General features: G+C 27.8%; 3 protein-coding genes and 1 non-coding gene across 5 annotated transcripts in view; 2 read left to right on the top strand and 2 right to left on the bottom strand.

The window, feature by feature from the left end:
- Positions 1–36,503, bottom strand: part of LOC101238318 (zinc finger protein 431) — a 39,156-nt gene extending 2,653 nt beyond the window's left edge. The window contains exons 1-3 of the mRNA XM_065820500.1: positions 36,344–36,503; positions 29,012–29,188; positions 10,697–10,814 (exon numbers count right to left, since the gene is read on the bottom strand). Of these exons, the coding sequence (XP_065676572.1) occupies positions 10,697–10,814; positions 29,012–29,188; positions 36,344–36,409 (361 nt within the window). The 5' untranslated portion in view covers positions 36,410–36,503. The remainder of the gene's footprint in view (positions 1–10,696; positions 10,815–29,011; positions 29,189–36,343) is intronic.
- Positions 36,504–57,464: 20,961 nt separating this feature from the next.
- Positions 57,465–57,536, top strand: trnae-uuc (transfer RNA glutamic acid (anticodon UUC)). The gene has a single exon. It is a non-coding gene; the product is annotated as a tRNA-Glu (tRNA).
- Positions 57,537–64,990: 7,454 nt separating this feature from the next.
- On the bottom strand, positions 64,991–68,894 carry LOC136091634 (uncharacterized). 2 transcript variants are annotated; one of them, XM_065819344.1, is made up of 7 exons: positions 68,799–68,879; positions 68,372–68,625; positions 67,959–68,172; positions 67,266–67,676; positions 67,130–67,196; positions 66,600–66,762; positions 64,991–66,440 (listed from the first exon to the last, which is right to left on the bottom strand). In XM_065819344.1, the coding sequence occupies exons 3-7, from the start codon at positions 68,154–68,156 to the stop codon at positions 66,356–66,358; spliced, it is 924 nt and encodes a 307-aa protein (XP_065675416.1). In that variant the 5' UTR covers positions 68,157–68,172; positions 68,372–68,625; positions 68,799–68,879; the 3' UTR covers positions 64,991–66,355. The 2 variants fall into 2 exon arrangements, with proteins under 2 accessions (XP_065675416.1, XP_065675415.1); XM_065819343.1 differs by having other exon boundaries at positions 68,372–68,894.
- A 21,426-nt stretch (positions 68,895–90,320) lies between these two features.
- Positions 90,321–139,593, top strand: LOC100201584 (uncharacterized). The gene is made up of 13 exons (XM_065818789.1): positions 90,321–90,483; positions 102,000–102,094; positions 102,254–102,287; positions 110,358–110,395; positions 112,050–112,096; positions 119,367–119,398; positions 119,729–119,760; positions 131,413–131,474; positions 131,578–131,649; positions 132,980–133,021; positions 133,133–133,223; positions 139,286–139,369; positions 139,441–139,593. Exons 1-13 carry the CDS (start codon positions 90,360–90,362, stop codon positions 139,519–139,521), a joined length of 834 nt encoding a protein of 277 aa, XP_065674861.1. The 5' UTR covers positions 90,321–90,359; the 3' UTR covers positions 139,522–139,593.
- The last annotated feature ends 4,586 nt before the right edge of the window (positions 139,594–144,179 follow it).

Raw genomic sequence — 144,179 nt, 5'->3', positions numbered from 1 at the left:
ACATCTTTGCATAACCAAACAGTAATTAATTATTTTCTCACAAAGTTACTATGGCAAAAATCAAACCACCCACAATCAAAAAATGCAAATTCCTCAGTGAAAGTGCTGTGTCACAGTACAAAAATTACAAATGTCTATTAAGCTTAATGTACCACCATTAATATCACAAAATGCTGAGCATTACTTCTTTGCTACATCCCATGTGATGGAACAGAAGGAACAATAAAAATATAAGCAGCTAAAGCAAGTCTAAAAGCAGCAATTACAAATTAGATTCGCACACTACACAAACTGTTTACATGGGCTGAAAAAACATTAAATTGTTAACATATTTTATATTTTAATTAATGGTACCAATAATCATGAAACTTATTTTATTCTACAGAAACAATATGAAGAAAAGCACAGTCCCTGGCACAAAAATCACAGTTTTGTACCAGGTAGAGAGACATTGTTTTTATGGAGAATATTTAATGATACTGCTTATAATACCCATTTGCTGAATAATTTTAGCTTGGTCTTTAAAATTTTTTACCTGTAAATACATTACATGCCTTTACGTCAATGAATACATAGGTCTTGTGCTTGAGATTTGTAATGAAAACCAAGATGTTAATGTGAAGTTCACACATAGAAAAAAACTAAATTTGAAATGGAGGCATCATCAAGTCAGTGTTGGGCTCCATTTGACAAAATAATATGTCAAATAAGTGCTCTATCTATTAGGTATTAAAGTGCTTATGACTGCAATCTTGCTAACAATAATTATGAAAGTATTATGACTTATGTAAATCAAAGATAAAGAGATTAGTGTACTTGTGCTTTATGTGTATTAACGCTTTTTTTCTCTGCATTTTTTTACTTCTTTTTTTTTTTAAACTTATTTATAAAATTATTTTTTAGATCAGCTTTTAAACTAAACAAGCATCGCATTTACAAGGCTAAAATTATGTTATTGACACGGTTGGCCAATAAGAACGCCAGGCTATATGTCTTGTCAATCATACAAAACCTTTTTTATTCAAGAGTATTAGTAGTTTAGTTATAAAAAAAAAGATTTTTTAAAATCCAAATATAGGGCCAAAAAAGGCGATACAAAAGTTTCTACCTTCCTATTTTTATGAATGATAATGATCGTAAATTTTATTCTGATTAAAAATTATATAAAAATATAGGTCTGAAAAATTATGGAAAGTTCTCTATTATGCGTTTGAATAATAGAGAACTATTATTCTCTATTATTCAAATATATATATTAAAAATGATGAAATTTAACATCTTTTTGAACATTTTTTGCAATTAACATAACTGAACTTAAGTAACTTCTTACAACATTTAAAAACGCTGGTTTTTATTAACATCAATTTCAAATTAATAACTTACAAATTTATTAAAAGAATTTAAAAGCTAAAATACTTTTTAAATAACAAAAATATTTTTTATTTAATATAAACATAAATTAATAACATCAAATTAAGCATTTTAAAGGTAAACTTTTTAATGGGAAAATAAAATCCAGTTATTTTATTTATTTTTTCAATTTGTATATTATTAATATTAATATTAATTTATTATTAATTTATCATTAACAATAATTTTTGCCATTCTAATAACGTTATATTAAAGAACTTTTGTATTAGCTTTTTTTAATGATTGCATTTTAAATTAAAGTTTTCTTTAGATAAAGTATTCAAACTTAAAGGTGTAAAAATTTGCATTTTTTTAGATTTATTCACATTGATTTCAACAAATTTAAATGGCTGATGTTAGCCTGTCAACTGCTTTCTTTCAATGGAATGCAATTTGTTGCTGTTGATGGGAATTCTTAGGAGCAGTCTCTGTCTTTATCTCCTGTAAATTCAACAATAAAATGTTTGATGAAGCCGTATATATATCCTGGGTATTCCCTGGAAATTTGCAATTACCCAATTGAAGTTTGCTCCAGAAATAAAATAATAAAAAAATTTAAATAGAAAAAAAAAGGAAAAAAAAAATTTAAATAATTTGTGTACTGTTTTTATTTTCGTTTATTTAGAGGGTTGTTATTTTCAGCAATGAAATTGAATAAAGCAAGGCAAAAAAAATGTCTCAAGTCAACATTAAAGACTGATTTTCCATATATTTTATTTAAAATAGATTTTTTTTTAAGGAGGGAAGCAAAAATATAAATTGCTATCTGTTTGTAACATATACTTGTATAATTTTTATGTAACAAGTATCTATTGTCCCTATATAAATACGTTTATGTAATGCATGCATATATGTTTTTACACACTCATATGTTGGTCTGTTTATGCATGCATATATACATCTCTTTCTACATCACTTTTTCAATTATATAATTATATTTATTTGTTTAACAGTATACGCAAGCTTAGCTTATTTAAATAAGGCATTTACTTTATACACAAAATGACAGTGGTTCGAATCCCACAACTAACTGATTTTTCAATGTCTTTTTTAAAATCATATAATGTGTTTCATATCTTTACTTTGTAACCATTTCTTTTTTGAATATAAAAAATTGTTCAGTAGTATGTTTTTAAATGATACACATCTCTTCACATTCAGATTTCTTACACCATTTAAGCTTCTCAGTGTATTTTTTAAGTAAGACGCACACATATAAATACATAGTTTTTAAAGGAATTCCCAAGTCCTGAGACAAGTTATGTTTCTTTTGTAAATAAACATTAGCTTTGTAAAAATTATTAGTTTTGTAAAAAATGAGTTTATTAAAATTACAAAAACTATTTATTGAGATATTAACAAAAAAACATTTGTTGTTTTGCCCTTATACTTGCGGTTGAGAGGTTAATATTAACTCCATGAATCTGTATGAATTTTTTCTGTTGTAAAAATATCTGGTTTCAATGATAAATGTACTTGGGTCATTCCAGCTCAATTTAATTTATGCTCAGCACCATGTCATCTTAGATTTTGATGATTTTTGATAGAAAAATTTTTGGTACTAACTTAAATTAATGAAAAAAAACTTCACTTTCATTTTAGTGTCTGACTTCTTACGGTTTCAGAGATATAGATACTCAGTCCCAATCTCTTTTTTGATTATTTTTTTCAGCGCCTTTTTTTTTAAGCTAATTACATAACACAATTATCTTTAACTTGTGAAATACTTGATCAATAGTGTTGAAAATTTGTACCTAACTATTTTTTAGGAAGAGGAACTTAAAATTGATGGCTAAAACACTAAAAAATTAAAGGTTCTCTATGAAAATTTCAAAATGGTGTAACACTTTTTATAAGTTTTTTGATGGCCTATATAAAAAGAAGTATACCTTGAGATGTCTAAAAGATGATTCTTAAAAATTTTCTTATGGTTCTATATATAACAAACTCCTTTTTACAAAAAAACTTTTCTTTTTTGAATCTGATTTATTTGCGTTAAAAGTTTTACAAAAAAAATTAAGAAAAATTGTTATATAATAATGAAAAAAAAAATTATATACATTTTTTTTTCATTTTTTTTTAAATTTTAGAATCTCAGGTATGGTTCAAATATATAAACTTGTTTGCATTTCACATTAAAGATCTTTACAACTTTTTTTTTTTATAATTCACCTCCCCAATGCCGAGAAGGCCACTACAGATGAGGAGGCTACTTGTGGTTATAACCCTCTCTCAACTCTATAACTCCGAAACACGAACCTTGACGAACAAGGCCGCTGCACAGAGAAACAAGTTGACCATCATGTTTAATGAAGGACTTTCTATTTATGAATCTTCAAATAGCTATTTTAAAATTATTTCTTACAGAACTAAAACATAATATAAAAGTATTTATAATGAAGATGTAAATTTTCTTGATACCAATGGTATCAAAGAAATTTCAATTCTCAATGATGAAGAAATAAACTTGATAACTAGTCATTCTGGCATTAAAAGTGATGAAAAAGAAATGGTTTGCTTCCATGAATTAAAATATTAAAATATTACTCCACAATCCACATAACTTGCTGTAATTCATTTAATTCACACAATGGAAAAAGAAAAAGTATTATTACTTAACCATGAAACTTTTTCAAAACTTTATTATTTAAAACTCTATTGTAATTATATATACTAGTTTTTTTTACAAAATACTCACTGAAGTAGTAATTAACACAAGTGTTAATTACTACTTCAGTGGGAACTTAATGGGAAAAACATTGGTACTAATGTTATTCCTGGAGAAAAGATATGTCCATAATGTTTAATTAAATTGATGTCATTTAAGGATGATGGACTAGGAGAACCAACTTGCAGCCAGATTTATGAAGATGAAGATGATGAACTTCTTAAATCTCAATTCTTTTTTGACGGCTATGAACATAAGTCCTCTTAAAACGCATGCTGTGAATAGTCACTCAAGAGTTGCTTTTGGTAAAAAGAAACCATTACATGTTTAAAAAACAGTAAAGTTAGGTATTGCAAGGACTTTAAATAAAGATCCTGATCAGTTAAGCCAAAAAGATTCCTTCAATAAATTATCTAAGGAAGTTAAATGTAAAACAAATGATATGGATATACTTATAAGAAAAGTTAAAAAAAAAATGTTAACTTTTAAATGGAATCAGAAAATTCAATTACTACTGGTTCCAATACCTTAGTCTAAAAAAAGAATTTAATGCTACTAATTATATGGTGCAGACAAACAAACTGCTGCTGAAAAATGGTATTTTATCTTTGCCTGAAAAAAAAAAAAAAAAAAAGGAAATATCTTATTTGTATGTATGTGTATTCACTGTATGTTAAGTTTAAAACCAGTTATCTTGATATAAAGACTTGTTTTTCTCACTTTTGTTCAAATTGTCCAAAATGGTGCATTACAGTGAGAGCATCCGGTATGAATACATTATGTGTACACGCATACAGTATATCACACACATACTGCATGTGTATCAACCACCAAAATGTTAATGATTCGTGAAGTTGAATTATCATGAACTTACTGATATGCTTGTTTGAAGTAGGGCTAACAAGAATTCCATGATACATTGTTGCCCTTTGTGCCCAAAAGATTCTATATTAAGACATTAACTTGAAAATGAGTTCTATTTTCAAGAGCTTTATTAATACTCTAATAAAGAGTATATTCTGAAATTAAATTTTCATTTTGAAGCTTTAATTTTTGTTTTAGCCATCATTTTTGAGTTCCTCTCCCTGAAATGTCATAAATAGAAAATCCTTCATTAAACATGAAGGTTGTATAAAGTGAAGATTTTTAATGTGAAATGCAAACAAGTTTATATATTCGAACTGTACCTGAGACTCTAAAATTTTTAAAAAAATGAAAAGAAAAAAAAAATGTATATAATTTTTTTTTTTCATTATTATATAACAATTTTTCTTAATTTTTTTGATAAAACTTTCAATGGAAATAAATCAGATTCAAAAAAGAAAACGTCTGCAGTTTTTTTGTAAAAAAGAGTTGGTTATATATAGTACCAAAGGAAAAATTTTAGGAATTATCTTCTAGGCATCTCAAAGTATACTTCTTTTTGTATGGAGCATCAAAAAACTTATAAAAAGTGTTACACCATTTTGAAATAAAATTTTCATAGAGAACCTTTAATTTTTTAGTGTTTTAGCCATCATTTTTAAGTTACTCTTCCTAAAAAATAGTTAGGTACAAATTTTCAACACTATTGATCAAGTCAAATAATAAAATTAACCAAAAAAGAGATTGGGACCGAGTATCGATATCTCTAAAACCATAAGGAGTCAGACATAAGAATTTGGTGTGAAGTTTTCTTTCATTAATATAAGCTTGTATTCCAAAAATCATAAAAATCTGAGATGGCATGGTGCCAAAAAGTTTTATTCTAGATTGATTTGACAACGAATGACCCACTTATCACAAAAGTACTTGATTGGGTTAACCAAATCTTATCTTATTCTGTAAATTGTTTTTAAAACAATTTACAGAATAAGATAAGATTTGGTTAACCCAATCAAGTACTTTTATTTTTATTTTTTTTTTAAATCTTTAAACATTTTTAAACATTTTTGGTTATAAGATTTTATTAGCAGAATTTTTTTTTCTGTATGATTTTTAAATTTACACATCTTATATTTATTGCACTAATATTAGTTTTGTTTTTAAAATAAATATAAGTTAAACTTTTACAGCGTTTATTTATTGATCGTGTATATGTTTTATATAAAGGCATTTTTCTACATAAAAATTAATTGCAAAAGGGAAAACCCAAACATAACATTTATAACTGGAGTTTTTTTTAAAATCTTTTTTGTATTAACATCCTTTATTAACTTCAAAAGCGCATTAATCAGATCAGTATTAAAAAAAAAAGAAGCCAAAATTAGCTTTGAGAAGAAAAAAAGGCGTTTAAAATTATAATTTAAGTTTTTACTAATATCTCGATAAATAATTTGTTCTGGAAAGTTTAATTAACATGAAACTTATTTTTTAAGGATTATTTAAGATATGAACACAACTTGTCTTGGCACTTAGGGATCATTTTAAGCTTCAATAATGCTATGCTGCCTACACATTTTTCACATAGCCTTAATTGCTTCATATTACCTTTCTATTTCTGTATGTTTTTTATCTCTAATTTTTTAGCACTTCGTAATTTTGGATACCTGTTGCTTTTTAACATTCGGGTCAATGCCCTTAGTTCTACCCAACCCCTCCCTTTTGGTCTGTCCAACACTTTTTAATAGTTTTTAGCTAACTCTTACACTAATGTAATCTTTTCTCCCACTTCTCTGAGACTCCTATGGCTGTATGTGTTCCACTAAAGTAACTGGTTTTCGAGTCTGGTTGCAAATGATTGATGTTAATGTAAAAAGTACATGCATCTTTTTTGAAATACTAAATTTAATAACAATCACTATAAAAAATAAGTAAACAAATTATTAAAATCATTAATTTTTCTTTTTTTAAAATATCTTATTTAAATTTATTATAATTTCTTATTTTGTCACTTTTGCTTTTTTTGTTTTTGAAACTTAGTTTTTTCCACTAAGTATTGAAATGCTTAATATAATAAAACTTGCAAGCGGCCGTGACCAAGCTTTTTCTCGGAAGGTTTGTAATGTGTCAAAAACCATCATCTTTCACACTGGATTTGATAAATCAACATGATTTAGACCTTCATTCTGTGTTTACCAACTTCTATGAATAGCGGAGGATCCTTCTTGAAAATTATAATCAATGATTTTAATGGGAATGAAAAAAAAAGTCTTCTGTAATTTATATGAATAGTGGTGTTCAACGTTGTCAAATTCTTGTAATTATTGAAAATATTCCTGAATTAAATTAGAATTTAATAATAAAATATTTTCAATAATTATAATAATAAAAACTTAAATTACAAGATTCAACTTTTTTGTAGCATTTGATTTAAAGTGCGCCAATGCTGTCTTTGGTCTGTCAGCCCATGCAGGAAAAAGAGCATGCCTGTGGTGTGAAGGTTTGAAAAATGGAGAATGGGGAAAGCAAAGAGCTCTTGGAAGTCTTGATTATTGGTATAAAAAATACAGTGTGGAAAATAACTCTTAAAGATTTAACATGCAATACTTAATGAATGTGATACTCTAACTCAGCATTTAGTTCCACCTCCTAAATATTTTTTTATTGGAGTTGTAACTATTTTAGGATGTCTACTTACGGATATTTGGCCTGAATTTGATGACTAGCGATAACTAAAAGTGTTTTCAGAGAGGGTTCTAAGGTAGAGGTTAGGATGGAAATAATTCTAACAAGATATTTTCTGAGGAAGAAGTTTCATATTTTGCTGTGCCATATTCAACCCTTTGTTGAACACCATAACTGTGGCCTAGCTAAGTTCGAAGAACAGTGCAGAGAAGCTATTCATTCTAAATTTAATATTATCTGGATTCAGCATGGAAAATAAGAAATCAAAGACAAGCAGTCAATTTGACCAGCTAACACATGGATTTGACAGTTAATTGTTTTTTTGGACAGTCAAACTTTTTATTTTTTTATTTGTTTAAATTTTAATCTTAGCATTAGTTTTTCAGGAATAACATTTATAAATACAAAATAAAACTTAATGCTTTAAAATTAACAAATATGTATTTCTTTTAAAATAATATTTTTAAACAAAATCAATGTATTTTTAAAATGGAAACTTGCAGTTAAGAAATGTTTTTACTACCAGCTAATGTTAATGATTTTAAAATTTTTTGCACGCATTGATTTTTTTATCAATTAAAAAAGGAAGTTGGATAACATTCAAAAAGTTAATTGTTAAATTTTTTTTTTTAATTTTGAAACAATTCATAAAAAATATTAAAAAGTATTATAATATTAAAACTACACACTTAATACTAAGAGAAAATATTTAATGAAATGCTACTTTAACCATAAGTTATGTTACATAAAACAAAGTTTTTTTAAAAAATGTATTTTTAAATATAAGCTCATAGAATTTTTATTTTAGAGTTATTTTCTTTTCAAAAGGTGGTAACTCTAATCCTGCTTGTGCTAAAAATTAAAGTATGGATTGTCTCATTTTAGTTGCCACCATTCTGATGAGTTGATGTTTAATGATTCTATTAATATTCAATAATAGAAAAACGGGCCAACATGCAAATGATAATTTTAAATTTATTTAAAAATAATTCATTCATTGCAACAACTTTGCGAATAGCGGGAAAAAATACAAGAATAATAAATAAAGGCATTGAATGATAAAAAAAACAAACAGTAAAGTTAGAAGAGAGAATGTTCTTGGTTACAATTTTTGTTGAACAAAAGAATTTAGAATAAACAATAATTTCAAATAATAATAATAACATCAATCTTTAAAGTTAACAACGTTAAAGAAGAAAAATGATTGCGCATTTTATATCTCTTTTTTGATTGTGCATTTGATACCTCTTTTTTGATTGTGCATTTTATATCTCTATTTATCAAAATCATTTCAACTGCTAATGTTTATTAGTTAACTTTAATGTTTTTAACTCTTTTGCAAATAATATTAAAACTGATTAATAATACTAAGAAATTAATCATTTTATGAAACAATACTACAAAAATTATTGTTACATAAAACAAGATTTTTACTAAATATATATATTTATCAAGATTTTTATTACAGAAAGAAAAAGCGCAAATGCAGAACTAGTAATTCTAAATTTCTCAATAAATCATTTATTCACTCATAGTAATTTGCGGCAAAAACTTACAAGTAAATAAATTTAAAAAAATTAAAGATAAAAAAAAGATGACAAAGTACAGTTTTTAATTTAACACAGCAATTATTACATTATTAATAAAACAATTTACTATATACTTTTATTTTAAAAAATTATAATCTACTGTCATTTATGAAAACTTTCATCATTTATGAAAACTTTTTTTTTTTTGCTTAACTTTTTAATTGCCGTGAGTCTTTTTGTAACAGACGTCTAAAATGCTTAAATGGGCTTAGAGCTCCTCAATTTTACCTTTTTGCCCTACTTATGACTTTTAGTTCTTTGTTTCAATTTTAAAACACTAGTTTCTATTTTTATAAGACAAATACCACAAAATAATAACTTTTTTTATGATGGGCGTCTCAAATTTCTCAAATGGGTCTAGGGCCCCTTAATTTTACTTTTTTGCCTCAATTGTGACCCTTAGCACTTTACTTTGATTTTGAAAACTTTTATTTTATTTCTATAAGACAAATATTCTTAAATAATTTATAAATTTTTTGTAAGCGTTTAAAAAGCTCTAATGGGCATTGGAGCTCTATATTTTAACTTTTTGCCCCATTTGCGACCCTAGACATTTTTTTTTGGAATTTAAAAATGCTATTCTCTATTTTTATAAGACAAATACTCTTAAACAAAAAAAAGTTTTGTTTAAGTGACCTACATAAAACCTAATGGTCTCTTTGGCCAACCGTGAAGATAGAGTATAGGCTTCTAAATTTTTTCTGGTATATAGAACCTCCACAGTGAAAAGTTTTGTAATTTATTTTAACTGTTTACACTATTTTCTATGGATTCAAAATAAATGCAACTTATCATATCCTTTTTCAAAAAGCAATATTTTAACAAGCTGCTGCAAATGTTCAACTAATTTTTAATGCATAATTTTGATTTCTACCACAAATGGTTACTTTAATTACAGAAGTGTAAGAAAAAATTGGTACTGCCTGTCTGTAGAGATTGAACTGCATTTCCGTGAAAAACTATTACTATAGAAATTTTCGAGTAAACCACCTTTTTATTTACCAAGTTATAGTCTGTTGAAAGTTGAAAAAATCTACTGTAAGCCCAGACAAAATTTTTCAAATTTTGGTCAGCTTTGAATTAACCATAACTTTCAAATTTGGACAAACAAGCTGAAAATTTCAGAATTGTGCTTTTTTCATAAATTCCGTGGGTGGTCAAAGTTTGAAGCATATCTGAGGCGGTACTCTGGGGCATTTTTAGAAAACTATGCGATTTCATATGGAATAATGTACAGGTCAAAAAAATAGAAGAAGTGCAAAAAACTAAAAACTTGGGTGGAAATCAGTGATGGTAAAGAAGTTCTGGAATAAATAAGACAATAAGAGTTACTGTCTATTAGATGTATAATCTATTAGATTTATTATTGTCTATTTAGGACCAAAATCTTTACACTGAACTATTTAGCACCTTGCTGATTTCAAATTTTTAAATTAATAATAGTTTTAAATTAAAAATATAATAACTTTTTAAATATAAAAACCTTCATTAGCTTCACTTTTTAAAAGTACACTGACAGCAAGTCCAGACTCATTGATTGTAGAGTGCTCATCAACTTCAGTGGATTCATTTTTTTGAGTTTGTAAAATAGTTTGATCATTCTAAAATGATAACATCAAATAAAAAACCTTTTATAATATTTTATTAAATAACATTATTGTGATTTATTGTTACAATTAAAAAAATGTTTAAAAAAAAAAAAGAATATCATCAAATTTAAATTTTTTGGATTTGTGTTTAAATTTATTTGTTTTACGGGTAAAAATATATGAAATCATCCAGACCATGACACCCTTACATCACAGAATTTGTTTATTTTTACACCACTTGCAGTCCATATCAAAAAAATAATAACTGCGAAAATTTTAGTTAAAAATACCAATGGGTTCCAGAGATATCGTCACTTGAAATAATGCTGACTCAGCATTTTAGTGATTTTCTGAAGTGACTACAAAGCAACTTTGACATACAGTATCTTCATAATGGCTTGGGGAAATTTCCTAAAATTTGGTACTCTAATAGATTTTAACATGAGAAATCCAAAAATAGCTTTCTTAAGACTCGATTATCTCAAGAAATGCCTCATTTATCCAATTTTGTTCAAAATTATTGACTTGTAAATTAGTGATTTTTGGAGGTAAAATGAAGACTGTGGCCCAAAATCCCGAGTAAAAAGTTTAATTGTATATCATTATTTCATCTTAGGTCTACTGAAAAAAATTAGATTCATCAATTGTCTCTCTAATACGTGATCAAAATTTGCATTTAAAAATGGTGTCTTTTTAGAAAAATTTAAATTTTGTAACAAAAGCAATTAAAATATTTTGTAAAACATTTATTTGAATAAAACATCAAATAGTGTCATTTATTGACTAGTTTAGGACATTTATAGTCATGGGCCAAGGGAGATACCCTCCCCTCCCACGGGAGGCCCCTACGACCCTCCCCCAATCTCCCTAGATTTTTTTTTTTTTTTTTTTTTTTTGCATAAAATGAATAAATAATGCAAAAACATACAATTTAATTTTAATTTTGAAAAAAAAAATTTTTCATTATTTCAAATTGGTGACTTAAAACCTCCTTTTATATAAAAAACAAACATAAGTTTTGTTTTGTTCTTTTTAAAGGTATTTACTTGTTTGTATTTTCTTAAAGAATTACTTTTAATTTTATAGTTTTTATATTATTTTGTTAGGTAATAAATAATAAAAATAATTAATATGGAGAAATGTGACATTGGAAAAAGTCTTAACATTCATTGCCACAAAACTGGATTTTCAAGAAAACAAGGTTTAGTTCAATTTAAAGATCTTCCTTGTGAAAAACAAGAAGAAATAATATGGCGAGCAAATTTAAAGGAAAAATATAGTTCAATAAGAATTATATGTTGTTATCATGAGCTATGGAAAATATTTTGAGAGAAAAACTACAAAGTGTTGCAATCCTTGGAACACACAAGGAAAGTAAAAAAATTGCTATAAAAGGTAATCTTACCTTATTTACAACAGAATTGATATGGAAATTAAAAGAAAACAATTTATTATTTATAAAATGTTTGATAATTTCAGTTATTTTAACCACGTAAAACTAAATTTGTTTTTTAGGTAATATAAAGATTTCCATAGACATGGCAAACTATTTGCAAAAAAATAAAGTTTATGTAACCCCAGGTTGGAAATTCTGCAGTAAATGTTACAAAAAAGCAATAGAAACTGATGAAGATTTAAATTCACAGGAGGAATGGGAATCCAAAAGTGAGAAAAAAATTAAGTTAGATACCACTATAGAATTGCTTGGAATTTCACTAGTCAAACTAAAAAGTCTTTCAAAACACAGCAAATTGCCTGTAGCAAAACAAAAGTTTGAGAACACTATTGACAGAGTTGCAAAAATGGTCTCATTAGCATATAATATTAAAGAAACTTTTTTAACAACAGAAATAAAAAGCCCCATTTTAAACAACAACATTAACAATGACCATGATCTAGACATTTTAATGTATGAAATAAAAAATAAAATTTCAGAGACTGACTCTTATTGCCATAAGGTGCAAATGTTAACACTTGCACCAAAATCATGGACACGTAAAAAGATATCAAGCTACTTTGAAGTGTCTGAGTATCTTGTTTGAACAGCAAGAAAAGTTAAAAATGAGAATGGAATTCTATCATTACCCGGAAAAAAAACTGGAAACCCACTTTCACCAGAAACAGTTAATTTAGTGATTAACTTTTATCAAAGTGATGAATTTTCAAGAATGATGTCAGGAAAAAAAGATTATGTAAGTATTAAGAAAAACCAACATGTTCAAAAAAGATTATTGCTACTCAATCTTAATGAATTACATGTTGCATTTAAAAAAGACTACCCTAACGTCAAAGTCAGTTTGTCAAAATTTTGTACTCTTAAACCTAAATGGTGTATTACAACTAATGCATCAGGTACCCACAACGCATGTGTTTGCATACATCACCAAAATACAAAATTTCTCATTGATGCCATTAGGTGGAATAAAAGTTTTAAAGATTTCATGGCATTGATTGTTTGCTCTCTTAAAAATGCAGAATGTATGTTGCATCGATGTAACCAATGCCCTGGTATTGAAGTGTTAAAAAGTTTTTTAGCGCAGGAGTTTATGGACCATGAGCATGAAGAAGATGTAGTATTTAAGCAATGGCAGAGTACCGATCGTACAACACTACTTTCACAGTCATTGCCACTAGATGAATTTAATGATTTATTATGTGACAGCATTGACAACCTTACCACTCATTCATATATTGCAAAAACACAAAGTAGATACTTAAAAAACTGTAAAGAAAATCTTAACCAAAACGAATGCTTAATTTTAGGAGATTTTGCTGAAAACTATCAATATGTTGTTCAGGATGAGGTTCAAAGTTATCACTGGAGCAAAAGTCAATGCTCACTTTATACAATTGTACTTTATTTTATAGAGAACAAACTTCTCAAACATAAATCTTTTTGTTACCTTTCAGAAGATGTTGATCATGACACAGGATTTATTTACAAGACTCAGGAAGATATAACTAGATATATCAAAGAAAATCTACCTGATGTATCAAGTGTGAAATACTTTTCCGATGGTTGTGCAGCACAATTTGAAAATTTTAAAAATTTTATCAATCTTTGTCATCACAGTAAAGACTTTGATTTAAATGCTGAATGGGTATTTTTTGCTACCAGTCATGGTAAATCCCCCTGTGCTGGTATTGGTGGGACTGTTAAAAGAGTAGTATGTCAAGAAAGTCTAAAACAAATAACTACTGGGCAGATTTTAGATGTTAATTTAATGTACTCCTTTTGTAAAGCCAAGATAAATGGAATTTATTTTAAGTTATTTTCAAAAGAAGAAATTGATCTAACACGAGCACCATTAGAAAAAAGATATTTAGGTGGAAGAACAGTTCCTGGCACAAGGATGTATCATCATTTTATTCCAATTGCTCCAAACACTATAAGTTATAAAAAAATAAGTACTGATGCATGCACTGAAATATTTGATATCATTCCAAAAAGCAAACATTATGTAGATATTTCATTAAATATTAAAAAAATGTTGCAAAAAATATTGCATGTTTTTATGATGGATTTTGGTGGGTAGGGATTGCTGAAGATGTAAGTGAGCTTGATATAAAAGTCAGATTCATGCATCCACATGGACCAGGTAAAAACTTCTTTTGGCCAATGAGAACTGATGAGTGTTGGGTGCTCAATTCTGAAGTTATATGCCTAATTTCTACACCGGGAACAATATCAGGTTGTACATACAACATATCTGATTTAGATTTGAAGAATATAAACTGTTGGTTACAAAAAAAAATTAATTATGTTTAAAATAATTTTGTTTTTATTTTATTTACCTATTTTGCATTTAAAATGTCTTTTATTTTTTTCAAATTCTTGAATTGTAGGCTGAGAAGGAGGGGTGGGGGTTTAAATAAATCACAAATCACTCCCATCTTATTATGTCAATGACTATATTAGTCTAAAACTACATAAAGATATTGATTGTCAAAATATTTTAAAAACGTTTTAATATCTTTGGTTTTAAAATTTATGACTTAAAATCGTAAAAAGATCTTTGAAATAAGAGGTAAGTATTTATCGATTTGAAGTAACGCAAATAAACTGTTTCTCAAACTTAAACTAAAAAAATATGTTTTTAAAATGTATTTTAACAATCAACTATTATTTATTCATTTTATGTAAAAAAAAAAATCTAGTGAGATGGGCGGCGACGTGGGGGCCTCCCGTGGGAGGGGAGGGCGTCTTCCTTGGCCCATGACTATAAATATCCTAAACTAGTCAATAAATAACACTATTTGATGTTTTATTCAAATAAATGTTTTACAAAATATTTTAATTGCTTTTGTTACAAAATTTAAATTTTTCTAAAAAGACACCATTTTTAAATGCAAATTTTGATCATGTATTAGAGAGACAATTGATGAATCTAATTTTTTTCAGTAGACCTAAGATGAAATAATGATATACAATTAAACTTTTTACTCGGGATTTTGGGCCACAGTCTTCATTTTACCTCCAAAAATCACTAATTTACAAGTCAATAATTTTGAACAAAATTGGACAAATGAGGCATTTCTTAAGATAATCGAGTCTTGAGGGTGCTTTTTTTGGATTCCTCAAGTTAAAATCTATTAGAGTACCAAATTTTAGGAAATTTCCCCAAGCCATTATGAAGATACTGTATGTCAAAGTTGCTTTGTAGTCACTTTAGAAAATCACTAAAATGCTGAGTCAGCATTATTTCAAGTGACGATATCTCTGGAACCCATTGGTATTTTTAACTAAAATTTTCGCAGTTATTATTTTTTTGATATGGACTGCAAGTGGTGTAAAAATAAACAAATTCTGAGATGTAAGGGTGTCATGGTCTGGATGATTTCATATATTTTTACCCTTACCCAATAAACTTGTTCATAGTTTAAAGGGATCCCAGAGTGCTGAGACAAGTTGTGTTCATATTAAAGAGAATGATTAAAAAAAATGTTTGGGCAGATTTTTTTTAAGTAAAACAAAATAATAAAGGTATACCAAGAAAAACAAACTTTGTTGTTTTACTTGAAGCTTGCTGTCTCCATGTTAGCCAGTTCCTTGAAGTCTTTAAAATATACGTCGCAATCTGCAGACTTTATAATTTATTCAAGTGTGTTTAATTCCAAAGAGTTTTAGTAAATGATGCCATTGTAGATTTTCTTTTTGAATCAATCTTTTTTATTTTTCGTTTTATTTGTTTTTTAAAATAAGCGTTTATTATCAATTGTAAGACTTTCCAATAAATTTTATAGGAAGCTGAACAAAAGAATGTTTTTTTATAGAGCGCGAGAACCAAATAAAATAAAGATTTTTATGTTAAAATATAATAAATATAATATTCTCTTAAATATATTAAATATTCAAAAAAAGATGTTGATCACATTATATATTCTAAATCTTTTTTCTTTTTTTGTAAACAACGTGAATTTTTTTTCTAGTTTATCTAAGCCGCTTATCACTATGACGTTTTTGTTCTCCTATCGAAATGACATTTTACAATTTTTTTAAATTTTTAATTAATAAAGAATTTTGGTAAACTGCATCATTTATTAGAGATATTTGCCAAATTCTTAAATTTTTATTTAGAAAATATTTATAGATTTTACGCTTAACAAATTTACAGGTAGCTTTTTATTAATTAAAGCAATAATTAATGTTTTATGGCAATAACTCATGACAGATGGCTATTAAAATTGTCAATGTGTTGCAGCGCATGTTAAAAAAAAATAATTATATTTAACATTTCCCAATTTATATTGTATTTGGAAAGTATTTTACATTAAAACCTGTCTCTTAAAATTACAAATCAAAAAGCTACCAAAATTGAAAATAAAAAGTTTTTTATTAAACAATTTCAATTTTAAAATTGACTCAATATTGCACTTTTTTGCAATCTTGACTAATAATTTTTCAACTTTAAAAATAGAATAAACAATACATGTTTTACAGAATATATTTCATTAAAAATATTCTTGCATGATTAAATGAGAATTTCGAGAATATTTGTACCAGATAAAAAGTTTAGTAAATAAATGTTGTTAATTAAACTTTCATATAGTTAACTCTTTCGCTACCAGCTGTTTTAACAAAAATCTTTATGCTGCAAAAGCACATTTTTTTGAATAAAATTTGGATAGCATAACATTGACAACTAATTAAAATTCCAATAGTAAACCTCTTTAAAAACACAACAAAATATCAATAAAAACTAAAGAAATGACCTTTTTAATTAAATAAGTTTTTAACACGCATCATTGAACAATAAAAAATTCAAAGTGCTTACAACCATTGTATCCAAAACAAAACTAATGTTTTTCTTCAAAAGACATTTGTAATTACTTAGCTAAATACTTATACACTTCTACAAGTTAAACTTTACAGTGTTAATCATGCTTTATTTTTGAACTAAATTTAAAGAAGTTTTTTGTTATCAAGGATTACTCAAAGTTTTTTTAACTTTGTCAAGTGATAACATTTTAAAATAACACAACATGGTTATTATTTGTTCTTGATTATGTAGAGAATTAATTAAACCTTAAGAGCAAACAAATCATATGTGTCTAGAGTGAAAATTTATGTATATAACAAGATAAATTGTCAAGCATACTCGAAAGCTGCTACTAGCAGCTTGTGGTCAAAATTTGAAAAAATAAAAAGCCATTGTCAGTGGGTTGCGGTAGTGTTGAATAATACAAAATAGTATTGTTAACAGAATCTTATTAAGGATAATCATTTAATAACAATAAAGATAACAAAAAAAAAATTATAGCAATAGATGAGCCTAAAATATCTGAAATATTTTATTCATATTTTTTATGCGAACTTTGCAAAATTAAGAAAATAAAATAACTAAATAAACTCTTCAGTAACATATTAAAAAAAAAAAATTTATATAATAAGTAACTAAACAAATTCTTCAGTAATCTATAATGAAAAAAAACTCTTTATTATTAAAACAATTTAATAGAAAAAAATTTTTTTAGATTTCTTATCAAAATTCTACAATGACATCATTTACTAAAACTCTTTGGAACTAAATGCGCTTGAAGAAATTATAAAGTCTGTAGATTGCGGCATATATTTTAAAGTCTTTAAGGAACTGGATAACATATAGACTGTGAGCTTCGAGTAAAACAACAATATTTGTTTTTCTTGGTATACCTTTATTATTTTGTTTTACTTAAAAAAATTCTGGCCAAACTTTTATTTTTATCATTCTCTTTAATATGAACACAACTTGTCTTGGCATTTTGGGGTCCCTTTAGGAGTTTCAGTACTATTTTTTTCTATATTTTTATTATTAATATAGACATTTTGAAGAGAGAAGCTAGTAACACTTTTTTGTGTCGATTAAGCGCAAGCAACGCTTGTGTATGCAAACTATCTAAGCAACAAATATTGTGTTATTATGAAACACTTGATTGCTTATTAATATTATTATATTAATGTTAATTTAAATGTGTTTGTAATATCATAATTTGCATTTATAGTTGGTAAACATGGTAATAAAACAAGATTGAGATAATAGAAGTGTGTTTGTATAAGCAAATTTTATGAATTGAGGATCTTAATAAATAACATATAAATGATGTGATGGAGCAAATGAAAACAATGAACCAAATGTAAAAGGCATAAAGAAAGATGGCTCAAGTTGCAACAAGGTCACTACCAGATAATGCAACTCTTGCATAACATTAAACAAATAATATTTATTATTCGTTTAATGTTATGTTTAATTTATATCAAAAGAATATTCATAAAAAGAATAATTGTAATTACATCTGATTATACCACAGAAAAACTGGGTTTAGTAGAGCTTAAATTATGGCTGAAAGAATGCAACTAACCGGACAATGTTGTTGAAAAAGCATTTCATAATGCAAAACTGCAAGGACCAGCTCAACAAAAGAAAGCTAAAGAAATCTTTCCTTTAGTCACTATATTTTACAGTAATGTAAAGTGCAAGCCTATACTAAAACTAATCTTCTATTCAGCCTATCCTGTAGTGAAAAATACAACAAGTTTTTTCTAGAATAAATCCTGTAATAGCTTAAAGACAACCACTAAATTTATTGAGACAACTTACTTCTGCTAAATTAAATTCCGTACCATCTAACAATAAAAATATAGGAACTTTTAAATGTAATGATAGTCATTGCAAAATTTGTCTACTTTACCAGCAAGAGGAAAAAAATTTTGTAACATTTAATGGTACTATCTGGAACATTAAAAGTCATATTACTTGTAACAGCAAGAATGTCATTTATTATTTAAAATGTTTATCATGTAATGGTCAATCAACATATACTTGAAAAACAAATAATCTGAGATGGTCATATATCAAGTTGCAGAAATGGCCATTCAACTGACAAATTTAACAACTGTACGGTGTATGGTTGCCAACGTATAAATAATAAAATAATGGAGCCATTTTTGCAGCTTTTTGTTTTTCTAGAACTTAAAAGTGAGAAAAATTTATTGTCATATGAAAGTCATTTGCATATAAAAAAGCATGATACTTTTAACTAACACTTCCTGTTTTAAAAAACATTAGACAATGATAACTAATAGCAACAATACCTTAATTGATTAAAAATTATACATTTGTATCACAAATAAAACTTTTTTTTCATACCAGCACTTAAACTAGTACTACTGATGAAACATTTAAAGGCCTCTAGTAATAAATATATTTTGTAATATTTTGTTACAAATCTTTTTAGAAATAAAAACTTTTTTTGAAGTTGTTATTTTGCTTGACATACATTTTTCATTGTTTGTATATATATATATATATATATATATATATATATATATATATATATATATATATATATATATATATATATATATATATATATATATATATATATATATATATATATATATATATATATATATATATATATGTATATATATATATATATATATATATATATGTATATATATATATATATATATATATATATATATATATATATATATATATATATATATATATATATATATATATATATATATATATATATATATAACACCTCATAAATAAAACTTTGGACAAAATTTAAAAATTAATATTTTAAGAACTAATAAGTTTTATTACTTAATATTTCAACTGTTAATATGTTAGTATACGTAGTTTATAAATATATTAAAATAATTATTTCAAATATCATATTTAGCAATATTATAAAGTTTTTTTGAAATATGTTTTATTTGAGTAAGGAAAATTTCTTTATTCATCTTTGAATAACAATATCTAATTCTTGCTTCAAGCTCTTCCAAATTCTCAGCTCTCCAATTATTCTCGTACACTAGCAATTTTAAATCACCCCAAAAGTTTTCAATTGGTCTTGCTTCTGGAACGTTAGCTGAGTTTATATCTTTGGGTACAACTTTGATTTTTTTCAATTTTAAAAAGTCGATGACCGACTTTGCGTAATGTGATCGAGCTAGATCAGGCCAGAAGATAAACTCATTGTCTTTTCTATAATATTCTGATACTAGAGGAAGTAAAGTTTTTTTTAGTATCTCTTTATAAATGTAACTGGTTGATTGCCTGCTTACTGTGATGAATATAAAGAGGGCTTATTCCACAGGGGCTGATGCAACAAGAAACTAAGAGCTTGTCCTCGTACTTTTTCCGCAAATTGTATCTTACTTGGTCAGAACATTGAAAAGGATCAGCGGCATAAAACCTATCTTTACCAGCTAATGTGCTATTGTTTAAGATAAAATAGCTTTAATCAGCCATAACAAAATCCAACATTTCTTCTGCTGATGGCTAGGATCTGGACGATTTGTTTTTTTGAAAGTTCGAATTTTAGTCATTATTTTTAATACTTGGGAAATTCGAGTTTGACTACAGTTAAAAACTTGAGCTACTTTCTTTTGGGAGCACCCTGACTTATTTTCAAAAAATGCAGCAATCTTTGGAATATTTTTTTTAGTAGCTACCTTAGCGATTTGACCACTTCCAACTTTTCTTTTTAGAGATCCATTCTCTAATTTTACAATTTTATTGCAAGCAGTTGATCTGGGTAAACCCTATTCCATAAACTGCTTAGCAACAAACGCTTTACCATTTTCTCAATTTTTTTGGAAAAAAATCTCCATAATTTTTTCGAGGTCCTTTACTTTGACCATTCTATTTTCAATATTTAAATAATATTTTTAACTTAATTAAATTAAATTTAAATAGATTATAAAATCCTCTTTCAAATAAGTATAAAGGTTTTTTGCATGCATGAAATAAATGACATAATAAATGCAATTAAAATTTGTCCGAAATTTTATTTACAGGGTGTTATATATATATATATATATATATATATATATATATATATATATATATATATATATATATATATATATATTAATATTTATGATTGAAGCATTTATTAAACTTAATTATTACTCAAAACTAAAATAAAAACTAAATTTATTAACAATCTCTGTTATGTAATTCAACTACTTTAGCCCGTTTTACCACCTGTTTATCAACTTCACCTTTGGACATTTGTAAACAAAAATCTCAGGAAACATCAAAAAAAGACAAAGAGCATGAATGTAATTTAAAGCCTAAGATAGTTGAAATAGATGATAGTATCTTAATAACAATAGATGTTTCCCACAGAAATGACACTTGCAGATTCTTATCTAATGACCCTTCCACTTGGCCGGAATGGTTTGCAGTAAGAGAGAGAAAGAGAGAGAAAGAGAGAGAGACTGTATCATCAAAATGTATCCAATAACTTTCCTGAAAAGTAATAAGGAATATCCTAAAATTAAAAAACACTATTTCTCAAATGAACTTGAATACAGGGTAGCAAGAAATGGTAAACAAATGAAGAGGCTTTTATACTCTTCAAAAACTGATTCAACAATTTAACTTCCTTGTTGTCTGTTTGACCCAACTCTAAAATCATATTTTGGTCAGAAAAGATTTTAACAACTGGAAAATTTCACAGAGCGAGCCTACATGCATAAGATATCTCTATCTCATTTCAGTTGTTCTGAGAAATGGATCAAGGCAACAACTAGGATAAAAAAATAAACAAGTCAAGGTCTTAATCTGTCAATCAAGGTCTTATCAAACAAACTAACAATAAAGTAGAAAGATGGAAAAAAATTCTTAAGTGAATAATGTCAGTGATTATGTATTTGGCAGAACATAGCAATCTGTGGGAGCTCATCAAAACTTTACACCAAAAATAATGGAAACTTCCTTGGTCTTATCCAAATACTTGGTCAATTTGATCCAATTTTAAAGGAGCACTTACGGCAAATTGAAGATGGAGAGAGACCTCCACAAAAGTGTCAACATTCAAAACGAGGTTATTAAACTCTTAGCTTAGCATGTTAAAAAAGCTATTGTGAACAAGGTAAAGTTTGCAAAGAATTTTTCAGGATTTATTATTTATGGATTGCATTCTAGACCTTAGTCACAAAGACCAAACTTCTCTAACCATCCGCTACGATTATGAAGAAGATAAAGCAAAAGTCATCATCCAAGAAAGCTCTTTTGGATATACTGTGTCTGATGGTGAAGTTCTTTCTAATCTTCTAATGACTGGTGAAGCTCTTTCTAATCTTCTAATTGAAGAAATAAAGTCTTGTGGGCTAAACAACTGCAGAGGTCAAGGCTATGACAAAAGATCTAACATGGCTGCAATTTGAGGTGTTTAAGCTCGAATTTTAGCAGAATACCCACTAGCCTCATTTACACACCCTATAATTGCTTGAACAGTTTATCAGATGGAGTTAAATTATTGATTAAGCCTATATTGCTGTTTGCATTTATTCAAAAATAATCTATACAACTTTTTCTGCATCAACCAAGCGATGACGCATTATTAGTGACCATGTTAAAACACTAACTCTGCAGAAAGTCCGTGAAACCATGTGGGAAGCTAGAATAAATTCCGTATCAGCAATTTGATACTAATACCATGGCGTTATTAAAGCTCTGGAACAGCTTTGTGAACAATCTAGTGATACATCAATTTCATCAGATTGTTTATTAAGCTCATTTCATGATAAAATAAACTTAGTGAGCAAAACCATTCAAGGGACATTTCTATGGCTTCTGAGCAGTTGTATTAAGTTCGTTGAGACTTTTTGAGAAAAATGATTAAATGACTCAATTTATAAAGCAAAGGAAATAGCTAAGGAAGTTGGCATCAAACCACTGTTTAAGGAAAAGCAACAGATAAAAAAGAAAATACTGCTTCTTTATGAAAAAGAAAACAAATACAGCCCTAGCCAAGAAGAATCTTTCAAAAATGGTGTTTTCTTGCTTCTAATTGACACAATTGAATCATCTTTAAAGACAGAATGGACGTGAAAGTTCTCCAAATAAAAGTCAAAATGGGGATTCCTATTTGACCTGATAAAACTACCACTAAAGGACAAACTTTTAAAGAATTGTAAAATGTTACAAGAACACTTGACTGTGAAAAATATTTCAGATATAAATGGGGAAGAACTGTACAATGAATTTCTACACATTGGTTTAATAACTGCTGTTTTTGACAAGTGGTGTGAGCAGAAGCAATAGGGGGCTAACAAAACACTGTCACCATTTTAAGCACTTAATATAATCAAAAGCAACGACAGAGAAAACCTTCATACTAATCTGTGGATAGTACTACACATATTGCTAACAATTCCAGTGACAGTTGCCAGCAGTGAACGTAGTGAATTAAAACCTATCTATTTACATCCATGATGCAAGAAAGATTGACGCCGCTTGCGATACTCTTTATTGAAAACGAGGAGGCTAAAAAACTCAACCTTGGATAAATTATTTAACAATTTTCCTTAAAAAAACCTTAAAGAATACCATTATAAATTTACCTTTTTTTCAGTAATTCAAGTTATATTTAGAATTACATTATTAGAATTATTTGCATTCCTTAACTTATTAGAATCCTTAAATCGAATGTATATATACCTTTATGGGGATTCGTAGGTGGTTTAACTATAAAAGTATTGGGTATAAGTTTTATGACCCACCCTATATATATTAGGGTGGGGCATAAAACACCAAAGTCATTAAAAAAAATACCATAATAATTTTTCTGGTTCCTTTTGATATGTGTATTAAAAAAATTTAATTTTTTTTTTTTATGAGTACCCCTCTGTTTGGTCCCAGCAGTCCGAAAATTAGAAAATTTATAATTTTTGTAAATAATAAGGGTTATTTTTGTAGCCTGATATATCTTTTTTTAGATTATGTTTTGTTTTATTGCAAAAAATGATGGAAATGGTCAGCCCTACCCATTAAAATACATGATGTTTATATTTGAGAGGTGGGGGGGGGGCGTATATATTTTTTCCTCTATATTTTAAATAAAAAATATTTTTACATTTGCATTTATTTTTTAAAGAAAGATTATTTTAAAGTTTTCAACCAAGATTTTTTTTCTGTTGTCTGAAATTTTAGCCGATGATCTGCAACAACTAATAAATTAGCTTGGCTATCTTTTTTGTTTCTGAAAGTTTCAATGAAGTCTTGGCCAAGTTTAATAGCACGTTCTGCACAATCATTTACAACAAGAAGACCAGTGACAAAATTTTTAAATCTAATACAACCTGAAAATTTTTCCCAGTTTGATGAACTAGTTTTAAGCCATTCTGTCTCATGTAATGTCATTTTTAATAAATCAAATAAAAACCAGCTTTCAGGACCAATAAAGTCTTCAATATTTTTAGTTATTTTTTTTTTTTTTTCGCTGTTTGAGCTAATTTAAGAGCTATTTTTTGTAGCTGATCTACAGGTAAACATTTATCAGCAAGACACATAACCACAAATCTTTCATTTAAATACCAATTGTGCTGTTTAAGTGATTTCAGTACGGCTTCTGCTGGTTTGAAACTGAATTCAGAATATTGTATCATTACATTAATAGCTTTTAGATCTAAAGAAGGTGCTATGGCAGGGATAGGAGCTTTAATAAACCATGGAACATAAAATAGTGCTGTAAATGAAGCAATTTCATAAATCAGCTTTCCCTCTTGCAATGATATTATGTTAGGACATAAGTTACTGAATTGTGGCTGAAGAAGATCATATGTTAAATAATAAACTCCCTGTGCTATAAACCTGGCATGATGCGAAGCCATTGGAAATCTAAATTGAAATTTTGTTACTTTGCCACCTAACCAAAGAACTGCTAATTGTATAAAATACTGGTAGTCATTTCTTGGAAATATATCATTATCTAGGCAATTTTGAAGGAATGTTAATGATTCAGAAGCCTAAATTTCAAAAAACTTTATTATCAAAACTTATTACTAAACACATTAATCTAAATAGGACAATTAAACCAACTTGCTTTTCCAAAAAAGATATAATTTTTTTTTCTGAGTCAAATCTTTTTAGGTTATCATAATTTATCTTCTTTTCAAGAATCGATTTCCAATTACCCTTCAGCCTATCAAATAACTCAGTCTTTGGTCCACTTGTTTTACCACCAGTAAGAACATTTGAGAAGTGCTAAAATATGTTTATTTCAAATCATTTAAATAAATTTTATTAATAAAGCATTTAATTCATCAAGAAATATTAATAATTAAATATATAAATAAATATAAAAATATTATATGATTTTTTCAATATTTACCTTTATATGTAATTCATAAACGTGATGACGACAAGCCATCCAAATTAAAGCTTTTCCTCTCCACTGCTCAATAAGAGTACAGACTCCTTTTAGCCAACCAGTATTTGTAACAGTGGTGTCAAAGGACAGACAATCAACATAGTCAAATAGCTCCCAGTCTTGTAAAGTTTTTTTGATTGCTTTCCCAAGAGACTCATCGGTGCCATCTTCCACAATTAAAATACCCAAAAGTTAGGATTCTGAGAGATCTGGTGAACTGATTAGTACAGCTACTCTTTCAACTTTTTCTTTACCAAGTTCTTTCATTTCTAACATAATTTTTGAGTCAAAATGCACAGTAAGACTTTAACCCTTAGCCAATGTAATAAAGTTGTCTTTAATATTACAGGCAGTTTTTCTTATACTTAATTTTTTCTGCCTCAAAATACTTCGTTTAGAAATAGAAAAATATAAGAGAAGCAAGAGTTGCACTCAGTGCAGTCGAACTTATTCCATATCGTGATGCTGTTGGAGCTAAATCTTTTCCTATATTTTTTGGAACAATAAGAGGAACAACATTAGATTTTCTAATTTTTCTAGAAGGCTGTAGATACTCTTCATCTTGGTTATCATCTAAAGTATTAAAATTTTTTGTTGTGTTTTCATATTTCTCAGTAACCAACTCTTTCTGTTTTCTTACGGACTCTTTTATTCTTTGATTTTTTATTTTCATTTCTCTTTTTGTTTTGTTTTTTACAAATTTTTGTGAAATTTTATCTTTACCCAACATTTTCTGAACACGCACTCCTTTCTGGTCGTTAAGAAAATCTGCATCTTCTCTTCTAGTTTTTATATCTTTAGTTTTATCTTTCATAATAATACCTTCACAATTCTTTTGACTTACATCAAATACCTCCTCTAGCATTCTTGAAAACTGTTCTCTTTTTAAAACTAAATTTGTACTTAAACGGTTCCTGTGTTTGTTTAAATCTTTTTTAAGTCAACAATCTTGTCTCTAAAACAAATGTAGAAGAATGCATTAAAATTAATGTAATTTATTATAAATATATAAAATTGTATGACTTTATAATTGCTACTTATATAACATAAATTTGAAATTGGATTGAACTAAAAATTAAAATTATTTTAAATTTATAAAAACCTGATATGCTTGTCAGTATTAATAAAAGGAATTCCTGCTTTTTGCCATATTTTCTTCACCTCATAAACAACGCATGGTAAACATTTTTGGAGACAACCGCCTATTTCAGCACATTGTGCAGTAAAGAAATCACCAAGAGGACATGAAGCTATACTAACTGAGGAAATGTTTGGAAAATCAGCTCTTAGCATAAGATCTCTGTAATGGTAATATTGCAATACAGTTTTTTTAGTTGGCAATTGTGTATTAGGTATTGTTTCAATTCTTTTTCCAACAAGAAAAACTTCACGATGAGATATTTTTCCAAAACTATTTTTTGTTTGCATTATTTTTATTTACACTAAGATAAAAATTTTAAAAATTACCGATTTTTTTAACTTAAACATTCCCCCCCTACCTCCCAAATATGCAAACATGTATTTAAATAGGTAGGGCTGACCATTTCCATCATCTTTTGCAATAAAACAAAACATAATCTAAAAATAGATATATCAGGCTACAAAAATAACCCTTAAGATATCTTTAAAATATTTGTAAGTGACCCTGCCCCCTTATTATTAACAAAAATTATAAATTTTCTAATTTTCGGACTGCTGGGACCAACCATAGGAGTACTCATAAAAAAAAAAAATTACATTTTTTTAATACACATCAAAAGGAACCAGAAAAATTATTATGGTATTTTTTTTAATGACTTTGGTGTTTTATGCCCCACCCTAATATATATATATATATATATATATATATATATATATATATATATATATATATATATATATATATATATATATATATATATATATATAGTTTTTGTGCTGAAAATATTTATAGTATATATATATATATATATATATATATATATATATAATAATAAAAATAATAATAATAATAATAATAATAATAATAATAATAATAATAATAATAATGTATATCAGGCCTTGTTTTAAATAAAAATTGCTTAGCCCATTTGCTTAATGGAGTTTTTGACAAAATAAAGTTATTTTATTTATGTAATAATGTTATCGATCATTTGACGCAATAATTATGATTGCATCAAATGTTGAGAAAATAAACAAATATTTTTATACTCTAATTACAGCTATAAACAAATTGTATATAACTAAATAAATAAAATGATTTTTTTTAATTTCTTGAGTATATATAAATTGTTGTGCAAATAACCAAATATTTATTATTTTCAAAAAGTCAGAGATTAATAAACTAAAAACTTTAAATATTGTAAGAAAAAAAACGAGCAATAGTTATCTTTTTATCAGCACAAAATAATTGATATGCACTTGTGTTATTAAAATGTGTTAACTTGTACAAAATGATTGATATGCACTTGCGTTATTGAAATGTGTTGATAACACTTGTGTTATCTTGTACATATTTTTAATGTTTACAATGAATTTCATTTTTAGTAAAACAAACTAAAAAAGGTCTTGAAGATTTAAAGGATAGATAATTCTGACGAAAAAGTAAAATTGCTTATTGAACAATAAATAATAATAGTCACACTAAAATTTAAAATCAATCATGTGAAATCATTACATGGATAAATATGAGAAAAATATTTTGTATATACCTATATAAAAATATATACAAATATAAAAATATATACAAATATAAAAATATATACAAATATAAAAATTAGCTAACCTATGCCAGCTGATTTTAAGGGTACATACTTTTAATGAATGCTTCATCTGTCAAGTGATAATTTCTCTGTAAGGGTTGTTGTTAATCAACCGTTACAGAGAAACTAATAGAATAAATTTTTAGGAATCAAGCAAAGTTAAAAGTAAGGTTTTTTAAAGTAATGTTTTCCTGGTTGTCGTTGTATTTCTAATACCTGAACAAATGTCAATATCCCTTATAATATATTCCTTATCAAACTAACATAGTCTAAATAAACACTCTCATGCTTTTTTAGATTATTTTGCTTAGACTATTTTAATTTTTATAATTTATTTTTTTTACATTTCATTCATTTATGTCGTATTTAAACAGTAGACAAGTTTTTCTTCTGTAGCTTAATATTTTGATACTTTATGTATTTGTAATTTAAAATTTTGTCACAACAGTGTGAAGTTTTTAAAATGTTAGCAACTTCAATAAAATAATGTTAAAATAAAAAGTAACTACTTCATTAAAATATTCTTATAAATACTTTTTTAGTTAATAAGTTTTTAGCATAACTTAAACAGTGTTGCATAATGTAAAACCTCTCATTGATTGCATAACTGAATTAAATAATAAATGCTCTTCTCCCGACGCTTTATAACAAGGCTTACATATACAGATATGTAAGTATCACTATAAAAATATTGTTAAGGTAATTTGAATTATATTTTTTGATAATTTTAATGAAATAACAATACCTTAAAAATTACTTTATTGCAGTTTTTACACAGATAAATTGTACAGAATATTCTTAAAAAATTACCTTTTCAGGAGAACTATTTCCATGAATAGTTGTTTCAGTGGTGGATTTCAATTTATTTTGATTTTCATTATGTTCTTCCCAAAATCTATCTAGCATATCTTTAAGATGAGTAAGTGCATCTTCAGCTTCCCAAGTATAGCGAACCCATTTAACTTTATAATATCTTTTACCATCTTGCTACAAAAATAATAATCCGTACAACACAGTACAACACAAATGACAATTTTCAGATGATTTTGCCACACAATTGAAAAAAAATAGCTTTAAAAATAATTTTAAAAAAAATGCATTTTTAGACTTTCTACATTTAAATGACTCATAAAATTTAATGCATATATAATATTAATTATTGCTATGGTAAAAAGTTTTTTGAATTAAATGTATCAGTTCAAATCCACATCCCTGCTATTTATATATACTTAGGTTTTGCATTGTACATTTTAGACAGTTTTATAAGATTCAAAAACATTGTAAAAATTAAACTTCAAGAGTTCTGCAAATTATATTAATTAGTTGAATTCAATTAATGCAAACTTATTTAATTAATACCTTATTTTTGAACCTTATTATAATTATTAATTAATTTTGAATTTAATTTATTTTATTATACAAGATGCTTTTGACATATTTTTGTTGTTACATACATTTTATATGGAGCTGAAATCTAATAATAAGATTTATTGAATAATACATTTGTTAATGAATGAGGTATTCCATGAGAAAGTGGGACAGGCATGTAACCCACGATCTCAGATTTTCTTCATACTTTGTAAAAATGGTCACCTAAATAACATAGACTACCTTGCAAAATTTTAGCACTGGTATCGAATAGGTTTTGGAGATAATGTTATTTTAAAATTAGCAGTTTTTAGCAATTTTTTATGTTTGGCGGCCATTTTGATTTTACTATAGTTTTTGTTTTACAAGTTTCTGTTCAACTAAACATGTAATTAAGCTGAAAATTAGCACTAGTATAGTTTTTAGAACAAGGAATCAGAATATGACATTTGTTTTTAATGAAAATATTAAGAACTATATAAAAATTGGGATTGTACTTCACCTACAGATATTTTTGAAATTTTAACAAAGACAGAAAGGAGGTCTGGTAAACATGGTAGCGTTAATTTTTTGTAAATTTTTTTTTGTTTTTATTAAAATAGATATTTTAATGAGTGTTTTAATGCAAAATTTAGAGGTGGATTTTTTGAAATTTTTTTGTAAAAATATATGAGTAATATGTGAAAAAATGAGTTTTATAGGTCAGTATTCACAATTTTTTTTTTTAATTAATTGACATTGACAATTTTCATTAGTCATCAAATATTATACAAAAGAAAACTTTTTAACTTATTATTTAAAGAAACTTTAATTCAAATAAATATTTCTTTTTAAAATAAATTTTTGCTTTCTAATTAATGTCATGTAATGTTATCTTTCACTAAAACAGAAGAAACACTTGATATTAAAACGCTAAGACTTAGCATTAGTCTGATATTTTACCAGCTGTTGTTTGTTCTCTGTAGCTAATCATTAAATTAAAAAAAAATTATAAAATAAAATTAAAAAATAAATAAATACATATTATCATATTTAAAAATACTAATGATAAAAGTTTTTTCCATTTTCAATAAATGTATATATCTGTGTATTTTGTGTTTATTTATAGCTAAATAAAAAATTGAAAAAAATAAAATGAACAAGATTTTGTGTACAGTTGGTATTTTATCAAATGATCTATGTCATAAAATGGTGCACACGAAATCAATTGGATTAAAAGATTTATCAAGCTATTCAGAGAGAAATAGAAATTTATTATTATGGAGATCTGGGCTATCAATATTAAACATTAATGTTAAAATCTGTTTACATCATGAGCAAATTTTACTTAACCAGTTTGCTAATTCCCAAAAAAATTGCAAATATAAAAGGTAAATTTAAATATTTTTAACTTATTGTGCTGTCTTTTTACAAAAAATGCATCTAGTACACTTTGAATTAGTTTGAAAAATTTTAATTTTTTTATTTTATTTCTAACATTATTATATTATCTAACTATTATTTCCTAATTTTGGCGAATTTTATTCATTTATAATGTATTTATAGCTGGTTTGCAAGAAATTGATATTCAACTGGCAAAAGGTATGTGTTCAAATGGTATTGAAACAACACCTGGTTTTAAAATGTGTCCTTCATGTCGAAAAGAAATGGTAAAAAAAATAGATGATTGGTCTACTTTACAGGACCACAATGGTGATGATAATTTTCTGGAACAAACATTTTTTGATAAAGACATAGAAATTGCACAAGAAAAAGAACTTATAAACACCGGTTTTGATAAATTAGATGTATCACCAGTAAAATTTCATGGGGTTCCACAACATGCTAAAATTTCTCTCGGGAAAAGAAAATTAATGCAAGCTACTGATGTTATGTCAAAAAAGCTATCAGTTATCCTCAATGTTAACGCAACAGACCTGAAAAATGATGTTACTGAGGAGCCCAATGTTGAACATCAAAAGAAAGCTGAAAACAGCAAATAGAAGAGAAAAGAAACTGGAAAGGAAAGCAACTGAAGTATTTAATATATCAAAGTCAACCATAACCAAAGCAAGAAAACTTAAATTTGAAAAAGGAATATTAACACTTCCAGAAAAAACTAACATTGTTAGAATTGAATTAGATATTATTGATAAGGTGGAAAGCTTCTACTGTAATGATCAGTTTAGTCGGCAGTTGCCAGGTGTAAAAGATTTTGTAAGTGTATCCAAAAATAAACATGTATCAAAGCGATTACTTCTTTGCAATTTAAAGGAATTGTTTATCGAATTCAAACTAGAGCACCCTCAATCCAAAATAGGAATTTATAAATTTGCTCAGTTAAAGCCAAAATGGTGTATTTATGCTGGTCAAAAAGGAACCTATGCTGTTTGTATATGTGTAATACACCAAAACCTAAAGCTTATGCTAAGCGCAGTTAAACTGGAGAAGAATTACCATGAACTTATTGAGAAGACTGTTTGTAGCAGAGAGTCAAGGGAATGCATGGTCCATAGATGTAATTGTTGCCCTGGAATTCAAAATATTATAAATTATATAACTGCAAATCCATTGCAAAATGAAGGATCTATTGCAAATTGAAGGATCATTTGAAGAGAACGATAAAGTTGATGAAGATGAAATAATTGAATACAAACAGTGGAGTACAACAGATAGAGCAGAGCTTCTAAGTTACACATCTACAATAAGCGAATTCATTAAAAGTCTTAGTGAAAAACTTGATAGCATAACATCTCACTCTTATATTGCTAAAGCACAAAGTAAATATTTAAATAATTAAAGTCATCTATACCCATAAATGAAATTATTATTTTGGTTGATTTCGCAGAAAACTTTAAATTTGTCATACAAGATAAAATCCAGAATTACCACTGGAACTAACAGCAATTCATACTACATCCTGTAGTTATTTATAACAAAAACGATGAGGGTGCTACTAAAAGTCAACCAACTTCTTTATGTTTTATATCTGATGACTTAACACATGTTGGATTTATTTATTGTATAGTAAAAAGAACTGTCCAATTTGTACAAGAAATATTTCCCAATACCACAAAAATCCACTATTTCTCTGATGGTTGTGCTGGCCAATACAAAAATTCCAAACATTTTTTAAATTTATGCCATCATGTTGAAGATTTTGGGATGCAATGTGAATGGAATTTCTTTGCAACATCACATGGAAAGTTCCCATGTGATGGCATTGGTGGAACAGTTAAAAGACTTGTTTCAAGTGTTAGTCTTCAATGTCCAATTAACTTACAAATTCAGAACGCTGAAGAAATGTTCAATTTTTCAAAAGATAACATATTTGGCATCCGCTTCTTTTTTTTAAAAGGTGAAGATATTTTATCAGTCCGTAAATCATTGACTCTCCGATTGAATAATGCAAAGACTTTACCTGGTACAAGAAGTTTTCACCAATTTATTCTGCAGGATGCAACAAGCATTGTCAAAAGTCTCTGAGCAGGAGGAATTTAATCTAACATTCAACCTTACTGGCTCAAATCAATATCTTCAAGAAATCATTGCAGGAAAATATTATATCTGCAAATATGATATGTTTAACTATACTAGTGCTAATTTTAAGCCTAATCACATGAATAGTTGAACTGTAACTTGTAAAACAAAAACTATAGTAAAATCAAAATGGCCGCTGAACAAAAAAACTGCTAAAAATAGCTGATTTTAATGTAACAATATCTCCAAAACTTATTCGATATCAGTGCTAAAATTTTGCAAGGTAGATTATGTTATATAGGTGACCATTTTCACAAAGTATGAACGAAATCTGAGATGGTGGGTTACAAACCTTAAAAATTTGTCCCACTATCTCATGGAATACCTCGAATGATTAAATATATATATATATATATATATATATATATATATATATATATATATATATATATATATATATATATATATATATATATAAATGTGGATTCTATAACTTAATAAATCATAGTATTTACTAATATGGGTTGTTCTCACTAGAAAGATACAGAGGAAAAAAGGAAGATACAGACTAATCCCAGGAGGCTATAATCCCAGGAGGCTACTAATCCCAGGAGGTTTCTTCTTAAATATCTTATTAAGCAGCTGCCCGCAAACCATATCCCCAGCATTGAAAATGTGCTTGGATAGAGACAGCTTATAAAATCACAGAACAATCAATATCAGGTTGGATCATCCTTGTGCAACTACTACAGCTTGGATTATTTTTGTACAACATTGCAAAAGAGGCACTTTAGTTTGGTAAGAAGGTGTTAACCACAAAGAATTTTAACAGAGTGAATAATAAAAATTACTTTGAACTAGTTTATTTACGAGTATGTGTATCAGGATTAGGGCTTCTCATTTTTTGTAAAAATTATATTCCATTTCTTTTGTAATGTTTTTAACTTCATAAAATACATCAGTTGGATGGTGCTATTTTGAATTTTAGTCAATTTGACCAACATTCGTAATGGCAGCATCCAATATTTGATGAAGTGTTAATTCAGATGTAGTCAATAAATTTGGTTAGGCCATAAACAACGTTTTAGTCTCATCATTACTGCATTCTAATTCTTCAATTTCAGCAGAAGTACCACCACAGTCATTGTCTTCAACAAATAGCTTAGAAAATAATTTTTTTGCTGTAGTTTAAAAGACTGATTTATTTTTATAATTTGATGGATTATTTATATATTTTAGTAAGCCAACTAAATTTTTATTCTGTCTTTCAACAATTATGTTGCACATACTGCAGCATTTTAACCAAAAAGCAATCCTTATTTTTGCGCAAAACATCTAATTTAAACACTACTACACCCTCTGCATCACGAAGGGTTGCGTTGCATCGGCTAAGTCTTTGAACTCTGAGTTTTATTGGTTGTAATGTCGTTACTACAGTTTGTACTAAATATTCCTCATCGGAAATATTGTTAACATTGTTGTGTTTAAAATCCATGAATGCTTTTTAATATATTGTTTTTAATGCAATAAATTGCTTCAACATTGCAAGAAGACTACTCCACCATGTCTTTACATCCAGTATTAACTTGAGTTCTTTATTGTATTTAGTTTTGAATAATTTTGTAAAACTTCATTTTTGAGTGGTGATTTATAAAACATTCGTACAATTTTTTTCTGAAATTCGTTATAAGAGGGAAAAGGAAGTAAACAGTACTCAAATTTTAAGTGATAATATATTTAATATCTTTAAAAATGGTAATAAAAAAAAAATTTAATTACTGAGATTCCAGGGTAATTTCATTGAAATTGCGGGAAAATGGGATGATTTTTATTACCAAGATCCCAGGAAAACGGGATTCTGTCTGAGTAGCCCTAATCATGATTTCATTTTCGTCAACCCTGAGCCAGCCATGAAGCCAGATACAGTTGAAGTATATAATCAATAATTATTATTTTTAAGAGAAAAATATATTTTTAAGTTTTCCTTAATTACTTAATAATAATAATTTATTCTTATGGTTTATGGCAGATGCTCAATACCTGCTGACAAGAAATATAACTGAGAGCCTAAGTAAAGAATAAGGAAAAGAAGATGGTAAAGACAGATTTCTTTATTTCTATATGCAACAGGGCCTGGTTCTTAAAATCCTATGTTAGACAAATCAATTTCAAAGGAGTTGGCTGCCTTTAAATCATAGCTTGAGATAAAAAAACAAAAAACATAGCAGTCAACATTATATGATAACTTAGCTAAACCAGAAATGCTGAGCTAAAATTGATACTTGTCTGGTATTTTGATCGCCAATCTTTTCGAGTCAGCTAGCCATTGGCAAACCATGTATTCATTTTTTAATTTATTTTGTAACTAATGTCTATGATTTTATAACTGTTTTTACATTTTTGTAACTATTTTTTAAACATGCTTTTTGCTAGTTTTCCTTATTTAAATTTTTACAAGAATAGATCTAAATTATTAGAAGTTGTTATATATAGTTTTATTTATAAATATATATGTGTATATATACATATTTTATAAATAAAAATTTGAATAAAATCTAGTACAATAAATTATACATAAATTTTAATGAAAATAAATGCAATCTGTTTAAATGCTTATTGATTAAAATAAAATTTTATAAATAAAAATATGTTCTAATATTCTTGGAGATCTGTCTATTATTTAATTTCATTATTTGACTAGTGATTGGGAAAAACATATTTTCATGAGTGTACTTTGCTGCAAAAATTTTGAATAAGATTGTTTCTGTTATTTAATTGAGTTATCAATAGTAAATGTAAATACACAATATATGAGTGCCAGCAATAAAAAATAATAGAACTTCGATTTTAAAAATAACGCTAGCTTTAAACAAGGTTCACTTTAGATAAACAAGATATAACTTTTCTTTGAAATAAAGCTTTTTACTATACTGTTAGATATTTGTTTTACTGCATAGAAAATCCAATTTAAAATGGCTAAAAAGAAAAGTTATATCATTTACTAAATGATATAAATAGCTAATAGCGAAGTTATTAGATAAAATATTTCATATTTCTTATTCAGTAATACTATTCAGTAAAAAAATAATTTTAATCCTAAGAGAATTTTAGGGTAGAAATGAGAAATTTAATAGAAAACAGAAACGGTTGCGTTTATCCAGCTCAATAATTTTGGTCGTTGCTGCCCGAAGAATTGGGTGGTCAGGGTGGCCTTTGTTTAATGATCCCCAAACTTTCTTTAGTCAGTAAGTTCTCTATCTGGCCTAATGTATCGCGTGAAAGATTTAGAGCAATAGTAGTAATAAACTGTAATACCTGTCCAAAACCTGAATCTACGACTTTTTCTGCTAAAAACACGTCTTCAGTTGAAGTTTCAGCCATCTTTTCCGATCCGTGTGTAATTTACAAATTTTATCCTTATAATTAACAAAACCACTGAAGTTGAACAACAAACAAACTTAACGAAATCTACGACTTTTTATGTTAAATTAATATATCTGAAATATTATTTAAAAGTTGTGACGCTAATTAAAATGTTTTCATATTAATTAAAAGCTTCCTTAAAGATTTAAAAATCCTACCTATACAATACCGATTTTTATTCAAGGAGAAAAATGTGATCCTTATTTTAAAACTTAATCTTAATCTGAAAATGCAGAAACCAAAATTTTTTTATGCAAATATAAATGAAACGATTACAAGTACGACATTCCTCAAACAGCACAATTTATTTGGTCCAACGTAGGCTATATCTTGGCGTTGTGTTGAAATATGGTTGGCTGCTCTTTAGGATAGTTTATTCTTTTAATAATATTGATAAATTTCAAAAAGCTATAATAAGAATTATTGAATGATTTTAACATATAGTAGTTATTTATAAAGTTTAAAGAGTAATCAACGAGCAAATCTTTAGGAAGGTGGGGGGGGGGGGGATTTGCCCCTGCATTCTCCTTAAAATAAGTCACAATACTTTTAGTAAATAACGTGAAAATTAGAATATTCAGGTTTTAAAAAATTCTTCGAAACAACTTTCCAGATAAGATAAATATGTAAACCATAGTTTTATAAAATGAAAAGAAAATTCTTTACTGGGTATCTGGGTTCCATATTATGGAGATAAAAATTGTTTTTGAAGTATTCAAAAGCACAGTTATATTGTCATATTAAAAGAATAAGTTTTTTAATTAGATGTTTTCAAAGTTTCCATATTTCCACATTAACATTTATGGCTAAAAAAAACATAATGAGTATATAACAAACAATAAATACATAAATATTCTGAACCTGTGTTTAAGAAATTTTTTTTTTAAGAAATATGTTTTGGGCAAAATTTATTAGAGATTCTCAATCTCTGATATACTTAAAAAAATTTATTATAAATTTTAATAAATTTTATAATCAAAAAATTCTATAATAAATTTTTTTCCTAAAGAAAAAAAAACAAAAAAAAAACTAGTTGTGATTATAATAACTTTAGAATAAAAACTTTAGAATAAAAACAACCGCTGGAATCTTTGGTATTAACCTTCTAAAATAGCTTAGGCTTGCAGTTTTATATAAAAAATTATAACAATTAAAAAAGAGAGTTAACATTAGTTCTTAACATAAATTATTAAGAATTAACAATTTATGTTAAGAAAAACATAATTAAAAATTACTATTAATATGAAAACTCCTTCAAAATCAACGCTTTAAGCGAACATCCCGTTTGACAATCTATACTAAGAAAGCGACAGAAATTCCAGAACATCAAAAAAGTCTCCTTAACATTGGGCCAAAATTTGTACCAACAATAAAATCTCTTCCGTATCATTACATCATCTCAATAACTGAGTCATCTGCTCTAAAACTTGAATACAACAAAAAAGATGAAGCTGCGCAAATGCTGAGGAGATAAGTTTTGAGAGAATTAAAACTAAACAAAAATAATAAAAATGACAACCTGTCATTTATATTTATTGTTATAAACTTATACCCGTTTAAAGAAGCAATTGAAGTACTCATAAGTTTATTGTAGATGAGCGATAATTTAAAAAAACGACAAAATTAAATATGAAAGAAATAAAAATTCTGATAGAACTATGTTTATATTAACCATACTTTTTAGGTAAAATTCAGGCCCGATTGGTCTTTCGTTTATGGCAGTTTTACCTGAATCGTTGAAAAAAAGCCCTTTACACAGCCCTGAAAACTAACCCGGTTATTGATTTAAAGTCATTTTAAAGATACGTAGATGACAGTCGTGGTAGAGTCCCTAACATTGCCCAGACTGGTCAATTTAAGACAATACTTAATCAACAGCACCCAAAAATGCAATATTCTATCGAAATTGAAAATGACAAAAAAACTCTAAATTTTCTAGATATACGCATAATAAATAACAAAAATGGTAAATATGAATTTAAAATACACAGAAAAAATGCAATTACTGACATTCAGGTTAAGACAACATCAAACTATGACCTACAAATTTTAAAAGGAATATTCGCGGGTTTCGTACATAGAGCATTTAATGTATGCAGTCAGAAACATATAGAAAATGAACTGAAATTTTTTATTAAAGTATTTGTTGAAAATGGCTACAAACAGTCCATTCTCATAAAAATCATAAAAGAAATAAAACAAAAGAGCAAAAAGTCATTAGTGACTAATAAAAACATTGAAAACATCACTAGTACGTATTCAACGATTTTATTACCTTGGGTACCAATATTGTCTTCCAAACCTCATTTAAATTAAGATATGGCAACCATTTTTAATATTTCAATACAACCAAATATATTATTGACACCGAACTGTTTAAAAAAAATCAAAAAAACAAACAAAAGCCAAAGTCACAAAAAACAAAAAACAAAAAACTTCTGATTACATTTATTTCCTTTAACTTTAACACATGTTATGTGAAAAAAGTTAAAACAGTAACAAATATCTTTTAATTAACGCAATTCTGATATTCATCTAAATGTTCATTTAAATATAAAATGCAAGCATTTACCGAACAAAAGAATACAAGTATTTATTTTTAAATATACCTCAAGTTAATTTTATGGCTATTATAGTACCTCGTGCCTAATTCAGAATGTTATGGAACTGAAAAAAGCACTGAAAAAAAAAACAACTAAAATGACCACAATAAAGTTATTTAAATGCAACAAAACTAACTCCAAAATTATTTTAAATTAAATCCTTTTTAAAAAAATTTTCTTAAACTTTACGTTATACTAAAGTATAATTAGCATGTTACATGTGCCCACCAGCGTTGTGCGGTTAGCACAATTCTAACATAATGAGAAGAAAATTCTAATATAATATTTTTTTAATGTTTTCTGATTTATTTGCATTTAAAAATAAGAAATACGAAAAGGTGATACTGGTAATATCAAAACTACTCTTATGTAAAGCCGGAAAAAAAAAAAACTAGTTAAAATAGTGTGCAATGGTGATGAACATTGTATTTTTTTAAATTTGATTTGAACAAAGACAAAGTGAACGAGTAAACAATTTATTGAGGTAGAGAATTCCTTATCTTGATAATTTTTTCACAGTAGAAAAATCTTTGTGTATTATTTAATACGTGAATAAAATTTTTGGACATGGCATCTTGTAGGATAGTAAGAAGGAGCAAATGTAAAAAACTCAGAAAAAGGTAGATCAACAAAGTTGTGTATAATTTTATAGGTCATTACAAGATTAAAGTTTATTCTACGGCATTCAAGAGATTTTAGATTGAAGATATCAAGTTTTGAAGAATAATCTATATAAGGAATACGACATCTTTTACAGACATTTCTAGAAAAGGATTTCTGGACCTTTTCTAACCGACGTATATCTCTTAAAAGATGGGGATTCCACACAGAGGTGCAAGATTCTATAATAGGTCGAACATAAACTTTATAGGCTTTGATCAGTAGCTTGAAATTCTTACTGATGAAAAATTTTAAAAGTAAATAGGAACGAGAATGTACATTGTTTGCAATTAAAGGAGAATGATTTGAAAACTTCATGTCCAAAGATGCAACTATACCGATATCTTGAATTAATAGATTCAATAGGTATACCTATGTTCATTGAGTATGATTTTTTGAGCTGTATTAAGTTGCCAAACTTTTGAACATTCTGAAAATTTTTTTAAGGTAATGACGAGATGTATGATGTTTCCATCAATGCTTGCTTGATACAAATAGCTGTTATCAGCAAACAACTCAATGCTGCAATCATCATTAATATATGAAGTTGCATTGGTTATAAAAACTAAAAATAAGATGGGTCCATAACAGTCCCTTAAGGTATTACGCCTTTTTTTTTTTTTTTTTAATTTGAATACGAGTTTATTTGAGTTTATTTAAATTTTATTTGAATACGAGTTACCAACGCAGGCATATTGAGAACAAATTTTTGAAAAATTGGTAATACAGTTTAACAATTCATACTAGATACCATAACATTGCAGTTTAAACAGTAACTTAGATTGAGTAACAGAATTAAAGTCTTTCTCAAACTATATATACAACATTAACTATCTTTTTAATATTAGCAGCAGTTGTCTACTTATATAAGGTTGTCAACGTACAGGTGGACCTACACTTTAAAAAGCCAAATTGATGAGTGGTAATAAGGTTATTATTTAGCAAGTAATTTGCAATGCTTTCTGCAATGATTGATTCCATAACTTTATTAATAATGCACGTCATAGAAATAGGTCAATAGTTTGTGGTTAATGATGGGTTTGCTTTCTATAGATGAGCCACACTATAGCGGCTTTCCAGATTAAAGGTGTGGCATTTTTTGGCATTGACAACTTAAACAGTATGGAAAGAGGGACAGCAACGGCATTTGCAATTGATTTTAGAGTTATTGCTGGGTATCCATCAGGTGATTTGGATTACTTTGATGAAAGCTTTTGTAGGGATGTAACTACAAAGATGTATGGAAACATTACATTATTTGAAGAGTTTTAGTGTGTTGGTTAATCAAAGACAGATGCAATGCCATTATCTGTAACAAAAATAGAACTGAAAAAATTGTTTAAAAAATGTGATTTTTTACAATCATTTGTGCTAAGAAAACTATCTGGTCATATTTGAGGTGCAACAGAACTAAAGCATTTGGTTTTTGCCTTTACAAAAGAAGAAAAGTGGGAAATATTAGCTTTATTAACTAAATCTTTCTTTCTGAAAATACAATATTTATTTATTTCTGCATCGTATAAACGAGAACAAACCTAATATTAGATATAAATATATTTATATTATATTTGTTATTTTGATGGATAATTTCTAAATGGCTAGATGTTGGAAGTATTTTTTCTATTGCAATGAACTGGAACATGTGAGGAAAAAGATGAGTTTAAATATTTACAAATTATTTGTCAGAATACTTCAACATCTTGATTTTGCTTATCAAGCATAAACCAGTTTATATTTTGTAAATCTGATCGTATAGAGTTAATCACCTTTTTAAGAATTGTACTTAATTGATTTTTAAATTGATTTAGATTTCTCCAAATTACAATTGAAAACGACCATACAGTAGTTGCACGTGCCTATAAATGAAGCAATAGCTTCTAAATCAAAAACATTTTTTAAGCTGTTGGTTAGTATTAGACCTAAGAGGTTGTTATGTCGAGGATTATCGGATACAACCTAGTCTAAAGCATTTTCCGCAAGCGTTTTTACAAATTGGTCATGGGAAGAATTTCCGAAACTAATTAGAATTGACGAGTTTATGAGTGGTAGGTCAAAGTCACCTGCAATGATACATGTAGATTTTCACTTACAAGTAGTTAATACTTGTAAGTGAAAATACTAAATAATAGCGCAACGTAGGCCATACAATTAGGCATCAACGATTTGTAATAATTATTTCCACAAGAAAGATTAAATATTGTCATACAATAGAGTAAATTTGCCTGATAAAAGAAATAAAACAATATTAAAATGTCGGTGTTCAAAGAAAGTCTTTCATTCCTTATTTGATACTGGGGATTAAAAACTTTGACATTTTTTTTTTTTCTTTTTGTTTTGTTTTGTTTTTGTAACGTTGGAACTCGTTCACCGTAATTTTAACTCTAATTTTTAAAAAGGTTTTTACGTTATGAATTAAACGCAATCAATCAATATATTTCTAAAATCGTTGCTAGTTACATTTCAAGATTGTTTATAAATAGTAATATTACTAACATTACGTAAACACCTAATAAAAGTGATATATGGTCTAAAAAGGTCAACAAAATGCAGAAGTCAGCTAAATGATTACTGTTGCCAGCTCTGTAAAAATGTCTAACTCAATTCACTGATTTATTTATGAGACTCTTAACCTGATTTTTACATATATTTTCTTCAAATGTTTAGTGATTTGTTGAGATGTTTTGAGAAACTAATCACTATTTTTTTTAAGTAATAAAAGAACATGTCCAATTCTACAAACTGCATTGTCTACATTTATTTTCTATAAACATGTACACTCTGTATTAGAGCCAATAATTATTTGAGACAACGCAAAACTAACAGTTAAATACATTAACTATAAAATAAAAACTTCTTTTTTAGCGCTATGATAGCTAGAAAAAAAAGTTAGATTAATTTTTGATAAACAAAAAATAATATAATAAAATAATGGTAAATATAATAATATTACAATTGTTAATTACATTACAATTATATACATTTATATAAATATGTTTAAAAATAACAAAAATTATTTCTGTATTTAAAGAAGTAGAAAAAACTAAAAAATAAATCGCCCAATTTCCATCCTATTTGTTTTTTCTAAAATTTTATTTTGTACAACAGATTATACAATTACCTTTTAGCAAAAAATTGTTATATAACATGCATTATGGTTTCTAAAAAAATAACTCAACAGAGCATGCTATTATTCAGCTTACAAGAATTATATCAGACTCATTTAAAAATTCTAAATTCAAAGTGGGAATATTTATTGATTAGCAAAAGCGTTTAATAGATTTGTTATGATAGTTTGAATTGATCATAAAATTCTTGCTAAAAAATTAAAATGCTGTGGTATAACAGACAATGTTATAAAATGGCTGAAAAGTTATTTAACTAATTTAAAACAATTTGTTTACGTCAATCAAACATTTTCATTAAGTTTGTTAAATATTACATGTGGAGTTCCTCAAAGATCCATATTAGGACCTTTTCTTTTCATTATTTATATTAATGAGCAATACAAAGCCTTGGATTTAATAACAATTATGTTTGCTGATGACACTAACTTATTTATGTCATACAAAAGCACTCTTTTAACATTGATATAAAACTAAATAGATTCTAGTCCATATTTGTTAATTAAATTTATTAATCTAAATAAAAAGATATTATAATATAGATATTACTATATAATCAAACTAGTTAATATTCGATAACTATAACTAAATAGTTTTTTAGCATAAAAATTGTCGACTTTCAAACTATGTTGTTTTAACTATTTTAAAAATACTTTATATTCACGCATGCGTAATAGTAACACACGGAGAAAAGAATACACCTTCTTTAGATGCGGACGTACAATTTTGGACTTGGACGGACGGACCTAAACGATACGTCCTATGGACACCCAAGGACGCCCTGTGCTCCCTGGGAATTGTCTGAAGTGAAAACTAATGTGAAAATTCTAATTTTAACGTTTATACTGTTTACGGAAAAATAAAATATGACATTTAGAGCCATCTTTGTAATATTTTAATGCTGGAAACAAAGAGAGTTTTTACTTTTGAATAAAAGAGGCATTCTGCCTCTTTTATTCAAAAGTAAAAAGTCTCTGGAAATGACTTCTTTATTACCCCAGTTATCACAAAACACACTTGATTAATAACATGATAACGAATAACATTTACAATGCTTTCATATGCACAAAAAAATCATTAAAGTTGTTTGACTTACCTCCTTTAAGCATAATTAAATAAAAAGACAGAAAAATGTGTTTTAAAATAATGTTATTTACTAAAAACACTATGTTTACATTATTACTATTACTACATTTTCAACTTCAACAACTTTGGTTGTTGGCCATATAAAGTTTCCATATAACTCCACAGGAAGGTTGGGTCATAGTATCTTTATGTTTGCCATTTTTTTATTTGGTACTTTTTCTGCCAGGTAAGTTTCTTTACTTGGAAAATATAAGTTTAGGCAAACCGTTAGTCTAAAGGAAAAGCTATGATTACTTTGGTTTCATCGAAAGCACATTTTTTTTTGTAAAATTGCGACCACCACGTTTTGAAGTGTAAAATTTCTGAGAACTCAACTTTTTGTACCACAAATTTATCATTTTTGAAGGATGTCTAAATAAGGTCACATACTTGGTCTACTGTGTAAAACCTATCGTGTCGGTTTTGTTTTTTATCATCCTAAAATCCCTATCACACGGTAGGAAGGAACGCCCTATTATTCTGTAGAATTGCTTATTTTTTAAATCAGTCATGGCAAAGAGTAGCCTAGATAATAAATGGTTTTTATTTTGGCCCCAACAAACATCTGAGAATATTTAAGTTTGGTAAGCTGCACCACTACTTTCATTAAATTAACTATTTTTATTAAATAGTTAAATAAAAGGGAACACTCTGAACACTTGTCTGTTGTGCCTTCGTGGTAAACAAAAAATTGCGCTTTGCTACTTTTATTTTTATGAATACAAAAACGTTAATTGAAAGTTGCCTCAGATAGAAAGTTTTTTGCATTGGTACTTTTGGGATCTGTATGTTCGGCATAAAGTCAAGACACAATAATTTTGCGACCTTCCAAAGGAAAGATTACAGTTTTCTTTAAAGTAGTTGAAAAACTTCGTTTTGCAAATTATATTGAAAAGTACTTTTTCTTTAAACAGCATGCACATAGTTTTAACATTTAAATTGGAATTTAAAAAGCATATAGGCTTCCCAAGGTAGTGGCTTTCCTTTATTGGAAAGCTTTAAATGTGCTTTCTGATAAAGTTTTTTCAAACACCATTTATTTTATAAGACGTCCTCTATTATCCACTGAACTTTCCCCAATCATTTTCAAAGCTCGCAACCTTTCAATTAGTTTTTATATAACAGCATGTAAACTTAAAATATCGCTTTTGCTTTATTGCTAAGGAATCAATCAAGATTGCAGGAAAAAATCTTGCTCATCTTTAATGTTGAAGGTATGGAAACATTTTATTATATACCTTTAATTCTAATTAAAACGCATGAAAAATATTATACTTTTAGTGTTATTTAAACATTAATATGGAAGTCGAAGTAAGAAATTGTTGAATAAAGAAAAATAAAATAAACATCGATTCAATGCGAAATTCATTTTTAATGTAAACAATAGAATAAAAGAAACTAAAACAAACAATATAAATATATTTAAGTAGCAGGCATTTGAATTTCTATTAAGTTTAAAAAAAGTTCTAAAACCTATTAGAAGGTTTTAAGATATCATTCATTTAGCACTTATGCTAAAGAAATAAAGATAATAAAATAAATTTAGTTATATATAAATTGGCTTAGGTTTCTTTTAAAGAAAATGTACTTCTAATAGGTTTTATTTAAGTTTCACAGAAGTTTTCTTCTGTGAAACTTTTTTAAAGTCTATAACATAATAAATAAAAAATAATCGTAATCGAAATTAAACGTAATTTATGGATAACCCTTATACAAAAAAAAAACGTGCAGAAACAATTTTTTTTTTTTATGTATATATTTACAGCATGTCGTCTAGTCGATCGTCTAGGACTAGTAACAACTGCCGTTCTGACTCGGTCTACATTTTCCGGAGTACAAACTGAACGGGGAAGACCAGGTGGTTTCTTTTTCATCACAGAACCAATACTTATAAACGCTGCAACCCATCGGAGTACGGTATTTCGATCAGGCACTGCACCTCGACGTCCAACTCTAAAATATAGACGGAAAAGACGTTGCAATGTGACTACAGAATCATTGTTTCTAAAAAACTGCTCGACAACGAACACACGATGTTATATGCTCCAATGCTCCATAGCGACTGAAACGGCTTTATTTGGGCTGCCTGCCAACATTCGCTCAAGGTCAAAACCCCCTTACCGTCGCCGCGTACTACCGGTTCAAAAAACATGCGTTTACTCTGCACCACTCTGTATATAAGAGCTGATTTAAAATTAAAGTTATAAAAAGAACTATTGATTGAAAAAATTTATTGATTGTTAATCAATAATTATTAATAGGATTAAGAGTTATTTTTTACACTGTTTAAGTTAATAATATCAAGAACAGAAAAAAGCAAACCAGGTGGCTTGTTCGCATAAGGAAATTAAAAAAAAAAAGAAAGAAAATATAAACCAGAAAATAATAAAAAAGAAGATAAAAGTAAAGTTAAAAAAAAAAAAACTTTAGAAATAACCTAATTCATTGTCAATAGTAAGAAGTTTTTGTTTAAGTTTTATTTTAAATTTGTGAAAAGAAGCAGTAGTTTTGATGTCGTTATTAAATTTAGAATTCCATAACTTGGGTCCTCTATTTGCAATAGAGAATTTGGTGGCCGTATAATAGGTTTTGGGTTAAATGTAGTTTTGATTTGAAAATCTAGTAGAGTAAACATGATTTATTTTGTTAAAAAAGGTATTAAATATTAGAGGTGTCATTTTATTATCAATTTTATACATAAAATTAAGTATCTGATAAATGTTTAGTTGATAAACATTGAGTATATTTAGTAAATTAAATAAACCTTTTGAGGGCGTTAAACTGTTTACATTTAAAATAATTTGTATTGCATGTTTTTGTCTATTGAGTAGTTTTTTTATCTTGGTTCCGTTGGAGCTGCACCAAGCAATGTTCCCATAAAAAGAAAAGAAAAGAATATGTTTTTTAAACAGTTTTGGTCTAAAAATCTTTTAGCTTTTTATAATAAACGAATATTTTTTGATATTTTGTTTTCTATTATACTTATGTGTTCACGCCATGAAAGATTTTTGTCTAGAAATACTTCTAAAAACGCGCACGAGTGCTCTCTTTTTATAATAGAATTATTAATACAAAGATAGGGAAGTTTTAATGGAATAATTTTTTTTTTCGCGGAGTCTATGAAAAAGAGTATATTTGGTTTTAATTATATTTAAGGATAGTTTATTCGACTTGAACCATTCAGTTAAATTTGTGAGTTCCTTATGACTGTTTCAAATAAGAAGTCGATGTTACTATTAGAGTAAAACAAGTTTGTGTCATCGGCGAATAAAATTGAAGTTAAAATATTAGAAAACATATGTAAGTCATTTATATAAACAAGAAAGAGTAGTGTTCCAAGTATTGATCCTTGAGGAACACCGCATGTGACTGTCGTATATTTTGATTTTCCTTCGTTATACGATATATATTGTTTTCTCTTTGTTAAGTAACTTATAAACCAATCAATGTTTGAGTTTTTTATGCCATAATATTTTAGTTTAGCTAGAAGAATGTTATGATCAACTGTGCCAAACGCTTTGCTGAGATCGATAGAAACTCCTACTGTATATTTTTTTTCATCAAACTAATAATATTTTTTAGAACGTCTTAAAATTGATTCAAAAAGACGTTTATAGTTTTTATACTTAATTTCATTTTAAAGTGTTCTTTTTTTTATAAATTTATTATATAAAGTTTTTTTTTTTTTGACAACTTTAGAATACCCTTAGTTATCCAAGGATTTAATAGCGTTTTTGTTTTGACAAATTTCATAGTCTCTGGAAAAACTTTGTTATAAACTTTTTGAAACTTGTTAAGGAACATATCATATGCTTTATTAACGTTTGTAATTTATAAAAGATGATTCCAATTTATAAAAGATAATTGGTTTTGAAAATATTTTATATTATTTCATTATATTGTTTATATTATTTCATTGTTTCATTGATTACTCTAGTTGTTCTTCTCATTTTTTGAGCACGAATATTATCGCACTTTTGTGACACTATAAATACTGGAAAGTGGTCAGAAATATCAGATTTAAATATTCCTGTTTTAATTTCGGTATTAATGAATTCATTAGTGATTATTTGATCAATTGCAGTAGCTTTCTTTGGTAATTCGAGTGGGTTTATTAATTAGTGGAATGTAACCATTCTGGAAAATACAGTTGAAAAAGTTTTTTATTTTTTTTATTTGCGTCATACTCAAGAAAGTTGAGGTTAAAATCGCCTGCGAGGTACACGCTTTTATTTGACCTTGATTCGGTTTTAAATATCATTTCTACGTAATCTTCAAATAGTTTTATTGTTCCAAAAGGTGTCCTGTATATAACGTAGACAATAATATTTTTTAAGGCTTTGTTTGCGATTTCAAAGCGCAGCGACTCTTAATTGCTTGTGTTTGAGCCCAATTCTTTTTTACATTCATATGACAATAATTTATTTATAAAAATATATAATCCCCTACCTATCTTCTCAGAGTTCCTGAGTTGATGAATTGCTTTATAATTTTGTATCTGTTAATTTGAATCATTCTCAATATTAACATCGTGACACCAAGTCTCGCTAAGACAAATACCTTTAAAATCAATTTTGCTTCAATACAGAAACTGCTTGAATAATTCAAAAAATTTTGGTAAGCTCCTTATGTTTAATTGCGAACGAAATAATATCCAAACATTTAATAAGGCTTTCCCATTCAATATCATTGTATATTGAAATTAAATTTCTAATTTGTTCTTTATAATAGTTAATATCAGGATCAGAATCTTTATTCAATAAATGTGTTTTTTTATTTATAATTGATTTAAATTCAGCGTTTTGGAAAATAGTATTTTGACTCATTGTAAGGATAAATGTATCAAATAAAAATAATTAAAATAATAATGAATAATAATGTAGTTATTTTACTAAGTATAATAAAATGTGTTTATTTAAAAGTTAAAAGTAGAAAATGTGATTAAGCGCTGGTTTACTTTCTCCTAAAATCTTTCACAATGAGTTTATCGTAAATAATAACAGAATATTTACCATTCTTTCTGTGTTCTTTCATCTTGTTTATTAAATTTTTTCTTACTTCACGTGTTTCGCTGGAAAAATCTTCATTTATATAGATTCCCGATCCTTTAAGTTTATTTTTAAGTTTATCATCCCAATTTTCAAGTTCATTTTCGATAACTCCATCAATCCGAATATTGTTTCTTCTTAGTCTGTCCTCCAACTGTCTTAATTTTTTTTTTACCACCATCATCGATAACGTTATTATTTTTACTTTTTATCATCTTTTCTTGAATTTCCTGCGTTACATTTAAATTTTCTTCAATATCTTTATTAATAAGTTCTAAATTTTTTATTCTCTCGTTGATTTTTCTTAACTCAGCTTTTAATTTTCTGTTCTCCTTTTCTAGCATTTCACATCTTTCTTTAGATTTACTTGCTTCTTTAAGTACCTCGTCAATTCTATCATTCGTCAATTTTAGATTTCCGCTTATGAGGTTGAAGATGTCTTTCTGTTGTTTAGCAAACATTTGTTGAAATAGATCGTGAACTATGTTAATTGATATAATCGATTCACTTGTATTGTTATTTGCATCGTTTTTGTTTTTAAAATCATGGCTATTTTTCTTTTCCATCGTAACGATAAAATATAATAACTAATTAATTAGGAAGTCTTTTGTTATAACTAGTTAATTAATAATATAACTATAATAATATAACTATATTATTATAGTTATATTATTATATATATATATATATATATATATATATATATATATATATATATATATATATATATATATATATATACATATATAACTATAATAAAATAAATAATTAATTAGAAAGTCTTTTATTGTTAACAAGCGTGCTTCTACATTTTCCGTTCATTGCACAGTGGGCCAAGTGGCGTAAAAAAGTATTAAAAAAATATTCTCAAAATTGACATTGTTATATATCATTTTATAGCTTAAACATCCGGCTGCATATTTTGAAACCCTATACAGACTCAGAATAGGCAGAAATATGCGCAATCTGATTCGCTGATTTTGAAAGAGAGGCTTTTACGCGTATTTTTAAATCAAAACAAATGTCAAAAAACGTCTTTAATAATAAAAGTGAATTTGAGTAATTTCATAAAAAACCAAATAATAATAGCAAAAAAAGTTATGATTTTTCTATCCAATTTTGTGCAATATAGTACAAATACTTATACAAACCCTCACAACTCAAAACATCCGTGATTTTCAGAATTTTTTCTTAAAAATAAAGATTTAAAAAAATTAGTTTGTTTTTCTAATTGTAAGATATAAAAAAGACAACCATTGTAACAAACTATAAACCAGATGGTAAAACTTGACTATGCTGTGATTCTCATACGATAGATTTTTTAAAACAGTTTTAAAATTTACCTACTAATATTAATAAACTATTATTAACTTGGTATAATTTTTTTCAAATTAAGTTACCATTTATCCAATCATTTAGCAAGAAAAGTATTTTAAAAAAATAGCCTAATTACTTTTTAGAACTTTACACTTATTACTCCTATATATAAATTATATACAACACTAAAAAAGTTTGAGAATATTGCTTATTGGTTGTTACAGCTAGCCCAGATGATTTGCAACACTCTTAAATTAAAAGCAATTGTAAGCAAGAGCGAATTTAGATAACCTATGGTAATGTATAGTAATAAAAGATCACAAAGCATTGTAGCATAATAAGCTGTTAGAAAAAATCTATAACTTGTTGTCCACAAGTGTGTTTTGATATAGTAAACTGATTACCAAAAGCAATAACTCTCAACTTACCACACCTTTAGGAAAAACTAAGTGTAAAAAGGTAAAAAAAAGAAAAATTGCAAACATGCAAGTTAATGTTGTTGTTTATTTCAATTTCAAAACTCAATACATGTTTGTTGATATATAGCTTTAAAGCTGAACAAAATACTCGTTATTGTATTCTATAATTAGTACAAAATGTGTATACTTTAATAGCAACTGATAGTGTAAATAATATTAAATAAAGCAGCAAACTTTGATAAATTTTATATATTTATAATGCTAATAATTTATTTTACATTATATACTCCAGAAGAAAAAAAAAATGTCTGCTTTAAAAAAATTAGAAAAAAAACCTTTAATAAAATGTACTCCATATTTACAAATTTTATGAATAGTTTCATTATGTAATTTTTGATATAACCAATAAAAACAAGTGTTCTTTTTTTAAATTTCTGTGAATATCTCTTGTTTATTAATATAAAAACAGAGATGTGTCATGTTTTATTTTGATGTAATATTAATAATTTTTTTGAAAACTTGCTCCCTCAAATGTAAAAGCTAATTTTGATCAAGTTATTTTTATTACAAAAATTGCCATAATTCACCTTTATTTGGTTAAATTTTTTGACTTTAATACTCAGTAAAGTTTTAATGTTCAGTGAAAAAACAAATATCACTTTTTTTGTTAAATTTTCCAATAGATTATTATCCAATTTATTATTCAAATTATTTCCATTAGATTATTATCCAATTTTCATCCTATATAATATATATAAAGAAAAATATTTATGTACGCTTTATCAGCCTTCTCAAACGTTAGGTTGAACAGTAACTACTTCAGGGTTTGTAGGTTTATATGGAACATGTAAGCTAGTTTGGCAAAACATCTGTAAAAATTTTCTTTTTCCAAAATTTTAAATTGTTTATAATTAACAAGTTGGTATAAAGATGCAGTAATGAGCTTAGAACAACCTCTGCCTCAGCTTAAAATTTATACTTTGCATATTGTAAGTACTTTACCAGTAGTCTGGTGCAATTGCGTATAAAATTTGTATCGAGCATGCTTTATAGAACACAGACATTATATTTGATGAGAAACGCATTTAGAAATTGCACACATGCAAATTCAAGTGAAATATTTCAAGAGTTTATACATACAAAACACATTATAGTAGCAAAAATATTCATAGCATGACAACTTATTTTGTTCTTTTTTGATAATTTTATTTTCTTTTTTTTATTACTCTTTTTTCATTAAAACGTTTGATATTAACCACTTAGTTTTTTACATCCTTTTTTTTCAATTAATACAATACAAAAAATGCCACAATCATTTGCCATAATCCACTTTTATTTATGCCATAATCCACTTTTATTTGGATAACTTATTTGACTTCAATACTTTTTCTTGCTTTTAATGTCAGTGTTTATATGTAACTGTACAAAAATTACTGTTCTGTAGACAAACATAATTATCACTTTTTTTGTTAAATTTGAAATTTTTACGAGTGAAAATTCTCTTGCACAAATAGATTTTGATATATTTTAAATTCTCTGAAGATTACTGAAATAAAATGAATTTCCTGTGTTGATAGTAACACATGACTTGTATCGATAAACTTAGTATATCATTACGTTTGTTTGGATTTTAATTATATTTTTCAACAAAATCGCACTTGCCTCTCTTTCAAAATCAGCGAATCAGATTGCTCATTTTCCTGCCTATTCTGAGCCTGTATAGGGTTTCAAAATATGCCATCCGGCTATTATAAAATGTATATATTTCTGTATAACTATCATGCCGTTTGCATTTTAAGCTGTTAATAAAAAAGGTTGTTTTTTTTTAAATTTAATAATATTTTTCGTGTTACTAATAAGCATGAAATTGTTATTAATTTTTAAAACTTCATTTTTTTTTTTATTGCATAATTGCACAAAACTAAGTATTATCTATCAAATGAGCTATTTCATAATTATTTTGCACGTAAGCTATATCAAATAAATTGATTTCTAATGATGGCGTATTTAAAGTACTTTATTTAGTGAAAATTTAACTTAAATAATGAAGTACTTTTGCGGTCCAAGGTGCTCCAGAAATTTGAGACTTGAAATATTTTGCCCAATATGTACATTATCAATATATATTTTACCTATTGTCGGCAGATGTCAGCTGCGTCTCTATACATGATTTATACAAGTTTCATCTTTTGGGCAGGGGGCATGTCTAGTTGTCCAAATGTCTCATGAATAATATATTTTTTGTATTTGTAGGCTGAAATGAAATATTTTGATATCTATGCATTCATTATGCATATACCTAATAATCTACAAATATCTGACTCTGGTATTGTGGACAAACTTATTGATGCTATGATTTTGGATTGCAGCAAGCAGCAATTAGAAACTATAATAACTCATCTACGAGATAAGTGGCGCAAGTCATATAGCAGCATGGCTCGATTTGAAGAAAAAAATAAAAAATGGCTGCAAAGTCATATTCCTGAAGATTTAAATGTAACCCCAATACCTATTGGAAGACCAATTAAGACAAACTTTGACGATTACTCTACTAAAACCAAAAAGCATAAAGTTAGTCACTTAACTGAAATGTATTCTGCTTCTGCGTTACAATTTGCTTCATAAATTAAACGGAGAAAAGCCAATCCAATTGAAAAAACCTCAAAAAAAGATTGTAGAATGTCTAAAGATGAAGCTCTTTGTCTTCTTTAGATGCTAGATTGACAAAAGCTTCTTACCAAGTTATTCGAAATCAAGCAGTTGAAAAAGGAGTTGATATATATCCTCCATATGATGATGTTCGGGATGCAAAGCTGTTATGCTATCCTGCAGATATATCTGCCTCAGACTTTTCAACTGAAATAAAACTGCAAGCTTTGGTGGATTATGAAGCAAATAGAATATTCAAGGCACAGTATGATGTCCTTAGCACTGAAGGCACTCCAGATAGACTTTCTCTGAGATACAAAGTAGGGTTTGATGGTGCCACAGGACAGTCCACATATAAACAAATATTGCAAGGAACAGTAACAAGAAATTTAAACAAAGAGTAGGAAATTTTTATTACTTGTCTAGTGCCATTGGAGTTGTGTGGCTTTTCAGATGGAAAACGATACCCAGATTGGCAAAATCCATGACCATCATCAACAATATACTGTAGACCTCTACGTTTTAAACTTGAAAAAGAAACTGCAGCAGTTTCTAAATCAGAAGAGGATCTTATTAGGCTTGAGATTTGAAACTTCCAAGATACAAGTTACTGAAGTTGGCATAAATAATAAAAAAATTAAAATACATCATATAATACAAATTACTATGATTGATGGAAAAGTTCACACTGCTCTTTCAGATGTTACAAATTCTAGTCAATGCTGTACTATATACGGGGCAAGTCTCAAAGCAATAAATTATATTGAAAAAATGGTTTTGAAAAAGGGCATGACAGGCAGTTATTCATTTGGATTATCATCCTTACATGCTTGGATACGTTATTTTGAATTTTTATTACATATTGGATATAAAATGACTTTGAAAAAGTGGCTGGCAAAAACAGAAGAAGATAAGTTTAAAGTAAAGGCTCTGAAACAACAAATTCAAATTAGATTTAAAGATGAAATGGGGTTGATAGTTGATGTTCTGAAATCTGGTCGTAGTGAAACATCAAAGGTTTAGACATTGACACTGATAAATTTGAGGCTTTCTGTTTAAAAACAGCTCGACTTTATGTTCATCATTATCTTTCGTACTATATGCCACAATCTCTCCACAAAATTTTAATTCATGGTTCTGAAATTATTAAAATTTTAGCATTACCCATTGGTATGTATTCTAAAGAAGCTCAAGAAGCACGCAATAAAGACTTTCAAAACTATCGTGAACATTTTGCAAAAAAATCATCTCGTGTGAAAACTTACCGAGATTTGTTAAATCGGCTTCAGTGTACATCTGATCCATTTATTTCTTCTCTTAGAAAGACAGCAGGAAGTCACACCAAAACAAAAACTTACCAGCTGGCGTTATTGACTTATTGAGGTCATCCACTGATGATATTAGTTTATAAATGTGTCTTTTGTATCTTCATAATTTTAGAAATATGTGTACTTATATGAAAGTGTGACTGTAAATTAAAACAAATATTTATGCTCAATCATATTAGAACCACCAAATTAATTTGCATACCAAGTTCAGAAACATTTTCCAAAAAAATGACCCTTTAGAACTAAGCATAAATATGTGTTGCTATGCAACTGGAGTTGCCATGGCACCCACACAAAAAAAATCATGCTGATTCAAATTATAATTATCCAATTACTTTATATACCAGTTTTTGAGGCCTATGGATGAAAGGAAAAAAAATTATGACTTTTTTCCAAAAATATGGGATTCCGGCCCACTGTGCATTGGGGAGTTTTAATTGTTTACGCAATTTGCATGGTGGTTGTTAATCTAAATTTTTATATACAAATTTTTTTGTTGTTGTGGCTTTCTACTATTTTGCCAATATATTTAATGTAGCACTAACTCACTTTAATTGTTTTTCAATTGAATATCTTATTTAGAAGATGGAATTTTGTAAATGTTTGTTGGTCAATTTTAGGATGACATGTTCAAAATTGAAAGAAGCGCTTTAACTGTAGCGGATGGGGCAGTGGGGAGGTTTGAACTATATTTTATTTCTTTTTCTTTTGGGTTTTTTCTTTTCTTTTAAGGTTATATCTTAAATTAAAACCCGTGAAGCCGTTTCTTCTTAGTTCCTCCTCGTATTCTGGTGAGTTATATAAATAGGATTAACGTGTTTTCATTTGAAGAATTTTGGGATAATCTGTCGCTAATGGAGGTTGGGATTTATTTAAGAACTTGAGAAGGGTGGTTGGAATCAGTGTAGATGTAAGTAACTTTTCATTTGGTTTTTTAATAGGTTGGAACAGATTTTTTTCTTGGTTGAAAGATACATCTAAAAGTTTGACTGCAACTAGGTTTGTTTGTATTAATATTTAATACAAACAAACCTAAACCAATAGTTACTTTAATGATATTTTTTCGTTAACGATCAATTTGCGTATTTTTGCAGATTACCATCATACAGTATGTCATAACATTATAAAGTCCATTTTTAAATTCAACATGATCAATGAGTAGTTATGCTTAATTATTTTTGCAATGAAACAGAAAAGAAAATGAAGACCATAGGGAAAAAAGGGCACATGTCACATTTTTCAATTATTTGAGTTATATCCCTTACTATATAAATATGAGCCTATAGGTTAGCAAAAAGTAAAAACCAATTCAAAAAAAGCCTATGTTACAGAAACGCTTAAAGAAAAGGCATACAAGGGAAAAAGGGCACAAGTCCTGATTGTAAAATAAAAAAAGGCACTAGGAATTGTTGTTTGTTGTCACAAACAACAGTTCCTAGGCAGGTCATGTGACTAGCTTCAGCCAATTCGCAACCTCCATTTTGTCAATAAAGCTCCACTACTCAAAATGGCAGATCAAGACACTCCATGCGTTACTAATAAGCTCAAAAAACGTCTATCATCTGGCAGAAAAAAAGATCAGTTGAAGAAAGTACGTCTTTAAGTCATCAAACAGAAGAAGACTGTTAAAACGATTTAAATGTTTTTAGGCCACAACAAGAGAAGAGAAAGACCGCCTCACTACTGCTTTTAATGAGATTCAAAACTAAGATGATCAAGACGCTTTTCTGTCTACACTAAACAATGTGCTAAATGTTGCAAGAAGAAGACCAAAAACAGATGGCACAGATACAAAACCAAAAGAAAAATCCTACAGTTACAAGATCAAGGTTCAATGGTATGACAAAGTTGAAGAAGTAGATGACTGTGCCAGGGGATTTGTTGCCATTTTTGGAATCAGTCACAAACGAGTTTGGACAATACAGACAGCACCGAAAGAAACTGGTAAGCAATCTAGATTATTATTATTATTATATTAAAAAAGAATCTCCAAGGAAAACATATGCACCTAATTTGGCTAACTGCTTATCTTTGATGGTCAAATGAGTCATATTTCTTTAAAAACTGTTAAAAAAACAATTGAAAATTATATAACTATTTTGTGTTTGCCACCACACTCTTTGCATCTCGTACAGCCACTTGATGTGGGAGTCTATCGCCAAGTTAAATATGTATGGGGTGAAATTCTGGCTAATTGGTATACCAAGACAAGGCTTTTTATTGCTTAAATTCTTCTTTTTTTTTTTAAGAATTATTCACATATTTAAACGTATATACTGGTGTTAAAGGAAAGCTTCAGGATTATGCGTATTTGCTTGCTTGCTTTTTAGTAATATAGTTTCTTTGTACAAATTCCTTTTTTTCTTTTTAAAATTTTTCTTAACCAACACAAAAACAAAAAGTTAAAGTAGGACTTTAGGACCGATGATTTTTGTTTTATTAAGTCTTTAGAAAAACGTTTTATATTATATAGTGTTACGTTTTTTAATTTTTGTTGTCTTATATTTACGGTGTAGTCTAAGGGGCTTGGTGATAAGACCAATTATGTCTTCTTCTTGCCCCTGCTATTTGTATTTATATTATGCTTTACGACTTTAATAAATTTATATCGCAAAAAAAAAAAAAAAAAAAAAAATTATTTGACGCACTTATACCAGTTCGCATTTATGCCGATTCGTCAAAGCCCATTGAGTAGATGTAAAATTTTAAATTTATATTTTAACTATAACAAATTGAGAATATTCCCGCATGGTCTAGTGGCTAGGATTTCTGGTTTTCACCCAGGCGGCCGGGGTTCGATTCCCCGTGCGGGAGTTCTTTTTATTATAAATAATTATATATAAAATAAAAGGTATTTTAAATATTTTGATTAAAACGGTTCATTTTTTTTAATAAAAAATTTAAACAAAAAAAGTTAAACCATTTAACTTAGTTTAATTATTTTGTTTTAAATGCTATAAATATTTTATAAAATAAATCTGACATTAATAAAATTGGTTACCGCTTGTCATTTGTTGGTAGTAATTCTTTTTTGGACGAGAAAATGAAAGAAGCGCCTGCACGGTAGTTTAGAAGAGCCAGGTTATTGTACGGAAAAATTAAAAATTGCACGAATCACACCAGTTTTTAAGACTGGCGATGACTCTATTATTTCTAATTATAGACCTATATCTATATTACCGTGTTTCTCAAAATTGCTTGAAAGAATAATGTACAACAGGCTATTTAACTATTTATCAGAAAACAATATGTTGTACTCAAAACAGTTTGGTTTTAAGAAAAAATGTTCCACGGAAGATGCAGTGATTGATATAGTCAATCAAATAACAAGCGCATTTAGTACTAACTACTTTACATTAGGAGTTTTCATTGATCTGTCAAAGGCTTTTGATACTGTAAACCGTAACATACTTATAAAAAAACTTGAATATTATGGAGTAAAAAATAATAACTTACTTTGGTTCAAAAGCTATTTGACCAATAGAATGCAATTCATCCGATATGCGCAAAAACAAACAACTTCATATGCTGTAACTTGTGGTGTCCCCCAGGGCTCTATTTTAGGACCCTTATTATTCTTAGTATATATAAATGATTTAAATCTAGCAACACACTTCTTAAACTGTATTTTTTTTTGCAGATGACTCCAATCTTTTTTATTCTCACAGAGATATTAAAACACTTTTTGAAACAGCTAACGAAGAGTTGGGTAAGGTTAATGAATGGTTTATAAGTAATAAACTGTCTCTAAATGTGGAGAAAACCAAATTTATTTTATTTCATAAAGTAAATAAATTAGAAAATATTCCAATTAAACTCCCAAATCTAATAATCAATAACGCTAACATTAAAAGAGAAACTTCAGTTAACTTTTTGGGCGTAATATTAGATGAACATTTACGTTGGAGTGATCATATAAAAAGCATTGAGAAAAAGTTATCAAAAAATATTGCCATGGTATATAGGGCTAAACCATTTCTAAATAATAAATCTTTAAAAAGTTTGTATTTTTCTTTCATTCATTGTCATTTGATTTATTGTAATATTGCATGGGCAAGTACAAATCATACAAAATTAAAAAAATTGTACAGTAAACAAAAACATGCCTGCAGAATATTATTTGGAGCTGATAAAATTGTACAATGCGAGCCTATTCTACGTATACTGGGCGCATTAAATGTTTATAAAATAAACTTACATCAAGTTTTAATGTTTATGTATAAAACAAAAATGGGACTATCTCCTAAAATATTTCAGTCCTATTTTGAAAAAGTAAAGCATAAATATCCGACAAAATTTTCAAATAATAACTACATTGTCCCTAAATATAATTCAAAACAAATTACATATTCAATTCAATATCGTGGACCCCATTTGTGGAAAAAGTTTCCTAATATTGCAAATACGGAAAAAGTTAGTATACATCAGTTTAAAAAAGAATCGAAACAGGTGTTATTACTTATGGATTTTAATATATCCGATTTTAAATGCGTCTTTTAAACTAAAATTCAATTATATAAAATATGTATCAGAATTTATCAATTTATCAATTTTTGTTTGTTAGTTTTTTCATTATTTGAGTTATGGTGTTTCCTCTAATCTTAAAAGTTATAGGTGAAATCTTAGTTTTTCAACATTTTACTTAACTATTAATGAGTTGTTATTTATTTTACTTTTAATTAAATTGGTTAAAAATATACATACATAAAACGGTTTTTTTAAATTAAGTACTCTTTTATTTTGAATTTTTTGTTCTTTATTTAAATATTACTTTATTACAATTTGTTATAAATTTTATTTTCATATTCTTCAACAAATACTTTGTATAATATACGTATATAGTGTGGCTCTTGAAAATACGTGCTCTTTAATTAATTAATTTATTTTTATGTTTTTCTTTTTTACTTTTTTTTCAGTTTTTCTTGTTTACTTGATTATTACTCTTAACATGAATATTGTTCTTGAAGTATTTCTTAAACTAATTGTTATTTATTTTTACATTTATAATTTTTAATAAGTATAAATATATTATCCGGCTATTGTAAATGCGTACGATTGGGGCTCGGTGATAAGACAAAATAATGTCTTCTACTTGCCCCGCCAGTTTTTTTTTATTTATAAACCTTGTAAATTGTAAAAGTTATTAAACGGCGAAATAAATAAATAAAAAAAAAAAGTTAACTTGTTGCATTTAAACCAGATGGAGATTATTAATGGTATAAAGATTGACTTTGGGTAAGGGGCATATGCCCCCCCCTCCGCCTTTCGAATCTAAAAAAAAATTTAAAAAGTTTTTTAATAATTTTAATAAATTTAAACTGATACTATTTAAAATAATGGAAATTAGTAAAAAAAAATTTTTTTTACCACGTTACAAGATGCATCAAAGAATCTATATTTTTATTTAACAGAGCATTGTAACCGTTTCCCTCTTTAATCTGAAAAAAAAAGGAAACTAAACATTATTTTGAAAGAAAAATTGTAATTAATTTGTCTTGGCTTTTAGTTAATGATTACAAATTTAAATTTCAATAATGAAATTTAATAATCATTGTTAACGATAGACACGACGAGAACATAAGCCAGAGCCGTCTATCATAAAGTTGCAAATCACATCATTTGCAATTTGGTCATTCCATGCCAAATCAGCATGACATGTCACTTTTTATTTTTGGTTCTGTAAGTTTTAACATTATTTTGATTTTTTTTTTTGTCAATTAAACCTAAAATCATTAAAAATAACCCTAACCCTAACCCCTGACCCTAAAGGTAATTAAAAAACTACTTTATTTAATTCAATATAGTGAAAAAATTATTCAATGTATCCAATATTTTGTATCAATAGTTATTTGCATAAACACTTTAAAAAATTACATCATTATGTAACTTGAAAGACTATACATTAAACTTCATTTGGATTGTATATTGAATCTCGAAAAAAATATATTCGATATTTACTAATATAACTTTTTAATACATGTGAAAACTAACAAAGGCATAAAAAAGTTGACTTGTGCAGGCTAATCTGGAATGACATAGTACCTTTTTGCAAGTTGTTATTATAAACTGAACGTTATTATAAACTGTTTTGACGTTTTAAAAGACATACTTTTCCAAATTTTTAAATGCTCTATTAATCAGGGAGTTTTTCCTGATGATTTAAAAATAGCAAAAATTATTCCTATATTTAAAGAAGGAGAAAAAACTAATGTTAAACACTATCGTCCAATTTCTATCCTCTCTTTTTTTTCTAAAATTTTAGAAAGAATTTTGTACAACAGAATATACAATCACCTTTTATCAAACAAATTATTATATAACATGCAATATGGATTTAAAAAAAATAATTCAACAGAGCATGCAATTATTTAGCTTACAAGAAGTATATCAGACTCATTTAATAATTCTAAATTCACATTGGGAGTATTTATTGATTTAGCGAAAGCGTTTGATACCATTAATCATAAAATTCTTGCTAAAAAATTAAAATGTTGTGGTATAACAGGCAATGTTTTAAAATTGTTAAAAAGTTATTTAACTAATCGCAAACAATTTGTTTACGCCGATGAAACATTATCATCAAATTTGTTAAATATTACATGTGGAGTTTCTCAAGGATCCATATTAGGACCTCTTCTTTTCCTTATTTATATTAATGGTTTATACAAAGCCTCGGATTTAATAACAATTATGTTTGCTGATGACACCAATTTATTCATGTCACACAAAAACATTCCTACTTTATTTAGTTGCTTGAACATCGAGTTAATCAAAATATCTAACTGGTTTAAGACTAACAAATTATCTCTTAACATTGTTAAAACTAAATGGGTTCTTTTCCATCCTCTTATCAATTAACATGCCTCATCTTGTTATTGACAATATACAAATTAAACAAGTTACAGTAACCAACTTTCTAGGTGTTTGTATAGATGAAAATCTTACATGGAAAAGTCACATTAAAAACTTATCAAGTAAAATTTCAAAAAGTATAGGAATATTGTACAAAGCAAGAAATGTTTTAAATAAACGTACTTTAGTACAATTATATCACTCATTTATACATTGTCACATAAACTATGCAAACATTGCTTGGGGTAGTGCAAAGAAAATTAAACTTACACCTCTTTATTGTCAGCAGAAGCATGTAGCACGTCTCATATATTTTAAAGACTGTTATACTCATGCCAAGCCTCTATTATTTGAAATGAAAGTTTTTAATATATATGAGCTTAACATTTTTAATATTCTTTGTTTTATGTTTAAATGTAAAACCAATTCATCCCCTATTTCTTTCCATAATTTGTATTCATCGAAAGATAAAAATAAATACATTTTGCGGAATGATAATTTTATAAAGCAGCCCATTTTTCAAACAAATCTTTTTAAATTTTGTATTGATTATCGCGGACCATTCTTATGGAATAAAATAGTTTTAAAAAATTTTACTAAGGATTTTATTCATCAAAGTAACTACTTTTCTTTTAAACGAAAGCTTAAAGAACTCATTTTTACAATTGAAGATGTAACAATATACTTTTGATATTTTTTTTTTTTTTTTTTTAGTGATCTTCCTTTTTACCCCCTATTTAACTATTGATTTATAAAAATTATATATGCATCATTAACAATTGTAATATATAATAATGTATCTTGTATTTGTAACGGAATATTTTAAGTTTCTTACTTCGTTAACTTATTTCTTATCTTGTATATATTTTATAAATTTTAACACGATCATTTCTTAGCGGTACTCGACGACAAGACCGTATGGTCTTCTACGAGTTCCCGCGTTCTTTTATTATTTAATAACGATTATTATATATATATATATATGTTTTTATTATTATATATTTGTATTTTAAATATTGTAACGAAATGCTTATTTATAATGTAATAATAAGAACAAAAAAAAAAAAAAAAAAAAAAAAGTCACACCACTTGCGGCACCTAATTTGCTAGTCACACCACTTGCAGATAATTTTTTGCAAGCAGCATCACTTACAGTACCTGTTTTGCAAGTCACACCACTTGCAGGTACCATTTTGCAAGCCACACCACTTGCGGTACCTAATTTGCAAGTCACACCACAAGTCCATCATACAAGACAGACTTCAATTTGTCTGTGTCATACCATTCGTGGCAGAGTTTTCTGCCAATGATTTTTTTGGACATAACAGCATCTAAATCATCTAGTTGCTTTGTAGGCAAGTGTTTATACAAAATTTTTATTTCATTGTTAGTTAGAACTTGGAGCTCTCACACTAACTTTTTTTTTTGTTTTTCATCCATTTTTTGATGCTTGCATGCCTGTCTTTTAGAAACCTCTGCTCAAATTTCAGCATGCTTTAACCGATTTCTCATTATTTCTTTACAAGCTGCATGCGCTGACCGTGAGACAACATTTTCTCTAGATAATTGGTAAAGGCTATTCAGATAATCTAAAGTCTTATTCTTTTTTGATCTTAACTTGGAAGATATATAACAAATTGTTGCATTAGGTGATCGTTCTTTGGCATCACTAAACATACCCATTAACTATTCACTATCTATATTGTGAAGTCTTGCACTTGCTGTCTCTTCTTTGAGTATCTCAGTAACTGTAATCGAGAAATACCTCTTATATTGTCAATTCAAAACATCTTCCACTGCAACAAGACATAAAGAAATCATTTTGATAAGCTGTGCATCAATAGAACATAAATTTGTTACAGATTTTAAAACATTTGGGATAACAGGATTTCCGAAAAAATCGGTTGTTCTGCATAACAGTGCACCTGAGTCAAATTTGCAATTTTTAATTATTTGCAAAACATCTTTTACTACCTGAATACCAGCGACATGGTCAAAACTTGCATTATCTGCTAACACATAAAATATTTGCATCCAGGGTCCAGTAAGAAGTTTTCCAAATACTGGAAGCACACACATTTGTTTTATTGCAGTTGAATTTAAAAAAGCAACACGTAGTAGCTTTGTAAACTTTGACATTTTACTGTTCCAACAGTAAGAAAATGTTCAAACTCTTTATAGTGTTTAATGAAAATAAAACAAGTATGGAACACTACGTGAAGACGGTTGCCACGATATCTTGGAATAATACATCGTGGTAATCTGTTATTGTCTAAAAAATTAACAAATCCTTTTGGATCACTTTTGAGGTCTTTAAACCTTTTTTGCATTGTCTGCAGTTTTGTCTAACAAGTTTCTCAGAGACATTTGATCGTTTAAATGTGAGTTTCTAGCCATTTTTATATAATTTTTTTTTTTTGCTAAATCCAATATTACTTTATTATAAACAAACTTTATAAGTATCATATTGATAAATCTATACCCAATAATGTTAGTCATAATATAATATATTATGTCTAATATTATTGGGTATTATATATTATTTAATAATAATTTATTATATTATAATATTATAATACTATAACGTATTATGTCTAATATTATTGTCTAATATTTATAATACATGTTTTTGCTCAGTCCAATCATAGTATTAGTTATATAATAATATTATTACATTTTTAAAAAGCTTTATAACATATAATAATATAATATATTGCCAGCGCCGTACTATCGCAAGTGCAACAAGTGCAATCGCACTGGGCCCCATAATAAATAAATTAGAAAAACTTCTCCAATACCATAAATTACTACGAATTAAAAGAAAAAATTTTTTTTTTTAGTTTCTGCACAGGGCCCCCAAAAGTTACAGCACGGCGCTGTATATTGCTTTTTTATGTATTTAAAATATATCATATATTAGTAGATTACTAATATATAATATATTCTAAACACATAAAAAAGCAATATATTACATTATTATATGTTATAAAGCTTTTTAAAAATGTAATAATATGATTGGACTGAGCAAAAAACATCTATTATTTATTTTATATATAATGTTATTTTTACAATGATACTTCATAAATGTAATATTAGAACTTATAACACAAAATCATTGCATAGAAAAACTTTTTAATAGTAATTGTTCTTGGATTATAAAAACGAATATTTAATATCCTTTAGTACCTCCCCCTCCTTTCTCCCCCAAACAGAAGTCGGAAAAACAAAATTTAGGTACCAAAAGTGCGGGTAAAAATAGGGTATCTGCTAGTTAAATTAAATTCTTGAAATTTGATATGTGCATAGAAAACATATAAACTTAAAAAAAAGAATGGGATAGAAAAAAAAGATAAATATCTTCAACATTTACTAAGCACAAGAAGTGCAACACACTTTTTGATATCAATAAATAACACTTTAACTTTCGTCAATATAATAAAAAAAATACTCTTTAAAAAAGTTCAACTATTCTACTTTTAAAAAAACTTCTAAGTTAATATAAAATTCTAAAAAAACATGCTACAAAACACCACCCTACCATACTGCCTAAACGCGAAGTTCTAAAAACGTGGAACAGTATTTTAGCACAAAAATCGGTTCCGTAAAACGCGGGATTCGACATACCTATATATATATATGTGTGTAAGTGTGTGTGTGTGTGTCTATGTGTGTGTGTTTGTGTGTATGTATGTAATAGAAACTAAATTAACATCATGTTTGATAACATACATTATAATGTATTTTACAATAACTTACAATACATATTTTGCAATATTATATAATATTGCAAATAGAAGAAAGGAATATAAAAGATCCAATACTACTAAAAATAGCACGTTTAAAAATCGAAAAGTTAGATGGTTTCCTACAGTCAATGTTTGATCAGCACGCTAAAGTAGAGCGTATTATACCCAATTTAACGTTAAGGCATGATGATGTTGCAAATGGCGTAGTTTCACATATTATTAATCATTTAAAAACTAAAAACAAAATTTAGGTACCAAAAGTGCGGGTAAAAATAGGGTATCTGCTAGTTAAAATAAATTCTTGAAATTTGGTATGTGCATAGAAAAAATATAAACTTAAAAAAGGGAATAAGATAGAAAAGTTTATGCTATTTTGAATTAAATAAATGAGAAATTGAATGAGATTTTGTCAGAATGAAAGCGATGCTTTTTAATTGCCATGGAAAAATGAAAATAGCTCCAAATTTCAAAGTCATACCTGCTGATAAGAATGTTATTTTTTTGTGTAAAAAAGGAAAAACTCTATCAGTTGATCAAGTGAAAGAATTTGTTAACCATTTATTAGCTGGCAATGATATTGATTATGCTATTTTGAATTCTCCTTCAGTTGTTATTGATCGATATATAAATCCAAAACAAGTATCAGATATATATGGCGATTTAAAAATAGAAGAAAGGAATATAAAAGATCCAATACTACTAAAAATAGCACGTTTAAAAATCGAAAAGTTAGATGGTTTCCTACAGTCAATGTTTGATCAGCATGCTAAAGTAGAGCGTATTATACCCAATTTAATGTTAAGGCATGATGATGTTGCAAATGGCGTAGTTTCACAAATTGTTAATCATTTAAAAACTAAAACAAAATTTAGGTACCAAAAGTGCATTTTTATAAAAAAAGTTTATATATATATATATATATATATATATATATATATATATATATATATATATATATATATATATATATATATATATATATATCTTTTAGTTAAACAGAATTTGAGTTATAACTATATAATTCTCGATATCGAGTTATAACTCGTGGGCAAACAACTGTTCCAGCTTTCTTTCCTTTAGTGTTTTTTTTACATTTTCAGGATTATAGTCCACCATATACCTAACAAGTAAAATATATTATACAAGGTTTAATATTGGTTACACAAATTCATATGTGCAAAAATATAAAAGTTCTTATATATTTCTAACATTGCTTCTTGTTTTTTGATCAAAAATAAAAACTAGAATGATGTCTTAACTGGAAAATTAATAATTTTACCTTTGTATAAAATCCAATGTTGCAAAGACATTCTGATCGTATTGCATGTTCATCACATAGTGCATTGCAAATAATACACCAACAGCTGATAAAGGATCAGTGAATGTATACGAAAGTTTTTTTTCAATTAATACATAAAAATGTTTTGATTCGAACCAAGTGCCTGTTAACAAAACAATAAAATATATTTTTGTTGTATGTTAAATGTTTAATAATATCAGTCAGAAAAAATGGCCCTGCTATTGGTAAGATATGACCCAGTTTAACTGTGGTAAGTATAGAAGGAGCTTATAAGCCTCTGATTTTCCTAGTACTAACATCATAATAAAAATACTTAGCCCTGATCTGCAAACAGGCCAGAAAGAACATCAGGTATTATATATTTCCTTTAACTCTTTTGATCCTCTCTAAGTAAATGTAATTATTATCCAAACCATACAAGTGTAGGTTTGGATAATAATTACAGGAAGTTTACCTTTACTAAAAAAAATTTACCAGACTAAAATATAAATAAAGCTAAAAAAATTTACCTTTTACTAAAATTATTGGATGAGAAGTAGGGCAAAAATCTTCCATCTCTGGTATTGTGGCTAAAATCTGATAAAGAATTAGGTATTCAAACTTCATAATTATTGTAAACAAACATTTTTCAAATGAAAAACTTACATTTACTGATAAAATCATATGTTCAGATTTATCCCCAAAATGAGCTATAAGTAGGCATGCCCAACAAATTGCTTGTTGAATGCCTCCATAGTCTATACTTGTACTTTTTGCATCAAGTAAAACTTTCTTTACTGCATTTTTTTTAGTCGTGACTTCAAAGTATAAGAAAATAAGATTTGATTTGCAGGTTACTGCATTTGTTAACTTGTCCATTAATGAAAAACTCATCAGATTTGAAAAATGATCCATAAGATATTCCAATTGTGATAAAAATGGCCATTGGAACAATACTTCAGAAAATGGAATTACATCATTTATTGTATGGCATTGCAAAGAATATGTGTCTGCCATAAGTTTATCAACGTCATCTTTGGGCCAAGGCAAATTTCTGAACAATTGTTGTAGCTGTTCCTAAAGAAATACATGCGAATATTAAATTAATTACCATATACATATTTTTAATAAATAAATATAAAATTAAATATTAAAGATGTTGAAACAAATAATACAAATATAAAAATAAATAAATTTAAAAAAAAGTTATTTTAAAAATAAAGATAATAAAGATGTTTATATCTATTTTAAAATGGATATTTAAGATAAAAATATTTAAGTTGAAAATAAATAATTAAGTTTTTAGAGAAACTAAATTTTTATTGTGTTGAAATTGTGTTGAATTTAAAATTGGTCTACCTTGGCATTTGGTAAGTCCACAGATTGACTGGAAAAATTTGGGTCCCAATTATGTATATTGTGTATATTTAGTTTCATTTTCTTAGATTGATTTGATAACAAGGGAACTTTCCGATTAGCATTTTCTTTCCTTGATTCCATTCTATACATTAATGTTTCAACTCCACTACTGACTACTTTGCCGTTTATTTCGTCCATAAATGCATCCAGATATCTATAACATGAAAGTTCATATTATGTCAGAAAATGCTATAGTTTCCAAGATCTATAAAAACTTATAACTTATGCAAGCTTTATATCATATTTGAATATTATTAGCTGTGTATAAACTTTTTTTCAATTCAACAACAATCTAACTGTTAATGCTATATTATTCAATATATTTTTAATATAGTATAAAAAGAATAGCAAACCTTGCAACAACTTTTTGAGCTATAACCTGTAAACCATTTCGATTAGGCTTTTAATCATAATGGAAAACATCACTCATTAATGTACCAACCATTTTTCTTATATTTGATTCGGAGGGCTTTCGCTTACTGTTGATATCACCTAAAAACTCAGCAGGAAAAGTATCCCATTTTACAATATATGTTTGTGCCCAATTTGAAGATCCTGATGAAGATAAAGTCGAAGGTTCTGCATATGGTGGGGTAACTGATGAAATCTAAAAAGATGGAGTAACTGATGACAGTTCAGAAACAGAGACAGGTTGACACGCAGACAAAAAACGCCTAGCCTTTATCGGAGGCATTAATGCAGTTAGGTCTTCTTCTTTAAGATATTTCAAATCGTTATCTGTCTCAAGCCCCAAAAGCAACAAATCATTCACAATCTTACCAGCTTCAAGACCCTGCATTGTTGGAAAGACATTAGTTATTTTTTCTCTTAAAAGGATATCCATTTTTTCTAAAAAAAGATTAAAAGTAATTAATTCATGATGGTAATTTTATGTGTTTGTATATATATATATATATATATATATATATATATATATATATATATATATATCTATATATACACACACACACACATATATGCAAGTTAATTACTGTCCACTTGATGTAGGTTTTACAAGTATTATTCGTAAAAGTATAGTTAAAGTACACTTTTTTTGTATATTTTCTAAAAATGTTTATAACCTTACAAATATTTTTTTAAATATTTATACCAATATGATAACAAACTTTTTATTAGGGTCCTCCGAATCGCTTCAATTCGTGAATCAAGTGTCGCTTTGATTCGAGATTCAATTCGAAAAAAATGGTTTGAGTTTTTTTGAATCAAATTTTACTTTTTGAGTGTCGTCGTACTTTTAGATTTCCAACGCTAAATTTATTTGAAATGCTTTTTTTATCCCGGACGGAGTAAGAGTAATCGAAAATTGTTCTAATACCGCTTTTAAAATAACGCTGATAAATTATTATGGGCAAAAATAATTTGTTCAAAAATTTTTTTCATCTTTTTGGGGAAAAAATGCTTAAATTTGGTTTCTTTATATTATTGATTCGATTCGTGATTTGATTCGCATATCAAAACCTGCTTCAATTCGAAGCTCAAAACAAAAAATGACAATTTGCAGGGCCCTACTTTTTATCTATATTTAATATTTAAAGTTATAATAGATAAGAAAAATATTTTGTATAGAAATTACTTGAGTATAATTTAGACAATGCAATGGTATCTGTTTTGTTAAGTTTTTATAGAATTTAAAGTTCTAAAAATTCATTCAAATGACTTGAAAAGTGCCAACTTAATTGTAAACAATCAACTAAAAATGAAAAATAAAAACAATTGAAATATTTTTAATACATCAAGCAAAAACAAAGTACAAGCAATACATTTTAAAAGTCAAAACTATTAGTACTTCTGAGATTTTCTGCTTATAAAATAAATTATAAAATTTTTTATATTTCAGCAAATACAATTAAAATACTATTTATAGCTGAATAACAAAAGCTGAAAGATAATGAAGATATTTTAACTTTTATGACAATGAAGTCTTTACATTTTTAAATTTACAAAAAAAAAAAAAAAATACAATTTCTATTTAAAGAATGCTCTCAATAAATATACCAAAACAATCATAAACATAAAAAAACAACTACTTTTTTACATTAACATCTCTAATTAAAATTAAATAATATATTAATACCATTTTATAAATTTATTTCAACTTAGATAGTAAATGAAATATGATTTATTTAATATTTATTGTTAATATATAAATATTATAATTATCATATAAAAATGTGTACAAATAATAAAACATTTATAAAAAATTTTAATAAAACAAATTTCATTAACGATCTAAGTTGAATTAAATGTTTCTCAGGCATCTAATATAGCATGCTTTAAAATTAAATAAACATTACTACCAATCCTATAACCCCATAAAGGACAATAATCTGCTAAATTGTTGATTGGTATAGAAATAGGTCTGCTTGCAAAGTCACTTCCCAATGATAAAAAACCAAAATTAGATAACCATTCAGAGTGATACTTTTTTAACACAAGGAAAGATTTCAATTCAGAAAAAACTGCTACAATAATTTTTCAAACAATAAACACTGAATCATTTCGACATATTATTACAAATTGGTCTCTTTTATAGGTGGTCCCTTAATATGTAAGCTTTAATGAACAAACTTTTTTTTGAATGTAGAATATTAGCAATTGCTTCTGCTATTTCAACTGTGAACATAGATTCGTCAAAATAAAAAGCATTAGATCCTCCGTCAATATCATTAGAAAATGAATTTCCTCTTAAAACATATGACTGAAACAGTTGATGAGACTCAGCTAAATGCTTAATGACATTAATAAAATTTTGTGCGCTTCTGGCAGATCTTTTAAAAAACATGTGTTTACTCTCCAATCTTAGAGTCCATAGTCTTACTTGAGGGCCACATTTTAAAATTAAAAAAGGGTAATGATACATGTAATGGTGTTTTAGACGAAGAGGGACATCTGGAAATATTTTTTTTCTTTGTTCCAGGTACTCATTTATTAAATGCTGCAAATGTAATACTTGTACTATAGAAATATTACTTGCACAAATAAGTTCTGTTATTTCATGTAGCAAAAGTATAAGCTGCCACACATTGTGTTCATAATTGCAAATCCGACCTATTAATAATAGAGGAAGAAAACGTAAAAAAATCCAATTTTGAACTGCATGTCCTTTTAATCTCTCACTTTTAGGTGATAATAGTGCTGGGCGATCTCCCTTGTCATCACCTTTGAAAGAAAACGTTCTGATAGCACCATTTATATGTTGATAGGTGAAGCATCCATCATTAACTAGTTTTCTAATTGCTATAGCTAAATCATACTGAATAACACCTTCAAACAAATCATGAGCTAAACAAAGTGGTAAACCTGGAGCGCAAGTGTTATAAGACTCTAACTGATTAAATATGGAGTCTCTTGCAATACCAAAACAAAAACGATCTTGAGGATTTGCTTTTAAAGTTAAAAGACAATTTTTATGATGTTCAACTGAGCGGATTTCAACTTTATATGGTAAAACTTGAAGCTCATTTCCTTTTATAAGACAAAACCTACAAATATGGCCTTTCTTTGAACTAAACCCAAGAGAGTATCCACCTAAAAAATGGCTACCCAAATTATCACCCAGAATAGCAACAACACCAGCTTTCCACTGATCATTACCACTTTGAATTCCATCAACTTCCATACTTTTCAGGTCTCTTAGCAATTCCTTAAAAATAGTGGCTTGAGAGAAGGATTTTAAATCCTTATCACGACATAACTGCACAAGATAAATATTATTAAGGGATGTTCTTAAGTGAGATGGCAAATTTCCAACAACCATATAAGTTGCTGAAATCTGATGCCTAATTCTTGCTGAGCCCAGGGGATTGACTAATTCAAAAGTATCTTGATATAAAAACAGATGTAAAGAATTAGGATACTTCTGAAAAAATGGATTGTTACAAAATGCTTCACCATGAAAATAATCTGAATACATATCTAAGGTTGCACGTGGCTGTTGCTTGATTAAAGAAATAAACTCAGAATTGGTACATAACTTTTGTAAAGTTTCTTTTATTGGAATATAATATGCGTGACATTCCAAACCATGTTCATTTCTTCCTTAAGAAATCTTTAATGGCTCAACAAAATCCAAATTTTTTTAAAGTATTCTTTTCTTATATAAGCTGATCTTAACAAACCCTTTTCTTTTGATAACCCAATTGCAATAGCATCTCTATTTCTCATTTGGTGCATAACATCATGTAATTCTTTATCAGGGATACTATTTGACAAGTCCTTCATTAATATGTATTCAGTTTGATGTTGGTTTATTGTATTTAAACTAAAAATTACTTCTGCAAAATACTGAACTGTTGTTGAAATATAGTGATACTGACACTGCAATTTTACGAAAAACAAAGCTATGTTGTGAATCACATCATTAGTATGAAATTCAATTCTATCAATGTTTTCATTTATAAATGGATGATCATTTGGATTGGATATAATTTCTAAAGCTGGAATTATTTGATTAAAATAACCCAGTTGCCTATCAATCCGATGATACCTTGATAAATGTGCTGTGAAGAAAGACCTAACTTTATACTGTTGCTTACATCCTTCATATGGACAAGTTACTAAAACTCTGTTTTTAGCATGTGATTTCAAATGTGCTAATAATTTGTGGAAAGGAAGTTCAATTTTGCAAGTTAAAACAGAACACACTCCTGTCATTTCAATGTTTTCAAATTTACTAAGCGGTTTTCCGTTATTGGTTTGATCATGAAATCTATACATATGAGTCATAAAGCCTCTCAAAGTTCTGAACTTCCATTTGCATCCTTCAACTCCACATGGAATGCCATATGCACAACTGTGTAATGTGTTGTGTTGGACATAATTTGTCAAGGAAGAAGTTACAAACTCACAAAAACTGCAAAGAAGCATGATAATCTATAAATTCTATAAATAGATAACTTATATATACATGTATATAAAAATATAAATATATATATATATTTATGTATATATATATATATATATATTAGTTATTACTTAGTTGCCTAGATTTGCCTGTTTATATAATATAATATAGTAAAAATAATATTTTGTTACTATATTATATTATACAAAGATTGTATAATGTAATATTATATTACATTTTACAATTTTTGTATAACATAATATTGTAACAAAATGCTATTTTTACTATATTATATTATATAAAAAGTCATAAAAAGAATATATTAAATATAGTCTATATAAATATAAAATATAAAAAGACTATACTAAATATAGTAAAAAAATGCTATTTTTACTATATTATATTATATAAAATAAGGATATTTCAAATATCATATACATAGTTAAATCTAACTTTTGATAAAAGCATTATAAAGTTTTCGGTAAATTTCTGAGCTAAATGTATACTCTAAAATAACTTTTAAAAATCATCACTAATGGCGGTTGAACATGTTACATTTAACTGCAGTTAATACAACGGAAAATTTCGTGTTTGAAAAGTGAGCCGCAAATACGGAAAATTTCCGCACACAATACATCCATACATCCATACATGGGTATACGGATACTTTCCGTGGAAATATCCGAATATTTTTCCGTTTTTTAACGGAAATTTTTAACAGTGTATGTAATAGTAGGTGTAGCAGGACGCAATAGCAGAGAAATAATAACAAGTTTAAGCGTGACTGATGTATTAATCGCACCACATCAAGCTAGTCAACTTGATTTAGATACTATACAAGAATTACATACTTAAATAACTAAAATTAGAGACTTCAACCCAAGTTTAAATGAATATATATTACATACAATGGCAAACACTAATCCTGTAGTTAAAATAAATGAACGTAAAGAATTTGAAGGGTATTTATTAAATTTTCCTTCATTAAAATTACTAAACTCATGCTGTTATTATAGAAAGATATATAGAGATGTAATACCTTTGGGAAAATCGGTAGTAGAATCAACTAATTTATTAGCTAATAAAGAGATACAAGAGTTAATAAAAGAGGTATTTTAGAAATGGCAATAAAAAAAAAAACGTATTTCAATAGGTAGTCGTTCGCAAGCAATAGAAAGCTTAGCAAATGAACTTGCAGATCGACCATATGGTAAAACTTTTAGTGAAAACACTATTGAACGTACCACTATTACTTTATCTACATCAGTACTTTTTCAATTAGAGGATATGGCTAAAGTTAACAAAAGAAATAAAAATGATTTACGTTCTGTAAGTGCTATCATAAGAAACTGTATCAAAGAAACTTTGAATCTATAATACTTCATACTTATGAAGTATTATGTATTACTTATTCTATATGACATTAATCTAGGTACTTATTGTTTAAAAAGTATGGTATTTATATATCTCTAAACTCATATCCAAAACAAACATAATCAATGACAAATAATATAACATATCAACGCTCGGCCAGAAATGTTCTAGACTTAGGTGTTAGAGATGTTGCTAAACTTCTTAAAGTGAGTAAAGCCACCGTTAGTAAAGCTGAACTAGGAAAAACAAGAGACTTTTTTTTTAAACATAGTGCAGCTATAATAGATTTATTTAATAATAATTCTTTTACGTTTCCTAATGAATATATGATTCGCCTTCTTCCAAAAGAAAGAATATATGATGTAGGTCTAAATGATTTAACTACACTTTCGCGTTTTCAGATGAAAGGAGCGCGGCAAATTAAGTCAATATCAATTAGCACAAATAATCAAAGTTGATAAAGATATTATTGTAAGAGCAGAATCTATTATTAATCAAAAAAACGTAAAACAATTAGACAAATTACTTATAATTGAAATAAAAAACTTTCTTTTAAAAAACAATATAGAGCTCCACAACCCATTTTCTATATTCTTTAAAAAATATATAGACAATAGTTTAAATAAATGATAACGTCACCTTCAGTTATTAATAAAAAAAAGGCGCTAAGAACACAAAGGTTAACACCCATTTTTATTCTTTGATATAAGATGATCTTTTGCGGGATTCTTACTTATAAGTAGAATGATATGACATTTCATAAAATAAGTCAAGTATCCTTTGCATTTTAGCCCTATAACAGGGACAAAAAAAGCAAAAATTAATCCCTATTCGAAAGTAATTCTCAACCACTTACCGTAAACAATCAATTACCTTTTAACTTTCACAATCATACCACCTCTGATCTTATTAAGTTTCTATCTCCTTTAGAGACTAAATCCTATACTCCAATTACCTGTTGTGTTCTAGACCCTATATTAACTACTACTAACCTTACGAGCTACGAATAAATCTACTACATACTTGCGGATAGTTTAGCCGTCATTAATATAAAACCAAGGCGGTAGAAGATTTTGTGCTCTACCGAGCGAAAATTAGGCAGTACGTCTCGGTTGCTCTAGATCGTTAGTATTTACCATGCAAAGTAGTTTAGTAAAAAAGGATATTTTCTTATTGATAAAAATAAGAATAAACTAGGTTTAAACAAAAGAAACGTTATTACTCTCACTCTACCTAGTTCAGTTTTTAATAATTTAAACGAAAAATACCCCGATAAAACAGGAGAGCATTTGCCTTATAACAATGCTATCGAGTGTAAGCTTGCTTATTTAGATAGAACCAAGCTATTAAAATTAACCTACTTATTAAAATTAACTACAATCTCTTAAAAATTATTACTTCTGATACTTCCTTAAATACAAAACAGAAAGTTATGAGGCTTAATTTTTATATATTAGGCTATAAAAATTATGTCACAAAAACGCTATTACTGCGCTAGTTCCGATAATGCTCCCTACTATAACTTTTCTTTTATTTCTTCTTATAGAGAGATTGCCGATATTTTTTCTTCCAATCGAAAAGACATATCAAAATCCATAAAAGCTTTGGAAAAACTTGGGTTTATTAAGGCTAAAAATATTTACATTAGAAAACAAGGTAACAAAGATAAAGCTAATATTTTTACCTGTGGTGACAGTACAATGAATAATAACTGTGATTTAGCCTAAAGACAAGATAAGTCTTTATGGAAAATCACCATATCTTTGCCTAATGAATATATTTTAGAATTTGATAAAGTTAAAGATTGTACTTACTTAATGAAAATTAGAGCTGAGTTTGTTACTAGCCCTAATAACTCAGGCGAGAACTATTTTGTACTTGATGATATAAGGTTTAATCTATCAAACGTGCAGGTGGAAGCTTTTAAAAGCTATCACCTGTCCTGATACGCAAGAACAGGATACTACAGGTAAGTTAGATCAAGATGCATTACGCTTTAATAAAAGCGATAACGGTACAGGAGGTGAGGGAATAATTGTTATTTGTACCAATACCGATAATACTCAAAGTAGTTTAGATCATAACAATGATTATTCTAAAAATAAAAAAGAAGTAGAAGAAAAAAGCATAGGTGCTAAATCTGACCCTTATGTCGCAAAATCTGTACTGTATATAAGTAAATACTTTAAAGAAAAAATAAAGATTATTAAAAGTAACTTATGGGCTTCACCTAAAGTTACTTTTAATAATTTTTTAAAGTAATTATTTATTGATACATATTCTTTTATTACATTAAACTTTTTTTACATAAAATACATTCAACAGTCAACATTTTTATAAGAGAGTTTGTTTGATTGCTGGTAACTAAGTCTTCGGGTATCAAAGGTTCATTACATTTTTGGCATTTTTGGCAGTTTCATTAAGGAACTTAATTTTAATAATCTCCACTAAACAGAAAAAACAAAACAGATGTTCACATTTTTTCAAAGATATGGGTTGCTTTGGTATTTTACCACATAAACTGCAAATGCATAGGTGTAAGTAGGAGTTAAATTCATTTAAGAAATCGTTATTGTATATTTCGAAATTGTGTAATGTCAAAATATTTTCCTTTAAAGTACTCAACATAGTAAAATTCCAAACCTTTTTGCCAATTCTAGGACGGCCAATAAACTTATTTTTATTCCTTATTTGGGAATTTGAAACAATAACACCTTGACTCAGTTTTTTTTACCTGATGGCAAGTATAGCAGTCATCACAATGAGGTGTCCGCTTTGTACATAAAAGCAGAGTAGTTGATGACATTCTTTTTATTACAGTGTTAATTGTTTTGTAACATTTGGAACAAATTTGTGAAGGATGAACCCCTTCTAAATCTGTTAATTTGATGTAAAAATATCTTGTCAATTTTATATTTTTGGATGGCTCCAATTGGGTACAAACTCTGCAAAGGAGATTTAAATTTATGATATGCAAATCCATCTAAAGAAAAAAAGTTAACAAATAATTTTTAGATAAAAAATGAAACTAAAATCAAAATTTTTGTTGGAATTACTAAAATACTAAACTTAAATCATAATTTAGCTTTGTAAATTTAATTTAAAAAATAACAAACTTTTAATAAAAATTTCAATTGTATTTATGAACCACTTTAAAGTGAGCCGTTTGAGAAAGAATATTATTGAAAATCATACTTGAAAATAATAAAAATAGTAGTCTTAACTTTTTTCGGTTATTTTTATAGTTTTACATAAAGGTATGGTTTTGCATAAAGCTCATTTTTTACTGACTTTGAGGCGGATGACCTAAATACACATTTGCCAAGAAATCTTTATAAAAAAAAAATAAATTCAATTTTATAGATAAAGACAGTATTGTGCTATAAATAATTTTTTTAAATTAATTATAAATTAAAATATTGTAACCTTTTAATGTTGATTTTTGAATAAGAAAAAAAATTATGTCCTGAGATAAGTTAAAAAAAATAAAAACATTTAAGATTTATGAAACTTTTTAAAAAAATTCTGAACAAGTTTAACGCTCAAATATTTAGAAAAATCATTTTGAAAATATACAATATACAATACTATATACAAACCACAGCATAATAACTTTAAATGTAAATCAGTTTTATTCGTAAAATTATACATATACATATTAAATTTAGTTGTTTTTATAAAAAATATACTACCAATATTATTATTTAGCTCAAAAAACATTTATAAACTTAAAAAATAAAATCAAATAATGCAAATAAAATTGTTGCTAAGAAAAGTTAATTCTGTTTCCAAGATTTACAGCTATTTTGAAAATTCTTTAAATATGAAATATGCCAACGCGCCTGCGTATAATAACCTGGCTCTTGTGAGTTATGTTTGAACGACCGTGCCTGAAGAAAATAGCCTCAAAACAACATCTCAGTCTCCTAGTTCTACCACTACTGGTGACGTTCAAATAGATATAAATGATCCTGCACTATGGCCAGTTCCCCTTAATTCTAAAATTCGTGATCACATAATGTATGTAGGATTTGATGTAGAATCTCGCCAAACAAATGTTATTAAGTTTCCGTGAGATTATAACAATCGCTGTTTTTCGAAATCATTATTGTACAGAAAATTAAATAACGGTGAATCTTATTTGCAAACCTGGCTACTATATTCATCAAGTTCCTATAAAATGTTTTGTGTTTGTTGTAAACTTTATTATTCAAATAAAACTAAATCATCATTGGCCACTGTTACTATTGGCCACTGATGGAATCAATACCTGGAAACACATTACTGAATATTTGAAATCGCATGAAAATTCATCCGAACATTTAAAGTATTTTGGTAATTGGTTTGAAGCTAGGTTCGTAGGCTTAAAATAAATAAAACTATCTTTAAAAATTGGCTATCTTTAATTCAGGGACATGTACAGGAAATTTTTTGATTAAGCCCAAAAAAAAATTATGCCCTCTTCCCCTCCCATTTTTTTTTTTTTTTTTTTTTTTAGTTTTGGCCGAATTAAGTGTATTTTATAGAAATGTTTAAAAAAAAGGACTTATAACATTTCTAAAATAGTCACTAAAGCTGAATTAATGATTTTTGCAAATTTCAAAAAATACTTTTTTTAAATACTCGGCTAATGTATAATACACAACTTATAAATTTTTAAACAAGATTTCTGTACTCTCAAGTCCTTAATACAAGGGGAGTGGGAATAAAAGGGTGGGTGGGAATTTTAGTCCAGATCTAATAAACGAGGGAGGGAGTTTAATAAAAGGAAGGGGTGGAATCTTTTTTATGTTACAGCATAAGTATTTTTTTAAAAAAATTTCAGTTTATAAATCCACACAACTAATTTATATAAAACACGCTCAAAACTATTTCATTGTAGTGTGACTTGCAGTCAAATGTGCATTTTCCATCAGCTGTTTTATAATAATTTCAATTTAATATGCTAGTATAAGTTTTATACTTTGATGAGAAATAAGCCAAAATGCTCATTTTTTATTTTTAAAGCCTGTTTACACTGAAAGTTTTTGTTTCTATTAGTGACAGAAATAATTATTTTCTAATTTTTAACGATGATTTTCACTAAATTATATTTTTTTTAGAACAAGTAAAAATTATTAAACTTAATAAACTTAGGCTGGGTGGAAAAATTTTGCAAAAATTAATAAACTTCCCCCACCCCCACCCCCTTTTATTAAAGACTCGAGAGTAGGCAAATTCAAGACATGATATTATCATAAAAAAATCAAATAGTTGGCACAAGGCCTAATAAATTTTATCTATAACAAAAATCCAACGTATAATGTACAAAAGACGGCATCTTTAATTATTAACTAACTGGGAACAAAATTTTTAAATTTTAAGTTCATAATGACTGACAAAGACCACGTCCTAACACTATCTTGCAAAAGCTCTTAATTAAAATATTTAATTGTGTAAATTATTTTAATATAATTTTATAAATAACTTTTAATTGTAAATAAACTTTATAAATACTTACTAAGAATCACAAAAAACTTATTGTAATAACTGTAAAATGCCAAATAATGTTTTTACAAAGATGTCTGAAATGAAAATAGCTTTTCAACAAATGGTAGCTAAGACCTATTTTGAAATTATACTTTTATCATATTTGAGTTTTATTTAAAGCACAATTCACAAGTATTAATAACAAACTTGTTAAAATTTTGTTTACTATCTATTAACAACTCTATGTAAAAAGCAAAACTAAACCATTTAGACTTTATCTACCATTTTGCTTTGCAACTTCTTCTTACCATTCTCTTACAACGTTTTAGGCATCTTAGTAGAGAAAAGGTTTGTTGCTTATATTGTTTCAGTATTATTAGATTAGAGTTCATTTTTGAAATTCAGCCAGTTAAGTGGAATTCAACCAAATTTTCAACAGGTTCACGTAATAAAGCTTTTGGTTTGGTAATAATAAATAAGCCTAATAAACCCATGTAGAAAACAATATTGGCGCAATATTGTAAACTATATCGCGCCAATATTGCATTGTGAACATTTTGCCGATATTGGCCAATATTATTGGTACAATATTACGCCAATATTGCTAAGTCAGCATTAGCCAATATTGGCAGTATAATATTGCGTCAATATTGTACCGCCGATATTGGCCAATATTGGCAAAATGTTCACATTGCAATATTGGCGCGATAATGTTTAAAATTTTGCGCCAATATTGTAAATAATATCGCGCCTTTAATGAGGATATAATACTGGCTAATATTAGCGTATTATAGTTTACAATAATATACAAATGTTTTGTGTATTTTCGATTAAATTTTTATCATTAAAAAATAATAAAAACTTTTGTTTTCTACAAATTTTTAATAATTAAAATTTATAACAGTTTTCTTGTTTAAAGGATACTATAGTACCAGGCTGCATTATTCTTTTGAGTTAAACAGGTTATAGTCTAGGAGATGATTTTTAAGTACATTTTTGGAGTACTTTAATGAAACCTGTCCAAAAGAGATAATAACAACTAAGTCAAAAGCAATTGCTAACCGTGGATGGATAAATCGTTATTAAAGTGCTCAAAAAAAAAAAAAAAACTTTACAATAAATTTTTGAAAAATAGAAACAATGATAATGAAAAAAATTACAAAAATTATAAATTTTTTTATCAAGATCTCATTAAAAATGCAAAAAAAAAATATTACAGTAATCAAATTAACAAATGCAAATTTGATAGCAAAAAAACATGGTCCATCATTAATCTCATAATGGGAAGAGAAAAACTAAATTCACCTTCTCTTCCTAAACGAATTGTTTTTGAAAATAACGATATATTTTGTCAAAAACTAATTTCAGAAGAATTCAATAAATATTTTACAAATATTGGTCCTAATCTTGTAAATAAAATTGTACCAACATCTGTATCATTTAAAACCTATCTTAAAACCACGAATAACGTTACCATGCTTGATTATGAATTAGGCTATGAAGAATTAGAGGCAGCCTTTGCCTCCTTAAAAAAAAAAAAGGCTCCAGGATTTGATGAGATATCTAGTGATATAGTTATTGCAAACAAACACAGTCTTAATAGACCCCTGATTCATATACTTAAGCTCTCATTAAATTCTGGGATATTTCCGGATGTACTTAAATTGGCAAAAGTAATTCCATTATACAAATGTAATGATCATTCTGACATTTCAAACTACAGGCCTATATCAATACTTTCTGTATTTTCAAAACTCTTCGAACGTGTAGTTTATAATAGAATCTATGATTACTTCATTAAAAACAATTTTTTTTACCCAAATCAGTTTGGCTTTCAAAAAAATCTCTCTACAGAACATGCAATCATTGAAATAGTAAATCAAATAACTAATGGTTTTGAAAATAATAAATTTACTTTAGGAGTGTTTCTTGATTTATCAAAAGCATTCGATACAGTGGACCATTGCATTCTATTAGATAAATTAAGGCATTACGGAATAATAAATAAAACTTATTATTGGATTAAAAGCTATCTTACAAACAGAAAACAATATGTAAATAATGTCCAATCTGGAGTATTAAATGTCATATGTGGAGTCCCGCAAGGATCGATTCTTGGTCCACTTCTTTTTCTAATATATATAAATGACTTTTGTAATGCATCTTTAAAAATGAACTCGGTCATGTTTGCAGATGACACAAACTTATTTCTCACCAACAACGATATCAAAAAATTATATGCAGACATGAATATTGAATTGTGTAAAGTAAACAACTGGTTTAAGGCAAACAAACTCTCACTTAACGTTGAGAAAACAAAGTATATACTATTTCACAAAAAAACACAAGAAGAAAATCTTCCTCTCAAGTTGCCTAACCTATCTCTAAATGATAAACTAGTAAATAAGCAATCCAATATAAGATTCTTAGGAATCATTGTTGATGAAAAATTATCCTGGCTTCCACATATAATATATATCCAGTCAAAAATCACCAAAATAATAGGTTTGATGTATCGAGTTCGCTCCTACGTCAATAAAAATAGTCTTAAATTAATCTACTTTGGGCTAATTCATAGCCTCATCAGCTATGCAAACATTTCATGGGCAAGTACTCAAGCGGCAAAGATTAAAAAAATTTATAGTCTTCAAAAACATGCCTGCAGAATCATTTACTCAAAAAATAGGTGTGAACACGCTAAGCCCTTAATGAAAGATATGAAAATGATGAATGTGTTTGAAATAAATATCTACCAGCATTTAATTTTCATGTATCGTTATAATCACAATATCTCTCCTATAAGCTTTAATAACAAGTTTAAAATAAATAAAAATGAAAGCTATAATCTTAGAGCGAATATGTCCAACACATATAAACTGCCTCGGATAATAAACAAATATTCAGAGTACAGCATTCTATATCGAGGTCCAAAAGTATGGAATACTTTTCAAAAAGGATTTTAAGGTACGGTAAATTCGCTAAGTTCATTCAAGTTTTTAACAAAAAAAGAAATTTTTAAAATATAAGAAACGTTTTTGGTTAATGATACTTTGAATAATTTCTCATAAATCTGTTTTTGTTTTATTTCTACTTTTGTTGGTTGCTTATCAATTTTATTAGCGAAATACGCGTTTTATTACGATATTTTATTGAAATTTTATTACGCATATTGTAACATATTACGATATTTTTTTGAAATCTTGTTATAGGGGCTCTATGAAAAGATTGTGATAACGTACTGTCATCCTCATCTTCTTTGAGCCCCTATCTGTTTTACTTATTTTATTTATTGAAATTTTATATTACGAAGTTGTAAAATCTTATATTATATTAAAACAGAGAAAAAAAAAAAAAAAAAAAAAATGACAATGATTATAGAAACATGCTTTAAGAAAAAAAAAATTGTAAATCATTGAATTTATTTAAAGTTTTATAAAACCGGTACAAATGAAAAAAAAGATATAGAGTGCTCCAAAACCAAAATATAACAAAACAAAATAAATGCTATTTAAATAGAGGCACAAAAAAATATGTATATATATTTATAAACTACTGTATTATACTCTCACTATCAGATAGTGGGCATTGACATTCATTATTTTGCCGATACTTATTTCATTGCTCAATATTGGGCGTTGCTCAGTAATGGTTCTATTTTTTCTTCCGTCATCTCTATTAATGGCAGCCGCCAGAAAGCTGCCAATTTTTTCTTTAATACTTTTGTCAGTAGCGGTTTCAAATTGAACGAATACAACGATAAATACTTGAAAAATTGACGAACTATTAAACTCTATACAACTCTACAAAATGTTTTTTTTAAATCATCACAATATAATTTTGAAATATATAATTTTTCACGCATTAAATTGTAAAATAATTAGCTTTTACTAAAGTATTTGTTTATTAAAGGAAATGGGATGTAGAATACAAATATTGTGTTTTACCTATAATGACCTTGCAGGACGTTTTTGTTTCCTTCCATACATTGAGTTTGACAAACATACTTCTTTGGCTGTATTAAGATTGCTGTTGTAAGTTGTTTGTAACCATCTCCTCCAACCGATGCAAGAAAGTTTATCGAAAATAAAAAAATAAATGTAATATAATTGGTTGTAATAAAAGTTTAATGGCTCCTCACATGTGTATGTTTTAGACAGGTTTCCAGAATGTGATATTGTTATTAAAATATAACATCGTGGAAGAGAAAAAGCAATTGGTTACAAATGGATGCAATTCCAGAGGACAACCTTTTTTGAAGATTAGGACTGATTTTTTAATAAAACTTTTATAAAGTGATAAGACCAGGAAGAATACTATCCAGAATTCCATGCAGGTTTGTGAGCTTCTCCTACCCTTGACTATAATTACACAGTAGTATAAAATTCTCCAAAATAGGTTGTATTTACCACAGCAAAAAGCTGTGGTGAGTACACCCTAAAGATGTCATTTCTGAGATTAGTAGTCATTGCTTCACGAAATACATTCTTAACTGGGCATAAAAGATAAAAATCACAACAAAATGCAATAGGCATTTATATAAAACATTCTCATGTACAACATAATTATAATCAATTATGAATCATATTGCTTATATGTATCATATGAATGTTTTATATGTATTATATCCAAAATTCATTAATGTATTAAATCCAAAACTATTAACTAACATCAATTCACTGATACATACTATCGATTCATAAGGCGTCTTTGTTCCATAATTTCTCTTCCAGGTTTAAAAAATCTTTTTTCCTCTTAAACCGGCAAATAAATTCAAAGAGATGGTCAAGCAAAACTTTGATTGCTGTAAAGGGAAACTGTAAAGGGAAACACTTAACCCTAAAACACTAAAGATTTCTTCAATCTTTGAGAAACTAATAGACAATCTCATCAGTGTCACTTTTTTTGTAACTTGTAACCTTTTAAGCTGGAGAAATAGTTAATTCTTCTTCATCGCTATCAACAGCCGTTTCAACGCTTGATGTATACTCTAACGTTTCTATCCGTTTTAAAACAGTTTCATAACTGTCAAAAAAATATAAAGAAAAGATGAAACCATATTAGACAATGAACAGTTACTATATTTGCGTTAAGCATAGCTGTTTAGATCATTAGCATCTTGCATATATGTAACTTAAAACTAATCAAACAAAAACAATATTGTAAATAAGACAATTAACAAAATAATAAAAAATTCTTACTTTCAGCTGCTTCCAGTTATTTTTAGAAGCGTGGCTTCACGTATGGCAGCCTAAAAGCAAGATGCTTGCAATTGATTTGGCCAATAAACCAAACTTTTATTGATCAGCCATGAAAAACAGATTACATTAATAGTACACATGTTGTTGTTTTTCATTGAAAAATTCAGCCAGAGCAAATTTTTTAAACTTTATTGCCATCTTCAGTTAAACGGTACAACAGCTAAAAAAATCATAAAAAATAAATATATAATATAAAAAAACTTAAGATGAACTTTTTTTTTTCAGATTACTATTATTTTTAACTGAAAATATTAGTCTAAAATTTATTGAGTTTTATTTCTTAATGTAAAATGTAATCGCTTTTTATTTCAAGTAGATTATTGGTTAGTAAAAGAAAGTGAACTTTAAAGTTTGTGTGGTTTGGAAAAGTTTTCATAATAAATTTTTTTTTATTTAAATGTGATATTAAGGAAGAGTTAAAAATATCTGTCTCGACTTTATTTTTATCAGTGTTTCCCTTCTCCATTATAGTGGGCCTTTACTACAGCTAAAGAGCCCTAGTAAATGCACCCTAAAGAAATCCAACTTGAGACTCTAAGTAAACCTTTCTAAGTAAACTTGACATTGAAGTATTTTAAAATATCTTTAGGTAAATAATTATTATAAGAGTTTTGATATAACGTATTGCTACTATTATTATTGTTATTATTATTATTATTATTGTTATTATTGTTATTATTATTATTATTATTATTATTATTATTATTATTATTATTATTATTATTATTATTATTATTAGTAGTAGTAGTAGTAGTAGTAGTAGTAGTAGTAGTAGTAGTAGTAGTAGTAGTAGTAGTAGTAGTAGTAGTAGTAGTAGTAGTAGTAGTAGTAGTAGTAGTAGTAGTAGCAGTAGTAGTAGTAGTAGTAGTAGTAGTATTGTTAGTATTAATAATGTCGTAGTGTTATTATTAATAATAATTTCCTAAGAGTGTTATTATTAATAATAATAACACTCCTAAGAATAAGAATTATGGTGACTGTATTTTAACTAAGTAACTAATTTTACAAAATAAAACTTCAAGTCTGCAGGTACTTTTTTAACCTGACTTATTTGAAAACTTAAAAACTGCTATAAACGTCAATAAAAATCCTAAAGCTTTTTTTCATACATAAAATCAAAAAAACTTTTAATAAATATCGTTCCTGAAATAGTTCACAATAAGATAGTTTCCAAATTTTCTTGCCACAACCCTAGAACGCAGCTATAAGTTTTAAGTTTTAGCACTTAGCAAAGACTGTTTACCACCTAAGATTTTTCTCTCCATACTTGATATGACTGTGTGTAATGAAACAAAAAAATGTTGCCTTAGCTTAGTTCTTCATTTAGTATATTCGTAACGGTGACAGGGCAATTCAGTACACGGACAATTCAGTACACGGTCAGATCAGTACAAGGGCAATTCAGTACACGGGCAATTCAGTACATGGGCAGTCCAGTACACGGGCATTTTAGTACACGGGCAATTCAGTACAGAGCAATTCAGTACAGGGCAATTTAGTACAGGGCACTTCAGTTCATGGATAATAAGTACTGTAATTTATATATAGGTACAAAAAATTTTCCTCTTTACCTCTTACAGTCCTATAACCCTTTTCTACTTTGTTATGGTTTTTCAAAATATATTTGCACAAAGGATAGCAAATTAGCAATATTCTCAGTATTAAAACTTTTCACTAATACTACTACTTTTTGAAGACTACTTTTTGAAGACTCTTTTACAATATTATCCTAAAGATATATAAAGCTAACTTCAAGAACAGTTGGTGCAAAAAAGAACCAAACCTATATGACCTACTGTAGAGATACCATTTAAATTTATCCCCTTCATTAATGTCTAATTTTGTTTGTCTTAAATGAAATATATAATTTAATATAAACCTTCTGAAGCTTCAACTTAATATATCTTCTCTTTAAACATAACTGTTTTACATACTTATACATAAACTAGTTAATTTTCTGAAACGTTTTCCAATGAAATTCATGATTAGCTGTTTTTTCCGGTTGCTTTCATATCTATCTGACTTGTATATTTCTGATTGCTCTCAGGTAGCAAAACTTGTCATTTTGATAGTCATCAACTATGGCTGCCAGTCTCTCTGCCAGCTGCATATAACTGTTTCTTTGGTTCTCCAGATTTAGGACTTCTGCATTCTTAGCAGTTAAGCAATGATTTGCCATGTCCTTGATGAGTCCATTGAAAGTGTCCAGATGGTTGGGTGTGAACACATAAATAGTGCCTGCAGTGCATTATGAAATCCTTCGCAGCAGTTAGTCATTTTTGGTGCATAGGCTAATGCATCAGCATAATAATTCCAAATTGCAGGTGGGAATCTGAAACTCCGGAACACCCTACCTATCCTTGGACCTCTGACATAAGTAGTCTCAAAATAAGAAAGTAAGTCATTTGTTGAGTGATTGTCTGGAAACATTGGAGCCAATTCTTCAAATTTTTCATTAAGCTCAACAAATGGCACAAATGACAGGGAAGCTAGTGATTTCACTAAAATGTTGAAATCCTCATTTGTCTCAAATTCCGTTATTAAACCAAGTTCTCCAACTTTTTGTATAATTGATTGAGTAAAGTAGGAAAAACAACCAGAAATATTTGCTGCTGCAAACTCATGTCAAAAGCTGGAGATAGCAATTCTGGAGTTAGCGATTGAAAAGCTGGAGATTTTTTGAATTTTGCGTGGATTCAGATTTGGCACAAGCCCTTTGAGAGCTACGATCATTCTGTGATAGGTTCGTCCAGTTTTATTTGGCAGCAAGAAGTTGATGCAGGGGGGGATGTGAGTTTCCAACTTTGGCATAAAGACAATAGAGTTGAAAAAACGTTTCTGGAACCACTTTAAAAGTGCCATCCCCAAACCAAGTGTCACCTTCAAGAAAGTGAAGCAAGTCATTGCTACCAATAGCAAGAAATCGCTGTGGATCTGCTCTTCCATAATCATATAAAACAATGTCATTAAATTCTGGGAGAATATCAAAGTTCATTGATTTTGGAGAAGGCAAAATGTTTTTTGCATATTGTCTGATCCGCCTAACATTTCTCTCAACATCAGTTCGTTTCGGTAGTCTGGCAAGAACATCGTTAGACTGACCCTGAAGATGTTGCCCCTCAATATTCCTTGTAGATGCCTGGGATGTTGAAGCTTCCTGTCCCAAGTTTGCTATAACAGCTCTAGCCTTTGACTGTATTGGGTCACCAGGATGTGTGCTCAGTTGGAGGCTTTACAATCTGATTTCCAGATGTGGACATTCTTGAAGGACAAGTTTCGTACTTTTGACAGCGTCATACCTTAATGCCACCAGGGGTATGTGGCCTGTGGAATAGGTAGTCATGACCATCAAGCTGTAAAACATCCTTGTTCTTCTCTGACTTTGTAAATGAAATTGTCATTTTTATTTAAATTCTAAACTTTGGACCTTAATTAGATAGACTTGGCAGGTCAAAATATTTAAGAAGAATGAGACTAAAGGACTAAAAAATTTTAGTCCTCCTTTTATAGCAGAAAGTGGGCTGTTTCACCAAGGTCATCTCCTCACTGCACTTACAAGAATAGTATAGAAGAAATCTATGTGAGAAAAAAATCACTTGCCTGTAAAACTAGGAGGGGTGTAGTGTGGGAGAAAAAAAGTTTACCCTCTTCCCTTACTGCTGCTTAAGCAGAAAAGAGTGTGGGAGAGGAAATGCTTTCTATTCCCATGCTTAATTTTCCTGAGCAGGAGTAAAGGAAGACATCCTTTTATTCAGGCAGAAAATAGTGTGACAGAGGAACTGCTTTTCTTTCCCGCGCTTAATACTGCCTGAGCAGCATTAAAGGAACGCAACCTTTTCTTCAGGAAGAAAAGAGTGTGGGAGAGGAATTGCTTTTATTTTCCACACTGATTTCTCCCTGGAAAAAAATGTGGGAGTGTCTGTGTTACAGAATGTATGGGTGGGACATTAAGGTTATATCTGGAGACTAAGAATGTCACCAAATAAAAAATTTATGGAAACTTGGTAACATCTAATAACTGTAAACATTTTATTCTTGCTAGATGTGTCTTAGATAATAATGATGGTGGTTGCACATTTTCAGGCCAGCTACTTTTAAGGGTTTTAACAATTATCCCAATATGAAAATGATTAGTTTCCCTTAAATTTTTTGTCAATTGAAAAAATTGTTACAAAAAAACATGTACTGAAAATTGCCCGCGTACTGAATTGACATGGAACCGTTTTGAAATTATATTAAATTTTGAAAAAAAGTAAAATCAGGAAATAAAGTAAAATCACAAAACAAAAATAATTTTGAATTGCGAAAGTCAATGGTTTTGATATTTTGCTGCCGTCTGACAGCATGGGCAGACCGCAACGAAATATAATAGTATTTTATCAATTTGCCCTATTACTACCACCTGTAGAAATAGGGCAAAAAAGTCTAATTGCGATCTCTACTGTCCAACTTGATCAAGTTGGACAGTAGAGATTGGAATTAGACTTTTTTGCCCTATTTCTACAGGAGGTAGTAATAGGGCAAATTGATAAAATACTATTAAAGTGATTAATTATTAAAATTAATGCCAACTTTGAGCTCGAGTTAAAAGTTTCTATTCAAACGAGCACGTTTTAAAAAACGGAATCGTTGTAGTTGAGTTTTTAAACTTAACTATAACGATTCCTTTTTTTAATTTAAAAATTCTAAGAAACCGCGCTAAAAACAAATCGCTACAACATTTTAATTCAGTATTAAAAATAACGAAAACAATAAACATCAACATAAACAATGTAAACAGTCCAAATCACGTAAATTATTAACCTTATTAATATATATTATTAACCATATGCCTATTGATATAGTTTGGTGTATAATTGTTACATAAAGTCAGCATTTTCTGATTTTAAGCTTTATATCTGAAGATAGTCACCATGAGAAAAAAGGTTTTTTGTTTCTAGTTTATATTCCATATTCCAACAAAAAAAAAGTTAGGAAATTAAACCAGACAATTAGCATTAAAGCTTTAACTTAAAGGTTTTTAAATCTTTTCAAACTTTAGGTTGATAATATTCACAATATCGTGAATTTTTAGAGTAATAATATTTTTAAAACCTTGACAGACAAATCACACTCATTAGGTAAAGTATTTTTATAATGATGATTTTGTTTGTTTTCTTATATTTTATATACTTGTATAATTGGCAATGAAAAATTAATATTTATGGACCATTTGAGACATTTAAGAAATATAAATTATGCTAAGAGAATTTTTTATTTAGTATATTTTTAAGCAAAACTTTTTATGTTTATATTGTTGTTAATAAAACTAATTTTATATTTTATTTATAATTTTTTTTGTACTTTTATTAAGTAAATTTTAGAGTAATATGCAAGATGCCTAAAAAAATTACCAGGAAAACACAGAAAAATGAAGTTGCAACATTACCAATTGTTAATGATGAAAACTACAGTGATGCAATGAAAAAAGCATCGTTTTTATTAGACTTTGATGTTCGAGGTTTGTTATTTATATAAATTGTATCTATATTTGGTTTATTATTTTTTCTAATAAAATTTTTGATAATAAATACAATAATGTATTGGTTAATAATAAAAAAAAGTTAAAACAATAATAGTAAGTGTAGCTTTTTATCAGATGAGTCTTAGGAGATGTAAGTTGTTTATCAGATCAGTCTTAGGAGATATAAGCTTTTGTCAGATTGACTTGAATTGTTACAGGAAGTTGTAAGAGACTAGGCAATAAATGTGGGATTTATATAGGTTTATATTATTATTAATATTGTATTGTTTATTTATTCCTATTTTTATTTTGTTATTTAATTTTTTTCATTAAGAATCATAAAGCATAGGTCTCAAAATAAAAAAAAAGATGCTTTACTGAAAAACTTAAGAAAAAAATTGCTAAAATATAAGTATTTTTCATTTTGTTTATCTAAAGAAAAGTTATCTTTTTAAATTTTGGTTTTCACTATATTCACAGACAAGCATAAAACATTTTGCAAACATCAATCAAAACATAAGGTTTGACATAAATAATTGCTCATACATCTAATAACACAGAGGGGGTGGTAAAAAACTAAGCAAATATGTTAGAGGTCTAATTGTTCTATTTTTGTATTTCTTAGCTTCTATTGGTATTCTTTTTGCAGAAACGAAGTCTGGATGGGGGTTGGGGCTCTGGCCCAGGCTGCATTAATATAGATATACCTAGGGTTGCCAGATGTCTGGCTTTTATGGAGGAAAATACAGTGCCAAACCTGTAAAATTTGTTTATGGTGTTTTCCTTCGTAAAAGCTGGACATTTGGCTACCCTAGATATCCTATATACAAAATATATATATATATTTTGTCTTTAATCAAAGTTCACAATATTTTTTATGTCTTTGCAGCATGTGTAGTAATTAAAAAATCAAAAAAATTAATTATTTTAATTTAAATCTGATTTTTTTGGTTTGTGAATTTAAAAAAAACTGATTAAGTTGAATATATTATAAAATCATAAATTCAAATTGAAACATTTTAAAATAATTTAAATGCTGATTATTTACAAATTGTTAAAGAATCAATCAAGTTCATTTGTTTGTTTACAAAAATAGTTTGAATAGAAAAACTAATTTGTCCGCTTTCTCAATTTCAAATCAATTTTTAAAACTAAACAAAAGTGTAAGAAAATTTGAATTCTTTGAAGCTGCAAAAAATTAAGGACAAAACTTTTAAAACAGTAAAGTTCGTCTATTTCACTGTACATTTTACATTGAGTTTTTCTTGAAAACATTAATGTCTTATTTGATTAATAAGCTTGTTTATTAAATAATAACACACATCATTCTGTTTCAATTAGAATGCAAGTTTTTTTTTTGTACAAACAATGAATGGAAAGTTTTAACCTAGTAAAGGAAAATTAACGTAATAATAACAACAGCAAAATTAAATCAAGAAAACTAAAACTTTAATTGATCTTTAATTAGCTTACCAGTTAATTAGCTTACTAGTTAATTAGCTTACCAGTTAATTCACTTACCCGTTAATTAGCTTACCAGTTAATTAGCTTACCAGTTAATTAGCTTACCAGTTAATTAGCTTACCAGTTAATTAGCTTACCAGTTAATTAGCTTACCAGTTAATTAGCTTACCAGTTAATTAGCTTACCAGTTAATTAGTTTACCAGTTATTTAGCTTACCAGTTAATTAGCTTACCAGTTATTTAGCTTACCAGTTAATTAGCTTACCAGTTAATTAGCTTACCAGTTAATTAGCTTACCAGTTAATTAGCTTACCAATTAAATACCAGTGTAATGTTTTTTTGTAGTTAAATCAAAATAATTACAAAACTTTATAGTATTTTAAAAGTTATATTAGTTCAAAAAAGAACTTTTTCGCAACTGTTTCAAGGAAGTTAAATAAAAAAACCATTTATTACTAAATTCAAAATATTTAATAAGTAAACATTTACTATATGAAATGTTTTTTAATTTAATTTCATAAAAATCAGTTATTACACTGCAAACTTTACAACCAAATTCTGAAAGATGAGTTTGTAGCAAAATCATTCTTGCTACCTGCTCATCGATTGCTTATTTTTTAGAATTGGAAGTTTTAATAAGGTATGAATCCAATTTAGTTGACACCATCTAGAACTGCTTGCTCTTGTCACTGCCTTATATGAATACAAATAGTTTGCTTCCTTACAGTAGATAGATTGAAAGTTAGATTTTTTTTTTTCTTTTTTTTTTTTCTACTTACTACTACTATTACAGTACATGTTTTAAGTTCTGCATTAAAAAAGCATTTTAAATAGTAAAGTGTTTTTTGTTTTTTTTAAAATATTTTTGCCATTGTTATTTCTAATTTTATTAAAAAAATGTTTTGTTTAAACATCATAACAACTGAGTCATTTTCGAAAACAAGGTCAGTAATAAAAATTTTTTTTCTAAAATAGTAGTCTAATCAAATATTTTAGGTTCTAATGAGAAAATCAATAAACTTTTTAGGGTGCCAGGGCAAATTTTGCCTGCTCAAGTTTCATAATACCATTTTAAACAAGATCAAAATTCATTGATAGATTTCAAACTTTATTTAAAATATTTGGCATTCAAGAGGTATGACCATTTATCATTACAACATTTATAAAATGAAGAATATAACAAATTACATAAAATAATACAACAATGATAAAAATAAAGTTTACTTTACATTAAAATAGAGATTTAAAACTCAATATATAGTATAATCTGTAATGTTTTATGATACAATCCGCAATATATGCTTAATAGCGTATCTGCAATATGAAAAAACAAATGTTCAAAAATAAACAAAGTTTTTGATTTACGTGATATTAAATAAAACATTTGTTTTGATGCTTTAGTGAAACAATTTGTATCTGTGGTCATTGGTCGATTTATTATAATTGCAAAAAGAGGTCATTTTGAGATAAGTATGCAGTATATATTTTGTTACATTTTGTTACATCTTTCATTTGGTCAAACTATGATTGCTGTATTTTATACAGAAATATCTATAGCTGATTGGTCCATAATATATTTTTCATTATTACCCGATATATGGCAACAAATTAAACTTTCAAACTCTTCTCCTGCAAAATGTCATATTTACACTTATCATAAATTGACAATTGGCCACAGATATGCAAAAGATTAATGTGTTTAAGAAACATTAATAGAAGTTTTCAGCATACTTCATACAGATGCTGACAATCTTATTAAAATCCTTGTATTTTCCATACTTCACCACTGCTTCCTTATATTTCAAGTCTTCTAAAAGAAGATATTCATAAATTACTTTTGGATCATAAACATATATTCATTGGTTGGATTTAAGAGTGATTAAAATCTAAGTTCCATGACTTGAGTATTCCACTATGGCTTTTCTTTGGGGTTCTCCATGGTTTAATCTGAATTCTAAAATTGAGAATCTGCTCACAATTTTTTCATTCAAAAGCAGTGAGGTTTACCAATCTTTTTTGAATGAAAAGGTTTACCCATTGGGAAACTTTGTTTGACACTACTCTATGCATTATTATTAAAAGGTACCAAAATTCCTAGGGACTAATGTAACAATGACTGTAATTCATGTTTGAAATTGATGTTAAACTTGTAGAGTTGATACACTATAAGGAATTATTCGAGAGAATAAACCAAACCTTTCTAAATTATATATCTTTGCAGTAATATACTATCTTTATGAAAGTTAAAGAAGTTGGAACCACTAAAAAAAAAATCTTTAAATGAAAATCTTACGTCTCACTAAAGTGGTAAAAGTCTAATTGGAAGCAGATGAATTTCCTCAGTAAATAAAATTGATTATCCAATATATAAAGATTATCCAATATATAAAGCTTGATATGCAACATAAGGTAGGTGTTAATACGACAACTTTGTTTTACTTTTATTTTTGACTCTTTTTATTAAGTTCTATTTACAACTTTCATACAGAAACAAAAATTCTGGAGGGCGTAATTATATACAAAAATAGGTTATGACTTGACTAATAAATTACATCAATTAACTTTAATAATATTATGACAAGAATTTTATAAACGTAACAATAAAGTTTCATAACGATCAGCTATTTTCACCCCAAGAACTGAAGTTCTTAAGTAACATATACATTTAAATATGTCAGCTTTCTCCTTTTTTCTGGTTGATTGTCTGATCGCTGGTAATAAATTATCGACGATTTCTCTGCTGTCAGCTTCCTCCTCAGCGTCAACAACTGTTTCTTCTGTTCCTTCCTCTTGTGCAGCAAAAATGTCTAAATCTTTTAAATCACTGTCAACCTCTTCACTGATAACAATTTTACTTGAAGTGTTTGAAGAATTTGAGGTAGGAGCTATTCTCATGTCTCGCACATGTCTTGGTACACCATCAATTTCAATATTTGTGTTTGTGAGTATGTCAGTTACAGTACCAATTTCCAAACTGAAGTGCACTTTGCTTCAGCGGGGCGAACATAAACTTTTTCTCCAATTCTATAAGCTTTCATAACTTGTCGTGATCTTTCCTGAGTTTCAATGTTTTTCTCCTCTTGAATTGGTAGACGCCAAACGTACTTATTTTTTTGAGAAGCAGGTACAGATTCCTCGTTTGTTCCCACCGTTGGTGTTGAATTGTACCAAAATACTGCTACTAACAGACATATTTGTGTCCTTGCAGCTGTTCGTTTTACTGTGCGGTAGTTACGCTCCACAATCCCATTTCCTGATGGTCTATATGCACATCTATATTTCTTTTTTACACACCATTTTTCACATATGTTTGAAAATTCTTGCGGTGGGCCATGCTCCCTAAATACGGATTCCAATTGACTTACTACATTTTTGGTATCTTCGCGAGGCAACTTTCTCCAAATTGCAAACCAACTTGGTCCACAGTCAATCATTGTTAAATAAGGCGACCCTTTACAGTGAGTCACATCACAAGCAATTCGATACCATGTGTCTGGTACATCTAGCACTCCATTTTCCCATTTTATTGGCGGTGGATCAATTGAATTACATTGACAACATTTGCGAACACATTCTTCAACATCTTTTCTTAATACGTGCGGAAGTCTTCGTTGCACTGTAAACATTGTCCGATTAACGCCAAAATGATACTTTGAGTGACAATTACGAATTTCTTCAGCAATACTTACTCCACATAGTTCTTTAGTATTTCTTCGTGAAAGCTCATTTAACCAAGTCTTTGGAACTCTTGTCAACATGTCAACTTTGTTTTTGGAGGACAGAACCCATTTTAACGTGATATTTATATTATATTCTTTTATTAAGTCTTGCAATAGAGAAAGTCTTCTTTTAATAAGCGTTTCTGATAATGCATTTGATCGAATCCTATGACTTTCAGTCAGCATACTTTTTAGCCATCCATGAACTGTTACTGAATCAGTGAATACTGACAAATTCTTTATATCCCACTTAGCAGCTAGTATATATCCACTAGCTTTATATCCCATGCACCACAGCATCTAATTCAGCAATATTAATATGCATAACATCATTTATACTTTAAAGCCAGGCTGCATTCTCAATTATTACGCCATTGTATTCTATAGCAACCCCTATTGCCATGCTGCTAGCATCACACCACAATGTTGCTCCATTTTGAATCCCTTTAGCATTCCATTTCCCTTTCACAGAATCACAAAATTCTAATCGGCGCAATATTTGGATCAACCCTGACTGAGCTTGATCTCTTATTAGATCATCCAAACATTTCCTTGACTATGATGTTTTATAAAAATGCAGACAATTCTGAGCCACCTTCCAACAGGATAGTGATCTAATAAGTGTCCACATATTGAAAAAAGTTTCCGTCGTGTTACTTTTTCAGTTTTGATATCTTGTGACTTTAGAATGATGTTTCCATGTTTCCAACAAAGCTCCTTTTTTTCATTTCTAAACATTTGTAAACCCAACACGTGCAGTATCACATTGCACCGGCTCTTTTGTTACCAATCCATAACACGCTAAATGATTTACAACCTTTTCATCTGATGTCTTTTCCAAATTAACAATTATGTCATCAATGTAGTGGTCAGTTGCTTCACTAATACCTGCATTGAGATTCAATACACTGCCTAAGAGTGAAGACATTATTTTTGGGGCAGAATTTAACCCAAAACCAAGACGTATAAGATAGTATTTTTCTTCTTTGTAGACTACCTTCTGATGTTCCCATGCGCCTATATTTGCATATATGCGCATCTAAGATCAAGCGTTGCAAATTTGTCGCCAACAGTTCTCCATTTTCTAACTTTTTCATCACATGCGTCACTTGAGGCATTATTTGAATTATCATACTGATTCAATTCGCGAAAGTTCAGAACAGATCGTATCTTTCCTTTATTTTCCTGCTCAACAGCCATTAACGGGGCAATCCCTTTTGTACTTTTTTCTTCTTTGTTGCATGGTTTCAACCAGCCATTTTTTACCCATAAGTCCATCTTGTCATTAAATTGATGTAACAACTGGGGTTTTACCTTGTACTGCGCGACAGAATTTCTCAGTTGTGGTTGACCTTGTTTCCATTTATATTTAGCAGTTCACTTTGTACCATCAAAATAAGCATCAAAATCCTTGTCCTTTATACCAACGCTTGTTTCTCTGCATGAATTGAAACAAAACCAAATTCAATTTTTCCATTGTACAAATGCATTCGTCCATAGCAATTAATGACATCCATACCAATAATAGCATCAATACCGTTGACAACACTTTTCAGAATCATTACTGATGTTTTGAGTTTTTTTCCTTCAATTTTCAATGTTACTGTAGCTTCTCCCTCCGTTTTCACAAATTCTCCATTAACAGCCAACACCTTAGTTCATTTCTTCTGATACGAACACCGGCTTTCTGAGCCATGTTGTTTGAAATAATAGTTCAAGTACATCCGCTGTCAACCAGTGCTTTTCCTGCAAAGGTGTTCACCTGCACAGTGCATATTGGAAGCGCCGTTAGTTTTTTAGGGAAACAGCTGGCGCTGGCGATTCCCCATTTGAGTTTCCCTGATGCAACGAACAAAATCTTGCAATGTGTCCAGATTCTCCACATCTAAAGCATTTTATTCCATCGCTAACAATTTGTTCCTTCGAAAAACAGATTCAAGCAACATGTCCAGGCTTGTCACACGTGTAGCAGTTAAAATCAGTAGCAGATGGTTTTTTAACATGTTTATAGGAACCAGAGATTGTTGTTGAAACATAGTCTTCTTTTGTTTTTTCCGCCATGAGTACTCGTGCATGGTTTAATGCATCCTGTAACCTGATCCCAAATATTTTCACTTGTGCTCATAGCTGCTTTGAAATTTCACCCGGCAATCCAGTTATGAACGCTCTTAGCAATATTTCTTTGCTTTCAATGTTGGCCAAACCTATAAGTTGACGTAAACTGGCCAAATAAACATCAACAGATTCACCGTCATTCCATCTCTGATCTCTGAACTGCTCGTAAGCTTGAAAACCATCAACTGCAAATGCATCTAGTAGAGCTTTTTCAATGTCCGCAGCGGCGGTTTTTTGGCTCTCCCCAAGTTGCTCATATAATGCGAACGCACTGCCTTCAAGAAACAACGGAATGATCAATGAAAGATCACCCATATTTTGCAACTCTCCCATTAGTTTGATCTTTTTCAGCCACACTACAACATCTCCAGATCCATCAAATTTTCCAATCACTTTCACCATAGCTGCCATACTGCCGAAATAGCTTGTTAATACAACAACTTTGTTTTACTTTTATTTTTGACTCTTTTTACTAAATTCTATTTACAACTTTTATACAGAAACGAAAATTCTGGAGGGCGTAATTATATACAAAAATAGCTTATGACTTGACTAATAAATTACATCAATTAACTTTAATAATATTATGACAAGAATTTTATAAATGTAACAATAAAGTTTCATAAGGATCAGCTATTATCACAGTAGGTTATTCTAAAATATTTTCACTCAATTCTAGATTTGAATCTGTAATAGAATTTGAAGTTTATATATTCACAGCCACCTGACTATGAACAATCAAACAGTTAATTTTTTTAAATTAATTTGAAATTTGAGTTAATTTGAAAGTTGAAGTCATTCTATGGTCACACTATAGTCTTAAACAAAGAAACTTCTTGAGATAAGAATCTGGTTCATTTGTTGCTATGACAATGATTCAAAAGTTTTTACCTTTTTTTTTGGGTTGATTACATTATTATAACCACAAGTTCCATGAAAGCCATAAAAATGTTATAATATTTATGCAGGTAATGTCAAAAGTTAATTTGAAGTTTTTGTAAAGTCTGTTTCGAAAACTGAAATTTTTTTTTGAAAAGAAGTTTAATCTGAATTGGAAAAAGTATATAATGTAAATATTACAAAGCAACTTTAAAAAATGTTAAAGTTTTCAAAGTTATTTGTTTATTTATTAGACTTATTCCTTAACTGCTTTAAAAACATTAAATGGCATCATAATCTCTGAAATGTTTGATACAACGATACATTTTTTAATACATTATAAATTTTTATTTAAACAAATATATTAAAGGGTTCAACAAAGCACCAAAAGTTAGTTATGTTATATATTCTGTGTAACAGTATTAAAAAGTTGTACTTGCTTGTAAAGCAAAAACAATTTTTTAATCTGTAAATTTAAAATAAGTGAAAGAGTGGTGGAAATGCCTAAATTTTGTAAAAAAACTATTAAAAGTACATAAGGGTCAGTTTTTCACTTTTCACATCTAATAATATGGGTCTTTTAACTCTTAAATTTAGTAAAGTTGCTTCTTTTTGTACATATAACCTGAATATACGGATATACACTTTTGTCCATAATTATTCGAATGGTTGTACTTTTTGATATAAGCTATCAAAGTTTTACTTACTATTGGGAGATAAACGGAAAACAAAATCTACCTGAATTATGTTATCTTCCTATTTATTAAGTTTACATAAAAATTAATATAAAGTCTTATTAGATTAGTTTATAATTTGCTATAAGTCACTCTTAGCGACAATAACCACCATACATGTTCTTGGCATTCTACTTAACATTTTTTTCAATTTGTATAACTCAATTTTATGCCACTCACTAATAATTTTTTTCCACATTTTCACTTTTACATTATTAGGTATTAATTTTTTTAAATTTTAATTCATTACATTAAAATCCGATAAGAGATCTGGTGATTAGGAGGCTAAATCATTCTATTCAATATTTGATCAACTCAGTTAAACAACTTGTACATTGTTTTGAAGGATATGGTTTGGATTTAAGCTTTAAGTCATTTTCTTTTAAAAAAATTAATGGTTTCTTATTAACCCAACTTTCCAAAGGTATAGCATGACTTTTTTAAAGTGTCCAAGTAAACTACTTTTGTCTTTATTCCCTCTATTTTTACAATGTCACCTGTGGCATTCCAACCAAAACAGCTTCACACCTTGACACTACATCCATCATGTTTCACAGTCAATGAAACACACTGTTTTCTCATACATTCAACGATTTTCTTTTCAGACAAACAATCTTCTCTTGAAACCAAAGATTAAAAATTTTGACACGTTGGTCCAATGTTTGCAGTAATTGATGGTCCATCTTTTGTGTAGTTTTGCCCACTTTAGCATTTTTATTATTTAATGATTTTTATTTAAAGCATTTTAATCAAGAAAATTTTATGTTTTTTTAAATTATCTAATAATGAAAAAAAAAAAATACATAAAAAATAGTTAAATTAAATCATTTAAAAAAAAAGTTAATGTCATTCAAATAGTTATGAACTATAATTATGTGTATTCAAATAATTATGTACTATAATTATGTGTATTCAAATAATTATGAACTATAATTTTGTGTATTCAAATAATTATGTACTATAATTATGTGTATATAATCTAGATATATTTTAAACTCTAACACTGACTCTATCCCTAACCCTTAACCCTGACCAAACCCTGGTTAGATGCACAATGATATGTGACTTAATAATTTTTGAGCACAATGTATATATAAATATATATATATATATATATATATATATATATATATATATATATATATATATATATATATATATATATATATATATATATATAAATATATATATATATATATATATATATATATATATATATATATATATATATATATATATATATATATACACACATGTGGTAGTGGTGTAGTAGTAGAGAGCTTACTTCTTTAAGTGAGAAGTTCTGAGTTCGACCCCCACCACATCTCTGGTAGTACTGTGCTCAACTTGTTTCTCTGTGCAGCAATCTAGTTAGTCAAGGTTTGTGTTTCAGAGTTGAATAGTGGAGAGAGGGCTGTAACCACAATAAAATAAGTATTTCCTAATTAACGATCTCCTACACCACTCAGTGTTGCTAAGAAAGTTGATGTAACAGTTATGTAACAGTTATGTAACAGTTAATGTTTTATGTAACAGTTAATGTTTTATGTAACAGTTAATGTTTTCATTTTTAAGAAAATCAGCATTTACAAGAGACAGTTTCATGTGGGATAATTGGAACTCCTTAAAACCTTCTGACCAATACCCTGCCAACTTATACCAATCTTATGAAGGAGTATATTTAACTTTGTCATGACCTGGAAACAGAACCAAAAGCACCTGTCATTTCTAGACATATCTCACATCCTTTGTTATAAGGTTGAGAGTTACTTTTATAAACATTTACAAGCAGTTGAAAAACTGAGATTGTTTCACAAAAAGTACAACACAATTCTTAAGGTGTACAAAAAGAGGAGTAATCAACTACAAAAGCAGACTATCGGACTTTTGAGACAAGCTGAAATTTTGCCCAATCTCAGGAAATATAAGTGCTTTGACATATTGTTAAACAGCTAATGCACAAAAGAACACAAATTTCTGGAATGAACTTTTACTTTTACGCAATAGAATACTTTGACATGATTAACCCAACTTTGGAGTTAAAGTTGAAACACGGCTTCTCCTAATTTACCTTGTAACTCAATTTACCTTTCAAATGGAGAAATACAATTAAAGTATTTGGTTGCATAAAATGAGTTTTAAGATGATGATTGAATATCCTATTAGTATTTTAAGTTTTAGTATTTTTAAATAAAATGAAAGATGATCTAATCATTTTTAACTATTCTCTAATGTTTACATATTATTTTGTTAATATATACCTTTGGTCCTATCTAGCTATTTGAAACTATAATTTAAATAGTTTTTTTTAATTTTATATATTTTTATAATTAATAATTTTTTTTTAACTTTTTTTCAACCCACCAGGGTTGCAATCACAGCAATCAACTTTGGAAAAATTAAAAATAAAATATGAAAATGAAAGTAAAAATAAACATTCTTTTGTTATGATTTTAACCATTTTTTTATCTGTCAAGTTTTTATTAAAGTCTGTCAAATTTAGTACATCAATTTTATCCTTGCTGTAAAAAAGTATTTTATTAAGAAACTTATTTATAAAGTGATTAGTTTTGTTTTTGTTTATGAAAAATTTTTTATCTAGTGGAAAACGATATTGAAGAGATGAAAAAGTATATGGAAGATGTAGTTTCCAGTCTGAATCGAACATTTCTACGACAGAAAAATTTACTGAAAAAGGTAGTTATTAAAATTAATTTAACTTATTTATTAAAATTAATTTAATAAACATTGTGCTATTAACAATGTTAATAAATTTAGTAAAATATTGTGGATTGAACTGTTTTTTAAGTTATTATATTTACCAAATTAATATAATAGAAGTTTCATGTGTTTTAGGAAATTCGAACTATGAAAGTTGTTGATTTCTTAAGTAAGAAATTTTGTATTATTTATTAATATTGTTTTTTACATTTCTTTTTTTACCTTTGTAAGAAAATTAAAATCTTGGAGTCATTAGAAATCATTAGTTTTATTAGTTAAATTTCAGCATTTCATATTTAACAACAATAGTTGAGTGTATAAATATAAGTTTATATATACTAACAAATCATATATAAAAATATAATATAACATATATAAATAACAAATCATTACATCTGCTATGGTGGCAATAGTTTAATTTAATGTTTTATTATTTCTATAAATGTTTTTTTTTTTTTTTTTTCACAGAACTATGATTGTCTTTTCTTATTTTTTTACAGAACTCCTGTTTTCTGTTCAGAAATATTTTTGTCTTCTCTTATTTTTTCAAAGAAAAAATTATTGCTTATGAATTAATTCTAAGCACAGTAATCTGGTAAACTAATGTACTTTAATGCCAATTCAAACTTATAGTAATGTAATCAATGTCTGATGCAATAGTTGATTTAATTTTTATAGTATTTTATAAATTTAACATACTAATTAAAAGCAGACATAAGAACTCTTTTTTATAATAAGTAATTTTATTTTTTTTGAGTTTTCTTTTAGTCTTCTCAAAAAATGCCCGCAGGATAGATATATGTAAGGGTTATGATATTTTTTGTATTCTCAGTTTCCTGTATAAAAAATAGGTGAACCTAGATAAAACCAATCGCTTTTTAGTTACGTTCACTTATTTTTTATACAGGAAACTGAGGATAATAAAATACCATAACTCTATTATACAAATTTGTTTCCAAAAAAGTGCAAACAACTACTTTTTAGGTTAGGGGGAGGGAGGGGCTACTAGAAACTAAAGACAATTAAAAAGCAAGAAAACACAAAAGACTTATATATGTAGACAAAATAGTTTATATATATATAGCTTTACTACAGTTTTATATAGTGCCTTTACTTTACTATAGTGTCTTTGCTTCGTTCTGAACATCTGTTTAATATACCTTTTTAATTTTTTTATCCATTATCTTTTCCTTATTTTTTTCTTATTTCACTTAGGCTTGACAATTGGGGCTAGTTCTTTGAAGCATATTTTTGCATCTTTTTAAATGTATGAATTAGTAAAACATGAAGATGAGGTAGAATTCCAAAACGTTGATGTTCTAGGAAAAAAAACTATATTAATCAAATTAACAACAACATTATAATCATGCTGCATATAATGACTAGCAAGTCAGGTGGGATAGTGTTTTGATCGAACAAACAGTAATAGCTTGCTTGAGCAGTGACCATGGTAATATTTGCAGAAAAGAGAAAGAGATGCAACATAACAATAATTGGACAAAGGCTAAAGCATGGTAGCTAGAGCAGGTCTAACTAATTTAAAAATACAAAAAAACACAACAGTAAAATAAAATGAGATAGTACTGTAAAGGATTTTCAGTTCAAGTATGACAACAATATTCTATACAAGGATGATTAAGAGGTTAGTAAAGAATAGGATCTAAGGGTACGAAAATGGTTAACACAATCAAGAAGCATCATTTGCAATGGATTATATATATATATACTTTTATGAGTGATCAATAGTGAAGGATAATAAATATAGTATTAAATTAATAAAGCAGTGGACTAAGTAAGAGTGTTCAAAGTAAAGTGTAAAAATAAAAAGTGTAAGAGTGTTTCATTCATCAAAGTAGGGATTTTAACAAAATTAGTTGCAGTAAAGTAGTCTTGTTTGAGTTAAAGTTTATCAGTCACTGTTACTAAATAAAATGTTTTGCACTGGTACTGCCCCAAAGCTGTTACAAAAGAAAATTTTATTCAAGATTGGCAACCTTATCAAATTCTCTTTTTGCAATGAATTGTTTATATAGTTTCCCTAAGAAATCAGTAGTGAATGATATTCCAAAAAGATGTAAAGTAGATGACTTAGTAGAGTTTTTGCAATTTATCAATGAAGTATCAACAATACTGCGATTATTACCTATAAACAATTGGGCTTTATCGGTTAAAATTCACTAGCTACTGCATACCCCAAGTAGTCACTGAAGAGAGATTAAGATTAATTGTTTAGATAAGATTCAAGAATAATTGTTTAAAAAATATTAAACACTTATTGACAGTGTTTAATATTTTTTTCAGCGCAATAGTAGTGTATTGGTAGAGTGCTTGCCTCATAAGTAGTTGGTAAGAGAGTTATTGAGTAAGTTGTCAGACTTACTAAGAATAAAAGCTTCTATGCTTGTCTAAATCTAGAAGATTTTGTAGGAAGTGCAATTTTCAGAGTGAGACAACAAATATCAGCCAGGAACCATAACAAAGAATTCATAAATGGAATTACAATCAGCCTTTATTAGTAAGAAGTGAGATGATAAGCTTAATCTGGTGTAAAAAAAGTACAATATTCTTCAAATTTATTGGAAGAAAAAACAGAAAAATGACATTTACAGATACTGGCTTTTAATTTTTTTTTTTCTGATATTATTTGCAATAGCATCTTTTTCTTTTACATATTATTTAGATAATTATATTAATATTTAAAATGAATTACTACGCTTAAAATGTTGATAAATTTTTGAATAACTTTATTGCTATAAATTTTATTTCTTAAAAAAAAAACGTATATATATATATATTTTTAATATTTGATGCAGGTAATCTGCGGTGTTTGAACTAAACTGAGCAATGAAAGCCCACAAAGAAATATGAAACATTTCTATTTAAGAAACTTCTTATATAAACGAGGATAAATAATAAAAACAAAGAAAAATGAACAGATGTTCAGAATAAACACAGATTTATTTAAAGAAGAAAAAGCTTATACACAAATTGAAGTCATCAGCAATTTTATCATTAAAGTATACCTAAAACAAAACAGGACATATATGTAAACACAAATCTTCATTAAATACAAATGATATATCAATATTTAAAATGAATAAATATAAAATGAAAGGAGGTATAAGATAAAGAAAAAAATTATTGCTTTTGTGTAATCATAACTAATGTAGTGGTGGTAATAAACCTCTTCGCGTTTATTATTACTGGTGTTTTGAAGAGGCTCAGCATCAATACCATGTTTATCCCATCAGATAAACATCATCGCCTTTTATGCTTTACCCCACAATTTATGCCTACTCCATACTGCAGTAAAAAAGGACTTCACTACAAATAGCCAAAACCCTAACTTCACCCAATTTTTTAAGCACTGATATTTTTGAAGAAATAATATGGATAGTGAGAGATGTGAAATCATTACCAAATACTATTTTAGAAATTTAAAAAGTAAAATTATATATATATACACACACACATATATACATATATATATATATATATATATATATATATATATATATATATATATATATATATATATATATATAATTATATATATATATATATATATACATATATATACATATATATATATATATATATATATATATATATATATATATATATATATATATATATATATATATATATATATAATTATATATATATACATATATATACATATATATTTATATATATATATATATATATATATATATATTATATATATATATATATATATATATATATAAATATATATATATATATATGTATATATATCGGTATATCAAATCTGTTGCAAAACTAGCATCTTCTAAGGTTGCATCTCTTTATCGAGCTCAACGCTTTGTTACTCCAGATTCTATTCTCTATCTCTATATATCTAAAATCCGGTCTTATATAGAATACTGTTGCCATATTCGGGGCGGATCTTCTAATGATGTCCTTTCTCTTTTAGACAAGGTGCAAAAACACATTGTAAACATAGTTGGACCTGCTCTTCCAGACAACCTCCAACCATTATCTCATTGTCATAATGTTGCTTCTCTTTCTCTTTTCTACAAATACTATAACAGGCACTGCTCTAAAGAGCTAGCCTTTCTTGTGCCATCAACTAAAATTCATTCTCGTGTTACTCCTCAATTAATTAAGTCTCATCCTTTTTCTGTGACTGTTCATAAATGCTCCAAAAATTCTTTTTCCTCTAGTTTTTTTCCTCAAACATCAGTTCAAGGTTTTCCTCGAACATCAGTTCAATCTTCATCTTTTCTCTTCCAGTAATTTCCAACTCTAATAGTGGTTGCTTGCAGTCTTGTTGGAAGCGAAGATGTTAAAATATATATATATATATATATATATATATATATATATATATATATATATATATATATATATATATATATATATATATGTATATGTGTATATATATATATATATATATATATATATATATATATATATATATATATGTATATATATATATATATAAAATAAGATATAAACACAGAACAAATATAAATAAAATTTTTAACAAAAATTACAAAAAACAACAGATTAAAATATAAACAATAATATAAAATTATTATATTCTAATAGAAAACCACAAAATACTCAACTTCACTACTAATGTGATAAATGCTGTTAGAAAAAACTCTATTAAAAATACAACAAGTCGCTAAAATATGTACTTATTGGATAAGTAAACCAAACCGATAAGATATAGAAATATATATGAGTTATAAAAACAATAAAACTATACAAAGTTTAATGTATCATAGATTTTTTTTTATTTTTTATTTTTTTTTAGATTATTCACCTCCCCAAGGCCCGAGGGGGGCCACTACAGTCGAGGAGGCTACTCATTTTTTTTTTGTGTTTTTATTTATTTATTTTTTTAGTTGTTATTCGTGGTGCAACCCTCTCTCAAACTCTTAAACTCCGAAACACGAACCTTGCCGAGCAAGGCCGCTGCGCGGAGAAACTAAGTTGAGCGTGGTACTTCCAGGGACGTGGTGGGAGTTGAACTCCGAACCTCTTGCTTACAAAGCCAGCGCTCTTACCACTACACCACTACCGCATCATTATCATATCATTAGAAACCAGCATTAAAAACTTATCCCGGAACCATATCCAGCCAACCCAGCCATACTTCAAATTACCTATGATGGATTAAACATTTATGATATTACTTAAAAATAAAACAAACTTGTATATAACTACATTTTTTTCACAGAAATTCTTTTGTCTTTTGTTTTACTAAAATATCATTTTAGTCTTTTCAATAATCTTATCCTACTTCTTAATCTTAATCAATCAATGAATGATATTTTCAATGATATTTTACAGAATGATATTTTGAATAATATTTTACAGATGACAGAAATTTTACCACATTTAGATTATTCTATTTTGTAATTTTTGAGCTCCAATTTCTTAAGGACATCTTTTTCCTTATAAGATAATAAAGTTTGGTATGCTGGTCTTCTCTTCTCACGGTGTATCAGGTAACATCATTAAGATTACTGAATCTTTCCTTACCAATCCTAGTATTCAAGTTGTCCTCAATGGACAGCACTCTTCTTCATTTTCTGTTACTTCAGGGGTCCCTCAAGGTCCTATCCTTGGCCCTATACTTTTTTAATGTACATTAACAATCTCCTAGAAATTCTCACACTTAAGGTGGCATTGTGCGCTAATAATTCTACCATTTATTCTTGTCTTAATAAGAAGCCAACATTATCTGATTGCTTGGAAGGGGCATTTGAGCTTGAAAACAATCTCACTTCTGCTACAGCATGGGGCTTTCAGTGGCTGGTGAAATTTAAGTCTGATAAAACTCAATTTTTTCAGTTAATCGTTGTTGCAATAATCTAGATCTTCGTATATTTATAAACAGTATTGTACTGAGTCATCTACCCTTAGTTTTCTAAGATTAACTCTTACTTGTGAGCTTTCTTGGAAACCGTATATCAAATTGGTTGCAAAATTATCTCATCATTTTCTTACTCTGGATTCTATTCTTTGTCTATAAATCCCTAATTCGTTCTTGTATGGAATACTGTTACCATATCTGGAGTGGATCTATGAATTATGCCCTTTCTTTAGACATGACACAAAAGTGCATTTAAACATAGTTTGACCTGCTTTTGCAGCCAATCTTCAACCATTGTTACATAATTGTAGTGCGCTTTTCTTTCTCTTTTCTATAAATATTATAACGGGCACTGCTCTAAAGAGCTAGCGTTTTATGTGCCATCTACTAAAATTCATTCTCATGTTACTTGTTATTCAATTAAGTTTCATCCTTTTACTGTGACTGATCCTAAGTGCTCCAAAAATTTTGTACTTACTAGTTTTTTTCCTTGAACATCAGTTTTTTGGAATTTGCTTTCTTCATCAAATTTTCCTGAATCATATAATTTTCTTATATGTCTGTTAATAGTTATCTTGCTTTAAAAACCTTATCTTTTCTCTTCCAGTAGCTTCTAATAGTATGTTGCTTACAGCCTTATAGGAAGTGATGTTTAAGAAGAAATAGAAAAAAAGATAAGATTGTGATTTCATGATTTTCAATGTTTTTTCATTGATTGTTCATTTTTCAATATTACTTCTGAAAAATTATGTTCAAAATAAAGTTTATTTTTTCTGATGAGATTCTTTGCAAATATTTGACAGTATTAGACAAAATAAATTTTTAGTGAAGTTATGACTTTTAAATAATTCGACTGTCAGCCAAATTGACTAATATATTTTCTAAAGTTAGTAGACTTTTTCAAAATCTACTAATACATTTTTGAAGTTAACCTAGTCGACTAAAAGTCGATTTAGTCAAAGTATGGGAATAATTTTTTTTTTTAATAAATAGTGATTAAAACAATAAAATAATTTTTATTTGCTTTCTATTTTTTGATATAGTATCATTTAAATAATAATGGAGCAAAACAATATGAGAGAAGGGCTGCTCTGACATTGGGATGATCTATTCCCAGATCCCAATGATTTAGAGGCTGTTGTAAATACTTGCTGTATATCAAAAAGTCATTACAATCATATTTACAATGTGGTTGTATAGATGACATATAGGTTTTGGAGCTTCACGATTTAGATTTGCTCCAGGGTCCCGAGCTAGCTTGGTGCGGGTCTATATAAAAGTATTAATGAAAATCATAAGCGTCGAGTAAACAAAATAAAATAAAAATTAATGAAATGCATAATCGAAAGTTTAGTTAGGTATAAATGATGCTAACTTTGAGTTAGATAAAACTTTAAATACCAGTAAAAATTGAGTAAACAAAAAACCAGGTTGTAGTTATAATTTTTTTAGTTTAGTTTTAATGATTTTTAGTCTATTAGTAGGAAGTCCATAATTGAATTAAATCAACTATTCGATTTTTCAAAGTTGACAAGTTTTGACTTTCAATTAGTTGACTTTATGTCAAAGTTGATAACAACAAATTTTGCTTAAATTTTTTTACAATTTTTTTTTACTACTTACTGTTTTTTTTCTTATAAAAAAATTTAAGTTTAAGTTTTTTTCGTTTCAAGAAAACTATAGTTACCATAGTTGTATTTTTGTTGTAATCCATTGTATCTAGAGGTTTTTTTAATACCCTTTTTTGGTACCTTTTTTGGTACCTTTTTTGGTACCTTTTTTGGTAATTTTTCTAGTTTTAATTGTTTCAATTCAAATTCACGTCTTAATTAAAACCCAGATCCCAATTTGAACCCACCTCTAGATTCAAATCCACCTCTCATTTCAAACCCACATCTCAGAACAAATGTCTCAATTTTTAAGCTAAAAATTTTTTAGTGTTTAGCTTAAAAATTGAAACACAATAAATGAAAAATAATATTGACAAAAATAAAATGACCTTTAGATATAATTTAATAATAGTGCTGAAATTTTACAAGGAAATCCATGTGGTGTAGTTGAACATTTTGAAAATTTTTGAAAAAGTGGGACAGACTACCTGTAATTTACAATTTTTGAAGAAAATTGGAGATTAAAGGAAGTCTGTCCCACTTTCTATGGAATAACCCATAGGTGTGGTTAAGGGAGTGTAAGGGATTAAAAAGTTCTCCTCTGAGGTATTATCTGAGTTTATATCATACTTTTAGAAGCAACAAAATAAGCTTTAGATATGATAGAGTTTAAGAAATATAATATAATAGAGTAAAAGAAATATTGGGTCTTTTGAAATAATTTAATATTGTTTTAATAATGTTTCACTTTTTATATTAGAAATGGGAGGAGATTTAAATACATTAGACTTCACAGAAGTAAGCTTTTTCTTGTTTCTTTTTCTATAGCTTTATTCAAATGATTTATATAATTAGAATAAATTTTTTTTTTTAACCATTATTATTATGTATGTTATTATTTCTAAAATATTTTCTAGAATAAAAAATCTAAAATCTTTTCCTTCTCTAATTTTTTTTTTTTTTTTCTTATCTTATCTTCTCTTTATCTTTTATCTACTTGAGGAGCTTTGACTCCATTTGCCTGTTCATTTGCCCATCTCAATACAATCATTTTTTTGACAGATTCTCATAAAATTTTTTTAGGTTTCTCATCTATTTTTCTTATCATTTTAATAACATGTTTCTCATCATTATATTATCAAATGTTTCTTTAAGAAATTTTAAACTTCTTATCTAAGTTTCAAAGGTTTTTTAATACATTTTAGCAATAGGATTGATAAACATTATGTTTGATAAACTCATCGTTAAGTAAATCTTTTGGTATTTTTTTATTGAAAATCTTTTGATATTTTCTATTGAAAATCTTGTTGTATTTTCTATAAAAAACCAAATAGTAATATGCTAATGGTATTTAAATTGTAAAGTTTTTATGGTTGCATATGTAATCTTTAATACATAAACAAAAAACAAAAAACAATTGAGACTTTTATTATCATTATCTTATAATAATTTTTTTAGTTAAACTGTATCAACATTTGCAATTAGCTTCCAATCCTTTAATGCTTTTTTAGTTAAACTGTATTAACATTTGTAATCAGCTTCCAATCCTTTAATGCTTTTTTAGTTAAACTGTATTAACATTTGCAAATAGCTTAAGATTACTTAAGATTTTGAATTAATAAAAAGGATTATGTATGATGATGTTTGGATGATTTTTTTAATGATGTTCCAGATTTTATTCTAATTCACTCACAACAATGCCGTAAGCAACCACTATTAAGTTGGGAGTTACTAAAAAACGAAGAATAGAGCAAGAAAATGGTTGACAAAAGTTTTAAAAAGTTGTATGAGTAGGTTGCATTCTGACATCTACATAGACATCCTGAACACACATGTCAAGCCCTAGATTGAGTCCACATACTCTCTAGAGACCAATCTGGTGTTCTAGCAGGTTGGGGCACCGTGTGGCACCTCCAGAAAGACATTGAAGTGGCTGGAATCAAACATTCTAGATTTCTAGCCCAAGGATATCTGGGTCTCTAGTTCACAAGACCTGAATCCACTTGACTACTTTATATGGGCATATGTTGAGTCAAAGGCCTGCGTAAAAGCCTATAATAATGTTGAAGATTTTAGGGTCTCTTTCAAGAAGTGCTGGGGTTAAATGCATACCAACTTTATCTTGAACACCTGCAACAGCTTCTGGGCCAGTGTTGATTCTGTGATTGAGGCATAAGAGGCCCATATTGAATAAAATGTTGCCAAAACATCTTCCATTAAAGAAAATAAAGTAAATTGGTGAAATATTTGTTTTCTTTCTATTTTTAAAAATAGTCGAAACTATTCCGGAGTGTAGCGCTTCATACTCTATAAAGGTATATGAAAGTAGTATAATAGAAAATCATAATTGATAAAAGATATAGAAACTTTTAGATATTTTTTTAGTGAAATTCATTAAATCAATCTTCACTAAAGTTTTTTAATGGTTATTTTAGGAACATATTCTGTTTAGGTAGTACGTCCACTGATAGAAGATCCAGATATAAGCTTTCAAGTCAGGTATACTTTTAATGTCATTAAGATGTTAATTTTATTTTTTTACATTCTACTACAATAGAGACACAGTGAGGATGCGTTAAATTAACAAAAATGGAAAAATTAATGAAAAATGAAAGTAAATTTAAAACAAAATCAAAGTTTTTGAATAAAACTTTGATTTTGCAGTTCTAACTGGTTCAACTACTTTGGTTTGTTAGTTATACAGAGAATCTAATATCAAAAAGAGGCTGCTCTAGTGGAGCATTAAAATGCTTTTGCATAGAATCTAACAATAAAGTATGTTGTTTACATAGAATCTAACATTAAAGTATGTTGTTTATATAGAATCTAGCATAAAAGTATGTTGTTTACATAGAATCTAACATTAAAGTATGTTGTTTACTTAGAATCTAACATTAAAGTATGTTGTTTACATAGAATCTAACATTAAAGTATGCTGTTTAAATAGAATCTAACATTAAAGTATGAGTCATTAAAAGTAAACTGTTTTGACAAAAAAAAATTTCCATCATTAAACTTTAAGTGTAACCAGTTGAACTTTTTACAATTTTTTATTTCTTAGTTGTTGATTTTGATACCCTGTAAAATTTAACACCCCATTGGATATATTCTATTGATAATATTACTAATGCATTTAGGTAATGCTTTTTTACAGTTTATCCTAAATAAGCTTAATAAGGCCTTATTATGTCAGTATATAACAAGTAACTTTCATCTTCTCACTAGTCATTCCATCAATATCATAGAAAAAAAAAATTTCTGGGTCATAACTTCAGAAAGAACACTTTAGTAATTTACAATAATATTAATGGTAATATAATTTGTATTTTCTTCATACATTGCAAAAAGTTTTGAATTTTTGTTTTGCAAATTCTGCAACAATTTTGTGGAATTTTTTTTTACAATTTCTGATTCAATTCACAACAAAAGTAAGTAAGTTTGTTATTTTTAAATTGTGCTTGAACAATTGATTTACTTTGTACATGTTTTTTTTTCTTTTGTTGAGAAAATAAACATCAGGAAAACTTGTTGACATACAGCATAATCATAATATTTAGGAAATACCTTTTTTTTTTCCTTTTATCAATTGAATAACTTTTGTCAAGAAAATGCAAACATCAGCTCTAATAATTTGTGTAGAAAGCATAAATAATTAGGAGAAACTTTATATGAATTTCATCCTTTGAAATAAGTAAATATCAACACCATTTTCATCATTTACTAGCTCCGATCTAACAGGTTTATATATATTGCCTTTGCACAGTGGGCCAGAAGGTGGACAAAATGGGAAAAATTTTAGTTGTCTAATCTTGAAAACCTATTTAATTTTAGTATCTACATATATTAGGAGAAATCTATTGATAGTTTATTTATATTAAATCCCTTAGTTACCAGGACTCTAAGCATTTGAATATTGAGATAAAATAAAAAAAAATAAAAATTATAAATAAGTAATTAACGGTGACATCAACGTTGTGTTATATTTCAATTACATCTACGTTTTTGAAACAAAAAATTAGTACATGTTATTCTAGAGTATTTAGAGATAAGAAAAACCAATGTGTGAAATAAATTTGTCATAGCATGTTATCTCAGTTATACTTTGAAAATCACAGATTAAAAAAAAAAATTTCTTAAGAAACTTATTTTTTGCTGCACAATAACTAATAATTACCACAATTTGGCATGTGTTGTCTTATATTTATTTGAGCTATATGATGCTTCAATCGAGTTTTAATTGATTACTCGTCCTCTTAAATCCCCGTTCAGATTTTATGTATGTTTTAACTTGGTTGCTATGGTACTAAATTTTGCATAGCAACAACTCCTTTTTACATTAACGTTGTTTTAACAGTATTTTACTTGCGCTAAATACACAATATTGGGGGTATGTATTAAAATGAGATTCAGAATTCTTATGAGGTTAACTTTTTTTGGTTACTATGGATACCTTACTTTGCATAACATAGCAACAACATATTTTCGGTAGTTGTTAGTAATTTAATTACTAACACTGACAGTAATTTAATTACTTTTAATTTTAATTACTAACACTTGTAGTAACATAATTACTAACAAGTATTAGTAGTCCAGGCGGCATATATATTATAACATTTTACTTTTAAATACAAAATACTTATTACAATAATTATTTAGATATGGTTTTGTTAAACTTAGACATTCATAATTTTCTCCAAAAAAACAATCTTAGTATTTCAAAACAAAATATTACTGAAGATATATTAAAATTTATTCAGCCAAAATTTGCTGATTTTAAAGACGTTGATTTTAGACATGCTGTTCATCGATTTGTTTACTTGTATAAAAAAAAGTGGAAATCTGCAAACTATACTGTGAAAAATTTTGAAAAGAAGTTTGTGAACTGGCTTAATGAATATTTTAATTGTCAGAAAAAAGACAATGAACCAACTGCAAGTAGACGTGGTCGAAAACCAGTTGCATTTGATAATAGTTCTAATAAAACTAAAAAACGGCGTGTATCTTGTTTAATTGAATCTCATTCATCCAATGAATTATTTTTTGCTGCTAATAAAAAATTTAGAGATGAATCTGTTGTTATTGCTGCCAAGAATGTTTTAAATATATCAAATACAGATAAAGCAACTAAATATTCAGCAGACGAAACACTGGCTTTAATAATTGATGCAAGTCTGACAAAAGCTTCCTATCAATTGATTAGAAGCGGAGCCTTGGAGAAAGAATATAACATCTACCCCGCTTACAATGATGTCAGAGATGCAAAATTGAAATGTTATCCTGCAAACATAACAGTGGAGGACTATTCAGCTTCAGTTCTTTTAAAAGATTTAATGACTCATACTTTGCAAAGAATCTGTGCAGTTCAGGAACCTGTGCTAAGGCACTTGATATTGAATGACAAAGCAATAAAAACAATGACACTAACGTGTAAGGCTGGTTTTGATGGTGCTACTGGCCAAAGCATTTATAAACAAGTTTTATCAGAACCCGACATTAACAGATTTAAAGCGTGAAGAATCATTATTTATTACTTGTCTTGTCCCATTGGATTTGACTGGATTTAACAACAGCAACGAAAAGGTGCCTATTTGGAGAAATCAAAAGTCGTCCTCCACAGCCTATTGTAGACCCATAAGATTTGCATACAAAATGGAATCCAAGGAATCTGTGATTGAAGAAGATCAGTACATTAAAAGTGAGATAGAAAGCTTGGGTATGATTTTATTAGAGGTTTGCGGATCTTCTATTGAAGTGAATTGTATTATTGAACTTACAATGATTGATGGGAAGGTTCAAACAATATTATCTGAAAAAAATAACTCATACCAATGCTGTTCAGTGTGTGGTGTCTCTCCAAAAAATATGAATAGTCTTGATATCCTTAATATAGATTATACTAACAGAGAGTTCAAATATGGTCTTTCCAGTCTTCATGCATGGATTCGATTTTTTGAGACGTTATTGCACATTGCATATAAAAAAAAAACAAGAAAGTGGCAAGCAAGATCTAAAGAACACAAAGAAAAGGCATCTGTAGCTAAACAAAAGATTCAGACTGATTTTATGAACAAAATGGGACTTGCTGTTGATTTCCCTAAAAGTGGTGGTTCTGGAACAAGTAATGATGGCAGTACCTCAAGGCATGCTTTTGCAGCATATGAACAAACAGCTGAAATTCTGGGTATTGACCAAAACCTTATATTCAGATTTTACATTATCTTGGTAACGCTCTCTTCAGGATATGAAATAGACTGCTTAAAGTTCAAGGATTATTGTTTTGACACTTTTAGACTATATGTGTCCCTTTATCCATGGTATTACATGGCTCAATCAGTTCACAAAGTATTGATACATGGACATGACATAATTAAAAGCCTTACATTACCCATCGGACTTATGTCAGAGGAAGCTCAAGAGGCTAGAAATAAAGACTTTGAATCTTATCGCGAAAATTTCAGCCGAAAAACATCCAGAAAAGCAACAAATGCTGATCTTATCAATAGACTCCTAGTTTCCAGTGATCCTGTTATTTCATCATTGCGTAAATCAACATCACACCAAACAAATCATAAAGCATTTCCTTCAGATGTTTTACAATTACTTAAACAATCTTCAAACGATATTATTGTTTTATAATTTTTTGATGTAATTTAAAATTGATAACGTTTTCTTGCACTATTTTTTTGCTTTTATTATTCCTAAAACATTATTTACCTAAATACTCAATTGTTATTCAATATAGGTGGGTCAAAAATCCGATAAGATATTCAAATATCAATTTACCACTTTGTAACTAAGGAAAGTATCCGGTAACTAAGCAATATAAGTATCCATAACAACTAAATTTAAAAAATTATCACTTTTGTAAGAAGTGTGATCTCATATTGGTACTCATGCCAAATTTAGTGAATATAGCACTTATAAAATATCTGCAGATAACAAGAGTAGGTTGTTGCTAAGCAAAATAAAGGTATCCATAGCAACGAAATAAAAAAATATTACCTTCATAAAAAGCGCAGACATCATATTAGTACTCATACTAATTTTAGTGAATATAGTTCTAATATTAAATTAGTTATGAATTTTGTCCAGTAAAAGTGCATTCTGGCCCACTGTGCTTTGTAGGTATTTGATGTTTGACACAAATATAATAACTTCACCTTTGGAAAAGTCAAGTCTATCTCATATTTTCTAAATATAAGCTTTATAGAGCTTAGTACAAGTAATCATAGTGATTGCTTTGGTTTGCAGAAATTTAAATATTCTGTTTCTTTTCTGTTTTTTAATTTATTTGTTTTAATATTGCTTCCCAAAAAGTGTCAGGTAAATGCTTAGACCCATCAGAGCATTTAAGAGAGTTTAAGCTGTGCAAAATACTAGTAGTTTAAAAAGTGTAAAAATCAACCAATTTTTAATTAAAATGGTTTATTTGTTGCCAGTACCTGTGTAAATTCATTTCAATCAACACAAACTTTCATTCCATTACTTAACTTACACTTACATTTTGTGGGAAATAGATTTGTCTGATAATGCGCTTTTGAACCAATACTAAATAAAGAAATTCTGCATAATTATAAGTATAAGCATAAGTAGTTTTGGCAATTAATAGTTGATTCGTCAAAATAGTCCTTCAACACAGTTTGAAGGAGACAGCATCAAGCATTAATTTTTGAACTGTTCTGATTGTATTCTTTTTCAGTGTTTGGTTTTTTGTGACTCTAACTCTAACTTGTGAATTTAACAGTTTTCTAGAGTATGATCCTCCAAGAGCAGTAGCATGTCTGCAGCAGTTTTCCCTCTACAATCAAAGTCTTCCCTATACAATTTCTGGTGTATTTGGGTTTTATATGACTTTTGTTTTATATGACTTATGTTTACATTTGTGAATGTAAAATATTATGAATGGTCCCTCTGGATAAATTTACTTAGACAGAAAGCTCAGTTACTGTTGCCTATGGCCTGTCGACTGAAAAAATTTTTAATAAGTATATGATTATATGAATAGGATGCAATCATATACTGATTGCATTCTGCTATATATATATATATATATATATATATATATATATATATATATATATATATATATATATATATATATATATATAGCAGAATATGTATATATATATATATATTTTATTAAAATACTTACATTTTTTGTGCTAAAAAGAAATTTTGGATATATAAATATATATATATATATATATACATATATATATATATATAAACTAAAAAAAAAAGATAGTACAGTACTTAAAAAAACTATATGTAATAATAATGAAATAAGAAGTTTGATATATCTAAAACTACAATCAATATATACTTAATTTAATTAATTTAACATATATGATTATTATACATTTAATATTGAGTACCATTCTTTATCAGATATGTGTTTATATAATGATTTAAATGAACACTTTTTACAACATTTCATTGTTATTATAAGAAGTTAAATACTCAGTGTGAGCCATATAACTGTAAACAGTTATATGGCTCACACAGCAGAAAAATTAAGTTGCCATGTTTAATTCCTTCATTGAGGCAGCAAAGTTGGCACCCTCACTGCAGACAACAACTAACAACAGATTAAAATGATCGGGTTGCTGCAGATAATAATGTGTCATTGTGCTTTGCATTTGTTATGTGGGTTCTAAAATGACAGTTTAGTGTGAACATGTTAGTTTTACTTTAAGTCAACTCCCAAAAAAGGTCAAACTTTTTGCTATTATAGCAGCCAATAGCACCATGTAAATAAATACTTAGAGTAATTTTGTTTCGAAGACTCCATAGGTTCACTTGACAACAAAACTATCTAGATTTTATAGAACTGACATGTATTGCGGTGTTGTTTTCTCACCAGCATCAATCAGCTCCTATTTTAGCTATACTTAAACTTAATCACTGTTTTAACCCTTTGGCTGCCTGATCAAATTAAAAGATGTTTAGAAAAAAAACAACTTAAAAAACCGAAAACAGAAAGATAAAAAAGTTGAGATTTGTATACCATTTTTCATTTTATAACATCTACTAAACTTATAAATGAAAAATTTAAGCCCTCATTGTATAAATAAACATCAATATTGTATAAATAAAAGGAACATTTTCTGTTTTACAATCATCTTCAAAAACAAGAATCCACAAATTTGATACATCTTCATCATCTCTATCATTATCAGAGACTAAAATGAAAGATACTCAAAAAATGCCTCTGTGATGTTAGATGATAAACTATATTTAACCAGTTAATAATAATAATATAACTATTATATAAATAAAATTGTTCCTTCATCAAAAAAACTTTCATCACTACTACTAATATTTTCTTCATACATTGAGGTGTCTTCGTTATCACTCATTTTCACAGAAAAACATATACAAACAATATATCAAAAGAAAGAAAAATATATGCACAATCAGTGGTGCCATTTATATTTTACCAAATCCAATATTTTTGGAATAAAGGTCATAATTTTAAAGATCAGTTTTAAAAGCCACAATCGTGGCTTGCTGCAATTAAAGATTAGATCTAAAGTATTTTAATTAATATATCTGTATTTATATTTGCACATCAAGGTTATCTGTTACAAGAAAAAAATTAAAAAAATCTATATATCCTATATAGATATGTATAAAGTTTTGAAAAATATGTTTTTAATATTTTTTTATCTATTATTTATGTTTTACTTTTGTCTGTTTTTATTTCTAATGTTTTTTTATAATTAATTTTGTTATTAAATTTTTAATACTTTCAATTTTTAATGTTTAGTGTGCAAATGGATGACACATTTAAACAACCTTGTAAGTATGCCAGCTTTTTCTGAGTCAATTGGAAACAGTTAAATTAAAAAGTACAGGAATACTTCATAAAACTTTATTTTATAAGAGATGACATTGTTGCATCTTATTTTTATAAAACTAAGAACAGAATTTTTCAAAGTTAAATTTGTTTTAAAGAAACACTGTTATTAACTTGTTGACATAAAATATAATTTTTGATTTGTTTAGTTTTGGTTGATTACAAAGGAATTCTCATCAGCATTCTTTCGAAATTAACAACACAAAATATTTAATTCTCAAAATTATTTTTGAAATTTTATTTTATTTATTGTGTTTTTTTGTTTGTTTTAGTACCTTCTCTAAGAAAATCAACACGCAAAAGAGTATGTTTAAAAACATTTATTAACTATTTATTTAACATAATATATATATATATATATATATATATATATATATATATATATATATATATATATATATATATATATATATATGTGAGTGCTCAATGTTCTTAAAAGAACACAGTGTTAAATGAAAAAAAAATTTGTTAAGTGATTTTCTACTAATTTATAATTGCTTTGTTCTTTTAAGAACATTGAGCACTCTATTTTGTAGAATACATTTTAAAATGTTTTAAATATATATATATATATATATATATATATATATATATATATATATATATATATATATATATATATATATATAAATATATATATATATATATATTTATATATATATATGTATATATATATATATATATATATATATATATATATATATATATATATATATATATATATATATATATATATATATATGTATATATATATATATATATGTATATATATATATATATATATATATATATATATATATATATATATATATATTTATTATTACTATTATTATTATTACTACTACTAAATGAATGTGAATCAAATGAAGTTGGTATAAAGAAAAAGTAGAAACAAAACATATAAACATTTTTTGTGGTGCTCTGTAAAACACCTAAATATATAAAACGACGATATGTGTAAGTGGGATAGAACAGTAGTGGTTTCATAGCTCTCTATATTAATAATAGTGAACATCATGTGAACTAAGTGACTAAGTGATTTAATATTATGTGAACTAAGTGACTTAGTGTCATGTGAATTAAATTAGTAAGCGGTTTAGTGACATGAATTAAGTAATGCAATTTCTATTAGTATTAAATTAAAAAAAAGCAGAATATTATAGAAAAATACTTAATAGGTTGTATATACAGGCCAAGTGATTGATTTTTGGCTATTTGCATTAAAGTGACTTCTTCAATGCAAATAGCCAAAAAAGTTAAAACAGCTTATAATATCAAAACAATTTTAGATGATTAATGTTTTTGTACATTTTTGCGCATTTTTGCACAAAATACTTTTAACTACATTGTTTAAGTTTTTTATATAATATAATTAAACTTTTATAAAATTATTAATTAAACATTAGAAAATTTAACTTAAAAAGATCTTTGTAATTTTGCCCCTAATTCTTTATTATAAACGAAGATGTTCCTAATTTTTAAATTCTATTTAAAATTGCTAAGTTCAATTGATCTTTGTTTTAAATAGCAACATAGTAGTAAGCAGTAGAAAATATGAAATTTTAGCAATAATGATATGATGTTTAACTAGCATGGAAGTCTGGTGTAGCTGTAGAAAATATAAAATTTTAAAATTTCATCCTATCATTATGCTATAATGATAGGATGTTCAATCATGCTATCTTGCGAGGAAGTCTGCTTTTAGCATTAAAAAAAATTAAAGTCGTTGAAATTGAATATGCTATAAGACAATACAACAATGCTTAAAGACCATAAGTAACTTAACATAAGTAATACTTAAAGATTTACTTATGTTAAGTGTTTTCTTTATAACACAATAAAAAAATGTGCTCATAATAATTTATTTAAATTATTAAATGGGTTAATAAAGTTCAAATACATTCATTAATTGCAATGACTTCACAAATGGTGGAAAAGTTTTTATTAGATTTTTTGAAAAGATGAAAAAAATTTATTGACTTGTCATCGCAATAACTTAGCAAATGATGGCAAAATTTTGAGAGGTTTTCTAAAATGTTTTAATAAAGAAATTAAATTTGAAAAAAAACAAAAGCAGTTTGAAGAAGAATTTTTTAAATTAATAACTAAAAAAAATAATAAAATAAGAACTTCAATCAAGTATATAAAATATTGAATTTTTGAAGTGTATTAAAGTATTGAGGAAATGAAACTAAAGATATTTAAAAAATGAACCTTACATTATATCAAAATCCATCAAAATTAAAAGTAGCTTATCATAAACAATGAAGGCACTTTTTCAAAAAATTTTGGATGAATATTTAGTAATTCCGAAATATATCTCTAATAATATCCCAAAAATTCAATAATTTACTTGAAAATTTCAGGAAATGTTCCTAATAGTATTATCTAGAAGATAAGCGAAGCAGTTTTTATCTGGTTGTACATTTATATGACTGCTATACTAAAATGTAAAAAAGAATAACTTTTAACAAAATGTTCACAAAATTAATCAAAAACTAGTTTTGGCTTCATTAATTAAATTTTTTTTTTGCTCATTCTCTAGTGCAGTATGTATAGAATTTTTGATAATTTTTTTCTAGAAGATGAACGAGGTTTTCTTGAGTTAATATTTGTATGTAATATTGTAATATTTGGGAAATAAAATACATTATAATATTTGGTTTATAAAAACTTTTTTTTTACAACTCAGATTTTTTTTAACTTGTCAACCTTAACCAGTAAAAATTTATTTTGGCAGGTCAAAACACCAATTTCAATCATTTCAAGGCACTCATGGCCTGAAATGATTGAAAGTGGGCAACGATCATGTCTGTATATAATAAATTAACCCCGGGAGTTAAATTATTTTAAAATATAGCAAAATGGATTAACCGGGGGCTTAAGTATTTCTAACCCCCACTGAAATAAATTAACCCCCTTTAATACGCATTTTAAATAATTTAACTTATAATTATATCTACAAAATTGTGTAAGTATTTTAAAATTTTTTTAAAGTATATTTAGTATTATATATTTAAATATATAATATATAAATATTTAGTGAGCGTTGAATAAAATTACTTTATAACTGTTTATTTTTGACAAGCCTTTATATTATATATAAAAAGGAGATCAAAACAATAGCAATAGTATTGCATGAACTGAAGTTCGTGCAAGTTTTGATCTACTATTACTATTACTTTTGTTTTGATACTAATACTTCAGAACCATTCTTTTTTGCTAATTATAATGTCTAAGGTTATAGAGTTTATACCTATACTACTCTCTCTCCCTCTCTCTCTCTCCCTCTCTCTCTCTCCCTCTCTCTCTCTCCCTCTCTCTCTCCCTCTCTCTCTCTGTCTCTCTCTACGTGTGTGTGTATATTAATATATACTAGTTGGCTATATAAACTCTATTATATATATATATATATATATATATATATATATATATATATATATATCTGTCTCTCTGTCTCTCTCTATGTGTTTGTGTATATTAATATATACTAGTTGGCTATATAAACTCTATTATATATATATATATATATATATATATATATATATATATATATATATATATATATATATATATATATATATATATATATATATATATATATATATATACATATATATATTTCTATAAATTGTTGCATTTGGGAATACGTTAAGGTAAAAAATGATTATTTCGCCAACAAATACGTCACTTTTACTTACTATTGGCTTTCATCCAACATTTCCATGTCAGAAAGTTAAAACCATTAATTTAATTACAAATTAATCGTTCTTTTAAAAAACCGCAAAAACGCAAATTTAATTGACCAGAATGTTTTTAAAACATTCTGAATGTTTTTAATAATATAATCAATGTTTTTATTTTTATTTTTTTTATAAAATGTTTTTATTTTTTTATTTTTTTACTGTAAATCATGCACGGAGTGTTGCTACATTGACTATCTTATAGCCTGACTTGCAAGGGAGTGCTGCTACATCAACTTACAAATAGCCTGACTCGCAATGGAGTGCTGCTACATCGACTATCTTATAGCCTGACTCGCAAGGGAATGCTGCTACATCGACTGAGGGTTTGGTTGGGGCAGGCAGTCTATCAATTAAAAAAAAAAAAAATTCCGGTCTTGCATTTTAATTTTTTTTTTGTTTCAACAAAATACAGAAAAACTTTCTCACCACCAGTTAGGAGTTTATATATATATATATATATATATATATATATATATATATATATATATATATATATATATATATATATATATATATATATATATATTGCTACTATTAATAAATGATATAATAGTAGTAGAAATATAATTTATATCCATATCAATAACTAATTAACAGATTTAAAAACAACACATTTGGAAAACATTAAGTTAAAACACTTTTTTTGTAATTTGTATAAGTTGTTCCAAGGGAGTTAAAATATTATGGGGAGTTAATTGTTTCGCCAACATGGTTTAATTTATTTCAAAGGGAGTTAATCTATTTCAAAATAGATTAACTCCGCGGGTAATTTTTTACGAGGTTAATTTATTTCATGACACCGGCAATTTGTATATTTTATCTTTTGATAAGAGTGAATTTAATTAAAAAAAAAATTTTTTTTAATTTTTTCCACAAAAGAACAAGAAGTTTTGTTTCTTTTTGCACTTTTATAGTCCAGGATTCTGCAAATATGAAAAACAAATTTTTGAGGCCAATTTTTTATTCTTAAATCTCTTCTTTATTCTAGATCCTGAATTGCAATTGATAAAGGTTCTTTGTAACATTTGAGAACCCAAGAAATAGTTAATTAGCTGATTTTGGCTAATTTAGAATTATTTTTAGATGATGATTTGGTTCTACAGATGACATAGATCTTAGCAACATGCCCCAAGGGCTAGTTAAGGACTTTAAAATAGTTTTGCTATTTGTATATAAACTAGCTGCTCAGACCCGTAAAATAGGTCATGTGTCTGCTCCACACCTACCACTTCATTATTTATTCTTTATATGGCATCATCATTTCAATAACTTTTAGTAAACAGTAGAAAATATTTTTAAATCTTAGCAATAGCGTTTTTACCGGCGTTTTTTGAAATTGTAGGTTTTTTTTTTCCATCTACTAATTTATTGATTTTAAAATGGCTGCTTTGACACATTGATTAGAGCTTTTATTTAAGAAGTGAAAGATCCAGAGTTCAAAGTGAGCTCTAGACATATTTTGCATCAACTGTATAAAAGGAGGCATGGATTTCCTAGTTAAATGCTCTTTTGTGGTGCTCTATAAAACACCTAAAACAAAATATCAGACCTCTTCACTTTCTTATGTGTTATTAGCAAATAAGATGAGTTATTTTAATTAAATGTAATTAAGATTTTAAATCAAGAGCAGCTTTTACCGAATTAATAAAATGCACTGTAAAACTATACATTTACTTACATTATACATTTGTTGTTTGAAAGAGACATACCACAATTTTTGATAATTTAGTAAAACTACAATTTTCTCCTTGTGTTTTGCATGTTCTTGCAAATGTTAAGATTTTTTAAAATCACAACCTTCTTGTAAAAACATTTTAATAAATAAGCACAAGTTAAAGTCATTAAAACAAATAAGCCATTTATCAAATTTTTTTTTTTAACAAATGCTCTTAAAACAAATAAATAAAATAAATAATAACAATATAAAAAGGCAACATTAAATGGTTGACAGAAGATTAAAATAGTTAAAGGTTGTATGAGTCAGGAAAACATGAAGATGGGAGAGGGTTCCAATGAGTTAAAGTGTGGGGGACAAAACTACACAAAAAAAAGTTTTTGGACCATGCAGGGTCAGGTACAGTAAAAGAATAAGACTTTGCTGAATGAATGCTGAAAAGATTCAAGTGAATATGAGTTTTAGTTACTGGTACTAAAGACAATAGCTCTTTCGAGCAGTTACTATGATAATGTTTTTAGAAAAGAGAAAGACATACAGCTTTATGACAATGGAAAAGAGGCTCAAGCATAGCAGATCCAACTGGACCCAAAGAGTGAGTCCAAATATGTTTACAATGCGTTTTGGACCTTTTTCTAGAAAAAAAAGAGCATCATTAGAAGAACCATCTCAACTATGTCAACAGTATTCCATACAGGGATGAATAAGAGATTTATAGAGGTAGAGAGTGGAATCAGAAGTAAGAATATGGTGATATGACTAGGAAAGGCAACCTTAGTGGATGCTAATTTAGCAATCGATTGTATATATGGTTTCCATGAAAGGTCAGTAGTAAAAAATAATCCAAGAAGGCGTAAAGAAGAGGGTGATTAGGTTGCTATTCATCAATATAGAAATGTTGACAGTATTGTGATAGTTGTTTGCAGTAAATAACTGAGTTTTGTTGGAGTTAAAATTTACAAACCACATTTGAGTGCTGAACTTGAAACTTTGTTTTTATATTCTGCTTTAAATAAAAAAAACTAACTAAAAAATACTCTTGTTCTTAAAGGTGTTTTAAGACATACACCAAGGCCTATCAAACATTTTGCTTTGACTATTATTGATTCCAATTGAATTGGCTAATCAAGCAGTAAACTGACAAAGTTTTGATACAAATATTATAAGTTGTTTGATATTTAGTTAAATTTTGGGTTTGATTTATATGAGCTAAGATTTAATTTTTTTAGTTCTTTTTTAGATGTCAATAGAGGCATAGAAAACAGTTAGTCAGTTTAACTATTATGTAAACTGTATTATTTTATTTTTTTTAGCATAAATTCAAATCTTTATTACTTTAATAAAAGGGTTTTATCATTGTTTTAACAAAGCAGTATTTTTTCACTTAGCTGTTTGTTAGAATTTTATTGTAATTAGAATTTTTAGAACTGTTTTATATTTAATATATTTTTAAGTTAAAAAGATTACGTATTTTATATTAGTTTTTATTTTATTTCTTTACAAATTCAAACAATATCAATTTTTATATTTTTCATTTTCTTCCTTATTTTAATAAATCTTGTTATGCAATAGTAATGTAGCTGTAGAGCGCTCGCCTCATACGCAAGAAGTTCCGAGGTTGATCCTCACCACGTCCCTGGTAATACCATGCTCAAATTATTTCTCCACGCACCAGCCTTGTTCATCAAGGTTTGTGTTTTGGCATTATAGAGTTGAGAAATGGTTGTAACCACAACTAAAGTCTTCCATTGTAGTACCTTAGAGAAGTGAACTGAAATAAAAAAATAATGCACAACTCACTGTAACATATAAAAAATAATGCACAACTCACTGTAACATATAAAAAATAATGCACAACTCTCTGTAACATATAAAAAATAGTCAAAACAAACAAAATATTCATCTTATCCTACTTCATCTAATTTTTTTGTTTGCTTTTTTAAGATAATAAAAACTAACATAAAACAAAAAAATCAAAACCGACTATAATATAAATAATAATAAATATAATATTAAATAGAATAAATATAATATTAAAGTCATGGAAAATTTATAGGATCAACTCATAGTATAGCTTGTTAGTAAAGACTCCTTAGCTAAAAAATTGTTTCTTAAAATAAAATATTCATTATTGATTGTTGTTGCGGAACTTTTGGATCTTTTATTCTCATTTTAAGTCCATTTTAAAATGAGATAAGTACATTCTTGAATATTGCCAAGTACATTCATTTATTTATTGTTATTTTTATATTTAATTTAAGAACTTTAATGAAAAAGTATGTTAGTGAAGAAACATGAGATCTAGAACATATGGACAAGGTTACAGGCTTAATCCTTGAGATACAGAAAAATAAACACCATTAGTTTTTAAATATATCTTATTTTTCTATGGCCACCTATGTGTGATTTTTATATTGCATTACCTTGTTTACAGGAAAAATCTAAAAAAACAAAAACATTTTAAGCCTTTTTTTGTTTTGTATTTTTTTTTTTTTTTTTTGCAGTTATGTTAGAAATGCTTTCTGCTATCTCTAAAGCCATGTTTTAAAACCTGATTTTGAAATGAATGTTTAAAGTAAAATAAATTGTAATGGCATGTTGAAAATACCTAATAAGTACATGTCACCTATACCTACATGTCAGTTGCAATAAGGTATGTCAAAAGTTATTAGCATAAAGGTAAAAGTAATTTGTGTGAATTTTAATCCTTTATGGTTAAAAGTTTTGCATATTTAAAGTTTTGCACATTAAATTTATTATATAGACTAAAATATGAATTGATAATATAAAATTGTCTAAGAAAAATTGCAGTTACAAAAGTGAGTGGCTAAAGATTCTAAATTTTCAAATTAGATATCTGCAGACAAAACTCTATTGAGTGCAAGATGTATGTGTAGTTTCAGTTTAAATAACATGGGAATTGAAGCAGTAATATAATAAGGTAAGCAATAAAAAGGTGAGAAACATCTGAGAAATGCAAAAAAAACTAAAAGCAATCTTTTTTGACAAACAACCACTTCCAATAGAATAGTCTTGTTCAACATAAAAAAAAGAAAGATTTTGAAAATTGCTGTTTCTAACCCTTACCGTTATGTAGCTAAATTAATTGATAAATATAATATAATAGCTAAACACTTATATTTCATAAAGTATTTATTAAAAGAATATAAAATTAAAGATCAAGCATGATATTTTCTTTTAATGACCAAATAACGTAACAAATACTAGATATAAGACGCAATTAAATTAATGCGTCTCAAATATAGATCTTTTTTACGTTACATTATGCCTCTGTTGAAACTTTTTAAAAATTGCACTTTTATAAGTTTAAAAAAACCCAATTGAGATGTAACCTTGATAATTTTTTTGTGTTAAATTTGTAAAAAAAAAAAAAAATACAAAATTAACGCATGCTGACAGAACTCTAAAGACTTTGAAAATTGCTGTTTTTAACCTTTCCTGTTATGTAGCTAAAGCAATTGAAACATAAAATCAAGATGCTCATTTATCCTTGGCGCTAATTTTGATCAGGGATTGCAACAAACATATCTTTAAAGAGTAAATAGCTCTAGCCATCCACCTCGCTTGATGCATTGCTCCAAGAGGTCTGATTTTAATTTTTTTTCTCATTATCATCTTCTAAGAAAATAAGAGATGGTTCAATCAGTTCCCAATAATCATCATTTACAAAGGTATGTTTCGATAGCAGCCAGGTTAATAGTTTTCCTGTTGTCTCTAAACTTTTTGAACATTGGGATACCAGGGCTACTCCTGACTTGGGAGATTTTTGTTTTAAACACTTTTAAAACTAGTTCGTAACATTTTAAAATATTTCAACACATTTTAAAACCAGTTCTTGAATTACTACTTTTTGCAGCAAGCAAAAGTAGTAATTCAAGAGTCACTGTCTTCTTTAGCTATCATGTTAGCCAGAAGAGCTCTCCAGTTTGGATACAGTTAGAAGTTGTTCCTTTTCTCCAAATAAAATTAGAATTGCCAGACTTTCTTCTTTAGAACTTTTTATGTCCATTCCAGGTAATAATTTTCCATCCCAGTGAACGGTCACCATTTTAGGCATATTATTCTTAAAATCTGATTTTATAAATTTCACTCTATCTTTTCTACTTTGTGTGCAAATGCATTGAATGGAAAATTTGTTTATGGAGAAATCATCACAGCTCAGATCTAGTGCTTCTACTACAGCCTGAAGTATATAGACCAAATCCCTTATGCTTTAAATGTGATAAAGTTCATCCTTCCTCTTTTTGTTGTAATTTCAGAACTTACCATTTGAGAGGTTGATGGTAAGGGTTCCTCAAGTCTTTAAATTGTGCTGGTATGTTGATTGTGATGTTCTTGCGTTTGCATAAAATCTTGTGTAGTAAGAGATGATGATAAATTCCCGAAACACATTTGCTACGCATTTGTCTTTTTTTTTCTTCAAATTTTCTCTGTCCTTTCTTCTTTTTCTGCTAATTTTTTATAACAAAAAATCAGCCAAAAAAGAAGCTTAACAAGAAGCCCTGAACAAAAAAGAAGCTTAACATCCTAGATGCCCTGGTTCTCTTTGTTTTTTTAATTTTATCTGTTCCAAAGCATCAGCGTGCACTATATCAAATATATTGTCTAAATTGTTTTGAAAGTCCTCCTTACGGTGCTTGTAAACATCTTGTTTTTTTTTTTGAATTTTTTTGGAACTCTCCCCAAACATGGTGTAAATCTATAAGTTTTTTTACACAGTTAGGTATAGCTCTGGTAGGGATTCTAGCTTTTTTCAAAATACAATACACTCTTGAATGACGAAATTTGGGCTTTCACTTACAGTCAATTTAACTTCACGAATGTTAAAAGTGCTGCAAAAACTTGATAGTTAGACGGTAACTTTGCGCCTGTTATTCAATAATTCATGTCACCAACTGAGAACTTTTCTTTTTAATTGCTTCTGAATTCCACTGCCATTTATTAAAAAATAAAACAATATGTATTAGTCATGAGAGTAAGTGAATCAGGTTTTCTAAAACTGCGGATTTGCTTTAAGTGGTTTTTACAATGTCCCAAAATTGGTAATAACTATCTATTTACAATTATTGTAAGTAGACAATTATTATCTATTTACTATTATCAATTGGTATCAAATTATCAAGATAATAATCTATTTTCAATTATCAATTTTTCTTCATTGTAAAAACTGCTTTGAGAATATTTACCCTTTTAATAAATAACGCAAGTAATACTCAACTACTGCACAACTTGTATGAGCATGAATTTATTTTCGAGTGTTTTAGAAACAGATGAACAAAACTAAAGCTTATGCGTTAGAAAATAAAAACTATGAAAAATAAGGGACACCCTAATATGGCTATTAAATAAACTTTGTAATGTATCCTTATTTAAAAAATGCATTAAGGAAGTTCAGCTATCACCATTTTTTGTTGTTTTTGGATGACACTATGAATCATATACTTCAAGAGGAGCAGGTAGATATTCTAATTTGTTATTGGAATGAGTCCTTATGTGTCATTAAGTTCGTTATTTGTATTTAAAATTTTAAACTGACCTAATGCTGAAAATTTAATCATTGAATTAAATGAAGCATTAAAGGAATTGCAACAAACAGTAACTAAGCGCATTAAACACTATTTACAATTAAAATGACGATTTACCAAAAATCATGAAAAATAAATATGTTTATGCTGATGCAACCAAAATTTTAGTTAAAGTTGACAGAGAAGTAGAATCAAAAACAGTTTAATCAGATTTAGACAATGAAATCAAGTAGTAAAAAAATAACTGTAAGGTTTTAATGTAGACAAATGTGAAGTCTAACATTTATTAGGCTAGTAATAGAATTAGTGGTACCAGTATGATTATCATCTTGAAAATGTTATATAACTTGAAAGAACACAACACAAAGCAACATGATCTTTACCAGCCTTCAAGAAAGGTTTTCTTTTTATGAGAAAAGATTAGAAATACTAAACATAACTCTTGAAGCAAGAAGAAATGTGTGAAGTCTAATACAATTTTTTAAGATTATCATCTATGAGAAGGTGAAACTGATACATAAACCTATCTTCTTGCCTTTGGGAAGAACAGCAGAAAGTGAAAAGAGAAATTCAAAAGCAATCACTAGTTGCAACCCAAGACACAAAATAACAAACAAAGACACAATTTCCTAACAAACAGATTAGCACACATACAGAACAATCTTACAAAAGTAGCAATTTTAGCAGAAAACGTAAATAAACTCAAAGCATAGATTTAGTAATGAACAAACAAAGCAATCCTAAAAGAAAACTAAACTGTCAAAGAATGTGAGACAAAACTACTACATTATTCAAAAAGGATGGACTAAGAAAAAGGACTCTAGATTAGTTGTATTACTATTTTTAAATATCAGTGAAATGACTTTTTCAAAATATGTATAAGCAATTACGATTTTTTTTTTTACTCATTTAATTACTTTGAATGTTTTGTAAAAAGCTTATAATTAGTTTACCAAATAAATTAAAACAAATTTTTCAAAATAATTTAGGCAGGACAAGTTGCTGAGTCACCTTTAGTATATGACACTGTATCAGTCAAAGGAAAGCCCAGGTTTAAACTAAATATTTGTACTATTTATTTCAAATTTTTCAAATTGATTTTAAGTTTTAGAAAGTTAAAAAATGATTTTACGTAAATGCAATTATTTTTTTAGAAAAGCTCTTCCCAATTCTAGATCAAAGCCTCAATTGAATCCTCCTTTCATTGTTCCAAAGTTTGATCCAAAGTAAGCATTGTTCTTACAATTTTTTTCTGAAGCTTTTTACTTAGGTTCATTGATTACTACAATTACTTATACATTGAAGTTACTTTTGAGGTTACAGTAAGGTTACTTCTGCACTAATATTTTTAATAAAGTGAAGTTACTTACTATTTTTTATACAGTGAGGTTTCTAATACACTAAAATTTTTTATACAGCGAAGTTTCTAATACACAGAAATTTTTTATACAGTGAAGTTTCTAATACACTGAAATTTTTTATACAGCAAAGTTTCTAATACAAAGAAATTTTTTATCCAATGAAGTTTCTAATACACTGAAATTACTTTTATACTTTGAGGTTTCTTATCCACTGAAATTATTTATACATTGAGGTTTCTTATCCACTGAAATTGTTTATACATTGAGGTTTCTTATCCACTTCAATTAATTTTATACTCTAAGGTTTCTTATATACTTTTTAAACTTATATACTTTTTACTTGGTTAAATTACTTTTAGAGTTGAAAGAGTTTTTAAAGTTTAACTTTTTGTTAAATTACTTTATACTGTGATGTTTCTTATTCACTGAAATTTTTTATACACTGAGGTTTCTTATACACTGAAAAAATTTTTATAACTGGAGATTTCTTATATACTAAAATTTTTTATACACTGAGGTTTCTTATACACTGAAAAAACTTTTATAACTAGAGATTTCTTATATACTAAAATTTTTTTTTTTTTTAACTAAATTTTTTTTATAATTATATTTAGCTGAGTTCTTATTCTAAATTAGTTTTATTACACTTAATATTACCTTACAGTTTAAAAAATTATTGGTAGTTAATATTTATTTTATTTTCTTTGTATATAAAATACAAAATAACTGAAGTGCTTTGTATATAAAATACAAAATAAACTGAAGTATGTTTGTATGTATATGTATATATATATATATATATATATATATATATACATATACATACATACATACATACATACATACATACATACATACATACATACATACATACATACATACATACATACATACATACATACATACATACATACATTCATACATACATACATACATACGTATATTACTTGAAATCTATTGACTGATCTATTGACTTTATTTATTTAGTTATTTGTTTTGTAAAATATTTACTAAATTATTTTTTTTGCTTATCAAGTGAGTATATTTATTTACTTAAGGTGGTTTACTGAAGGTGTTTAATAAGCTTACTGAAGTTTTGTTATTTTTAATTGACTAACTTCAGAAGAATGTTAGTTTTCATTTAAAATAATGAGTATAAATAAAACTTTAAATTTTTATAAAAACCAATTTTTAGAAACCCTATTAGCATATTCAGAGAGGAAAAAAGAGGAGAAACGTAAGGTTTTAATTCTTTGGTGTGTTATTTGTAGATTTTATATGGTTTTTAGTTTTATTTATTTTTGCTGTTGTATTTGTTTTTTACTTTTTCTTATATTACTTTTTTTAGACTTTTGTCTTTGAATGGTTCACCAGTTGTTCCATGTCGCACATCTGATCCACCAAGTGATAATATATGTTTAATTGAATTAAAAAAAGAGGTAAAAAAAAGTGTTTTTATTAATTTCTCATATATATTGTCAACATTATTATTGTTACAATTTCAAAAACTTAGTAAAAACTATTTGTATTTCACATAATTACATAAACCAAACAATTTGTACTTTCAAAAAATATAAACTTTTTTAAGTGCATCTCTTTTGTGTTTAAAAACCTTATTAAGGTTTTTTTAAATTGTTTGATTAAAAATTCTAGGAGGGAGGTAGTTTGAATTTAAAAAAAGAAGTGCTATTTATTTATTCAGCTTAATTTCACATTATGGTTGTATCACTATTTTGTTTTTTCTTTATAATTTTTTGCAGACACATTTTTACTAATTGACTTTTTACTAACAAAGAATGACATGGCATATCTAAATTACATGTGTTCATACAAAAGTTCTACCAATAAAAATAAATAATTTTGTACTTATTAGCGCTATTTATCTGTCATTCTAGAAAATTATTGGACAACCTATATATAAATAAACATTTTGTATTCGAGGAAAAAGTGTATTATAAGACTTCTAACTAGGCTGCAAGCAACCACTATTAAATTGGGAGTTACTAAAAAAACAAAGAATAGAGTTATAAAGCAAGGAAACAATTGACAGAAGACTTAAAAAGTTGTAGGTTGTATAAGTCAGGAAAACATGAAGATGGGAGAGAGTTCCAAAGGGTTGAAGTGCAGAGAAAAAAACCAGACAAATAAAAGTTTTTAGAGCATGCAGGGACAGATACAGTGAACAAATGAGGCTTAGTTGAATCACGAGTCAAATAAGAGTTTTAGTCAATGGAACTAGAGATCATAACTCGTTTGAGCTCTAGTTGATATTGTAGAAATTATTGGCGATGATAGTATCTGTAGAAAAGAGAAAGAGATGCAACTTTATGACGATGGGAAAGAGGCTCAAGCTTAGCAGATAGAATGGTTCTAGCTATGTTTACAATGCCTTTTTGGACCTTGTCTAGAAGAAAAAGTGCATCATTAGAAGAACCAGCCCAAATATGACAATAGTTTTCCATACAGTGACGAACAAGTGATTTGTAGAAGTAGAGAATCAAATGGAGAGCACCATAAAGAGAAGCAACCTTAGCAGATGTTAATTTAGCAATTGATTGTATATATGGTTTCTATGAAAGATCCGTAGTCAACGATAATCCAAGAAGACATAAAGACTTAGTAAGAGGGTTGCAATTTATTAGTATAGGATTGTCAATCGTATACTAATAAATCGTGTTTGCAGTAAATAACTGAGTTTTGTTGAAGTTAAAATTTACTTTATAAGTCACTTTGAGCCCCAATCTGTTACAGAAGTGAGATCAGATTCAAGATTGGCTGCCTGTTCTAAGCGGTCAAAAAGAGAAGATTTTTTTTCAAGATAGGGGCATAAAGTTGAGTCATCAACAAAAAGAACTACTTTAGATGTAAGATTGTCAGAAATATCATTAATTAAAATATCAGAAAAAAATAGGACCAGGAATAGAACCATGAGGTACCCCAGAAGTTACTTGAAATGAAGAAGAGTGTTGGCCTTCAAGGATGACTTTAATAAAGCGGTTAGAAAGAAACAATTTGATAATATCAAAACTTTCCTAGATACACCGTATGAAACAAGCTTATGGAGAAGACCAGTATGCCAACTTTGTTAAAAGCTTTAGATATTTCGAGAGCAATAGCCCTAGCCTTACCACCTCTACATAATGCATAACAAAATCTTTCAGTCACAGCAGTTAGCAAGTCAGTCATAGAGCAAGAGGTTTTTTGACTTAAGGTGGGGTATGTGAAATTTGTTGATTAAAGACTCAAAGACCTGCTAATAACAAAAAGAAGATTGATCGAGTCATAATTGGAGGAGTTAGAATGTTCACCAGAGGTTTTGAAAATTGGAACAACAGATGCCATTTTCCAGCAAGCAGGAAAATAAGATTCAGTCAAGCACTTATTAAATACCCTTTCAATTGGTTTGATATTTTATCTAGCTTGCATCAAAGAGCTAATTTTATTTAATCTTTTTATAAACCATTTCTATTTATTGATTATTGTGATGTAAATAAATATTCCTTTTTTTTTTAATGATGAAAATCACTATTCTTGTAATTACGGTTTAAAAAGATTGTTAATTTTTTTGAAAGGTAGAAGAAAAAAAAATAAAAATAAAGTTAAATTTTTTTTTCTATCTAAATTAAATTGTCTAAATGTAAAAACTGTCCAAAGTAACCACGTTTTACAGAAAAGCATGAGATCGGAAAAAATGAGAAAGGAAAATCTTTTCAAAACTATTTAAAATAACTGTTTTTTATAAATTTCTTTAACTTTTTTTAAAGTTAAGAAATTAAAGAGTATAAAAATACTTTTAATATTAATAATAGTAGCTGGGACAACTGTTTTTAAAACAGTTGTGGAGTGCAATAACAGTAGATAATGCGCTGTATCAGCTTTTGACTAACTAGGTGTTTACTGCTATGTCATTGTTTTTAATTTTTGTTTTAATAAAAATTTTTTGCAAATCTCTGAATTGTCTAAATTATTTTTGAAAAGATTTATTGACTCAGCTTCTATTATATCATTTGGCAGATTATTCCACGTGTGGACAATACGATTTACGAAAAAATTGTATCTATGAGCATTTTTGCAGAATAGCTTTTTCAATTTAAATTTGTGTTGTCTCAGACAAGGGCCTTCTTGTGACTTGGTGTAATTGTACTGGGAAACCCAATTGATTTTATCGTAGCCATATTGAATTTTATATTGCAGAATTAAATCGCCACGTATTCATCGCTCTTCTAGAGTTGTTAGTTGGATAACCTCTAATCGTCTTTCATATGGTAATTTCTTCAACTCCAGTGGTACTTAGTGGCTCTTCTTTGGACTTTTTCAATTTTATTGATGTCTTGTCTTAAGTAAGGACACCAAGCTTGAATATCAAATTCCAGGTGTGGGCAAACAAAAGTTGCATATAACTTTTTTACCATATTGTTATCAAAATATTTACATGTCTGTTTTATAATGTCTAGTATTATGTTTGCTTTACCAACAGCTGAGTTAACCTGAGTTTGCCATTTTAGATCTGATTGTATTACTATGCCTAGGTCTCTTTCATCTTCCGTACTAGATATGGTATGGTAGTGTCTGGTGTCAATATCATGCATTATATACACTCTGTTTGGGTTATTTTTGCCCATATGTATAACCTTACATTTTTCATAATTCAACTTTGTTAACCAAGTGGAGGACTATGCCATGATTTTGTCTATGTCTAATTGTAATTTCTCATTGTCACTTGCATTCTTTATGATGTTTATGATTTTACTATTGTCTGTATATAGTTTTATCTTGACCTGATCCAATAGATTGTTGATAAATATTAGGAACAATAACGGTCCTAAAACTGATCCTTGTGGCACACCACTGACAACTGGTAATCATTTTGATGTAAAATCTCCGAGAACAACTCTCTGTTCTCTATTGCTTAAAAACTCTTCAATCCAATTCAGAACATTGCCAACAATACCATATGATTTTAATTTGTTGATCAAATGTGATTGTGGCACTTTATCAAAGGCTTTGGCAAAATCCAGATACAGCATATCGATTGAATAACCAGTTCTAAAGCATTTGTCATGATATCTAAAGTTTCTAATAAGTTAGTTACACAGCTTTTATTTTTTATGAATTTGTGCTGATTTTCATTTAATAAACCATTTGTTATTAGATAATCAATAATTTCATCTTTAATCATTGATTCCAAAATTTTACATAGGAGCGATGTTTGTGAAATTGGTCGATAATTTGATGCATTGGTTTTATCACCCTTTTTAAACAATGGTGAGATATTTGCTGATTTTCATAAACCAGGTATCTTTTGTTCCATCAATGATTTTTTGTATATCAGAAGCAGAGGTTCACAAATAGTGGTATAGCATTTGTTCAAGACATGTGGACTAGCTCTATCTACACCAACCGATTTATTGATATCTAATTGTTTTAATTTTTTCTCAATTAGATCACGCGTGATTACATTATCTTTAGTTTCAATTTTTTTTTTTTAAAAAAAAAAAAAATAATTATACATTACTGGTGATGGTACCCATTAATTTCTGCACAAATGACTTTAAGTATGGTAATTAAGACGCATACATGTGAAACTAAAACGTTAGGAAATGCTGCATGGATAACTGACTTGTAGATAGTTGAATGGCCTTCATTTTTTGAGGCAGATATCCAAGTATTTACCATAAAGAGAGCAAAAATATGCCTGATCTACAATCTAGTTTAAAGATATGTTCAATGACTATTATCAGGGGCGAATGTAGCATTTTTTGATGTTTGAGCTAACTTTTTGACATGGAGCAAATCAAAAAAATTATATGCTTATACTCATTTCAAAGGATGCTTTGCAAAAAAAATGCAGTGATCGTAGCCTGGAACACATAAGCCCTAATATTTTTACGATACCTGCCCCAAATGTGAGAGCAAAATGTTGATCAAATTTTTTTTTTACTATTCTCAACTAAATTTATATTCATTGATAAATTTTAAAGTTCATAAAATAATCTCTTAGCGTTTAAAACTAATACCATATAAAGTTTACCCCTCCCCTATCCTTAATTTGAATGGGTTCCAAATTTTATAACGCTAAAATTTTTTAACGCTAAAGGGCTGATCATATAGAGAAAAATCATCCTACCTGACCGAGGTACTTGGACAGGCAGGATGAATTTCAGCTCGTGATCATTTGGCAAAAACTAGGGGTGTCCCGGATGACATTTTTTTATTATCCGACCGGATATCAAATACCGAGATATTTTGTTTGGAAGCTTTTCAAAATTAATGATAGCTATGGAAATCGCAGCTATCATTAGTTTATAGGATTTGAATTACATTATCCGACCGGATAATGCAGTTCAAATCCTAAAAAGTATAGTTTACTATGACAAAATATAAACGTGATAAACCTTCAAAATGGCGAGTTTTGTTTGGAAGCTTTTAAAAAGCAGATAAGCAGGGAATGTAGTAAATCTGGTCAGAAGTCATTTTGCACAACTCTACTGCATAATCACGTAAAAAAAATTTATTGTAAATTGTATGAAGAGGAAAAAAAGATTATTATTGAATCTTCTTCAGCTGCACAAGGAAGTTCAAAATGTATTGAAATAATGTTTTCTTTAATCACTCGATTATAGAAAAAAATAATTACGTATTAAATTATTGGAAACATAAAGAGAAGTTTCCACTGCTAAAAGAGTCAGCACTTAAGTTACTAGCACCACCTGCAAACTTCTGCATTTTCGGAAGATTGTTTTCATTTTGAGAAAAAGCGATCAAGGCTAGAAATGCTAATTTTTTCACGTTGAGGTAAAAGAAATAAAAATGAGCAATAAACTGATGTATCTATTGTGCATATATAATTTTAGTAGTATTTTAATGATAATAATAATAATAATAATAATAAATTTGAATAGAAACCATTAACATTAGATTATTTGAAAATATAACATTTACAGATTTCTTTCAATTTTCAAATGACATTAACATGAAATATCCGGTGTAGAGAAAATCATTGAAAATCACCTCAAAAGAGATCTAATTCTCTTCTACGTCTATTTAAATGTTAAATTTTAGCGTAACATAATTTAGGAACAGCCCCTTAATAAAATATATGATAAAAATATGACTATGTTAAAAAAGATTTTTTTTTTTTTAAAAATAGTTTGAGTTCCTTGAACTTGAACTATTTTTAAAAAAACACGATTTTTTAACTAAACGTTTGATAGGATGTTAAAACTAGATTAGCATCCAGATTAACATCCTATCGAGCATTTAGGAAAACTCACCGATAGACATTCTGGGCAAAAAACCTTTAAATAAGTAAAAACTTTTCTATACTACGCATAACAGACTTTGGCGTCAATATACTTTAAGTTTTTTCTTTATGTGGAATTTTATTAAAGTAGTTGAACTTCTAAGCTACAGCAGAAAAGTTGTTTTAAAGGAATTTAGCTTTTAACTTATTCAGGATAAATAGTAATTCATGATCAGTATCTAATTTTTTTTTTTAAAGCAAACTATTCTGCGTGGTACACTGTTTGATTCTATGAGTCCCGGTTCATTGGTTGCAAGTAGAGATAGGATTCTACAAGTCGTGGTAAGATTTGAATATCAAACTATTTTATTGTATGTACAACTTTATATTTATATTGCTTCCGTTACATTTAGGGAGCTATAACTTCGCGTCTGGAAGATTTTGATTCTAAAACCAATGCAGAGAATTCTAAACCTGGTAATGGTTATAAATAATTATTTATAAACATTACGTCTCTTAATTATTAAAAGACTATAATTTAGTAATGATATTTATATCTTTGTTAATTTTCATTTTTTATAAGCAAAATTACCTCCTCATGACGATCATTTTAGGGTTTTTATAAAGTTCTGAAAGTTAGAATGATTTAAAAAAAAATAATTCTTTGTCAAAAACATTGTTATTAATATTAAGTCCCAAAATAGCTGAGCATAAACATTGTTATTAATATACAGTCCCAAAATAGCTGAGCAAAAACTTTTTTTATTAAAATGCTTTTATTCTTATTCTGAAAATTCTTTTATTAACGCATGATTTTGTTACTACTAAGATTTATTATATTAACATAAAGTTTGGGTTAATATGGCAATGAAGTCATCTGTTAAAAGTATTAGATGTAAACTGGGATAAACAGGAAATAAAGTTATTTAACAAAAATTTCAATGATGTTGACCTTGATATTGGTATTTTAAAGTCGGAAAAAAAGTATGCAACGCAATTTTCTTTACTTTGAAGCCATGTTTTTATAAAAACATTTATAAAAAGATCCGATCATTTTCGAAAATCATAGTTTCGATTTTCATAATTATCTGGAAGCTTCTCATTGTCAAACTTGCAGCATTCTGATTGGTTAAACGGTCTTTTCCACGACACAACGAATAAAAATTTAAACAATAGCTAATTAATTAACTAACTAATTAATCATTAACTAATCAACTTAAATCTAAAATTAAAAATTTTGTGTCCAAACACGATGATCGCTTTCGTCAGTTTAGACTTGAAAAATTTCTTAATAGTATAAAAGATGACGAATTTTTCAAAGTTCCTTAGTTTTGTCAAAGTTGTCAGCCACGAAACAATTTTATGTTTGTATTATTGTAATGGTTTATTACCTGCATAAGTTTTCAGTTTGCAAGTAGAAAAATTTTAAGAAAAAAAATGCAAAGTTCATTCGGTTCTCAAAACTCAGCGGCTTGTTATCTGGTCACGTGATCGGAGCAAGACGTCTTACGCGTTTTTTTGTCTTCCACTTAATTAAATTTTAGAAACTACTTTACTTAAAGGTTTGCAAAGCATAAACAATTAACAACTAAAGAAAGCCATATACTCAAAAACTTTGTTAATTGTATTTTAGCGGGACATAAATTTTCTGGATGTTTTGATCAAACTTTTTTTTTTATTTTCTTATCACAAACTATGCTGATTTATCAAGACACTCTTTTTTCACAAGATTACTAGAAGATCGTTCAGTGAATTATACTATAACATTTATTCCTACCGATGCTTCTCGTGCTTCTTTTATAATCTGTTTTTTATAATCCGGATGGCTAATTTTAAGTCTATCTAGTGTAAGAATATTTCTTTAATCTGGCATTTTACGGCTTGTATACTTTTAAATGAATATTCCCGTAATGCAACCAATATTGCTAAGCATCCTCCGATAAATTTTTAAAAGTTTTATTTGAATCACTTTCTTGATGCAGCATAGATCTCATATACAGTGGGTGCAAAAAGTATCCGACACAAAGGAAAAACTTTATTTAATTAAAGACCATTCAACAAAATAACATAAACAAACACTATTCTAATGTAATTTTACATGGGAAATACAAATATCATATCAAAGCAACAATAACATTAAATGTTGACTTGATAATTGCAATTTTGTAAAAGTTAAGGTTCAAAAAGTATCTAACACATTGTAAAAAATTTACTCAATACTTCGTCATGTGACCTTTAGCAGCCAAAACTGCCTCTAAACGATTGGAATACTTGTTTACAAGATTAGCACATATGCTAACAAGAATTTTAGCCCACTCTTCCTTGCATATTTCTTTCAATTGGATAAGATTTCTTGGATCTATCTCCTGTACCCTCAATTTCAATTCCCGCCACAGATTTTCAATTGGATTGAGGTCAGGTGATTGGTTTGGTCATTCCAATAAGTCAATTTCCCTCTCCTGAAACCATGCACGAGTTGCCCTAGCCGTGTGCTTTGGGTCATTGTCTTGTTGGAATATCCAACCTCAAGGAAGGTTCAATTTTTCGGCTGACTTCACGAGACATATCTCAAGAATGCCCCGAAACATTTCGGTGCTCACCCTTCCTTCTATGATTTCCAATTCCCCAGGGCCTGCAGAAGAGAAACAACTCCAAAAGATTATGCTGCCACCTACAAACTTCACTGTTGGGATGGTATTCTTCGGGTGAAACGCAAAGTTCTTCTGTCTCCAAACACGATTGACACAGTTCTGACCAAACAACTCTATTTTAGTCTCATATGACCATAATATTTTATCCCAAAAGCTTGAAGGTTTACTCAAGTGCTCTTCAGCAAAGTTCCGGCGTTTCTTAACGTGAATTTCCCCCAAGAGAGGGGTTTTTCTTGGTGACCGAGAGTGGAATCCTCTCTTTTGAAGAACTGTCCTAATGTCGAGGATTATTCTGTACTTTTCGAACTAAATTCCTAGCTGTACGGTCAGATATTTTTGTAGGACGCCCAGAATTTCCACCTCCGAACAGTATCGCCAACTGTTGAAATTGGGATATTTAACACAGATGAAATTTTTCTATATCCCAAACCATCTCTGTGCAGCTAAATAATTGATATTTTCTAGTTGATTCAGACAATTCTGCAGTTTTAGGCATTGTTGAAGAGCGTAAAATTTAGGCCACCTTTCAATGAAGATGTCAGGTAATGAATGACTGCAGTTAGAAAGATTCTATGACGTTCTTTTGCATTCTAGAATGTTCCAACGTTTTCTGGTTCTAGAATATTCCCTCGAACATAACGGATGACAAATTATTGGCGAATCAAGTTCTTTTTTTACGATGTGTTGGATACTTTTTGAACCTTAACTTTTACGAAATTGCAATTATCAAGTCAATATTTAATGTTATTGTTGCTTTGATATGATATTTGTATTTCCCATGTAAAATTACATTAGAATAGTGTTTGTTTATGTTATTTTGTTGAATGGTCTTTAATTAAATAAAGTTTTTCCTTTGTGTCGGATACTTTTTGCACCCACTGTAAGTTATTTAATGTAGTGAGGTCAGTCAGTAAGGTCAGGTTATCCTACAACCATATCCTGTTACTGGTAACATGTAACCCAGTACAACCTGTTTCATTTCTTGCTGCCTTGTGGGATACGGTTTTATAGCCAAAGACTAGAAGAAGCCAACTCCGACCTAAAACTCCCCCAGTCTTGTGGTTTTTAGTAGAGTAAAGACTAGAGATAGTGTCTCCACAAAAATACTCATCTTAGGGAGATGTTGATCGTATCCGGCTACTGTCTTGTAGAAGGCCTCCTAGGCAAAGACTTGATGGGTAAACAGATTCTATCTGTTGACCAGCCTCGCACCACTTCATCGTCTATTAGGCTGGTGCAGATGTATTTATAATAGATTGTTTCCAGTTTAAGATGTTGAATGCTGGATTTTCTTGACTCAATCCACGGGTTTTGCTTGTGTCTCTGTTTTTATGACTTTGCAGCTCATTCAATTATCTCCTAATGAGGGTACAGCTCTAAAACTCAGTTTTATGGATCTGAGACCGGCTGGTAGTCAGGTTTTCCGTCAACAGATTCGGAGCTCTTTGTTGCAGCTTAGGGTTTAATAATTGTATTAAGCCAAATGGTTGGACTATTAAATAGTGTACTAAGCACTATCTGTACTTTGAGTTAAGTTCTTGAACAAATTTAAAAATGACTGAAGTACCGAAAACTATAAAACACAAAAAACCATCATCATCACCATATCGTCATATTCGCAATCTTTGAAGAAAATTGTGCTGCTGCAATTTCCAATCGATACCATTACTTCCATATCTATCAGCAAAACAATTCTCTAGAAAACAGACGTCTGTTTGCTATTGCTAGAAACCATTGTAAAATGGTTTTGTCTAACGCCAAAGCCCCATATTCTAAGGTCACGAAATCTCGTACTTTCTCTCAAAAATTAAGCTCCAAAGACTTCAGGACAATCTTTAACAGTGTCTATAATAAGGGAAAATTTGTTATTCCACCTCTCTTGCATGGTTCGTATTTTGTTAACTTACCTAAAAACAAAGCTGAATTGTTTGCCAAGAACTTCTCATCAATATCATCTCTTGATTCCACTAATTGCGTTTTACCTGATATAGTCAACAATAGGTTGATCCATTGCCTGAACTTCATTTTACTCTATTTTCTTTATCTTAAGTGATTTCTTGCTTAGACTCTTCTACAGCTTGTGGTCCGGACAACATATCTGTTATAGTCTTGCAGAAGTGTTCTCCGAGTCAGACGTTAGACACTTAAAAGTTAGACGGGTAGTTAGACGAGTTAGTCGTTAGTTAGACTAGTAGTTATACGAGTCAGATTACTCTGGAAAGCAATCTGACTCGTATAAATACCGTCCCATTAGTCTTCCTATCATAAGCAAGGTTTTTGAGTCTTAAATTAACAAACACCTAACTTCTCCACATATATTTAATGCACAATAAATCCTAACGGTAATAACCGATAGGATTTATTGTGCATTAAATGTATGTGGAGAGGTTAGGACTATCGCTCTCAACATTTCGAAAGTCTTTAATAAAGTTTGGCTTACTGGTCTTCTCCATAAGCTCTCCTCCTACGGTGTATCAGGTAATATTTTTAAGATTATTGAA

The sequence above is a fragment of the Hydra vulgaris genome, chromosome 15 (genome assembly GCF_038396675.1).
Source record: "Hydra vulgaris chromosome 15, alternate assembly HydraT2T_AEP".
In the NCBI taxonomy this organism is placed as follows: Eukaryota; Metazoa; Cnidaria; class Hydrozoa; order Anthoathecata; family Hydridae; genus Hydra; species Hydra vulgaris.
The sequence above is the reverse complement of the archived record's forward strand: the minus strand, read 5'-3'. Positions and strand labels throughout refer to the sequence as shown.

Bases quoted from the DNA above. Each gene is read 5' to 3' on its own strand.
- LOC136091634 (XM_065819343.1), bottom strand. From the start codon at position 68,156: ATGGACGAAATAAACGGCAAAGTAGTCAGTAGTGGAGTTGAAACATTA. The intron at 66,763-67,129 runs GTAAATTTTTTT...TTTTGTTAACAG, and splicing joins TCCAATAATTTTAGTAAAAG to GCACTTGGTTCGAATCAAAA. The intron at 66,441-66,599 runs GTAAAATTATTA...TTTACTTGTTAG, and splicing joins ACATTGGATTTTATACAAAG to GTATATGGTGGACTATAATC.
- LOC100201584 (XM_065818789.1), top strand. From the start codon at position 90,360: ATGCCTAAAAAAATTACCAGGAAAACACAGAAAAATGAAGTTGCAACA. The intron at 90,484-101,999 runs GTTTGTTATTTA...TTTTTTATCTAG, and splicing joins ATTAGACTTTGATGTTCGAG to TGGAAAACGATATTGAAGAG. The intron at 131,650-132,979 runs GTAAGCATTGTT...ACCAATTTTTAG, and splicing joins GTTCCAAAGTTTGATCCAAA to AAACCCTATTAGCATATTCA.